The sequence below is a fragment of the Episyrphus balteatus genome, chromosome 1 (genome assembly GCF_945859705.1).
Source record: "Episyrphus balteatus chromosome 1, idEpiBalt1.1, whole genome shotgun sequence".
NCBI classification, from domain to species: domain Eukaryota; kingdom Metazoa; phylum Arthropoda; class Insecta; order Diptera; family Syrphidae; genus Episyrphus; species Episyrphus balteatus.
The window spans coordinates 98,744,619-98,888,797 of record NC_079134.1 but is presented as its reverse complement, the minus strand read 5'-3'; the positions used below and the strand labels follow the sequence as shown (position 1 = coordinate 98,888,797).

The 144,179-nt window shown below is 31.7% G+C and overlaps 2 protein-coding genes across 5 annotated transcripts; one reads left to right on the top strand and one right to left on the bottom strand.

The window, feature by feature from the left end:
- The first annotated feature begins 34,255 nt into the window (after nt 1-34,255).
- LOC129909191 (uncharacterized) lies at nt 34,256-35,056 on the top strand. The gene has a single exon (XM_055986212.1). It carries the CDS (start codon nt 34,256-34,258, stop codon nt 35,054-35,056), a length of 801 nt encoding a protein of 266 aa, XP_055842187.1.
- A 35,268-nt stretch (nt 35,057-70,324) lies between these two features.
- On the bottom strand, nt 70,325-127,984 carry LOC129906937 (inner centromere protein A-like). Of its 4 annotated transcripts, XM_055982932.1 has the most exons (12): nt 127,380-127,984; nt 102,578-102,761; nt 102,203-102,511; nt 101,806-102,144; nt 101,591-101,739; nt 101,271-101,438; nt 100,897-101,186; nt 99,634-99,891; nt 98,974-99,567; nt 90,081-91,698; nt 75,098-75,323; nt 70,668-70,780 (listed from the first exon to the last, which is right to left on the bottom strand). In XM_055982932.1, exons 2-11 carry the CDS (start codon nt 102,713-102,715, stop codon nt 75,287-75,289), a joined length of 3,900 nt encoding a protein of 1,299 aa, XP_055838907.1. In that variant the 5' UTR covers nt 102,716-102,761; nt 127,380-127,984; the 3' UTR covers nt 70,668-70,780; nt 75,098-75,286. The 4 variants fall into 4 exon arrangements, with proteins under 4 accessions (XP_055838906.1, XP_055838905.1, XP_055838908.1 ...); XM_055982931.1 differs by lacking the exon at nt 75,098-75,323 and having other exon boundaries at nt 70,325-70,777; XM_055982930.1 differs by lacking the exon at nt 75,098-75,323 and having other exon boundaries at nt 70,325-70,780; nt 127,380-127,983.
- Nucleotides 127,985-144,179: the final 16,195 nt, after the last annotated feature.

Below are 144,179 nucleotides of genomic sequence, written 5' to 3'. Positions count from 1 at the left end.
TTGGTGGTGTACAACTTTTTCGATAATTTTAGTATTGAGATTGCGCGATAGTTGTTGTTAAAGTCATTGACGTCACTATTTTTATAAATAGGAATGATTGGAGCTTCCTTCATCTTCTTTGGAACATATCCCTCTTTTAGTGATTTATTGACCAACGTTGAGATGGGGAAACAGAGTTCTTCGCAGTAATTTTTGATAAAGGTTATAAACATTCCTTGCATTTGATGATTTTAATGCTTGAATGGTTTTTGAAGTTATATTTCTTATAGACCAGTGACAATCCGGTTTTTAGAGGGCAAAAGTTGAAAAAATTATTGGCACTGGTCTATTATGGGACGGTGGGAATGAAAATTTGTTTTTTGACAAGGGATTACGACGCGATCGCCATCTCCGAGACAATTGGGCAGCAGGGCTGTGGTTTCACCTTTTGAGTTGGTAGCACTTTAGTATTTAAAAATGCAGTACGCCGCAGTACGGTGAGAAAAAACACACAACACGCGTGGCAAGTTGCATGTTTCATGTCGCAGGTTGCATGTGGCAAGTACCATGTGGTATCAATCATGGTGCAAGTGCATGTGGCATATGGCAAGTAGCACGAGGCATGTGGCATTCAGTATGCAAAATGTGACAAGTTGTATGTGGCAAGTTGCATGTGGCAAAATGCATGTGGCAAGTTGCATGTGGCAAATTGCATGTGGCAAGTTGCATGTGGCAAGTTGCACGTGGCAAGTTGCATGTGGCAAGTTGCCACAAAAAACAAAAACGTAAATACTCATAAATGAAAGGAAAAGAAAATAACATAGACCAAAACTTAACTTGTATTGATATAAAGGCCATCAATCGTAGATAAAATTAAATTTTTTTTCTCAAAAATTAAGCCCCGGAAATTGGCATGAAAATTCTTAATTTCCAATTGTAAAGATTTTTTCATGCATAACTATATTCAGGGAAGTTAGATGGTCTTGGGTTAAGGAACGGAGAAAGTATCAAAAAATTTCCTAAGAATACCACAAGCTGAGATTGTTAACAAAATACGCTGTTTGATTATTTTAATAAAAGTATATAAAACAAAAATAATAAAAATATCAAATGATATTCATATAATATACACACTCTTTTTTTAATAAATTGAGGTGTTGTCATATTTAGCACAAAGCTTTTGGAATCTCTTTTCTTAGGATATATTATGTTTTTTGTTGTCCATTAAGCTGTGGTTGTTTTTTTTTTTGTTAACATAAACAATTCATTTAAATCGCTAACTTTTTCTTTTTTATCGTTTACTGGGCAGTTTTTGAGTAATGGAATATCCATACTTTTCTTCGGATTGTGGTAAATAAGCTTATTTACATATATTCTCCTAATCCTATTATCGTTTAAGCTGTTTTCGAAAATATGTCCATAGAGTAATGGACATGTTTTCGTTTCTGTATTGTTTCGTTTCTGTATTGTTAGATTGTTACTTGATTCCTTACATATTTCTACTGACGTTAAATGTGAATATTATTGGGATCTTTGCATAATTTTTTGAACCATTTGTCTTTTTTTTTTTTCTTTGATTAAATCCAAGAGTTCCTGGTTTATCCACTCCTCATTATAATTTTTTGTACTATTTGCCTTTTATTTGTGAGATGTGCTTTAAATAATTGTTTATAGTTGGAGATCCCGCCATAGGACGACCTACCCTCATCGTTGAGAGTTATATTTTCTGAAAGGCAGTGCCTAAGGAAATAAATTGCACATGGGTTGCCAAGCCTTAAAGTTTATTTTTGCGTATTTTTGAATACGTGTCCTTGCTTATATGGCAAGCCTAAGAGTTCTAAAAATAAATTGCACGACTAGGGTCGCACGTACTTGTTCTTATCCTTAAAGTGACTATAATGTTAAAGCTTTTTATTCAAGAAATTTAAAATTTGATATTTTGAAGAAATTTCATAGCCTTAAAAAATTAAATCTGTTTTTATAATAAATTAAATTCCGTTTTAAATTATCTTAAAAAAAAAAAAACAAATATGCCATTTTATTTCTTGTATAAAAAGGTATTTTTAGAAAAAATTTTTCGAAAATTGTAGGAGCCGTTTTTTAAAAAAATAATTTTTTATATATAAAAATTTTTTAACATTTTTCAAAAATAAAAGTTGGTATGCCATTTTGAAGAAATAATTAATTTACACATAAAAACTAAATTTCAAAATTTTTCATTGATCCGTTTTCAAAAAATTGATTTTTCAAAAAAAAATTTTGAAATATTTTTGAAAAAACCAAAAATGCGTTTTTTGAAAATTTTCTAAAATTTTAATATTATCTTTACTTACACACTTTTGTATAAAAATTTTCATTTAAATCGGGTAAATGTTGTATGAGATATTCAGAAACGAAAAAAACCGTTCTATGACAGGTACCGTTAATAACGGTACAAAAAATATTTTTTTTATTTAAAAAGTTGGCTCTTATGTGTAGTACTACACACAAAAATTTTAATCAAAATCGTTAGAGCCGTTTTTGAAAAAAATCAATTTTTCTATTTCCGTTATATGGCAGGTACCGTTAGTTTTGGTCATAAAAAAAAAATTTCAATTTCCCCTCTAGGGAATTACCAAAAACTGCTAACTACCAAGTTTGAAGAAAATCACTTCACTCGTTTAGGCTGCAGCTCCAGATAGAGACAGACACACAGACAGACAGACAGACAGAATTGCCGGACCCACTTTTTTGGCATTCTCCATCATCGTAATGTCATTTAAAATTGTTATCTCGAGTTCGATTTTTTTTACGAATCCTAAACTTGCCCTATAGTACCTATATCGCAAGTAAAAAGAGTCACCCCTATTATTGAATTCGACGAATGGGAAAAAGTGACAGTTTCAATCATTTTTGAATGTTTTGCTATCAGTGAATTCGACGGTAGAAAGATGAACGAATGTCGGTAACAGACCCTGTACGACCGACATTCTGTTCAACTTATTTGCTATTACTGAATTCGCAGATCATTCGCACTCCATACAATTTATTTCACTTCACATTCGTGGCATTTTTGCTACGAATCGGCAGTTTTTTTTTGTTAATAAAAACAAAACAAAGAAAACAAAAAAAAGTGTCCATATTTATTTATATTTATTTCACTACAGTTATAAAAAAAGTAGAAAAAAATACAAAAAATAAAAAAATTATAATGGCCCCAACCATGACTTGAACTTGGTACCCTCTTGGTCGCCGAGCATTTGGATGTCAAATGTAAAATTTTAAGTACACAAGTGATTGGAATCTTTGTTCCACAATTTTTCGATGTGAGAAGCTCTCGACTATGTTACAGAACGTAGACCAAGAGTCGATTATACAGTTCATTCGTCCAATTCACTATACTCTGTCCGATAAAAATTGGCAGTACAGGCCTTATGGGAGAGCTTTTTTAAAATCAGTGGGACCTAACAGTTGCCAAACGAAAAATATGCCCCTGAAACACACAAGAAAACCACAGACACGCATGGCATTGTTGTTGTAATTTTTTTATCAAGTGACGTACATCCCCCTATGACCGATCTACCATACGATCTGTGGACTGTGGCAGAATGAAACTCAATCATCAAAGTTGTTTTTTAAAAGTATTCACAATACATAAGAGTTACCATTGGTAAACTTCCTTCATAAACTACTCCCTTTTATTTTTCTGAAAGAGCTTTCAGGATTAATGCTTTTTTCAAGCTTTTAAAACGAAAAAAAACATATGTTTTGATGGGTGTTGGGGCTGTTTTTTTTTTTATTTTGTGTATGTAGGAAAACAGTTAATGTCAATATTTTAACACGCATTTCAACATTTTAACAGGAAAAATTTGTTACTCATGCGTGGGGTTGGGCTGTGTCTTAAATGAGTGAATTTTTGTTTGTTATTGTCGTGTAAAAAGAAAAATTAATTTTTTTTTATTCGTTTTTGTTAAATTTTACCGCCAAGATGGTAACGCTGGTACCTTTTCGAAACATTTTTTCTGGATAGTACAGCATCGCTGTGTGAGCTTTTTGATGTGATAGACATATCCAGAAGGCGTGAAGCAGAGTGAGATGCAAATGTCCTATCTTCCCTGTACTGCCAATTTTTATCGGACAGAGTATAATAACAAAATATGGCAAATGCGAATCTACCGCGAATCCAGTCAACTCCCCGGGAGCGAGTTCACTAATAGGCATGAATATGTCATAGGTAATTCAATTTAAAAATTTAATTTTCAGGATTTTTCAAAATTTGAAGTTTGAGTAGGGTAAACAAAGGTAAATTTAGAAAAATTGCAAAAATCTATTTTCTAAGCAAAACATGATGAAATAAAATTGATATATAATATAATATATATGAAAGCCACACATACAAATAAAAAATGTAAAAAATACGTGCCAAGTTATTTTGTTTTTTCTTTGGCCGAAAGTAATTTGCGTCATATTTTTTTTGATGAAATTTGTCATGTAATATTCCCAGAAGTATCAGCGCAAAAAGTCAGTCCAAATTTCTTTGACAAACACCCCGGTAGACAACTTTAAATGTCGAAATTTTCGAAAAAAATCCTGTTTCTGTTTCTTGTTTAAGAAAACCAGTCATGTGAAAAATGTTGTGATGCATATCCAGAGAAAGGTCTTGATGTGTAAGAATAAATTTGTCTGGCAGCCTTTTAGTGTCACCAACATGGGTTTAATTCGACCCTAAGCGTGAAAAACAGAAAAAAATCAACTGGGTGGAATAATTTTGTAAATTTAATTCCTAACCGAAAGCAATTTGTTCAATTTATTTTTTGACGAAATTTGTTACACAATACTCCCAAAAGTATTTGCGCAAAGAGTCAGTCTAAAATTCTTTGACAAACACCCTGGTAGACAACTTTAAATGCTGAAAAATTAGAAATTTTCGAGAAAATTCTGTTTTTGTTCCCGTCGGTCAAAGTCCATGTTTGGCTAGCAGGTTAGGCCAAACTGGCATTTTTTCAAATATCTGAAGAATTTTTGTTTTTTTTTGGGATTTTCTTCAAGAATGAATTTTTATTGTCATTAATCCAGGTTTCAATCTTTTGGAGATCATTACCTATTCATTTGTTCTTCCATACTTAAATTTGATTTTGTCGAGTAGATGAGACTTATGTCGTCTACAAATAAAACAGGAAATCGGCTTAGTTTACTGTTGGTAAAAATCTTGGATGTACAGGCAAAACAACGTTGGTCCGAGAACACTCCATTGTGGCACTCTACTTGCTCTTTTTGACTTATGCAGTCACCAATTTGAATGAATTTGAATCTATCTTTTAGGTAAGACTAAAAACAAACTTCAATAAATTCGGACAGTTGGTGGTGTACAACTTTTTCGATAATTTTAGTATTGAGATTGCGCGATAGTTGTTGTTAAAGTCATTGACGTCACTATTTTTATAAATAGGAATGATTGGAGCTTCCTTCATCTTCTTTGGAACATATCCCTCTTTTAGTGATTTATTGACCAACGTTGAGATGGGGAAACAGAGTTCTTCGCAGTAATTTTTGATAAAGGTTATAAACATTCCTTGCATTTGATGATTTTAATGCTTGAATGGTTTTTGAAGTTATATTTCTTATAGACCAGTGACAATCCGGTTTTTAGAGGGCAAAAGTTGAAAAAATTATTGGCACTGGTCTATTATGGGACGGTGGGAATGAAAATTTGTTTTTTGACAAGGGATTACGACGCGATCGCCATCTCCGAGACAATTGGGCAGCAGGGCTGTGGTTTCACCTTTTGAGTTGGTAGCACTTTAGTATTTAAAAATGCAGTACGCCGCAGTACGGTGAGAAAAAACACACAACACGCGTGGCAAGTTGCATGTTTCATGTCGCAGGTTGCATGTGGCAAGTACCATGTGGTATCAATCATGGTGCAAGTGCATGTGGCATATGGCAAGTAGCACGAGGCATGTGGCATTCAGTATGCAAAATGTGACAAGTTGTATGTGGCAAGTTGCATGTGGCAAAATGCATGTGGCAAAATGCATGTGGCAAGTTGCATGTGGCAAATTGCATGTGGCAAGTTGCATGTGGCAAGTTGCACGTGGCAAGTTGCATGTGGCAAGTTGCCACAAAAAACAAAAACGTAAATACTCATAAATGAAAGGAAAAGAAAATAACATAGACCAAAACTTAACTTGTATTGATATAAAGGCCATCAATCGTAGATAAAATTAAATTTTTTTTCTCAAAAATTAAGCCCCGGAAATTGGCATGAAAATTCTTAATTTCCAATTGTAAAGATTTTTTCATGCATAACTATATTCAGGGAAGTTAGATGGTCTTGGGTTAAGGAACGGAGAAAGTATCAAAAAATTTCCTAAGAATACCACAAGCTGAGATTGTTAACAAAATACGCTGTTTGATTATTTTAATAAAAGTATATAAAACAAAAATAATAAAAATATCAAATGATATTCATATAATATACACACTCTTTTTTTAATAAATTGAGGTGTTGTCATATTTAGCACAAAGCTTTTGGAATCTCTTTTCTTAGGATATATTATGTTTTTTGTTGTCCATTAAGCTGTGGTTGTTTTTTTTTTTGTTAACATAAACAATTCATTTAAATCGCTAACTTTTTCTTTTTTATCGTTTACTGGGCAGTTTTTGAGTAATGGAATATCCATACTTTTCTTCGGATTGTGGTAAATAAGCTTATTTACATATATTCTCCTAATCCTATTATCGTTTAAGCTGTTTTCGAAAATATGTCCATAGAGTAATGGACATGTTTTCGTTTCTGTATTGTTTCGTTTCTGTATTGTTAGATTGTTACTTGATTCCTTACATATTTCTACTGACGTTAAATGTGAATATTATTGGGATCTTTGCATAATTTTTTGAACCATTTGTCTTTTTTTTTTTTCTTTGATTAAATCCAAGAGTTCCTGGTTTATCCACTCCTCATTATAATTTTTTGTACTATTTGCCTTTTATTTGTGAGATGTGCTTTAAATAATTGTTTATAGTTGGAGATCCCGCCATAGGACGACCTACCCTCATCGTTGAGAGTTATATTTTCTGAAAGGCAGTGCCTAAGGAAATAAATTGCACATGGGTTGCCAAGCCTTAAAGTTTATTTTTGCGTATTTTTGAATACGTGTCCTTGCTTATATGGCAAGCCTAAGAGTTCTAAAAATAAATTGCACGACTAGGGTCGCACGTACTTGTTCTTATCCTTAAAGTGACTATAATGTTAAAGCTTTTTATTCAAGAAATTTAAAATTTGATATTTTGAAGAAATTTCATAGCCTTAAAAAATTAAATCTGTTTTTATAATAAATTAAATTCCGTTTTAAATTATCTTAAAAAAAAAAAAACAAATATGCCATTTTATTTCTTGTATAAAAAGGTATTTTTAGAAAAAATTTTTCGAAAATTGTAGGAGCCGTTTTTTAAAAAAATAATTTTTTATATATAAAAATTTTTTAACATTTTTCAAAAATAAAAGTTGGTATGCCATTTTGAAGAAATAATTAATTTACACATAAAAACTAAATTTCAAAATTTTTCATTGATCCGTTTTCAAAAAATTGATTTTTCAAAAAAAAATTTTGAAATATTTTTGAAAAAACCAAAAATGCGTTTTTTGAAAATTTTCTAAAATTTTAATATTATCTTTACTTACACACTTTTGTATAAAAATTTTCATTTAAATCGGGTTAATGTTGTATGAGATATTCAGAAACGAAAAAAACCGTTCTATGACAGGTACCGTTAATAACGGTACAAAAAATATTTTTTTTATTTAAAAAGTTGGCTCTTATGTGTAGTACTACACACAAAAATTTTAATCAAAATCGTTAGAGCCGTTTTTGAAAAAAATCAATTTTTCTATTTCCGTTATATGGCAGGTACCGTTAGTTTTGGTCATAAAAAAAAAATTTCAATTTCCCCTCTAGGGAATTACCAAAAACTGCTAACTACCAAGTTTGAAGAAAATCACTTCACTCGTTTAGGCTGCAGCTCCAGATAGAGACAGACACACAGACAGACAGACAGACAGAATTGCCGGACCCACTTTTTTGGCATTCTCCATCATCGTAATGTCATTTAAAATTGTTATCTCGAGTTCGATTTTTTTTACGAATCCTAAACTTGCCCTATAGTACCTATATCGCAAGTAAAAAGAGTCACCCCTATTATTGAATTCGACGAATGGGAAAAAGTGACAGTTTCAATCATTTTTGAATGTTTTGCTATCAGTGAATTCGACGGTAGAAAGATGAACGAATGTCGGTAACAGACCCTGTACGACCGACATTCTGTTCAACTTATTTGCTATTACTGAATTCGCAGATCATTCGCACTCCATACAATTTATTTCACTTCACATTCGTGGCATTTTTGCTACGAATCGGCAGTTTTTTTTTGTTAATAAAAACAAAACAAAGAAAACAAAAAAAAGTGTCCATATTTATTTATATTTATTTCACTACAGTTATAAAAAAAGTAGAAAAAAATACAAAAAATAAAAAAATTATAATGGCCCCAACCATGACTTGAACTTGGTACCCTCTTGGTCGCCGAGCATTTGGATGTCAAATGTAAAATTTTAAGTACACAAGTGATTGGAATCTTTGTTCCACAATTTTTCGATGTGAGAAGCTCTCGACTATGTTACAGAACGTAGACCAAGAGTCGATTATACAGTTCATTCGTCCAATTCACTATACTCTGTCCGATAAAAATTGGCAGTACAGGCCTTATGGGAGAGCTTTTTTAAAATCAGTGGGACCTAACAGTTGCCAAACGAAAAATATGCCCCTGAAACACACAAGAAAACCACAGACACGCATGGCATTGTTGTTGTAATTTTTTTATCAAGTGACGTACATCCCCCTATGACCGATCTACCATACGATCTGTGGACTGTGGCAGAATGAAACTCAATCATCAAAGTTGTTTTTTAAAAGTATTCACAATACATAAGAGTTACCATTGGTAAACTTCCTTCATAAACTACTCCCTTTTATTTTTCTGAAAGAGCTTTCAGGATTAATGCTTTTTTCAAGCTTTTAAAACGAAAAAAAACATATGTGTTGATGGGTGTTGGGGCTGTTTTTTTTTTATTTTGTGTATGTAGGAAAACAGTTAATGTCAATATTTTAACACGCATTTCAACATTTTAACAGGAAAAATTTGTTACTCATGCGTGGGGTTGGGCTGTGTCTTAAATGAGTGAATTTTTGTTTGTTATTGTCGTGTAAAAAGAAAAATTAATTTTTTTTTATTCGTTTTTGTTAAATTTTACCGCCAAGATGGTAACGCTGGTACCTTTTCGAAACATTTTTTCTGGATAGTACAGCATCGCTGTGTGAGCTTTTTGATGTGATAGACATATCCAGAAGGCGTGAAGCAGAGTGAGATGCAAATGTCCTATCTTCCCTGTACTGCCAATTTTTATCGGACAGAGTATAATAACAAAATATGGCAAATGCGAATCTACCGCGAATCCAGTCAACTCCCCGGGAGCGAGTTCACTAATAGGCATGAATATGTCATAGGTAATTCAATTTAAAAATTTAATTTTCAGGATTTTTCAAAATTTGAAGTTTGAGTAGGGTAAACAAAGGTAAATTTAGAAAAATTGCAAAAATCTATTTTCTAAGCAAAACATGATGAAATAAAATTGATATATAATATAATATATATGAAAGCCACACATACAAATAAAAAATGTAAAAAATACGTGCCAAGTTATTTTGTTTTTTCTTTGGCCGAAAGTAATTTGCGTCATATTTTTTTTGATGAAATTTGTCATGTAATATTCCCAGAAGTATCAGCGCAAAAAGTCAGTCCAAATTTCTTTGACAAACACCCCGGTAGACAACTTTAAATGTCGAAATTTTCGAAAAAAATCCTGTTTCTGTTTCTTGTTTAAGAAAACCAGTCATGTGAAAAATGTTGTGATGCATATCCAGAGAAAGGTCTTGATGTGTAAGAATAAATTTGTCTGGCAGCCTTTTAGTGTCACCAACATGGGTTTAATTCGACCCTAAGCGTGAAAAACAGAAAAAAATCAACTGGGTGGAATAATTTTGTAAATTTAATTCCTAACCGAAAGCAATTTGTTCAATTTATTTTTTGACGAAATTTGTTACACAATACTCCCAAAAGTATTTGCGCAAAGAGTCAGTCTAAAATTCTTTGACAAACACCCTGGTAGACAACTTTAAATGCTGAAAAATTAGAAATTTTCGAGAAAATTCTGTTTTTGTTCCCGTCGGTCAAAGTCCATGTTTGGCTAGCAGGTTAGGCCAAACTGGCATTTTTTCAAATATCTGAAGAATTTTTGTTTTTTTTTGGGATTTTCTTCAAGAATGAATTTTTATTGTCATTAATCCAGGTTTCAATCTTTTGGAGATCATTACCTATTCATTTGTTCTTCCATACTTAAATTTGATTTTGTCGAGTAGATGAGACTTATGTCGTCTACAAATAAAACAGGAAATCGGCTTAGTTTACTGTTGGTAAAAATCTTGGATGTACAGGCAAAACAACGTTGGTCCGAGAACACTCCATTGTGGCACTCTACTTGCTCTTTTTGACTTATGCAGTCACCAATTTGAATGAATTTGAATCTATCTTTTAGGTAAGACTAAAAACAAACTTCAATAAATTCGGACAGTTGGTGGTGTACAACTTTTTCGATAATTTTAGTATTGAGATTGCGCGATAGTTGTTGTTAAAGTCATTGACGTCACTATTTTTATAAATAGGAATGATTGGAGCTTCCTTCATCTTCTTTGGAACATATCCCTCTTTTAGTGATTTATTGACCAACGTTGAGATGGGGAAACAGAGTTCTTCGCAGTAATTTTTGATAAAGGTTATAAACATTCCTTGCATTTGATGATTTTAATGCTTGAATGGTTTTTGAAGTTATATTTCTTATAGACCAGTGACAATCCGGTTTTTAGAGGGCAAAAGTTGAAAAAATTATTGGCACTGGTCTATTATGGGACGGTGGGAATGAAAATTTGTTTTTTGACAAGGGATTACGACGCGATCGCCATCTCCGAGACAATTGGGCAGCAGGGCTGTGGTTTCACCTTTTGAGTTGGTAGCACTTTAGTATTTAAAAATGCAGTACGCCGCAGTACGGTGAGAAAAAACACACAACACGCGTGGCAAGTTGCATGTTTCATGTCGCAGGTTGCATGTGGCAAGTACCATGTGGTATCAATCATGGTGCAAGTGCATGTGGCATATGGCAAGTAGCACGAGGCATGTGGCATTCAGTATGCAAAATGTGACAAGTTGTATGTGGCAAGTTGCATGTGGCAAAATGCATGTGGCAAGTTGCATGTGGCAAATTGCATGTGGCAAGTTGCATGTGGCAAGTTGCACGTGGCAAGTTGCATGTGGCAAGTTGCCACAAAAAACAAAAACGTAAATACTCATAAATGAAAGGAAAAGAAAATAACATAGACCAAAACTTAACTTGTATTGATATAAAGGCCATCAATCGTAGATAAAATTAAATTTTTTTTCTCAAAAATTAAGCCCCGGAAATTGGCATGAAAATTCTTAATTTCCAATTGTAAAGATTTTTTCATGCATAACTATATTCAGGGAAGTTAGATGGTCTTGGGTTAAGGAACGGAGAAAGTATCAAAAAATTTCCTAAGAATACCACAAGCTGAGATTGTTAACAAAATACGCTGTTTGATTATTTTAATAAAAGTATATAAAACAAAAATAATAAAAATATCAAATGATATTCATATAATATACACACTCTTTTTTTAATAAATTGAGGTGTTGTCATATTTAGCACAAAGCTTTTGGAATCTCTTTTCTTAGGATATATTATGTTTTTTGTTGTCCATTAAGCTGTGGTTGTTTTTTTTTTTGTTAACATAAACAATTCATTTAAATCGCTAACTTTTTCTTTTTTATCGTTTACTGGGCAGTTTTTGAGTAATGGAATATCCATACTTTTCTTCGGATTGTGGTAAATAAGCTTATTTACATATATTCTCCTAATCCTATTATCGTTTAAGCTGTTTTCGAAAATATGTCCATAGAGTAATGGACATGTTTTCGTTTCTGTATTGTTTCGTTTCTGTATTGTTAGATTGTTACTTGATTCCTTACATATTTCTACTGACGTTAAATGTGAATATTATTGGGATCTTTGCATAATTTTTTGAACCATTTGTCTTTTTTTTTTTTTCTTTGATTAAATCCAAGAGTTCCTGGTTTATCCACTCCTCATTATAATTTTTTGTACTATTTGCCTTTTATTTGTGAGATGTGCTTTAAATAATTGTTTATAGTTGGAGATCCCGCCATAGGACGACCTACCCTCATCGTTGAGAGTTATATTTTCTGAAAGGCAGTGCCTAAGGAAATAAATTGCACATGGGTTGCCAAGCCTTAAAGTTTATTTTTGCGTATTTTTGAATACGTGTCCTTGCTTATATGGCAAGCCTAAGAGTTCTAAAAATAAATTGCACGACTAGGGTCGCACGTACTTGTTCTTATCCTTAAAGTGACTATAATGTTAAAGCTTTTTATTCAAGAAATTTAAAATTTGATATTTTGAAGAAATTTCATAGCCTTAAAAAATTAAATCTGTTTTTATAATAAATTAAATTCCGTTTTAAATTATCTTAAAAAAAAAAAAACAAATATGCCATTTTATTTCTTGTATAAAAAGGTATTTTTAGAAAAAATTTTTCGAAAATTGTAGGAGCCGTTTTTTAAAAAAATAATTTTTTATATATAAAAATTTTTTAACATTTTTCAAAAATAAAAGTTGGTATGCCATTTTGAAGAAATAATTAATTTACACATAAAAACTAAATTTCAAAATTTTTCATTGATCCGTTTTCAAAAAATTGATTTTTCAAAAAAAAATTTTGAAATATTTTTGAAAAAACCAAAAATGCGTTTTTTGAAAATTTTCTAAAATTTTAATATTATCTTTACTTACACACTTTTGTATAAAAATTTTCATTTAAATCGGGTTAATGTTGTATGAGATATTCAGAAACGAAAAAAACCGTTCTATGACAGGTACCGTTAATAACGGTACAAAAAATATTTTTTTTATTTAAAAAGTTGGCTCTTATGTGTAGTACTACACACAAAAATTTTAATCAAAATCGTTAGAGCCGTTTTTGAAAAAAATCAATTTTTCTATTTCCGTTATATGGCAGGTACCGTTAGTTTTGGTCATAAAAAAAAAATTTCAATTTCCCCTCTAGGGAATTACCAAAAACTGCTAACTACCAAGTTTGAAGAAAATCACTTCACTCGTTTAGGCTGCAGCTCCAGATAGAGACAGACACACAGACAGACAGACAGACAGAATTGCCGGACCCACTTTTTTGGCATTCTCCATCATCGTAATGTCATTTAAAATTGTTATCTCGAGTTCGATTTTTTTTACGAATCCTAAACTTGCCCTATAGTACCTATATCGCAAGTAAAAAGAGTCACCCCTATTATTGAATTCGACGAATGGGAAAAAGTGACAGTTTCAATCATTTTTGAATGTTTTGCTATCAGTGAATTCGACGGTAGAAAGATGAACGAATGTCGGTAACAGACCCTGTACGACCGACATTCTGTTCAACTTATTTGCTATTACTGAATTCGCAGATCATTCGCACTCCATACAATTTATTTCACTTCACATTCGTGGCATTTTTGCTACGAATCGGCAGTTTTTTTTTGTTAATAAAAACAAAACAAAGAAAACAAAAAAAAGTGTCCATATTTATTTATATTTATTTCACTACAGTTATAAAAAAAGTAGAAAAAAATACAAAAAATAAAAAAATTATAATGGCCCCAACCATGACTTGAACTTGGTACCCTCTTGGTCGCCGAGCATTTGGATGTCAAATGTAAAATTTTAAGTACACAAGTGATTGGAATCTTTGTTCCACAATTTTTCGATGTGAGAAGCTCTCGACTATGTTACAGAACGTAGACCAAGAGTCGATTATACAGTTCATTCGTCCAATTCACTATACTCTGTCCGATAAAAATTGGCAGTACAGGCCTTATGGGAGAGCTTTTTTAAAATCAGTGGGACCTAACAGTTGCCAAACGAAAAATATGCCCCTGAAACACACAAGAAAACCACAGACACGCATGGCATTGTTGTTGTAATTTTTTTATCAAGTGACGTACATCCCCCTATGACCGATCTACCATACGATCTGTGGACTGTGGCAGAATGAAACTCAATCATCAAAGTTGTTTTTTAAAAGTATTCACAATACATAAGAGTTACCATTGGTAAACTTCCTTCATAAACTACTCCCTTTTATTTTTCTGAAAGAGCTTTCAGGATTAATGCTTTTTTCAAGCTTTTAAAACGAAAAAAAACATATGTGTTGATGGGTGTTGGGGCTGTTTTTTTTTTTATTTTGTGTATGTAGGAAAACAGTTAATGTCAATATTTTAACACGCATTTCAACATTTTAACAGGAAAAATTTGTTACTCATGCGTGGGGTTGGGCTGTGTCTTAAATGAGTGAATTTTTGTTTGTTATTGTCGTGTAAAAAGAAAAATTAATTTTTTTTTATTCGTTTTTGTTAAATTTTACCGCCAAGATGGTAACGCTGGTACCTTTTCGAAACATTTTTTCTGGATAGTACAGCATCGCTGTGTGAGCTTTTTGATGTGATAGACATATCCAGAAGGCGTGAAGCAGAGTGAGATGCAAATGTCCTATCTTCCCTGTACTGCCAATTTTTATCGGACAGAGTATAATAACAAAATATGGCAAATGCGAATCTACCGCGAATCCAGTCAACTCCCCGGGAGCGAGTTCACTAATAGGCATGAATATGTCATAGGTAATTCAATTTAAAAATTTAATTTTCAGGATTTTTCAAAATTTGAAGTTTGAGTAGGGTAAACAAAGGTAAATTTAGAAAAATTGCAAAAATCTATTTTCTAAGCAAAACATGATGAAATAAAATTGATATATAATATAATATATATGAAAGCCACACATACAAATAAAAAATGTAAAAAATACGTGCCAAGTTATTTTGTTTTTTCTTTGGCCGAAAGTAATTTGCGTCATATTTTTTTTGATGAAATTTGTCATGTAATATTCCCAGAAGTATCAGCGCAAAAAGTCAGTCCAAATTTCTTTGACAAACACCCCGGTAGACAACTTTAAATGTCGAAATTTTCGAAAAAAATCCTGTTTCTGTTTCTTGTTTAAGAAAACCAGTCATGTGAAAAATGTTGTGATGCATATCCAGAGAAAGGTCTTGATGTGTAAGAATAAATTTGTCTGGCAGCCTTTTAGTGTCACCAACATGGGTTTAATTCGACCCTAAGCGTGAAAAACAGAAAAAAATCAACTGGGTGGAATAATTTTGTAAATTTAATTCCTAACCGAAAGCAATTTGTTCAATTTATTTTTTGACGAAATTTGTTACACAATACTCCCAAAAGTATTTGCGCAAAGAGTCAGTCTAAAATTCTTTGACAAACACCCTGGTAGACAACTTTAAATGCTGAAAAATTAGAAATTTTCGAGAAAATTCTGTTTTTGTTCCCGTCGGTCAAAGTCCATGTTTGGCTAGCAGGTTAGGCCAAACTGGCATTTTTTCAAATATCTGAAGAATTTTTGTTTTTTTTTGGGATTTTCTTCAAGAATGAATTTTTATTGTCATTAATCCAGGTTTCAATCTTTTGGAGATCATTACCTATTCATTTGTTCTTCCATACTTAAATTTGATTTTGTCGAGTAGATGAGACTTATGTCGTCTACAAATAAAACAGGAAATCGGCTTAGTTTACTGTTGGTAAAAATCTTGGATGTACAGGCAAAACAACGTTGGTCCGAGAACACTCCATTGTGGCACTCTACTTGCTCTTTTTGACTTATGCAGTCACCAATTTGAATGAATTTGAATCTATCTTTTAGGTAAGACTAAAAACAAACTTCAATAAATTCGGACAGTTGGTGGTGTACAACTTTTTCGATAATTTTAGTATTGAGATTGCGCGATAGTTGTTGTTAAAGTCATTGACGTCACTATTTTTATAAATAGGAATGATTGGAGCTTCCTTCATCTTCTTTGGAACATATCCCTCTTTTAGTGATTTATTGACCAACGTTGAGATGGGGAAACAGAGTTCTTCGCAGTAATTTTTGATAAAGGTTATAAACATTCCTTGCATTTGATGATTTTAATGCTTGAATGGTTTTTGAAGTTATATTTCTTATAGACCAGTGACAATCCGGTTTTTAGAGGGCAAAAGTTGAAAAAATTATTGGCACTGGTCTATTATGGGACGGTGGGAATGAAAATTTGTTTTTTGACAAGGGATTACGACGCGATCGCCATCTCCGAGACAATTGGGCAGCAGGGCTGTGGTTTCACCTTTTGAGTTGGTAGCACTTTAGTATTTAAAAATGCAGTACGCCGCAGTACGGTGAGAAAAAACACACAACACGCGTGGCAAGTTGCATGTTTCATGTCGCAGGTTGCATGTGGCAAGTACCATGTGGTATCAATCATGGTGCAAGTGCATGTGGCATATGGCAAGTAGCACGAGGCATGTGGCATTCAGTATGCAAAATGTGACAAGTTGTATGTGGCAAGTTGCATGTGGCAAAATGCATGTGGCAAAATGCATGTGGCAAGTTGCATGTGGCAAATTGCATGTGGCAAGTTGCATGTGGCAAGTTGCACGTGGCAAGTTGCATGTGGCAAGTTGCCACAAAAAACAAAAACGTAAATACTCATAAATGAAAGGAAAAGAAAATAACATAGACCAAAACTTAACTTGTATTGATATAAAGGCCATCAATCGTAGATAAAATTAAATTTTTTTTCTCAAAAATTAAGCCCCGGAAATTGGCATGAAAATTCTTAATTTCCAATTGTAAAGATTTTTTCATGCATAACTATATTCAGGGAAGTTAGATGGTCTTGGGTTAAGGAACGGAGAAAGTATCAAAAAATTTCCTAAGAATACCACAAGCTGAGATTGTTAACAAAATACGCTGTTTGATTATTTTAATAAAAGTATATAAAACAAAAATAATAAAAATATCAAATGATATTCATATAATATACACACTCTTTTTTTAATAAATTGAGGTGTTGTCATATTTAGCACAAAGCTTTTGGAATCTCTTTTCTTAGGATATATTATGTTTTTTGTTGTCCATTAAGCTGTGGTTGTTTTTTTTTTGTTAACATAAACAATTCATTTAAATCGCTAACTTTTTCTTTTTTATCGTTTACTGGGCAGTTTTTGAGTAATGGAATATCCATACTTTTCTTCGGATTGTGGTAAATAAGCTTATTTACATATATTCTCCTAATCCTATTATCGTTTAAGCTGTTTTCGAAAATATGTCCATAGAGTAATGGACATGTTTTCGTTTCTGTATTGTTTCGTTTCTGTATTGTTAGATTGTTACTTGATTCCTTACATATTTCTACTGACGTTAAATGTGAATATTATTGGGATCTTTGCATAATTTTTTGAACCATTTGTCTTTTTTTTTTTTCTTTGATTAAATCCAAGAGTTCCTGGTTTATCCACTCCTCATTATAATTTTTTGTACTATTTGCCTTTTATTTGTGAGATGTGCTTTAAATAATTGTTTATAGTTGGAGATCCCGCCATAGGACGACCTACCCTCATCGTTGAGAGTTATATTTTCTGAAAGGCAGTGCCTAAGGAAATAAATTGCACATGGGTTGCCAAGCCTTAAAGTTTATTTTTGCGTATTTTTGAATACGTGTCCTTGCTTATATGGCAAGCCTAAGAGTTCTAAAAATAAATTGCACGACTAGGGTCGCACGTACTTGTTCTTATCCTTAAAGTGACTATAATGTTAAAGCTTTTTATTCAAGAAATTTAAAATTTGATATTTTGAAGAAATTTCATAGCCTTAAAAAATTAAATCTGTTTTTATAATAAATTAAATTCCGTTTTAAATTATCTTAAAAAAAAAAAAACAAATATGCCATTTTATTTCTTGTATAAAAAGGTATTTTTAGAAAAAATTTTTCGAAAATTGTAGGAGCCGTTTTTTAAAAAAATAATTTTTTATATATAAAAATTTTTTAACATTTTTCAAAAATAAAAGTTGGTATGCCATTTTGAAGAAATAATTAATTTACACATAAAAACTAAATTTCAAAATTTTTCATTGATCCGTTTTCAAAAAATTGATTTTTCAAAAAAAAATTTTGAAATATTTTTGAAAAAACCAAAAATGCGTTTTTTGAAAATTTTCTAAAATTTTAATATTATCTTTACTTACACACTTTTGTATAAAAATTTTCATTTAAATCGGGTTAATGTTGTATGAGATATTCAGAAACGAAAAAAACCGTTCTATGACAGGTACCGTTAATAACGGTACAAAAAATATTTTTTTTATTTAAAAAGTTGGCTCTTATGTGTAGTACTACACACAAAAATTTTAATCAAAATCGTTAGAGCCGTTTTTGAAAAAAATCAATTTTTCTATTTCCGTTATATGGCAGGTACCGTTAGTTTTGGTCATAAAAAAAAAATTTCAATTTCCCCTCTAGGGAATTACCAAAAACTGCTAACTACCAAGTTTGAAGAAAATCACTTCACTCGTTTAGGCTGCAGCTCCAGATAGAGACAGACACACAGACAGACAGACAGACAGAATTGCCGGACCCACTTTTTTGGCATTCTCCATCATCGTAATGTCATTTAAAATTGTTATCTCGAGTTCGATTTTTTTTACGAATCCTAAACTTGCCCTATAGTACCTATATCGCAAGTAAAAAGAGTCACCCCTATTATTGAATTCGACGAATGGGAAAAAGTGACAGTTTCAATCATTTTTGAATGTTTTGCTATCAGTGAATTCGACGGTAGAAAGATGAACGAATGTCGGTAACAGACCCTGTACGACCGACATTCTGTTCAACTTATTTGCTATTACTGAATTCGCAGATCATTCGCACTCCATACAATTTATTTCACTTCACATTCGTGGCATTTTTGCTACGAATCGGCAGTTTTTTTTTGTTAATAAAAACAAAACAAAGAAAACAAAAAAAAGTGTCCATATTTATTTATATTTATTTCACTACAGTTATAAAAAAAGTAGAAAAAAATACAAAAAATAAAAAAATTATAATGGCCCCAACCATGACTTGAACTTGGTACCCTCTTGGTCGCCGAGCATTTGGATGTCAAATGTAAAATTTTAAGTACACAAGTGATTGGAATCTTTGTTCCACAATTTTTCGATGTGAGAAGCTCTCGACTATGTTACAGAACGTAGACCAAGAGTCGATTATACAGTTCATTCGTCCAATTCACTATACTCTGTCCGATAAAAATTGGCAGTACAGGCCTTATGGGAGAGCTTTTTTAAAATCAGTGGGACCTAACAGTTGCCAAACGAAAAATATGCCCCTGAAACACACAAGAAAACCACAGACACGCATGGCATTGTTGTTGTAATTTTTTTATCAAGTGACGTACATCCCCCTATGACCGATCTACCATACGATCTGTGGACTGTGGCAGAATGAAACTCAATCATCAAAGTTGTTTTTTAAAAGTATTCACAATACATAAGAGTTACCATTGGTAAACTTCCTTCATAAACTACTCCCTTTTATTTTTCTGAAAGAGCTTTCAGGATTAATGCTTTTTTCAAGCTTTTAAAACGAAAAAAAACATATGTGTTGATGGGTGTTGGGGCTGTTTTTTTTTTTATTTTGTGTATGTAGGAAAACAGTTAATGTCAATATTTTAACACGCATTTCAACATTTTAACAGGAAAAATTTGTTACTCATGCGTGGGGTTGGGCTGTGTCTTAAATGAGTGAATTTTTGTTTGTTATTGTCGTGTAAAAAGAAAAATTAATTTTTTTTTATTCGTTTTTGTTAAATTTTACCGCCAAGATGGTAACGCTGGTACCTTTTCGAAACATTTTTTCTGGATAGTACAGCATCGCTGTGTGAGCTTTTTGATGTGATAGACATATCCAGAAGGCGTGAAGCAGAGTGAGATGCAAATGTCCTATCTTCCCTGTACTGCCAATTTTTATCGGACAGAGTATAATAACAAAATATGGCAAATGCGAATCTACCGCGAATCCAGTCAACTCCCCGGGAGCGAGTTCACTAATAGGCATGAATATGTCATAGGTAATTCAATTTAAAAATTTAATTTTCAGGATTTTTCAAAATTTGAAGTTTGAGTAGGGTAAACAAAGGTAAATTTAGAAAAATTGCAAAAATCTATTTTCTAAGCAAAACATGATGAAATAAAATTGATATATAATATAATATATATGAAAGCCACACATACAAATAAAAAATGTAAAAAATACGTGCCAAGTTATTTTGTTTTTTCTTTGGCCGAAAGTAATTTGCGTCATATTTTTTTTGATGAAATTTGTCATGTAATATTCCCAGAAGTATCAGCGCAAAAAGTCAGTCCAAATTTCTTTGACAAACACCCCGGTAGACAACTTTAAATGTCGAAATTTTCGAAAAAAATCCTGTTTCTGTTTCTTGTTTAAGAAAACCAGTCATGTGAAAAATGTTGTGATGCATATCCAGAGAAAGGTCTTGATGTGTAAGAATAAATTTGTCTGGCAGCCTTTTAGTGTCACCAACATGGGTTTAATTCGACCCTAAGCGTGAAAAACAGAAAAAAATCAACTGGGTGGAATAATTTTGTAAATTTAATTCCTAACCGAAAGCAATTTGTTCAATTTATTTTTTGACGAAATTTGTTACACAATACTCCCAAAAGTATTTGCGCAAAGAGTCAGTCTAAAATTCTTTGACAAACACCCTGGTAGACAACTTTAAATGCTGAAAAATTAGAAATTTTCGAGAAAATTCTGTTTTTGTTCCCGTCGGTCAAAGTCCATGTTTGGCTAGCAGGTTAGGCCAAACTGGCATTTTTTCAAATATCTGAAGAATTTTTGTTTTTTTTTTGGGATTTTCTTCAAGAATGAATTTTTATTGTCATTAATCCAGGTTTCAATCTTTTGGAGATCATTACCTATTCATTTGTTCTTCCATACTTAAATTTGATTTTGTCGAGTAGATGAGACTTATGTCGTCTACAAATAAAACAGGAAATCGGCTTAGTTTACTGTTGGTAAAAATCTTGGATGTACAGGCAAAACAACGTTGGTCCGAGAACACTCCATTGTGGCACTCTACTTGCTCTTTTTGACTTATGCAGTCACCAATTTGAATGAATTTGAATCTATCTTTTAGGTAAGACTAAAAACAAACTTCAATAAATTCGGACAGTTGGTGGTGTACAACTTTTTCGATAATTTTAGTATTGAGATTGCGCGATAGTTGTTGTTAAAGTCATTGACGTCACTATTTTTATAAATAGGAATGATTGGAGCTTCCTTCATCTTCTTTGGAACATATCCCTCTTTTGGTGATTTATTGACCAACGTTGAGATGGGGAAACAGAGTTCTTCGCAGTAATTTTTGATAAAGGTTATAAACATTCCTTGCATTTGATGATTTTAATGCTTGAATGGTTTTTGAAGTTATATTTCTTATAGACCAGTGACAATCCGGTTTTTAGAGGGCAAAAGTTGAAAAAATTATTGGCACTGGTCTATTATGGGACGGTGGGAATGAAAATTTGTTTTTTGACAAGGGATTACGACGCGATCGCCATCTCCGAGACAATTGGGCAGCAGGGCTGTGGTTTCACCTTTTGAGTTGGTAGCACTTTAGTATTTAAAAATGCAGTACGCCGCAGTACGGTGAGAAAAAACACACAACACGCGTGGCAAGTTGCATGTTTCATGTCGCAGGTTGCATGTGGCAAGTACCATGTGGTATCAATCATGGTGCAAGTGCATGTGGCATATGGCAAGTAGCACGAGGCATGTGGCATTCAGTATGCAAAATGTGACAAGTTGTATGTGGCAAGTTGCATGTGGCAAAATGCATGTGGCAAAATGCATGTGGCAAGTTGCATGTGGCAAATTGCATGTGGCAAGTTGCATGTGGCAAGTTGCACGTGGCAAGTTGCATGTGGCAAGTTGCCACAAAAAACAAAAACGTAAATACTCATAAATGAAAGGAAAAGAAAATAACATAGACCAAAACTTAACTTGTATTGATATAAAGGCCATCAATCGTAGATAAAATTAAATTTTTTTTCTCAAAAATTAAGCCCCGGAAATTGGCATGAAAATTCTTAATTTCCAATTGTAAAGATTTTTTCATGCATAACTATATTCAGGGAAGTTAGATGGTCTTGGGTTAAGGAACGGAGAAAGTATCAAAAAATTTCCTAAGAATACCACAAGCTGAGATTGTTAACAAAATACGCTGTTTGATTATTTTAATAAAAGTATATAAAACAAAAATAATAAAAATATCAAATGATATTCATATAATATACACACTCTTTTTTTAATAAATTGAGGTGTTGTCATATTTAGCACAAAGCTTTTGGAATCTCTTTTCTTAGGATATATTATGTTTTTTGTTGTCCATTAAGCTGTGGTTGTTTTTTTTTTTGTTAACATAAACAATTCATTTAAATCGCTAACTTTTTCTTTTTTATCGTTTACTGGGCAGTTTTTGAGTAATGGAATATCCATACTTTTCTTCGGATTGTGGTAAATAAGCTTATTTACATATATTCTCCTAATCCTATTATCGTTTAAGCTGTTTTCGAAAATATGTCCATAGAGTAATGGACATGTTTTCGTTTCTGTATTGTTTCGTTTCTGTATTGTTAGATTGTTACTTGATTCCTTACATATTTCTACTGACGTTAAATGTGAATATTATTGGGATCTTTGCATAATTTTTTGAACCATTTGTCTTTTTTTTTTTTCTTTGATTAAATCCAAGAGTTCCTGGTTTATCCACTCCTCATTATAATTTTTTGTACTATTTGCCTTTTATTTGTGAGATGTGCTTTAAATAATTGTTTATAGTTGGAGATCCCGCCATAGGACGACCTACCCTCATCGTTGAGAGTTATATTTTCTGAAAGGCAGTGCCTAAGGAAATAAATTGCACATGGGATGCCAAGCCTTAAAGTTTATTTTTGCGTATTTTTGAATACGTGTCCTTGCTTATATGGCAAGCCTAAGAGTTCTAAAAATAAATTGCACGACTGGGGTCGCACGTACTTGCTCTTATGCTTAAAGTGACTATAATGTTAAAGCTTTTTATTCAAGAAATTTAAAATTTGATATTTTGAAGAAATTTCATAGCATAAAAAAATTAAATCTGTTTTTATAATAAATTAAATTCCGTTTTAAATTATCTTAAAAAAAAAAAAAAACAAATATGCCATTTTATTTCTTGTATAAAAAGGTATTTTTAGAAAAAATTTTTCGAAAATTGTAGGAGCCGTTTTTTAAAAAAATAATTTTTTATATATAAAATTTTTTTAACATTTTTCAAAAAAAAAAGTTGGTATGCCATTTTGAAGAAATAATTAATTTACACATAAAAACTAAATTTCAAAATTTTTCATTGATCCGTTTTCAAAAAATTGATTTTTCAAAAAAAAATTTTGAAATATTTTTTAAAAAACCAAAAATGCGTTTTTTGAAAATTTTCTAAAATTTTAATATTATCTTTACTTACACACTTTTGTATAAAAATTTTCATTTAAATCGGGTTAATGTTGTATGAGATATTCAGAAACGAAAAAAACCGTTCTATGACAGGTACCGTTAATAACGGTACAAAAAATATTTTTTTTATTTAAAAAGTTGGCTCTTATGTGTAGTACTACACACAAAAATTTTAATCAAAATCGTTAGAGCCGTTTTTGAAAAAAATCAACTTTTCTATTTCCGTTATATGGCAGGTACCGTTAGTTTTGGTCATAAAAAAAAAATTTCAACTTCCCCTCTAGGGAATTACCAAAAACTGCTAACTACCAAGTTTGAAGAAAATCACTTCACTCGTTTAGGCTGCAGCTCCAGATAGAGACAGACACACAGACAGACAGACAGACAGACAGAATTGTCGGACCCACTTTTTTGGCATTCTCCATCATCGTAATGTCATGTAAAATTGTTATCTCGAGTTCGATTTTTTTTACGAATCCTAAACTTGCCCTATAGTACCTATATCGCAAGTAAAAAGAGTCACCCCTATTATTGAATTCGACGAATGGGAAAAAGTGACAGTTTCAATCATTTTTGAATGTTTTGCTATTAGTGAATTCGACGGTAGAAAGATGAACGAATGTCGGTAACAGACCCTGTACGACCGACATTCTGTTCAACTTATTTGCTATTACTGAATTCGCAGATCATTCGCACTCCATACAATTTATTTCACTTCACATTCGTGGCATTTTTGCTACGAATCGGCAGTTTTTTTTTTTAATAAAAACAAAACAAAGAAAACAAAAAAAAGTGTCCATATTTATTTATATTTATTTCACTACAGTTATAAAAAAAGTAGAAAAAAAATACAAAAAATAAAATATTACAATGGCCCCAACCATGACTTGAACTTGGTACCCTCTTGGTCGCCGAGCATTTGGATGTCAAATGTAAAATTTTAAGTACACAAGTGATTGGAATCTTTGTTCCACAATTTTTCGATGTGAGAAGCTCTCGACTATGTTACAGAACGTAGACCAAGAGTCGATTATACAGTTCATTCGTCCAATTCACTAATAACAAAATATGGCGAATGCGAATCTACCGCGAATCCAGTCAACTCCCCGGGAGCGAGTTCACTAATAGGCATGAATATGTCATAGGTAATTCAATTTAAAAATTTAATTTTCAGGATTTTTCAAAATTTGAAGTTCGAGTAGGGTAAACAAAGGTAAATTTAGAAAAAGGGCAAAAATCTATTTTCTAAGCAAAACATGATGAAATAAAATTGAAATTGGAATCGATAGATATAATATACATACGGTGACCATTCGTCTCGGTTTACCCGGTACTGTCCCGTATTTCTATAACTTGTCCCGGGTTTTTAATTAAGAAACCCGGGACGTATAAGTGTCCCGTATTTTGTAATTTGTCCCCTGATTGTCCCGTATTTGAACATTCTCTGATTTTTGTATTCAATATTTTAAATACTTTGTACGGAAAACAAGAAAACAGTGGTTGCTGGTTGGAAATTAAAATTTTTCTAATTTTTCGGATAAAGCTGCTGAAGCAAAATGAAAATTTTTCTAAGTCTCCAAAGTCAAAAAACTTTTGCTGCAAGAAAAATTACCTGAACAAATAAATGGGAGTGACAAGCGATTGAAAACTCTCCATATACACTAGCACAGGTAAGAATTTCGTTGCCTAAGCTGCGTATTGTGCAACGAAAAGCAAAATTTTCGTTTACGATTTCGTTGTGCTGGTTTTGTATGAGAATTTTCGTTTCTCCTCTAGACTAGGCTTTAGTTTTTCTTTAAATGTTCGTCAATTATTTAGTTCCAGCTTCTGTTTGTCAGGGTACTACACCAGGAAAAATTAAAGAACACCATATGAAAGAGTAAAGAACCCAGATAAGTTTCAAAACTTGTAAAGACATATTAAAAGTTGTGTGTCATACAATTTCAAAATCATTTAAAATAAAATTAAAATGTTAAAAAACAGCTCTACCAATTTTGATCAAAAAAGACATTATTATAAAACCATTTTCTTGATTTCTGATTTCGTAAACGACTTAAATGATTTAAATAAAAACGCTACCATAAAATCGTTTAGGAAATCTTAATATCAAAATAGGGAAAAATTACGAATTAATATTAAATTTTTTTTTTTGAAAAATCAATATTTTCAAAACGATCCAACGAATTTCTTATCTGTCCCGGGTTTCGCTTCCAAAAATATGCTCACCGTAAATATATATGAAAGCCACACACACAAATAAGAAATGTAAAAAATACGTGCCAAGTTATTTTGTTTTTTCTCTCTAATAACATAAACATTATTTCAAATACCTTTCGTGCTGATTTTTGGTGAATTATTTCTCAAACATCGAATTTCACGGTTTTGACTTGTAAACGTCCATATCTTGAGTAGCAGATTTTTTACGTTTTTGGTTTGTATGTGTGACTTATATATATATAATTTAACAATATCTATCGATTCCAGTATCAATCTTTTTTCTACCACTTTTTGTTAAGGAAATAGCTTTTTGACCTTTTTCTAAATTTACCTCCGTTTCCCCTTCTAAAATGTAAAATTTCTAAAAATCCTGAATAATCAAATTTTTAAATTTAATTTTCTCTGACATTATTTTTTTTTTACACCTCTAACACTTGCCAGGATGTCGCCAGGCAACCCATGTGCGAACTGTTTCTTTAGACACTACCCTTAGGAAAATATAGCTTTCAACTGGTATAACGACGTGGATAGGTCGTCCTTTACAGGATTTTTTTCCTTTAATATTAATATATCGAAATACGAAAATAAGTACTTTTTCAAAAAATCCCTCCGAGAAAACGGAAAGTTAAATTAAAAATTTGACAGATACGTGTCAAGTTATAATATTTTTTCTAACTCATCAAATAAAAATTATTTAAAAAATCTTTCATTCTGATTTTTGGTGAATTATTTCTCAAATATCGAATTTGACTCTCATGACTTTAAAAAGACAATATCTCAAGTTGTAGATTATTTACCTACATTTTGTATTTGTATGTGTGGCTTTCATATATTTACTATGTATATCTATCGATTCCAATTTCAATTTTATTTCTATCACGTTTTGCTTAGAAAATAGATTTTTGCCCTTTTTCTAAAATAACTTGTACTAAATAAAAAAAAAAAAACATAAGCAGATTTAAATATCCCAAAGCAAAATCATCTTCAATCAATACATTGATGTTAAAATCGCCTATAACCATAGCGTTTCGTTGGGATAATTCTTTGCCGTTGGGTACAAGGGAGTTAAGTCACAAAATTGCACGTTTCGGGTTTTGATGAAATAAGCTCCATTTGATCTTTTATTTGGTATCAAAAATATAAATTTAGGGCAACTCTTTCAACTTTCATATAAAAATAAGAGGATTAATGCTCAAAAATTCATCGATTATTATAGTTTGCCAGAAAATGCGATTGAAGTTGAGCTAATGTATGAAATTAGCTCAACTTTAATCGCATTTTCTGGCAAACTATCATTTATGACTTAACCCCTTTGTACTCGGCGGCAAAGAATTTATCCATCGGAGGAAATAATCTCTAGATAATCACCAATTACCATTCTGCTATTCATGGGGGGAATTCATAGTCAGGTCGGTACTATCGGTAATGTTGTTCGGTATTCCAAAATTCACGTGAGTGAACTTGCTCCATACATTTGCAATCCGTATAAAAAATGTTGCGGATGTGTCACTTTTGTTTGTAAAAATTAAACAAAATGACACTCATCATACAGTTTTAAGTATTTCTTAATATGTAATCGGTTGTTTTTATTTTTTCTATGCAAAGAAACACAAAAAAAATTTGTTCTTATTTCAATTCACTTCGTCGCTTTTTTTTTTGTTGAAGTTCACGTAGATGACAAACGGAAATATAATAATGCAGTTCACTCGATGGATAGCAGAATGGCAAGGAAGAGTTATGGATAGCAGAATGGCAAGGAAGAGTTAAAGTGAATCGAATGTGTGAATCGGATCTGAGATTCACGTGAATAGCAGAATAGGGCTGTTACAGATGCTATTTTCCCAGAAAGTTAAAAATTTTTCTTTTTTCTCAGCTAGGCTGCCTATAAACACAAAGAACATCAAGAGACAAATTTTGTGTTCTAATATTTATAGCACATAGACACTGGGTAATGAAAGATTGTTGAAAAAAAAATAATAAAGTTTGTAATAAGTTACACATTATATTTTGTAATTTTATGTTTACAAAGAATGGAATTTTGTGCGGTATTCATCGAAGTATTTTGGATGAAGCTTGGAGAATAAAACATCGAAGACTTTTTTCTGATTTGTTGACAGTGTATTTGATGATGTCGAAACGGAGCACTTCATTGGGACTTCATTCCGTTTGAATTTCTGTTTCAGTGTTTGTTTCGAATCCAAAAGGGAATTTACAACAAATGTTCTAAATTCTTGTTGCAGTGTTTCCTTCCCATTTTTTTTGCAAATGCAATCTATTTTCCATACTTTTAGCAACGCTGCATCCAGTGCACTTGATAAAATTGACCAGTTACACTCTTTTACTCGAATTCAAATCCTATAGTTGCTTGTAGCATTATCAAATAAAAAAGTTTAATGTAGTTCTGAAAGGTATTTCAAGCGATTTTTTGCCATGTGAGATTCAAAGCGAACTCTTGACTCTGGATCCGTCGTTGAAGCTGGAGGTTAAACGTTTCGAGACCAGTTGGTCTAAAGCGAACGGCATTCCAAATGACTTGTTCCTTTGTGTCCTGGGGGACAGGGAGAGTCTAATAAAAATTAAGCACTTTAAGTGGCTGCTTAGGCACCGAATTAAATGGGAGAGTGTAAAAAGCTCAGGCGAAAAGCAAAAGATGAATCCTCATGTCAGAAAAGCTCTTAATAACAGCAAGGCTGCAGCGGCCAAGCTAAAACTTCTCATGAATTCAAATAGCGTAAATAAAAACACCAAATTGCTTATGCACAAAACTCTAATCCGCTCCTTGATTTCTTATGGTTTCCTAATATGGTGTGTTCAATTCTCTTTTCAAAATGGTATAACATTGTTGAGAATATTCCATAAATAACCGAGATAAAAAGAAATCTGACTTTTTTATTAGGTAATTTTTCCATATTATTTAAGTTTTTGTGTTCTGAAAGGTTCTGAAAGGGTACAAAACTTAAATAATATGGGAAAACTACCTAATAAAAAAGTTGGATTTCTTAAGAAAAAAAATTTTATCTGGGTTATTTATGAAATATTCTCTCAACAATGTTATACCATTTTGAAATGTTATACCATTTTGATTTTGAACCGACCCTCCCTCTTGCATTGGATGATTTGATAGACATCAGTCTTTCCAACTTTGACTACATTATAATTGGTGGAGATTTTAACTCTCACAATCCGCTATGGGGTGATTCCACAACAAATTTTAATGGGTTTCATTTAGCCCAATGGTATCAGATGAACCAATTTCTGGATTTTGACATTGTGGCAGCCGTTGGCCCCACCCGTACAAGGTCAGGCTCTCATATCGACTTTTTTTATAATTTCATCAAACCTCCGTTCAGACAACAATATTGTCTGCCTGACCTTAGACGCGATCTCAGATCACATCTCTGTCTTTATGACCCTAAAATTGCAAAATAATTCGACCTTACCTGACTTTCCCCATACATTCACCAGTTATAAGAACACTAATTGGATTAATTTCAATCGCTCGCTTAACTCTTTGCTTACTAATATGGCTCTTCCAACTGATAGAAATCTTTCCAATCTGGAAATAGACAATTTCATCAACACTTTCACTAATAGTCTAGTCCAATGCATGGATAAGCATATTAAAAAGATAAACCTTCATCCCAACTGGGTAAAATTTACAGATGATACTCTTAGTTTATTCAAAACTAGAAAAATCTGGAAGCAAAGACTAAAAAGAATTTATCATCATTTTGGTGATCGCACCAGTCCCGACTATTGGGAGTTATCAGCACGCATAAGTTGTCTTACGGTTCGCGTACACTAAAACCGAATTATCGGCCGACATCGGGTCGGAATTACTCGGACGACTTTCTCGGACTATCGTCTGCATACACTGCTTCCGATCTAGGACGTCGCTGCCGGTCTGTAGTCTGACTTTGTGAAACTTAAAGTGCATATAATAATTGTTTTCAATGGAATATTTTGAAGAAATGTATATTTTTGAAAGTTCCTACCGTCAATTTTTGCAAAGAAAAGGCTTTTAGCAATATCTATGTATAAATCAACCCGACAACGGACGAAAAATCCAAACAAGTTCGGATTATGCCGGTTGATCGGTTATTATCGGGCGTCAACGTACGTCAACGGACGATGTCACTTTCAGTGGTGTACGCACTCTCTTTTCTTTCCATGTGCTTGGTTCTATTGGCCGAGTTCGGCCGACAACGCCCGAGCATAATTCGGCCGATGACGGATTTGGTGTACGCGAGCCGTTAGTAAAATTATCAAAGACAAGGTACGAATTGAACTGAATGAGCAGTTCACCCGCAAGTTAAGTAGCCTACGGCCTTCAGCAAATGTCTTTAAATTTATCGATCAAATTACTGGGCGAAAAAGCAAAGTTGATAGTTGCTTCCAGGATATAGTCCTCGGGAACAGAGTCTTTGTATCTCCTACTGAAAAAGTAGAGGCATTTGCGTCTTATTTCTCTGAACTATACTCACTGAAAACTCCTTCAGATGATCTCGAAAACTTGCTGGAGGTGACTACCTCTAATGCTGTTTTTTGCGTCTGGAATAATAACTTGTCTTTAACTGAATTTACTCCTCATAACAAATCTGACTCTACTAACGGTGTTATCTTTGCTTCCACTGATCTCGTCGAATCCATCATCTTCTCGCTCAATAACAAAAAATCTGCTGGACATGACAATATCCCCAATTTTATATTGCGAAAATCTAACTCAACAATAGCCAAATTTTTACCCCATTAGTTAACAATTGTTTGAATAATTGCTATTTTCCGAATCTTTGGAAAAAAGCCAAATTGATCCCTCTTCAAAAAGTTTGGAAAATTTTCGCCCCATCTCGCTTCTATCCAACCTAGGTAAAATCATAGAAAAAACCATATTGATAAAAATTCAACACCTTTTTTGACCAAAAGAGTAGGTAATTACCTACAAACTTTTGTTGACATTCCCTTCTTTCTTAAAATTGTCGTTTGCCACATCAAAAATTAGGGAAAGTACTTTGCAACCTACGCAAATGCTATGATAGAGTTAAAATACTGGAGCAAAATGTGTGATATTTTATGTTTTTTTTTGGTCTTTAACGCTATCAAATACCATACATTTTTGTTGAAAAATAAATTTTCGGTATTTCTAACCATTTGCGTAGGGTTGTCAAGTACATGCCCGTATTTTTGATGTGGCAACCGAGAATTTTAAGAAAGAAGGTAATGTCAACTAAAGTTTGTAGGTAATTACCTACTCTTTTGGTCAAAAAAGAATTTTTGACGTGTTTTTTTTTGTTTTTAATTTAAATAGGGTTGCCAATTTGTAGCCCTACATTCCGAATATTATTTTATTAATTTTTCACTATTTAGGCTTTTGTATGACATTTCAAAAATTTTCTCATTTGATCATACTACAAAGATATGTTATATGTCATCTTTTCTTTTAAAATAGGGTTGCCACCTAGAAGTTCCAATTTTAAAAGCGGTAACCCTACTTTTTCATTTTCTCTATCAACTTATCTTTCTTTTGACACCAGTTTGAACCCCTAACCTCGTGAGCTTAGTAACTCTACAGCCGTTTCTCCGAATATTGCCTATTCTTATCCTACTCTACATTTATGTCTATATCTTTTTTCACACAGCGAATTGAAGTTTGTTGCCATACAAACAATTGAATCGTTTATTTTCAAAACAGGATAAGTCCACTATTTTTCAAAATTCGTTTTTTTTAACTGAATATGTTCTTGGGGGATAACCACACCTGCCTTCAAAATATGAAGCATCTACTCAGTCTATATTCGATTATACAGCTAAGCGAACAAAATTTTTATTGTCAAAACATCATAAAAGTCCCGGACTTATCATCTTTTGAAAATAAACAGCAACTTTTTTATGAGTAATTGACTACACATAGAAAAGCTGACTACTGACTCAAAATCTTAAGTTGAAAGCGTCTTTCAAGTAAAATAACTACTCGAAACATTATATTCTATTCCCAAATGCAATTGTTTGATAGACTGAGGCTTTACAAAAATTGTATATTCATTTTAAAACTAATTTCACATTCGTTTATTTTCAAAGTATGATAAGTCCAAAATCGTTTTTATTTTTTATCTTTTAAACAATCGGTCCAAAAAGTAAATACCAAACGATATTCTGTAGCTAGGTAAAAATTCTACAAAATATATTTTTTATACATTTTACTACACTTAACAAAAGAAAATAGAACGTTTTTTTCTCCTCCTGAAAAATTTGAAATCATGGACTTATACATGTTTTGAAAATAAATGATTCAATTGATGTACGCAAAAATACCTTTTCAATGATATATGTTTCATCGTTATTGGTCTCAGCTCCCATACATAAATTATCATTGTCCTTTCCCTCCGAGTTTCACCAAAATCATTAAAAGTTTTCTTTCTAATCGTAGTTTGTCCGTTTATTTCGAAAATGAGAATTCCTCATCCATCCCTATCTTTACGGGTGTTCCCCAAGGATCTATCCTCAGCCCTTTCCTTTTCAACCTTTATCTTTATGATTTTCCAATCCAACACAACAACTCTGATGACATCCTTTATGCGGATGACACAATACTATATAGTAGGGTGGACCAAAAAAATCATTTTTGCATTATTTTGATTTGCTCTACCGATAACTTGTTTTCTCGACACAAAATAATGCTTCCCTAATTTTTTCAGAATTTTTCGATAGTGTTTAGGGGTTGCGCGCACCCCTTTATTAAAAAATTAAGCTCTTTTAGTTTTTAATTTTTTTAAAGCTTAAATAATTTTTTTATCGAAAAGCTGTTTGAGTAAAAAGTATTAAGTATCAATAGATCTACTTACCTCAATTTTTCTTTTTTAAAAAAAAAATATTTTTGACTGATTCCCAGGCGTTAGAAGTCAAAATTACTGATAAATGCTGGGAAAAAAGCCTTTAAACTATGTTTTACTGCTTTTTATAACGGTTAAAATTTTCTATCGTATTCCTCATCAAATTTACTATAAAAACCGTGCTTTTATATTACTCAATTCTTCTTAGATTGATAAAAGAAAAATAATTTTTAAAAAAGATCGTACCAAAACAAGTGAAGGAAAAATGGGGGAGGGTACTATATCCTGGGCGCCGAGATTTGATAACAGAATTTTTTAGAGGAGTTAAATACGATCATTTTTCATTATGGGAGGGTTGGTCTATCTGGCTCCGTTTAGGCGGGAATGGCAATTTTCTAAAAAATAACTTTAAATAATAAAAAAAAAATATTAAAATACAATGGCAACACTTACAGTTATAAATGATACCTTTTTCAAAAGCTAGAACTGTACACTTTATTCTAATTTTGAAGGAAAGTTATTACAATCAATTGTTTTTGAAATAATCGATAAAAAAAGTAAAAAATTGGGAAAAAAGTTTAAAAAACCACATTAAATAATGTTTTTGTCCAGATTGTGGATTACAATACAAAAAATGGCTGATAAAATAAAGTGCCACAATTGATTCCTTATCAAATACTGAAGTCCATATGTTTTAATGCTTTCTAGTTTTTAAGAAAATTGAAAAATATCAGATTATCAGATTATAATTTTTATGGCTGTTTTTGATATTTTTGCCACCATCAAAAAAAATATATCTGATATTCAATATTATAAGGCGCTGCAGCAACAACAACATCATTAAAAAATATGGATAGTTATCAAAATAAAATTTCGTGAAACCAGAAGGACGATCTCGAGTAGGTCTGATAAAAAAGAATTTTTTTTTGTTTTTCAATTTTCTCAAATTCTGTTATCAAATCTCGGCGCCCAAGTTATAGTACCCTCCCCCATTTTTCCTTCACTTGTTTTGGTACGATCTTTTTTAAAAATTATTTTTCTTTTATAAATCTAAGAAGAATTGAGTAATATAAAAGCACGGTTTTTATAGTAAATTTGACGAGGAATACGATAAAAATAATTTTAACCGTTATAAAAAACAGTAAAACATAGTTTTAAGGCTTTTTTCCCAGCATTTATCAGTAATTTCGACTTCTAACGCCTGGGAATCAGTCAAAAATATTTTTTTTTTGAAAAAAAAAATTGAGGTAAGTAGATCTATTGATACTTAATACTTTTTACTCAAAGAGCTTTTCGATAAAAAAATTATTTAAGCTTTAAAAAAATAAAAAACTAAAAGAGTTTATTTTTATTAATAAAGGGGTGCGCGCAACCCCTAAACATCATTGAAAAATTCTGAAAAAATTAGGGTAGCATTATTTTGTGTCGAGAAAACAAGTTATCGGTAGAGCAAATCAAAATAATGAAAAATAATTTTTTTGGTCCACCCTACTATATAGTAATCGCGAGAGACCGCACGAGGCCCCTCATAATGTCGAAGCCACCTTACCGAAGCCATTGTGTTTTACAAAAAATGGGGAATTGATCTTAACATGAATAAAATGAATTGCATTATCTGTAAAGAAATTATTGGCGATGGAGAAAGAATGTGTTTGTGTTGGTTATGTGATGGATTAGCCCATATGAAATGTGCTGGTCTTAATGTCAAAATAATTGAAGGTCTTCTTAAAATTGGTAATGGTTTACGCTGGTTCTGTAAGAACTGCAACTGCAAAAAAACCACTGATTTGTTTCAAGTCCTTAAAAAATCTAAAAAAACATTTAATGACATTACAAATGATTTGAAAAAAATACAAAAAAAGTTGTCTGATTATGAATTGCTCTTCAACGACATGAATTTCGAAGACAAGGACTTATCGCCAAAACGTAAGAAGACAGAAAATAACGTTATCTGCGTTCCAACAGGGTCGAGACTATCTCTCGTAGCTCCTTTGCAGATAACTTACTCAACACCAATAATTGAAGAAATCCCTAATTCTCCTACCGTGTCGCAAAAAAGATCTTCTTTGGGTGATAAAACTGCTAGCTCGCAAACCGTCGGCCCAATAGCTTCCGAAATGGATGAGGGTGTTTCGGACGGGTTAGTTGTTGTACCACCTGAGAAGTTTATCTTTATATCACGTCTTCACCCAAATACTACTTGTGAAATGGTTGTTAACTATGTAAAAAAGAAACTTTCTGTGCCTGATTTGTCTTTGAAGTGTTACAAAATGCAGTTTTCGTATGAACGTCGTATTTCATCGTTTAAATTATTTGCTCCTGATCCTACTATTAACCTTATGTTGTCTCCTGATTTCTGGCCAAAATTTACAATTGCTCATGAATTCAAGAACAACCCTTGAAAAGAAAACGTTGGTAGATTCCCAGTTTTTGATAATAACCCATCCATGGTTCAGTCAAAAAACTAAATATTTACTATCAGAACGCTGGAGGAATGAAATCAAAGCTAAAAAACTTTTATTTAAATTGTATTAATGGAACTTATGACATTATCATTATAACTGAGACCTGGCTTAATTCATCTGTACATGATGCTGAGATATGTCCACCTGATTATAACTTATATCGTTTAGACAGAAATCCTTCTAATAGCGTTTTCAAAAATGGAGGTGGCGTTTTAATTGCTGTTAAATGTTGTCTTAAATCTGAGCTGTTGTTTTCAAACAAGTATACAAATTTGGAACTCGTCACAATAAAGATAAATTACTGTCATTCTTCGTTTGTCATCTGTGGTATTTATGTCCCGTCTGGATCATCGCCTTCTGTTTATGAACTGTATTCATCTGCTATATCGGATATTGTTGAAAATTCAGTTATAAGTAACATATTTATCTTTGGGGACTTCAATTTAACAAATCTTGAATGGAAAAGGGATGATGATTTGAAATATACTTATAATGTGCTAGAGCATGGTCCAATATTTCAAAGAAATTTTGTTGACACAGTACACTTATGTGGTCTAACTCAAATTAATGGATTAACAAACGAATTTCGTCGATTTCTTGATCTCGTGTTTACTGATTTACCTGTTTCCTGTGATACTGTTTGTGTAAATGACTGGCTTTTGCCAAAAGTACCTCACCACAACGTACTTAATTGCAATATACAAATCGATCATCAAATTTCTTCAAATATTATTGCTGAACCTAACTTAGACCATGACTTTAATTTTAGTAAAATCGATTTAGTGAAGTTAGAACAATTTTTTATCGATTTTGACTGGACAAGTGTCTTAAGTATAAGTGATGTCAATGCATGTGTTGAAAACTTTTATGCTGTTTTAAGTAATTGTATTCATTTTTGTGTTCCTGTTATAAGAAAAAAAGCAAATCCTCCATCAGTGAATTGGTTAAATAAGGATCTAAGACGCTTACGAAACTTTAAAAACGCATGTCACAAAAAATGGAAAAGAACGAGTTGCATCCAGTTTTATAACCGTTACTTATACTATCGCAAGCTATTTAACACAAGTTTAAAAACATCTTACAAAGCCTATATTTATAAAATTAAGTGCAATATATCAGGTAATCCGAAATCATTCTGGAAATATGTTAACTCCAAACGAAAAAGTTCAACATATCCGTCAACCGTGCAATATAAAGATAAAATTTCTAGCTGTGATAAAGAAATTAGTAACATATTTGCAGATTTCTTCCAACAGACATATACCTCGAGCAATCCTAATTACTGTGATAATATAGATTTAAGTTTTCCAACCTGTGATATACCTTTTATAAGATTGACTGAAGCGGAAGTAGTGCAATATATTGACGAATTAAAAAGTAACTGTTTGTCCGGTCCCGATAAAATTCCGTCCATATTTGTCAAAGCAAGCAAGTCCTATATATGTTCTGTAATTACGTATATTTATAATTGTTCACTGTCAACTGGTGTTTTCCCTGAACTGTGGAAATCTTCATTTATTGTGGAAATAAGAATAACGTTGAAAACTATCGAGGAATTGCGAAACTCTCATGCTTACCAAAATTATTTGAGAAAATAGTCTGCAAACATATTCAATTTTACTGCCAAGGATTAATTTCCCCTGAGCAGCATGGGTTCTGCTTGCAGAAGTCAACTTCAACAAACCTATTGGAGTTTGCTAACAATGTTAACATCAATCTGCAAAATGGCCTCCAAACTGATGTTTTCTACGCTGATCTTAGCAAAGCTTTTGATAGAGTATGCCACTCCATACTGGATAAAATCTTATTTAAAAGCACGAACACAGTTTGTCATCTTTAAGAAAAGTATATCTAAGCAAATTGATGTCTTATCCGGAGTTCCACAGGGCAGCCACATTGGACCACTTTTATTTATCCTATTTCTCAATGATATTTCTAAGGATATTTCGTATTGTAAAATTCTCAAATTTGCTGACGACTTCAAACTTTTTTACGGTTATTCGAACCCAAATGGCTATTTATTTCTACAACACGACATTGACAGAATATGTGAATGGTGCAAAACAAATGGAATGGAACTTAACAAAAAAAAGTGCAAAGTAATGTCCTATTCCAGGAGCAGGAACCCCTATTTATCTTACTACTTTGTTGATGAATACATGATCGAAAGAGTTGAACATTTCAATGACTTAGGAGTCTTATTTGATACAAAGCTGTCGTTCAACCCTCATATTGACATCATCACAAGCAAGGTTTTATAATGAGGTTCTTAAAAGAATTCAATGATCCTCATATTCTAAAGGTTTTGTATTGTGCTCTCGTCCGTCCCATCGTTGAATATTGTAGCTGTATATGGTGTCCTAGCTACGACGTAGCCATAAATAAAATTGAAAGTGTTCAAAAACGCTTTTTACTATTTGCTCTTCGACATCTCCCTTGGGACCCGAATCTAAATCTTCCGGCTTATGAAAATCGCTTAAAGCTTCTTGGACTGTCGACACTTAAGAAACGGAGAGAAGTCACCAATGTTCTTTTTATCTACCAGCTTATATCCGGATCAATCAATTCACCTTCTATCCTCAGCATGCTGAACATCAACACTCGCCCAAGACTTACTCGTAACCCTTCATTTTTTTATACGGCTTCATCCAGAGTTAACTATGGAATTAATGAGCCTGTTAATATTATGTGCATGGACTTTAATAAATATTATCAAAACATAGATTTTAATTTATCAAAAAATATTTTAAAGACGAAACTATTTAGGTAATTGTTAATTTTATGATTTCTTAAACTTTCTAAAATAACTATTGTTACTATTTTTTAACAACTTAGACACGTAGTCTGTAGTTGAATAAATAAATAAATAAATAAATAAATAAGTGCGAACTGATTTGTTTCAGAAATGCCTCTGGCAGGGGACATCATCATGCTGTCCGCGAAAGTAAGCATATTAGAATGCGTATTAATGGGAGTCTAATCCCCTTGAAAAATTCGCTTAAGTATTTGGGTGTCCATCTACACCAAAGACTCAAGATGAATCCTCATGCCAGAAAAGCTCTTAATAACAGCAAAGCTGCAGCGGCCAAGCTAAAACTTCTCATGAATTCAAATAGCGTAAATAAAAACACCAAATTGCTTATGCACAAAACTCTAATCCGCCCCTTGATTTCTTATGGTTTCCTAATATGGTTCAACATAACACCTAGCGTTGTTTTTGAACTGCAAAGATTCGAAAGAAAAATCATTAGAAACTGCATTTCAAAAAGACGAAGGCCTAATGGGAAATGGTTTTGTAATAAAATTCTATATCAAGATTCTGGAATCGTCCCTCTTCTTGACTATCTTACATCATTATCCAAAAAAAGACTATCAGCTCTTTCGCATCATGACAACCCTATCCTCCGGAATATCTTCACTGAAAATATTGGCTACTCTATCAACGACCGCTATTATATGTCTCCTATCAGCATCCTCAACGAGGATTCAGTAATTTTTCCAAATCCAGGATGATGACAACCTGTTTACTTCCTCTTTCTATAAGAAATACTTTCCAAATACCCATAGAGGCTGAGTAGCTCAACGTCTCAAACTATTATGAAAATACTAATAAACACCTGCCTTGTAAAATACTTTTGTACCTAACTAGAATTAAGTAATTTCATTAAGGAAAAACAAAAAAAAAAACCTGCCTTAAGACTGTAACTATACTAAAGTAACCTGATATGTGATATTAATTCATTAAATTAGCCATACCAACTACTGTGAAACTAATAAACATAAGGTAAGCTATCACCTAATTGGACTTTCAAAATGTAAATAAAAAAAAAAATGCGTATTAATGGGAGTCTAATCCCCTTGAAAAATTCGCTTAAGTATTTGGGTGTCCATCTACACCAAAGACTCAAGATGAATCCTCATGCCAGAAAAGCTCTTAATAACAGCAAAGCTGCAGCGGCCAAGCTAAAACTTCTCATGAATTCAAATAGCGTAAATAAAAACACCAAATTGCTTATGCACAAAACTCTAATCCGCCCCTTGATTTCTTATGGTTTCCTAATATGGTTCAACATAACACCTAGCGTTGTTTTTGAACTGCAAAGATTCGAAAGAAAAATCATTAGAAACTGCATTTCAAAAAGCCGAAGGCCTAATGGGAAATGGTTTTGTAATAAAATTCTATATCAAGATTCTGGAATCGTCCCTCTTCTTGACTATCTTACATCATTATCCAAAAAAAGACTATCAGCTCTTTCGCATCATGACAACCCTATCCTCCGGAATATCTTCACTGAAAATATTGGCTACTCTATCAACAACCGCTATTATATGTCTCCTATCAGCATCCTCAACGAGGATTCAGTCATTTTTCCAAATCCAGGATGATGACAACCTGTTTACTTCCTCTTTCTATAAGAAATACTTTCCAAATACCCATAGGGGCTGAGTAGCTCAACGTCTCAAACTATTATGAAAATACTAATAAACACCTGCCTTGTAAAATACTTTTGTACCTAACTAGAATTAAGTAATTTCATTAAGGAAAAACAAAAAAAAAAACCTGCCTTAAGACTGTAACTATACTAAAGTAACCTGATATGTGATATTAATTCATTAAATTAGCCATACCAACTACTGTGAAACTAATAAACATAAGTTAAGCTATCACCTAAATGGACTTTCAAAATGTAAATAAAAAAAAAAAGAAAAAATAAGACAAAATAATAAAAAGATACAAAAAAAAAAAAAAGAGTACAAATAAAATGTAAAAATTCAAAAACTTCGTATACATAGATGTAATAAATAACTCGATTGTTGAGAAAATGAAACAAATAGATTTAAGCAGCATCAAAAATTAAAACAGGGCCAGCTGCCCTCTTCACTTGCACACATATAGTGTTCACATAGAGACGACTTGTCGTATCCAGAGATACCCAAAGGAGATGGGAAACTTTCGTACGTTTTACCCCCCAAAACCCATTTGTTTATTTCGTGTTGTTGTAATCTCTTTTGTATTCGTCAATAAATGTGAAAAACACACATAGTGTAGCCACGGTGTTTTTACGCACACCTAAGCAAAAATGTACGATTTTTCACGCATACTTAGCCAAAAATGTATATTTTTTCACGCATACTTATGTCGTTTTCTATTGACTTTTGAGATTTTTGTGTAAAATTCTCAGATTTTCCACTGCAAATAGAATATGAAATCTAGTTTTGTAATTGTGTGCGAAATCTGTGCGTGTAAAAAAAATAAAAGACAAATGTCAAACAGAGGGGTGTGTGTGAAAGTGCGTGTGTTTGTATGCGTGAATCTTGATAAAAATCCAGAATCAGATTCTTGAATCTCAGATTCATTTTTTTGTCATTTTTTTGAATCTCAGGACGCAAATAGATCATGAAATCTGAGATTTGTCCACTATTTCCTATCTTCACCCCCCCTTTCAGCTGTCAAATTCACAAATCTCATTCTGAGATTCGTCAATAGAAAACTACATTATCCAAAAATGTCTAAAGCAGCTTGTAGGCAAACCCGTATGACGTCACAAGTTTCTCATCTCTTTTGGGTATCTCTGGTCGTATCTATCTATGTTTGCATTTCATTCTTGTTATTTTCTCTGTTCGCAAATCGCAATCCTCCTTTTTATTTTAGGTTAAGTTTTCTTTTTGTAAAGATGGTGTCTTGTTGAGTGCACACAATTCTTAAAGTAAAAAAAAGTAGTGTTGATTTCTTTCTATTTAATTGATGTGTCAAAATTTAGACCACAAGCAAACCATTATGTGTAGCCAGACCAATTCTAAGTCGGCAATTTCATTATCTTAAGTTGATATATAATAACGTATTAATCCATCCATAACTAAAAAGTGTATAAAGAAAAATCTCAATAAAGTTACTATACTATACTAGGTGTGTTTTTTATTACCACCGGTCTTCACTGGACAAAAACAACGCAGTCTGGGCTAAGCAATTTACATGTTAAATACAACAACACCTTAGCCCCTTGGGCTTAGTTGTTTAGCCCGGAGATTTCTCTGGGCTTAACTTTTTGAACAGTTTTAAATCTGTGCTACCAAACTAATTTTTTCATAAATTGTTTAGAATTTGTTTAAAAACGTGAAAACTGACGTTTGGAAGGACAATATGTATTAAAATAGTTTTGCTAGCATACATTTTTGTATATCTTTGTAAAACATACATGAAAAATACAAGAAAATGACGAAAGCGAAAAATATGACAACTCTAAATTTTTGTTGTATCTGCTGTTTTCGGAACATTCAATATGCAGTGCTGCCAAGATTTCAGGTTAAGCCCCGAGGCGTTTTTTTTGTCCAGTTAAGACCGGTGGTAATAAAAAACACACCTACTATCTACTAGGTCCGTTCCACACTCAGTTTGCAACTGCCGAATTTAGTAATATTTGGTTATTTTTGGTCAGAGTCTGTTCCCAACTTCAAAAATTGTGTAGAAGAGAGCGCTCACGAGAGAGTAAAAAATTTCCCCACCCTGACAAATTTAGCCCAAAGAATTTCTTCCGGCAGAAATATGAGTTCTGTCAAATGAAAAGTTGACGTATGTCAAACAAATAAATAAAGAAAAAAACAAATCAAATTGTAGTGATTTTTAAATTGAATCGCGTTTACGTGTTTTTTGCATTAAAAAAGTGTTAATGTTTATCGAATTAAGCATAAAATATGAAATTGTGTTGTATAATGGTGTTCAACTTGTTCCAAACTTTTTGGCAGTCTTTCGTAGTTTTATTTCCCAACTCTCATTAATTTGACAGACTGCCTAATTTAGTGCACAAAAAGCTTAGAGGATATAATATATGGAGTGCTTGTTCCTGTACCTAATACATTGTAACGCCATATACATGGATAGGGGCCGCTGCCTTCGTTTTTCATTGCGACTCCGGTTCCGCAGCTGTAAATAAACACGCTTGTTGATGACAGCCATCTAATGAAAATAAAATGGAGACATGCACTCATCGAAAAACTTAAAGAAACTAGAGCCCTCTATACAAGCTTCACGGAACTAACAGCACAAGCACTCCATATATTATATCCTCTAAGTGCCTGGCTACACAGTGATTTTTCAATCGCCTATCCAGTCAGGTTGTAGGCAAGAGGGGTGAGGATTTTCCTCTTTTTGACATTTGTTCCTACAAAATGTGAATTGGAACGTGATTGGGCACAACACTGTGTGGCCAGGCACTAAGACAAAAAGTCTGGAACAGACCTACTATATGTTCAATTGGGCTTTTAATCCAAACGTCAGTGTCGAAGAAAAAAAAACTGAAAAAAAAAACTTGAAAGTTCAATTCTGAGGAAAAGAGTGGCATATGTTTTCCTCAGAAAGCTTATTTTTTGCTTTAATACACTTGGAGCAAAAAAATGGAATCAAACTTTGAGTTCTGTAAAAACGAAAATTCGTGAGGATTCAATTGACACACATGAATTTTAATTGCACCATTTAAAAGCTTAAAACAAAAGCTTTAAATCAATGGTAGACACTTAAAAACCCGTTCACTTTATAAAGATCCAATCAACATAAATGAAGTATGTAAGGAAAAAAAACTGAAATTGAAACATGGAGAATATCTGAAAAATTTACCATTTTAAAAAAATGAAGTGCAATTTATTGACAGACAACGTCAATAGTAACGTATTTAGCTCGCGCTAAATTTTAGCTGAGATAAAATTCTCATACAAGTTATCGATAACTTGTATGGGATCCATTTTATCTCGGCTAAAAATTTTCGATAATTTGTATGGGAGCTAAAATTTAGCTCGAGCAGCGTACCAGGCTTAAGTGTATATTGTAGTTAAGCCTTAAGGCTTTAAAAGTATAACTACAACGGCAACTTTTTGCAAAAAGTAAAAAAGTTATAGATTTTAAACTCATTTTATGACAGTTTTTACGACGACAAAATAAAAAATAATGATGCAAAAAGCTTATTTTTTGGTTAAGCCTGGTACGCTGCTCGCGCTAAATTTTAGCTCCCATACAAATTATCGAAAAATTTTAGCCGAGCTAAAATGAGTCCCATACAAATTATCGATAACTTGTATGGGAATTTTATCTTGGCTAAAATTTAGCGCGAGCAGCGTACCAGGCTTTACAAAAGAAATTTTTGTTTTTTGCTAGAAAGAAATTTTTAAAAAATTTAATTTTGTAAATTTCCCACGTTTTCACTTTTTAGGTCACTTTAAGGTATGTATAACTACAAAAAGTGAAAATTTTCAAACTCATTTTGTGACAGTTTCTCCGACCACAAAATTAAAAATAATTATGAAGAAAGCCTATTTTTTGGTTTCAAAAACCATTTTTGTAGTTTTTTCCAAAATTTTTTACAAAAACAAATAGCGCTAGAAAGAAATAAAAAAAATTTAATTTTGTAAATTTCCCACTTTTTCACTTTTTAGGTCATTGTAGTTATGGCTTTAACATAAAAAAAAACGTTATTTTGCGACGCAGTTGGTGTGGTAAAGCATTAAGAATTGATTTGTTAGATTAAAAAATGTCGATTCTCACTTTCAAAGGGATGTTTTGCTTAAAATTTCACTGCCACACAGTACCATGGTACCGTGCACGGATTACCTTTTTACTACTGTATACTGTGAAGATCAACACCTGAACGCACCAAATGTGAACCTATCTTTAAAGGCTTGGCCACACCGGAGGATATGCGGTATAGCGGAAACGATATTTGTACTAAAAAAATTCTACACCTGAACGTTGATGTGTCAGTTTGGAATTTTTTTTCATACAAGTAGCCTCACCGCTACCCGTACCGCTACCGCATACCGTCCAGTGTGGCCAAGCCACACCGGAGAGTATGCGGTATAGCCACACCGGAGAGTATGCGGTATAGCGGTAACGATATTTGTAATTAAAAAAATTCCACACCTGAACGTTGATGTGTCAGTTTGGAATTTTTTTCATACAAGTACCCTCACCGCTACCCGTACCGCTACCGCATACCCTCCAGTGTGGCCAAGCCTTTAATCTCTTATTAATATCTGAACGCATTCATTAAAATTTTCCCAGAAAACTGAATAACACAAATATCATTCCAACTTTAAGTGAGATAAATAACGTCCTCTAACTTCCGGAAATTTAAACTTCTACAAGCCAAGACGAGAACCTACAAGGACATACAATGGTGTGAATGACAAATTTGAGTGAAGTACCAACCATTGTATATATATTCCTATAGTACTCTCATGAAGCAGAATTTTCCGTTTTGCGTCGCCACCGCTGGGATCGCTAGTTTATTTTATACTTGAACCTTATGCAGAAAATTGAACTGCAGATCTACCAAAAGATGTCGCTAAAGTATTTTCTTCGATTGATAGTACTATAGAAATATATATACAATGTACCAACGTTGGTGGAGGTTGAATGATCGAATGATGGAATTTGAACGAATGGAACATGAAACAGGTTGAATTGAATCGCAAAATGCAAGGTGCAAACACAATGCATTAAGGCGATTACACTTTGCATTTTCTTTTTCGATACTATTTTTACGTAGTTGAGCGCAGTTAAAACGTAGTTCAACAATATCTAAATCAGGTTTAAAATATATCAAAGAGTAGGTATATTATATATATCTGTGTAGTTTGTCCTCGAAAAGTGTAGTTAATCGCAAGAAAACAACAACAAATACTATAAAAAATAAAGAAACTATTTTGGTATAAGTGTGTTCAAAATTGTTGCAAATAAAAAAAAATAAAGAAATCGGCACTCGAATTTCGAGGGCGGGGTCGGCTAGATTTAATAACAACAATTTTCAATTGAAGACAAAACTACGAAAAGATACAAAACAAAAAGTACAAATAAGTTTCGTATATAATACATAGATGTAGGTAATAAATAACTCGATTGTTGAGAAAATGAAACAAATAGATTTAAGCAGGGGCCCTATTTCGTATTACGAAACGAAAGGCAAAACAACGATATCCAGGACAACGATAGTCACGACATAGAGCGATTTAGTACAACGATAATGCATGGTTGAAAATATTTCCAGATAAAAATGAAAAAACAATTTTTTTTCAAGCGTACCAACTTCACGCCAATGAAAAGCTGTCAAAAAATAAGTAGATAAACAAAATTTTCAGTGGGAAAACAATTTTCTTTTACTTTTCTTGCGCTATTTAATAATATTTCCTATTCAAAAACATATTAAAATTGAAGTTATGAACATAATTTGTGATTTCGATTATTTATTTTATGAGTTTAAAGAAGAAAATCATCTTTCCGAGAACTTTATCTCTGCCATTGCCAATTGGCCATGAAGATTGAGATCAATTGTTTGTTTTATTCTTTTGTTGTGATGTGGTGCTTTAATAATAACAAAAAATTTGCTTGTTCGTGTTAATATTTGAGTATGTTTATAATATTTTTGTATTTTTATTGTAATTCGTTGGAATAAAAATTGGCTTCGAAGTTTGGCAAATTTTTTTTCTAAGCAAGCCAAACGAGAACGAAAGTCAAACGATAGGCAAATGACAGTCGTAAGCATTAACGAGTATCGTTGAAATCAAACGATTATCGTAGTACCTAATCGCATTTTAACAAGAACGAAGTAGTTCAACGATAATCGTTTTACAAAATAGGGCCCTGTTGTGCCCTCTTCCATACCTACCAGAGGAAATCGTCGTGCGTTGAACTCAGCACACTTCAATTGTAATGTTCACTTTGATTGTCCATTCGGATATTGTTTTGGGTCAATCAATGTGCAATAAGACAATAATTGAATTGTGCTGACTCTTTAAACGTGCCGACGATTATCCACTGAGGAAGTTGGGCTCGCGACTATCGGAATGACAAGACAAGTTGAGTCTCATTCAATACGTAAACCAGTAGAGTTGTTTAAATATTAATCCCTGCGAATTCCCATAAAATAACATCTTTCGATTGTTATAACATTGGCGCAGCCGGTCCGCGAACCTTTAAATCGCAATAAAAAAAAAAATCAATAAATAAATAAATAAAATAATAAAAACAAAATAATAATCAATAACTTTGTGTTGTGTCGACTTTTGGAAATTTTAAGTGATCACAGTGAATCATAGTTTTTTGCTTTTTCGAAAGAAAATAATTAATTAAATTCAAAGTGCAACATCAATTGGAATGCGAAACCACAGTTGACAACGACTATACTATATTTATGTATGTACGTATGTCAATAAGCAGGTAAGTATATTTCGTTTTTATTTTTGTTTTGAATCGTTTTCGTTTTTTTCACTTTTTGAAAAACGATCTACTTATTCATTTAATTTTTTTTTTTTGCTTGAATTGTTTTATTACTACGGCCAGTATACGTTAATTTTAGTTATGTCGTTTTCGATTGGTTTCACTCAAGGATTCACTCATTCTGAAAACAAATAAAACAGTTTAAATCGCTTCCACTCAATTCATTTTTTTTGTTTGTGTTTGTGTGTTTTTCTTTGAAATTTCAAATGTCAAATATTCATATTAATTTATTTTTCTTTCAAATAAAATCTTTAAAATTGTTCAAAAATGTTAATGTTCAAGAAATTAATGGTGAAGTTGGCTTCCAAAATATTTTAAGTAAATTTGAAAATTAATTAAAAAATTTATTTCGGAAAACAATAATTTATTTCAAAAAATAAAAAAAAACATTGATTGAGTGATTAATTTGACTTTCAAATATTCATGTGTTAGTGCTTTTTGAGTGAATTCCGATTTTAAATCGAGAAGAGAATTTCTCTTCTGAGAAGCGTTTTGGCTGTCATATTCGTGTCAATAAAACACTTTCAGAAGGCTTCTGAATGATTCCGGACGCTTCCGGAGAGCCAATCGAAAACGACATTAATGTAGGTCAGTTTAAAATTTCAAGTTCGGGATAAGCAAATTAAATAAATACCTACGTTATATTGTTTGACTCCAAGTGACTAGTTTTTTTTTTATTATAATTAACATAATAATGTGTCACACAAAAAGTGAAAAGGTTACTACGCCTGTAACCAAAGATTGGCAGAAATTTTTTCCTCGAAAGGAAATAAAGGTAAAAAATACCTCAGAGAAAGTGGTTTGTAGATTCTGTAAGAAAACAAACCACAAAAGTGCTTATTGCAGGTTTAAGAGAAATACTTCTTTCCACAATACCTGTAAGGCACATGGACAACCTCAAAGAACACTTTCGATACCCAAAAGTCAATTAGAAGCGGAAAACCCGCAAAAGACTAGGATACGATGCGATTGGTGTTCTAGGGTTGGCCACTCTGAGAATGAGTGTAGATGTAAAAGACGATATTTTGTCAAATATGATTGGGTCAAAAGCCCAACTTTACCAAAAAACAAACAAATTGTCCCTTACACATCCACTCAAATTACTAAATCTGCCAAAACGTCAATCCCCGTTGTTAAAACAAACAAAATTTATGATTTTCAAATACCTTCAGTTTTTAACTATATTTTTTTCATTTCACAATTGTTAGTATTCACTAAATGTTTCGATATGATTTATGAATTTTATTCAAAAATTCATAAAATCATCATCGAAGTGAAAAGTAAATTTAACAATAAAGAATCCAAGAGAAAAATGTATAAAAAACTGCCATTTCCAAATGCTAAGAGAGGTAAAATTTTTGTTTTAATAGACGAAAATGAAAAAGTAAGCTTTTTAGTAAATAGTGCATTAAAAAATAATGTACAAATACGAACTAAAGAAAAATGTAAAATAAAATTAGCTTCTGAAGGGATTGGCGAAATTTTAGGTTCAATTCGGTCGAGTTTGAAGGGAAAAATAAAATTAAATTGGAATATAATAGATGGCCTAAATAACATACCCACCGATGGTATAATAGGCAGGGATATTCTTGGGAACCATGCTATAATTGACTCTGTTACCAACACATTCAAATTTTTGGATAACAACAGAAAGCAGGTATCACAATTTCCCCTTATATATCCGTTTACTTCAAATAGAAAAAGTACCGAATTTCCAAGAACCTCTTCACGACAATTAAAAAACAGGAGTCACAAATTAAGTGAAACGAGGGTTTCTTCCCCTAAAAAAATGTTTTCAGTGGATAATATCCTAAACTTAATCTCTAACATATTTTCTAAAAAATATAAACGAGAAAAAGACAACTCTTTTGATCGAAGTCACATCCTCTTAGTGAAAAATATAAGAAGTTCTGTGAACAACGACAATCAAAAAATTGAGATCAGTCAATCAATCAAGAGGCTTATGTCCGTGGGTACGCAAAGCATAACCACTTAAACTAAATCCTGTAAATCCTGTCTTGAGTTTTAAACTAGATAGTACTACAAACTTATTTTATTCAAACTTTCAGTAATTTATTATTTATCTTTGTTTTTGAGCATTTAATCCAATTTTTTTTATATTTTCAGATAACATTAAGATGTCAAAAACTCTTTAACCAAAATCTTTTCATATATTTTCCTTTCTTTAATACCTTAATTCATTATATTCCACTTTCTTCTCAATCCATTATTCCAATTCTTTTCTTTGTTTAAAGCCTAAAATATTTAAAGTCGCACTAATTAAATAAAAAATATATACATGCTAAGAAAACTACATAAATAAATAACTGATTGACAACTACGAAAGTATAAAAACTAATTGAAGATCAATAAATTATTTAAACCATTGCTTTAAAAATTAATTATTAAAAAAAAAAAAATGTTTCTTATAAAAACTACAAAAATACATAAATACCTTGTATATTAAAAAAAAATATATATATATGAAATAAAACAAATATAATTGATTAATTGATAACTTAAATAAATCAATTAACTTAACTTTAAGTTAAATAAAAGTACAAAAAAAAAAAAAAAATCAAATTCAAATATTAAATTTTTATGAAACTAAAACGTAATAAGTACTTGAAAATTATTTGAACAATAAGAAAAAATATTATGATATGTAAAAATAGTCTAAATATGAAAAAAAAAATCATTAAAATTAAGTATTAAACTTTATTAAAAAAAAACAAAATACAAAGACATTAATTAAAAACTATTACGTAAAGGAGCTCTAAATTAAAATTAAAATTGTTATATAAATATTACTTTAAAACTTTAAAATAAATGGTCACGAATTTATGTTTGGGAAAGATGCTGTGAACTGTCTTTCTATCTATCTTTATCTCTGTATTAAACACACACTATTGCTCACATAAAAACTACCACATTTAAGGGCCCAACCCATAGAATCCGTTGCGTCCGTTCCGTCGAAGTTTTCAACTGACAGCTCGATAAAATACACACGTTCTTATGTGCCTGGCTACACAGTGATTTTTCAATCGATTGAAAAATCACATGCGGTGGCTACACACTGTTGTGCCCAATCACGTTCCACTTTTACATTTTCTAGGAACAAACGTCAAAAAGAGGAAAAATTTAGAAATGGAACTGTACTACCCTCAGAAAATTCAGTTCGCTTCGTGAGCATCTTCCCCCTTCACTCCTCATCCCTCTCGCCTACAAACTCACTGCTTAGGCGATTGAAAAATCACCGTGTAGCCAGGCACTATGGGAAACGACCCATAAGCGACGGATCGGACTGAAGGGCCCAACCCATAGAATCCGTTGCGTCCGTTCCGTCGAAGTTTTCAACTGACAGCTCGATAAAATACACACGTTCTTATGGGAAGCGACCCATAAGCGACGGATCGGACGGAGACGGACGGATTCGACGGAAGAAGTTGCCCAACTTTCTACTTTTTCATCCGTTGTATGCTTTGACATTGGTTGTCAACAATAGATCTGTTCAATTTTCTGTTTTAGAGTGCACACCGGGGAATTTCAGAACTAAGAACTATGTTCTTTTCTTCTCCGATTTTATGAATTGTGAACTTTAATTGTTTATTTGTGAAGAAAATGTAATAAAAGTAACATTTAATGATATATATAATAAATTATATCAATTAAATACTAAAATTCTGTTGTAGAGTTCAATTTTATTATGCCAAAGTCATATCTACAAATGATAATCTGTTATTAAAAATTGTTTTTAACTGAAGAGCAAGTACCTACATGAAATCTAGTCACGCATTTTATTTCATTAAAAAAAAGAAGAACAATAATAGTTAAAAATTTCTTGCATCAGAACTGCAGTTAGTGCACATTCAGCGATAAAATATCGAACACACCTCGGAATTTGAAGTGAGCTGTCAAAAAGCAATCCGTCGTACGACGTATTCTATGGGTCACCCCTTTCTGTCCCAAACTTCAACTTCAACGGAGGGATTGACGGAACGGACGCAACGGATTCTATGGGTTGGGGCCTGGAGACGGACGGATTCGACGGAAGAAGTTGCCCAACTTTCTACTTTTTCATCCGTCGTATGCTTTGACATTGGTTGTCAACAATAGATCTGTTCAATTTTCTGTTTTAGAGTGCACACCGGGGAATTTCAGAACTAAGAACTGTGTTCTTTTCTTCTCCGATTTTATGAATTGTGAACTTTAATTGTTTATTTGTGAAGAAAATGTAATAAAAGTAACATTTAATGATATACATATCCAATAAATGATATCAATTAAATACTAAAATTCTGTTGTAGAGTTCAATTTTACTATGCCAGAGTCATATCTACAAATGATAATCTGTTATTAAAAATTGTTTTTAACTGAAGAGCAAGTACCTACATGAAATCTAGTCACGCATTTTATTTCATTAAAAAAAAGAACAACATTAATAGTTAAAAATTTCTTGCATCAGAACTTCCTTAGTGCACATTCAGCGATAAAATATCGAACACACCTCGGAATTTGAAGTAAGCTGTCAAAAAGCAATCCGTCGTACGACGTATTCTATGGGTCACCCCTTTCTGTCCCAAACTTCAACTTCAACGGATGGATTGACGGAACGGACGCAACGGATTCTATGGGTTGGGGCCTTTAACCACAAAGATGTTTCACCAATGCCAGAAAGCTGTATGATCTAAGGGATATTTTACTCGAATTGAAGTAGTTACAAGCATCAACATACTAGATGTCAAACTCATAAGTAAAAGTTGATATGTAGTGTAACTCAAAGCTGAGATTACATGTCGTAGGGTAAGGCGAGGAGGTCTCGACATGTAGGAGGTTTCATCAAACTCAAATTTCTCCCTTCCTTTACATTTGATTGAAACGATTACTACCTATATTTAACGCTTCGAAGTATACCATTTTATTTTCCTTTATTCTGTTCAATAACTGTAATTGCGGAACAAATTATTTCGTATTTTGTTTTTTGTGAAGTGCAGATGTAATTTTTCTTGGTGAGTTCTTAAGCGATACTTTTTTTTGTTTTAAGTTTTTGAATGCGATTTGTTGATAAATAAATTAGGTAAATAATAGTGTTCTAATAATTGTAATCATTTATTATTTTATTATTTATTTAATATGTTAAATGCTAACATTAGAAATAATCTTAAATACGTAATAACAATGGAATCATTAAACTTAAACTCAATATATGAGTAATAATTGTCAATTAATCACAATAAAATATACATATATTAACATTGAAACTAAATGTACTAATATAAATAACAACAGAAAAAACAACATTCTGGTAAATTAATTAAATTGATTAAAGAAGCTATTTTTGAATTTATGGGATTTAACATTATCATTAATAGAATCGATTATATGAAAGTTTTTGTTAAAAATATTAATTAGTTGATTCATAGAGCTATTGACGCCATAGTTAGATCTACTAAAAACTACACAAATTGGTAACCTATTTCTTAAACCAGCACGCCCAACATTAAAATTCAGTCGATCCAACACTGAAGAAGATATTGAGCCTCTTATTATCCCAATTAAAAAACATAATTGCAAATACTCTCTGTGAACTGAAAGTGATGGTAAATTAATAAGTTTAAGTCTATCCGAGTATGGAGGTAGGACAAGTCTATCGGACCATGAAAGAAAACGTAACGAAAATCTCATGAACCTTCTCTGAACACTTTCAATTCTGTTTATATGAATCATATAGTAAGGTGCCCACACTATACATCCGTATTCAAGAATTGGCCTTACAAATGAAATATATAGAACCTTCAAAACATATGGATCCTCGAACTCCCGCGCAAATCTTTTGATGAAGCCAAGTGTTACATTGGCTCTTTTAATAATGTGGTTATAATGATCAGTAAAAGTTAGTTTCGGATCTAAATTGATTCCTAGGTCAGAAAAATTTGATAATTTACATAATTGCGACGAATCTATCTCATAGTTGTAAGCAATTAAATTTTGTTTTCGTGTAAAGCTCATTGATTTACACTTGTCAATATTTAATATAAGGCGATTTGTGCAACACCATTCCCAAAATCTTTTTAAGTCTTCTTGCAACAGCTTACAATCGGATAGGGAATTTATTGTTCGAAATATTTTCACGTCGTCAGCATAAAATAAAGTTTTTGAGTTTTGGAAAACAGAAGGAAGGTCATTTATAAATAACACAAAGAGCAATGGGCCTAGGTGACTTCCTTGAGGTACACCAGAATTTACTCTAAAGTTCTCAGAACAGTCATTTTTAAACATTACGCAGTAATACCTGTCTACAAGGTATGAAGATATCCATGAAAGAAAGTTCTCATTTAGTCCAATTCTTGTTAGCTTTTTCAAAAGTACTTCATGGCTTAGTTTGTCGAATGCCTTACTGAAATCAGTAAATATGCAATCAACTTGTTGCTTTTTCTCAAAAGCATCAACGCAAAATGTCGTAAACTCTAGTAAGTTTGTTATCGTCGATTTTTTCTTCACAAATCCATGTTGATTTTCACATAAAACAGAGGAACAATTAAAGGAAAGAGTGTCACATACTTAGGACTCAAAAAGTTTTGGAATAACGGACAGTTTGGCTATGGGACGATAATTAGTGACCAAATTCTTAGGGCCCTTTTTATGAACCGGTCTGAGGTACGCATATTTCCATAGAGTAGGAAATTTTGAACACTTTAAGGATTCATTGAACAAGAGATATGATTGAGTCTTCAGAGATTGAAAAATTAATTTACGCCAGATGAGAATACTCTTCCGTTGAAGAATAATTATCTGTTGCATCAGACGACAAAGTATCGGCGAAGGCACTTTTAAAATAGTTGGCAAACATTTTAGATATAACTTCTGGAATATGACTGTTTGCATTTTCATAGCTCATATTTAATGGATAACCGTCGAATTTTCTTTTAGTATCAACATATTTCCAGAAATTTCTTGGACTTGATTTAAGTTCACTTTGAGTTTTTGCAATAAATTCTGAATAGATAAAATTAGTGTAGTTTTCAAATTCATTTTTATGCTCCATATATACATTGTAATCTTCATCAGTCCTAGACTTACTAAACTTTACCCAGGCTTTGTTTCTTTTGTTTTTTAAAGTTTTTACATGCATATCGAACCATGGCGGATTAGTTTGTTTTTCTCTTATTTTACGTAAAGGAATAGCTTCCATAAAACAATTAAATAAAACATTATAAAATTTTATAGTCATGTCGTCTAAGTTTGAGTTTAAAAATATGGTATTCCAATTTATACTATCAAGTAAGTTAAAGAGTTGATTGAAATTACATTCTTTAAAGTTAAATTCTAATTTATCATTACAATTACTAGGTAGATTATAAACACTCAAGCTCAGGGAAATTGATAATGCGGGGTGGTGTCGGTCCTCTTCAATAAGTTTTGAGTCACAAAGTTCAACATAGCTGTCCGATGTTAAACATCCAGAAAAGTAAACAAGGTCCAGAATTTTATCAAATTGATTGCTGACTCCATTCAATTGTTTTAAGCCTAATGATGCCATATTATCCATTATGCTGAATTCGTTTGCAGTCGAAGCATTGACAGGAAGTAGCTCTTGGAATTCATCTATCCAAGACCAATGTAAACTTCCTAAGTTAAAGTCTCCAATTACTATAATTTCATCATTTGATTCAGTTTTCTCTGAAATGCTATCCAAGCAATTGCATAGTCCTTCGTATATCTCGGATTTGGAATTAGGTGGTACATAGATAGCCACTACATATAAGTAACCAGATGACATCTTTAATTTAATGCACAGAATTTCAATTGTAGACTCTAGGAAATCATCGACAAGAGTGCTAACGAGAGAGTTTTTGACAGCTATCAGCAATCCTCCACCAACTTTAGCAGATTCATTAAGAGAATGACGATCACGACGATAAATTTGAAAACTTGTGTCCAATAGCTCGGTATCAGCGATAGATGAGTTTAACCAGGTTTCAGTTAAGACAATAACTTCGTGCGAAATGTTATTTGCATTTTTGTAGACCTTATTGGTCTTTGTCCGTAATCCATTCACATTTTGATAGTATATTAGTACTTGTTGAAGTTGCTGCAGTTGGATGTTTGCATTGTCAGGTGTTTGTGAAAATGGTTTGGCTGCTTTTTCAATGTTCTATTTACAAACTCGTGCATAACAATTCCAGAACGCCAAAAAGATTCATTATTTAAAAGATAAAAAACTGAATCTGAGCACCTTATTTTGAAAGATGAGTACTTAGAATAATTCCGTTGAAGCATTTTTTCTACAATAATGCTTTGTAGCGTACCAATCTTGTTTTTTATGAAATTTTTTATGTCTAAGGCATTAGTGGATGGGTCAAGCTTAGAAATGAAAAGAATTTTTTGTCCTTCAACAATTTTTAAACGTGATTCAAAAGGCATTTTTGAGTTGTTCTGCTCTTGAACATGACAAGCTTGAAGTGGAAAGTTACTTGTATCAATATTATTTACGCCCATTGAGTGAAAGTTTGGTAACGTCGCAACTGATAAAATTATTGGTAGAGGACATTTGGCATTCATCAGTTCCGGTTATTAGTGTTGGAGTTGTTTGTCTTATTGTTGTTGTTGGTTCAGTAACTTTGGGTGAGGTGTGAGCAGATGTAAGTGATTTTTCAGTTGGAGTTTTAAGCAATGGTATAGATGACGACGGAAGAAGGGTCGGGGGGTTTGGTGCATCATAATTGAAGTTGAAGTTTTGTAGTGGACGAGAAGGCGTAACACAATCAAATATTGATGTTGCTGTTTTTTTAACTAATGGATTTTGAAGAGAGTTTTCTGCGTCAAGTTCATTGCTTTTGCGTTTAGATGAGCTTTTAGGTCTAGAGATAATATTTTTAACTTTTGTCTTACTTCTCGTTTGACGTTTGTCGGTATTGGGTGCAGTATCACATGATGAAGGATTATTTTTATTTGAGATATGCGAGCGGCTAGAAGCGATATTATTTGTAACTTGCTTGTTAAGTTGGAGCAATTGGTTATGTAGATTTTCGATATGCAGCTTATTTTGTAATACATCACGAACAATATTGTTGTACGCAAATGGATCGCAATCGTCACAAAAGAAATAAAAAGATTTCCTTTCTTTAAAAAGTTTGATGCTGCTGAACGGAGCATTAATACATCTAATATGTAATAATTTACGATAGTTACCATGACAAATAATTGCGTCAATAAGGTAATCCGCAATATTATCACATACAGCAAACGCAGACATATTTTTGATTTTGGTTTAGTTTTTAAATTTTGGATTTATGAAAAAATCAATATTTTTAAATTTTACTTGCCAAAAAAAAAATTTTAATACACCCTGTACTTAGTTCATGCACGAACCATGAATTTGAGGTTGAAATGTTGGTTATGGTATGAGATGATAGGTGGCAGTTGAAACAGATGGTAGACTTTGTATATCAATTCCATAGTACTATTACCACCATTGTATATATATTTCCAATGATATACAATGATTACCACTCAAGATTTTGTGTTTTCTGTCCAAACCACCGGATCGCTGCAGTCGCGATGTATTCTTGCAGTTTTTGGTCAAATGGTGTGTGGAGAATAAGAGAGGAGCAAAAAAACAAAAAGTCTTTATTTTATTCTATTTTGTTTTATGTTACCATTCTTTTTTAAAAGGGGTATTTTCTTTCATACATTTTCTTGCTTCTTGGGAATGAGGAAACTGTTAAAATATTGAATAGAGAGCAAAAAATGTATTCATGTGTTTTCTTTTCGTTTTTATTTGTATGTATTGTATATGAATTCATACACAATGATCTTGATGCAGGTTGTTTTGATTTTTCTGTTTTGAATTTTTTTTTGATCTTCTTAAATTTTTAAAGAAGTAAAGGATTGCAATATTTCATATCAATTTCGGAATTGATATACAATAATTGCATTTTTTGTTCATATTTGGCATTATTGTATTCAAATTTCATTTTTTTAATTATTTTTAATTTTTTTGGTTAGGTATTTTGATTTTTGCGTTTTGAAACTTTTTTAGCTTTTCTTAAATTGTTAAGGAAGTAAAGGATTAAGGTGATTTGGGTTTAGCCGAGGATAAATTTTAAACTGAGGTTCGGTGGTTGGGCGTTGGAAAACTATCTCCACAGGTAGGTATTTTGTGGACATTTTGCACTTTTTAAATTTAAGATTGTGAAGCTTGTGGTGCATGTACCGTTATGTGTGATATATCAAATGAAAGGTTATATTATCTATATGCAAAATAAAGTTAAATCAATTTTTAAATGCTCTGGTAAAAAGATATTTTTGACTAAGTAAATAACATTGTATTTGAATTTTCATAATTGATATACCTACCTAGGTAGGGCAGAAGGGGAGGATTTGCCAGGATTTAGGAAAATTGACTTAAGTTTTTACGTTTGTTTTAATTTTTTTTATAGGTATCTGATATATTATTGACTTTATTATCTTCACTTATATGTATATCTATCCTATAAATTTCGTTTATATTTAAAGAAGATTGAAAAAGGTAAGGAATTGAGGGCGAACAAGTTAGTTTTTCTAGTTAGGTATTCGGTGAAAAATCATTTTAAAAATTCATTGTTTTGCACATGTAGGTACGTAAATCAATCTCACAAAAAAGTCCTGTAATTTTGAAATTATTTTTGCAATTTTTCAACAAGTCCTAAAAAAAAATATCTCCAAAAAAAGGTGATTTCCAAAATTTATATTTCGAAAAAAGAACCTTAGAAAAATATCCCTATTAGACGGCTTATTTGGTTGTCCCTTTGGTTGAATTTCATTTTTCTTGAAGAAAAAGTAGGTACAAATTAGTAGAAAAACTTTACATTATTTACATTTCCAAGTTTGAAACCCAAATTTGAATTGAATTATTTACAAATCACGTTAACATTGTGGTTTATCTTGGTAAGTTTTAAAGCTGATTTTTTGTAATAAACTATTAAGAACATTTAGTTGAAAGGCGAAAAAATAAATTGCCCACAAACAAATTAGGGGAAAGGGGGTGGGTGGGCGAAAAAGTGGGTTGGGTGTCAAAAATCGTGGTTTTTTACGATTTCTGTCAAAAGTAGACCTATCGAAAAAAAGTTAAAATCAAAAGTTGTAGATCGTAAAAATGTCTACAACTTTTACTCAAACCATTTTTTTATATAACCTCAAAATATTGAAAAAATGCAAAAATACGATTTTTTAATTTTTTATTTTTATCTTTTACAAAAATAGCTGAATTTTAACAAAACTTGGTTAAACATTACTTTGTTATATTTTCTATGTATTTAAAATTAAAAACGTGATGTGATAGAATTTTTTTGACTTCGGATTCGAGCTCAGCGCACAAAAAACCATTAGAAAAACATATTTTGATTTCTTTAAAAAAAAACTTTTTGGCTAGTGAAATTGCGCAAGGCATTCGATTTTTTCTGCCCTGTTCGATTTCACTAGTCAAAAAGTTTTTTTTTTATAGAAATCAGAATATATTTTTCTAATCAAAATTCAAATTTCAAAAAATCTCAAACTTATAGAACATTTAGTCTATGACCGTGCGCATGTCAAAGACCAGCCACCAGTATTCTCAGTAATGAAATGTAGACATGGTTGGCTTTAAAAAAATTCTAAGATAAAAAACATTGATATTTTTGATTTTTTTGATGAAAACTGATTGGGTTCAAAAAATTCTAGCTCTTTTTGTAGACGTCGCACAGACATAAGCGATATAAATATTTTGAGCTGAAATAATAAGCTTTCAGATAGTATACAATTTATTATATGCTGTTAAATAAAAAAAATGGATTTTCTGGTGATGGAAGTGATTTTTTCACTTTTTGCATGAGAAATGATTGTTTCTAATAAAATTATTTTAATACTTATTGCGCATTGTAAAAATTTAAAAATGGTTTTATTCTTTGGAAGAAATATTTGACTTTTTAATGGTATAACTTTTTGTGTAAGCTTTTCAAATAAAAAAATTAATATAATGGGAAAAGAAAAAAAGGTAATTTTTTTTAACTTTTTCTTGTAAATTATGATTGTTTGAAATACATAAATAAAAGCTTCAATTGACTCATTTTAAACAAAAGCACACAGCCTGTTTTCTTACGACGTTATCACGTAAAATCATCGTTCGTAAACCGGCTTTACAGGCATCCACTTTTTTTTATTTTATGCTTAAGTTTAAGCCTGTTTTTTTTCCTGGGTTTTCCTAAGTATCATAAAATCTATGAGTTTTCTGGCAAACTTGAAAATGAAGAAAATATGCCTCATTGTCAAAAATTACACTAGTTGACAAAAAAATAAAAATTTTTTATTGCCGATCAGTATTTTCGACTTTTTCTGTTACTTTTTGAGTTTTTGTCTATAACTTGAAAAGCAAGCCGAGTTTGAAAATTTATATTAAGTAATTTTTTGTAGATAATTGAATTTCCTATCGATGTGTATGCTTAAAAAAAAATTAAAATTGAAATATTGTAAAAAAACTAAAGAAAAACTATTCATAAAAGAGAAAAAAACGAAATTTTTGATATTTTTACTAAATGGTCTATTTTTATCATTTGAGCATTTATAGATATTGAACATGTAAAGGAGAAAAGAAGATACTTTATCTTTCAACATAATGGTCACAAAAATTGTATACGGCTAAAATTGGATAAAATATGAACTTTCAAAATCTACTGAAGTTTGAAGATTTTTGCCTACAGATGGAAAACGGTCTGTCTAACCGAAAAACCGGTAGTGTAAAAAATGAAGGTAATAAATAGATTTACTATTTTAACTTCGAACAAATTGTCAAAAAAAGCTCAAATAAAAGAGATAACATTGTATATGAATGTTCATAACTAATATACAATGGATTTATGACTAAAATAAAAATCACCCTTTGACGTGTTTAAAAAAAAACACCCTAACTCTTAAACCAAAGAAATAATCAAAAAAAGTTATTTAACTAGGTATATTGTAGCAAATTAAATTATCTTCAAGTTTGGCGAACATTTTGTTTCTGTAGATTCAAAAACACACGAGTTATGAGAAAAAGTAAAATTTTTATAGGTAGACACTTTTTCGAGTCCTGAAGTCAAAATGCATTTACTAATTTTTCCCAGACCCCATTTAATAAAATCTATGTAACTTTCCAGTACTTTAGGGCCATTACTCTACACCCTTTTTGCTTAGCATACCTACCTATAAAAAGAAACAAAATCATCAACAAATTAAAGCTTACGATCAGAATTTAAATCAAATACCAAATCCTGAAAATCAAAACAAAAAAATCCTACATACCTACACAAGCAAGCAACAAGGTCACAAATGAAAATACACACAACACACCCAAAATCTCTTGAACATGAAAATTCATATACAAAGACCACACGACAAAAAAATATTCATAAACACACATTACCTGCTAGCAAGAGACAGTATTTTCTCTTTATCTTCTTCCTTCTACTTCTTATAAAAAAAAACCTTAGCAGCAACTACCTAGTAAGAAACAGTTTACTATCTTTATTTTCTTCCACCTACTACTATTGTCATTTTATTATTCTGTATTTTCTTATTCTTTATTTTCTCTTTCTTTGTCGATTCCTTCTCCTTCCCCGTTTTTGCTTCTCGTTCCAACTTGGCTTCTTCTTTCTATGCAGATTTCAACAAAACTGCTAGAAAAATGATTCGTTTCCAGACATTGGGATGGCGCTAGTAAATGTTGGGTTCGTGAGAGTACTATGAAAATTTATATACAATGTGGTAGATATTATGAGTGATGACTGATGACTGATGACAGATAACAGCTGATGAGTAGAGGATATTGTTAAATTGTTATTGTTGCTGATGAGTTGAACGATGAAAACAATTAATTGCAGCAGGCAGGCTGGTATGCAAAATGCGATGCAGGATGGAGCCAGCAGCAGGTTATGTTCAAAGCTCAGTTGGTAGCAATCAGCAACATGAAAATGTAGGCAAGAAGTTCGGATACAATGTAGTCTCAATAATGCTTCAATAGGCAGAACATATGCTAAAAATTTCACTCACCGGGAGAAAGAAACAAAAAATCATCAACGGGAGCAAAAAATGTTGAGAGCGGCAAAGTATATTCTCTTTTCACACAAGAAAATAAATGAAATCAGTTATATGTACAGATTTAACTATGGGTCAATTTTAGCATGAATTTGCTGTTTAATTTTGATAAAATTTTGGTATTTAACACTATTAACAAAAATGAATTGCCAGGTTATAGTGAAAAAAATTTACAAAATTGAATGGCAAACCAAAGACCACAACTTGAATTAAGAGTCGTGAATATCAATGTGTAAATTTTCTAAATAAATTTATTAATTGTCTTGTGTTGAAGGAGGTTTCGGCATGTTTTGCGTAGGAGGTTTAGTCAAAATGTAGGAACATCCTTATTTTATTCTTATAGTACGTTTTAGCTTTTTTTCATATTAAAACCTGTATAACCTTTCAGTGAAAATAACACAAAAATAAAAAAGTAGGTATCCTTATCCTGAGAAGACATTTGATAAGTTAGCCATGCTAGAAGCAGAGGCTACGTTTAGCTGCTGAGGTCCCGGAGCAAAACTAAATTTGGGCCCCTTTGCTCTTTATTTTTCTTTGTAAGAAAATGTAAGTTTCCTTTTATTTTTGTTTACCTTAGGTATTCAACATTTTGTACCTTGTTTCGGCCAGTTTCTATTTCAATTTAAAGTTTAATAAGTGCACTTCTGGTTCGATTTACCAATGAAGAAAGATTTAAAACTGACTTTGTGGAGCGTTTTTTCACCGGAGCCCCTTTTTTTACTTGAATATTTTAAAAAACGTTCAAATGACAAAGCAAATTAGAAAAAGATATTTTTTTTTAATTTCTCAATAGGCTTAAGCAAACTTAAAGAGCACTTTTTTAATTTAAAATTGGAACAAAAATTTACTCGTAGGAGTAAAAAATTAATTTTTGCACAGCAAATGAGCATAACTAGCTAAAGTTCTTGAGATTGAATTTTTCAGACTCCTCATTCATTTTTTTTAAAACCCAATAAAGGTTACGAGTTCCCACCTATTGTATTCGTCGATAAGTAATTTTTCGAACTGACGGAACCTCCTATGGCATGATGAAACCTCCTACTTAAAAGTCGGAACCTCCTACAAGGTAGGATGTTTCGTCACTTTTTCTTTATTTACTAATTTACAATAAACTTTGATATGGGTAGTAATTTACTTACTAAAATTTGTTTTTGAATGAGCTTAAACCTTAATAAAAAGCATTTTATGTAAAAAGATGGCTATTTATAAAAGGAAGTTCTTAATTTTAAACAATATCCGTTAACGTGTCAAAACCTCCTCGCCCTACCCTACTGCACAACAGTCACCTAATTGGTAACAGTGCTGATGTCGGCGATCCCGTTCTTGCTTAAATATACGTGCTGGAAACATTCATTTCGAAAAATAATTCAATACCCTTCGAAGACGGGTATACTACAGCATCATATCATACCCAGTATAAGTAAAAATGTGTTAGAAAATTAAGCAATCGCATCTTGTGCAAGATGAGATATTGAAATGGCAATTGGGTCTCCCGAATTGAAGCAGACTGAAGTCAAGGCAAATAATTAAAGATTAACTTGACGCCCCAATACATGGAAACGACAATCATTGCTTCCGCAGCAAGCCGTCAAACAACACCAAACTCAAACTAACATAGGTCTGTTTGGGTTCTTTTTGCACAAAAATATGAAACCTGTCAAATTTTAAAGAGTGGGGATGAAATTCTCTCAGAGAAAGAAAAATTGTGTAAAAGTACCCAAACGCTTTTGGCACAAAATTGTCTGCTACTTCTACAACAACAAAAATGTAAACAACAACACCAATTGAAAAAAAAAAAATAAAGAAAGGAAAAATATCAAAACATTTTGTTTTGTTTTACAAACACTTTTTTTATTCATTTTTTCATAAATCATTTATAAAATAAAGCACTTCTTAACCATTAAAACACAAAAAATAAAAATAAAAACACAAAACATAGCCACATCGCCATGTTTGTACTTTGTTTTGTTCATTAAAATATGTAAACACAAATTAAAAAAAAAAAGAAATGAATAATATTAAAAACACTTTGTTTTATTTTTGAAACACTTTTTTTATTATTTTGTTCATAAAATATTAATTTGTTTTGAGCATTACATCACTAAAACGAAATAAATAAAAAAAAAAAACAAGAAAAAAATCCAAGCCACCATGTTTGTAGTTTGTTTTCTTTATGTTGTGCGACAAGAACAAATAAAGAAAAACAGAGAAGCACTACCTATTGACAGATTTCAGATTTTTGTTCGATGAAATTTTTTGGGCAGAAATTCGCAAGAAGGGGAAATTTTTTTCTCTCTCGCGGCCATCTTTTTTGAGAAAAAATGTACAATTTCAGAGTACCCAAACAGGAATTGGGTTAAAAAAGTTGAAAAAAGTTGAAATATTTCTGTTTTAGGCAGTACCCAAACAGACCTCATACTGACCGAGAATTATAATATTTTATTATTCTCCTAAACGTTGAAACTGTCATTTAAAAAAAAAAAAAATACAAGATTCATGTGCAAAACATTCAAAATAATAAGAAAAACGTATTAAATGTATTTTATCCAAATATGTAACTAATTAATAACATTAAAAAAAAAGACTATACAAAAGAAATAAGAAAATGTTTGTTGCATTCAAAATAATAAAATAGATTGAAATTAAAATATTTAATAAAACATAATATTATATAATGCATTGAAAATTAAACATTATATTTAAACATAATGATTACTTTAAATTTGTAAGTTCCATAACATAATTTGATAAAAATGGTTTCAAGATATTTAAAATTATTAATGTATTCAAAATTCATAATTAACTACAAAGAAATTAAATTAAAAAATAAATATACATATGTCAAAAAGATAATTTATAGAAAATAAGAAATCAGTTGTTATATTGTTATAAGAAAATGCTAAATAAATATGTGTTATTTAATCTTGTCGATCGTCATCCGGTTGATCGTGAGTTCTTCCTCCGGGTGGGGAGGGATGTTGTGCCCTCTTCCATACCTACCAGAGGAAATCGTCGTGCGTTGAACTCAGCACACTTCAATTGTAATGTTCACTTTGATTGTCCATTCGGATATTGTTTTGGGTCAATCAATGTGCAATAAGACAATAATTGAATTGTGCTGACTCTTTAAACGTGCCGACGATTATCCACTGAGGAAGTTGGGCTCGCGACTATCGGAATGACAAGAGAAGTTGAGTCTCATTCAATACGTAAACCAGTAGAGTTGTTTAAATATTAATCCCTGCGAATTCATAACAGCTTCCCCCCAGCATCAAAAAATTAAAACCGGGCCATCTGTGTTCTTCACTTGCACACATATAGTGTTCAGATAGAGACTACTCGTCGTATCTATCTATATTTGCATTTCATTCTTGTTATCTCCTCTTTTCGCTATCCTCCTTTTTATTTTAGGTAAAGTTTTTTGTAAAGATGGCGTCTTGTTGAGTGGACACAATTCTAAAAGTAAAAAAAAAGTAGTGTTAATTTCTATCTATTTAATGTCGTTTTCTATTGACTTCTGAGATTTTTGTGTAAAATTCTGAGATTTTCCACTGCAAATAGAATATGAAATCTAGTTTTGTAATTGTGTGCGAAATCTGTGCGTATAAAAAAAATAAAACAACAACAAATGTTCAGACAAATGTCAAACAGAGGAGTGTGTGTGAAAGTGCGTGTGTTTGTATGCGTGAATCTTGATAAAAATCCAGAATCAGATTCTTGAATCTCATGTCGTTTTCTATTGACGAATCTCAGAATGAGATTTGTGAATTTGACAGCTGAAAGGGGGGGTGAAGAGGGGAAATAGTGGACAAATCTCAGGTTTCAAGATCTATTTGCGTCCTGAGATTCAAAAAAATGACAAAAAAATGAATCTGAGATTCAAGAATCTGATTCTGGATTTTTATCAAGATTCACGCATTCAAACACACGCACTTTCACACACACACTCCTCTGTTTGACATTTGTCTGAACATTTGTTGTTGTTTTGTTTTTTTTATACGCACAGATTTCGCACACAATTACAAAACTAGATTTCATATTCTATTTGCAGTGGAAAACCTGAGAATTTTACACAAAAATCTCAAAAGTCAATAGAAAACGACATCAGATTCATTTTTTTGTCATTTTTTTGAATCTCAGGACGCAAATAGATCATGAAATCTGAGATTTGTCTACTATTTCCCCTCTTCACCCCCCTTTCAGCTGTCAAATTCACAAATCTCATTCTGAGATTCGTCAATAGAAAACGACATAATTAATTTGTCATAATTGAATCATTTATTTGCAAAACATGATAAGTCCACTTTTTTTCAAAATTCGTTTTTTTGACTAAATTTGTACTCCAGGGATAACCACGTCTGTCTTTAAAATATGAAGTATCTACTCCATCTATATCCGATTTTACAGCTACGCGAAATATTTTTTTATTATCAAAAACAGAATAAGTCCTGGACTTATCATCTTTTGAAAATAAACTACAGCTTCTTTTTGTGTAAATGGTATATTAGATTAATGGCTGAAAATCTTAAGTTTAAAGCTACTTTAAAGTTAAATAAGCAGTCCGGACATTGTATTTTATTCTCAAATACAATTGTTTGATAGATTGGAGCTAAAAGTAAAATTGCATATCCATTTAAAAACTAATTTCACATCCGTTTATTTTCAAAGTATGATAAGTCCAAAAGCGTTTTTATTTTTTATCTTTTGAGCTATCGATCCAAAAATTAAAAACGAAACGGTATTTTGTAGCTAGGCAAGAGTTCTACAGAATATATTTTTTATAAATTTTTCTACGCATATTAAAAGAAAATAGAACGTTTTTTTCTTCTCCTGAAAATTTTAAAATCATGGACTTATCATGTTTTGCAAATAAATGATTCAATTTAGACAACAAGGAAACCATTGTGTGTAGCCAGACCAATTCTAAGTCGGCAATTTCATTATCTTAAGTTGATATAATAATGTATTAATCCATCCATAACTAAAAAGTGTATAAAGGAAAATCTCAATAAAGTTACTATACTACTACTATGGTTGAACAAAATCGAAGGCAAAGCGTGATTGTGTTTCTGCTTTAAATGTATAGAACGACCTTGATTTACCAATACTATTTTCACGAGCTGTGAATTTAAATAGAAAAACAGTGGTTTTTCGCCATGCATTGAGGATAAATCAAATTAACTTTTAGAAAGACGTTTGTGATACTTAAAAAAAATGCTCGTTTGTTACCTGGTGCTGACTTGCTATATCGATTTTTGAAAGCAAACAATTCAGAGAACTTTTTACTAGGTACTTGCACTACCATAAGCAATGAATGCACTAGCCACTTTTGTTTTTTTTTTTTGAAAACATCAAACATACTGTCGCAAGAGTTCCAGCCAAACCGTTATTTCCTGCAGGAAATGTAATATCCCGATTTATATCCAAATTCCTTCGATGAATACCACACAAAAAACCATTCTTAGTAAGGATAAAATATCAAAATATAATGTATAACTTATTACAAATGTGTTATTCATTCCCCGGTGTATCTTTATTTTGTTAATTTCTTCATAAAAAATACGCAAATAAAATTGATTCATACTCCATGCAAAAAAAATTTTGTATGCGCCATTCACCGGCTCCACCCAACCTCTTTCTTGTCGCAACTTCTTTGCATCCGTATCCGCATAAAACGTCACATTGATTTATTGCGGAAGCGGATGTCCTAATTTATGCGGAACCCCCGCATTTGCGGATGCAGATGCGAATATTTGCAACATAATCATATTCATCATAATCAGCCCTATCGGCAATCTCACGTGAGAAATTTCCCCGGGAGTAGGTTTTCTCTCCCGGGAATTTTTCTCCTTATGGGCAATCTCCATCGGAATTTCGTTTTCGGGAAAGAAGTACAGCCAACTAAACAAAACAAAAAAACCTTCGAACACATGTCTTCGAAAATTTTGACAACTCTAATTTGATTGTATTTAGTGCACAAAAACAATTAAAATGTTTAATAGTCAATATTAATATAATTTTTTTTTTGGTGTTGATTTGTGGATTTTTATTCAATAATTTTTTTTATTTTTTGCCCAACTTATTACTTTGTTTGTTTCTTCAGATGGACATGTAATTAGTTTTGTGTTTGTAATTTTAATTAAAGAATCAATCAATAAAGTTTCTTAAGCTTTGTTTTTTTTTTGACATGATAAACAATAACTGAAATAAATTGAGGCATTCCACATAATTTGATCATTTCTTCGACCAAAGCAGCAAACTAATGGTCTCGGAATGGTCTCCTTTAGTTCCATGCTTTTTTTAAAGTTTTCTTATATTTTATTTTTGTCTACTTTTTTGCGTTATCCAGTTGCAATATCATTTGCTTTTTGTTGGATTAAGGAAGTAAATAATTTAATATTTTTAACAGAATATTTTGAAAGAAAAACACGTACGTTTGGCTTCAAAAAATCTTTTCCCCATAAAAAATATGATAGAAATACTTAGGGGGAGAAACTTCATTCCCGATAGGTATTTTTGTGTGGGAATTTTTTGCTAGGAAATTTTTCCATTCAAAAGTATTGCCGATACCGATTTTTCGGAATAGAGAAATTTTTCCAGGGAAATTGTATTGCCGATAGGGCTGTATATACCGCCCTTCCTCTACTTACTTTTTCATTTTACTTTTAAAAAGTAGGTAACATTCATAAAAAACAACGCATTATAAAATTTATGAAATATTTTGGTAATTTATTGTTATTACTATTAATGTGTATTTTACAAAGGGACTGATTATTAAATTTCTTTATTAAAATACATATAGGTAATTTCAGAAAAAATCAAATTTTTGAATCGATTTATATTTTATTTTTATAATTACACTCACATGATTTTTTGTTTTTCTTTTTAAGACTTAAATTTAAGAGCAAAGTTAAATAAATTATCCTAAATAAAATTGAATATTGGAAATATGGTTTTGGGCAAATAAAATAAAAGATATAAGTATATAGTATGTGTAATAAAACAATATTTTTAAATGACTTACTTACATAGTTAACATTTTAGTCATCAAATTATATACGAATTAACCTTTTCCTTTAACATAAAGAGGTTATTTCCCTATATATCCATTCCTTACATATAAACAGTTGAAATATGTGAGTTATGTATTTTGTCTTTAAAATTAATAAATAAATATCTTATTTAATAGATTCCTAAATTTAAACATTATTTTTACTTTTTGTTTTCTTAATAAATTCAAAATAATTTAATTGTCAGTTAGTGTATTCACTTTAATAACCTGTCAGTTTATTTTTTTCGCAATGAAAAAGCATATTTTGGTTGTACTTATAAAACATTTTTTAGACACATAATACTTTAAAATAATAATTATTTCATCACATAAGTAAAAGATCATGTTATTTTCGTATTGTTAAGTGAGGAACAAGTTTTAATTTGTCACTTTAACATAAATTAGAATATGTATTGAAATATTTTATTACTCCTCTCGTAAAACAGGTAGTATTTAACGGTTTTGTTTTCTTAAATGTGAAAATGAAATACTTTGACAAGTATTTAGCAAACGGTAACGTTGGTTTTATTTTGTATGGACAATACGGTTAGTCAAGTATAAAAATACTTTTGAACAGCCTCAAACAAACAAAAAAGGTACAAACCGTAATTATTTTTATACAGGGTGTCCCACAGTCACCGCCCAAAACGAAAACCATGGATTCCTGAGGTCATTTTAAGTCTAAAAACATAAGAGGTAATTTTCTAGTTTTCGTCCCGTTTTCGAGTTATGACGGTTTTAATAATTTTTGCTCTCCTTTCCCTTAACTGGCTTTATCTTTGCCAAAATACGTCTGATTTGAAAGATTTTTTTTTAAACCAATCAAGAATTTTTTACAGTTTAAGTTTGTTTCAAACCTTTTTTTTTCTGCGTACAACCGTTTCTCCGCAATTTTGCATCAAACCCAATTTTCTTCGTTTTTTAAGTTGTTTTTTTTTTCACTTTCATATAATTTTATTCAAAAAAATACGTAAATGAGTATAATTTTGTTCACTGATTATTAAAGCCCAGTTTATTTTCTCAAAAAAAAATAACTTTTTTTCATAAAAATGACTACTGAAAGTAAATAAATAAAATAAACAAACTGAGTGAATTCAGAAAAAAAATAATTTTTAAATACAAAATTAACTTAAATAAATTAAAACTTTTTCTGAGCTCTGTCTATTTGGTTCTTTTCTTAACCATAATAGCTAAGTTAATTTTGAAAATCATTTAAGTTAATTTTGTATTTAAAAATTATTTTTTTTTCTAAATTCACTCAGTTTGTTTGTTTTATTTATTTACTTTCAGTAGTCATTTTTATGAAAAAAAAGTAATTTTTTTTGAGAAAATAAACTGGGCTTTAATAATCAGTGAACAAAATAAATACTTATTTACGTGTTTTTTTGAATAAAATTATATGAAAGTGAAAAAAACAACTTAAAAAACGAAGAAAATTGGTTTTGATGCAAAATTGCGGAGAAACGGTTGTACGCAGAAAAAAAGGTTTGAAACAAACTTAAACTGTAACAAATTCTTGATTGGTTTAAAAAAAATCTTTCAAATCAGACGTATTTTGGCAAAGATAAAGCCAGTTAAGGGAAAGGAGAGCAAAAATTATTAAAACCGTCATAACTCGAAAACGGGACGAAAACTAGAAAATTACCTCTTATGTTTTTCGACTTAAAATGACCTCAGGAATCCATGGTTTTCATTTGGGGCGGTGACTGTGGGACACCCTGTATATTGTTGTTAGTAATATGTGAGATAAACGGTATTTTCTCATTTAGTTTATAAAATTGTATGCAACAAATGTGTTAAAAAAATGTCGTTTTCGACTTTTATATTAGATTTTTTTATAATTAAGGCCGTGTGTGAATTGGGTTAAATAGTTAACCCCTGTTAAATTTTTGACGCTATTGAAGTGAATAAAAAAATTTCAGCTGTTAAAAATTTAATGGGCTCTGCGACCTGGTTAAATTAGGTTAAATTTTTTTTTTTCATGGCAGAAAAGAGGCAGAGAAAAATATTAAACAATATGAAATGTTTTTATTCACCTCAATAGCTTCAAAAATTTTACACGGGGTTAACTATTTAACGCAATTCACACGCGGCCTAAATGTATCTTTCGAAAATGTTCAATTGTGAATGAAAACTCTGTGGGAACTGATTTTTTTTTTTTTGAGAAGTGCTTGTATTTTATGATGGGAAGAAAAAATGGAACGGGATCCAAGGAATTCATCGTTCGGGAGCCCTTCTCCCAAAAATATTTCTCGTGAGTTTTCATTTAGAATTCAGCATTTTAGAAGCATCTTTAAATATTTTTCAAAAAAAAAAGGTAGACAAAATTTTTACAATTAATTAATATTTATTTTCTTTCTACTTAGGATACACTACACAGTTTAACGTAAGTTCAGATAAGTAAAAAGAAAATAAACACATATCGATTTGTATGCTCAAAAACTTTGCTAAATTGTAAATAACCTATAAAATAATAAAAACAAAAATTAAAATATATATATTATAGAATTATACGTATACACCTATTGAACCTGTTGTTGCTTGAAGTTGTTCAATTTTAATTTTATAAAATTTACAACCAACTACAAAGGATTATTGCTATACATATTATTATCAAGAATATTGTTCTGGAAATTGTTTATTGAATAATTGTCAACAATTCGTGATGGTATATTAAAATTGTCATTAGGGATGGGATCAGATTTTTTTTCCAAAACTGGAGATAAATGTATGTTTTCGAGATTGGAACTATTGTGTTGTAAAGTATTTTGACTCAAATCTACTGGCATAACAGTTTGTTGTGATTTGTTATCGCTGTCGTTACATTTGATATCGGTCGCATTTGAAGAACAAATTGTAAGCTCTTTAATTGACGGTGATAACACTTTTTGGTATGATGACGTTTTTTTTTGTTGAACAGACGTTACAATAGGAGATGGAATCTTTTCAATTATTTTGGGAGCCGTTGTTGTTGTCCTTAAATTTTTTTGTTCACCTGCTTCCTTTGATACTTTTGGTATACGAAATAATCTTAAAATACTCGTTCTCGATAGTTCTTTTGCTCCAGATTTGTTCACATTGTTCAAGCAATTTTGAGTGACCTCAGAGGATTTTATATTCAAGCTTTCGACATTGGTTCTATTGTTTGATCCATAAGATTTTAAAAAATCTGTGAATTTACTGACAAATTTTAAGTGTAGTTCTTGATGTTTAGAGCTAATGTTTGGCAGCGGTGGATGGTTTGCGTTTCTTGGGCCTTCTTTTATAAAGAGAAAAGAAATAGAGAAGAAAATAATTAAGTTAAAACGTAGGTTAGGTTAGGTTGTAAATACGTTCTAAAAGTTTTTTTTATTGTAATTTATATGTTATGTAATTTATATGTATATAACAAATATTTTTTGGCAGTATACATCACAATCTTAACTTATACTTAAATCTTTAAGGAGAAAATAGTACTGCAGGTAATAACCCGTAAGTGTGTAAATATTAAATCTTGATTTCCTTCGGCCTCTTCCGTTTTGCTTCAAAATTATTATTACTACTCCTGGGACGTATTTAGTTTTTAGAGGCATTATGGGAAAATTTAAAAATATATTTATTAGGGTTCTCTTTTTGATTTTATACTCCGATTGCTAGACATCTCTAGAATGTACTTATCAAATATGAGCTCTTTGTATTCGCAATGTTCAATTTTTACTTTATATCAATCTTCTACAAAAAAATCATTTTTTTATAAATCGAATTTTTAGAAAATGTCTTTACATATTCTTGTAAGAAATTGAACGCTCCACAAAAAAGGCCTTATACACTTTTTTCATTTATCTAATCGTTTAAAAGATATTTGAGGTCCAAAAATTGAGAAAATCTTTTAAAATTCGTTTTTGTTCTTAATTTAGTAACAAATTGAAAAACAATTAGTAACAAACGGAAAAGACATACATGCCTATTACAGAAGACGCAGTGACTCAGTCCCCGGGAATCTACTCGATCCGCAACCGAATCAAATTTCAATCTGTGAACTCCCCGGGATGAACTGTATTATCGATCCACGAAAACACACTAAACTGCTTACCGACATATGTCATTGTTGACGTTTACATAGCCCAATGTCATTCTATCACTTCCGCATCGGCGGCTACGAAATCTTGTGAAAGTGAATCTCACTCCCGCCGCAGTGCGGGAGGCCAAAGTTAAAAAAAATAAGAAAAACATTTTTTTACTTTTCAAAATTTTCTAATTCACTGAAAAGTCATTATTATCAAACAAGCAAGATGTATTCTTGTAGGGGCTTAAACGTTCCACAAAAAAGTCATTGGCATCAAATTAATTGCTTTAACCTTTTTGAACATATTCGTATCCAAACTCCTATGTCCACTGATTTCAGTAGTTTTCTTATGACCAGTATTAATGAAAAAAATTTATGGGACCTTTTTTGTGGATCAATCTGTTTCCTACAAGAAAATGTGTTGTTCGTTTGATTACACTGGTCGACAACGAAAATAGAACTTAAACGAAAACCTACTTTTCTAAACGATTTTTGTGTGCTGAGTCCGAAGTCAAAATTTCACTGTCACGTCACGTTTTTGCAAAACTTGAGTATAAACAGGTCAAAAACGCGTTTTTTAGTACATTTGACGTCGAATTACATCACCGTTAAATTCTTTTTGCAAATCAACTTATGCAATCTGAAAAGGCCTAAAGGTATTTACTTTTTTCAAAATTATTTTTTTCTCAAATATATTTAAAAAAGAAATTTGTGATACATATCTCAAAATCTTGATTGTTTTTTAAAGTAATAAATGGTTTTTTGAACCAAATTTAAGTTTAAGTCTTCTTATTTGGACTTAAAAAAGCAACATATTACGGAAAAATGTATATTTTTGACTAAACATCAAAAAGAACTAAATTGAAAATTAGTTTTTGAGACTTTATAGCGAAAATTGTGATGAATATAGCTAAAAAACTAGACGTGATAGAATAAATCTTTAAACAGTTGTTAAGGTCACCTAACAAAGTTTTTGCTCCCGACTTTTTTTTTTGTTTTTTGCTGACCAGTGTTATTATAATTGTTCAATTTGTTACATAGTTAAGAACAAAAAACGAAATTTGATTTATAAGAAATTGATTTTTTTAAATAAAAGATTGATGTAAAAAATTGCGAAGCGGAGGACCTTCTCATTAATATAAAGAGCTCATATTTAGTGAGTATATTCTAGAGGTGTCTAGCAGTCGGTTTTTCGGAATATAAAATAAAAAGAAAAGAATTCCGTTTTTTTGACCCACCCTAATATTTATAATTGGTAACTTCTTCATAATTAACCTAGAATAATAATTCGTAGTTTCCTTTGAATTGATGAATTAAAGAAAATATGGAAATAACTCTACTACTAAAAAAATGTGCTTTTAAGTTTGCCTTTTCAGTATATTTGTTTGATAAACTGAATTCAAATAACAAACTTTGTAAAAACTTCAAGTGCGAAATTGTATTAACACAAAATGCTTTATCAACATTCTATTTGCAAACATGAATTTATGAAGGTTTTAGAATACGCATTAGGGTGAGTCAAAAAATGGAAATTCGTTTTTTTGATTTGGTACTTCGAAAACTCGATTGCTAGACACCTCTAGAATATACTCACCAAATATGAGCTCTTTATATTAATGGGAAGCTCCTCCGCTTTTCAATTATCCATTTTTACATCAAGCTTCTACCAAAAAAAAAAAAATAATTTTTTTATTAATTGACTTTTTAGCCAATTTTTTACATATTCTTGTAGAAAATTGAACGCTCTACAAAAAAGGTTGAATACACTTTTTTGAATTATCTAACAGTTTAGTAAATATTTGAGGTCCAAAAATCGAGAAAATCTTTAAAAATTCGTTTTTTGTTCTTAATTTTGTAACAAATTGAACAATTATAATAATCAAACGCGCATGACATATTCTTGTAGGAAACAGATTGCTCCACAAAAAAGGTCCTTATAACTTTTTTTTATTAATCTAATCATTTGAAAGATATTCGAGGTCAAAGTTAAACAAAAATATAAAAACTTTTTTTACTTTTCAAAATTTTCTAATTCACTGAAAAGTCATTATTATTAAATTACTAAGATGGATTATTGTAGGGGCTTAAATGTTCTACAAAAAAGTGCTTGGCCTCAAATTGGTTGCTTTAACCGTTTAGAAGATATTCGCATCCAAGTCGCAATGCATAGGGATCATAAGAAAACTATTGAAATCAGTGGGCATTGGTTTGGATGCGAATATCTTCTAAACGGTTAAAGCAACCGATTTGATGCTAAGGACTTTTTTGTAGAACATTTAAGCCCTTACAATCCAAGTCGCAATGCATAGGGATCATAAGAAAACTATTGAAATCAGTGGGCATTGGTTTGGATGCGAATATCTACTAAACGGTTAAAGCAACCGATTTGATGCTAAGGACTTTTTTGTAGAACATTTAAGCCCTTACAATAATCCATCTCACTAATTTAATAATAATGACTTTTCAGTGAAGTAGAAAATTTTGAAAAGTAAAAAAAGTTTTTATATTTTTGTTTAACTTTGACCTCGATTATCTTTCAAATGGTTAGATTAATAAAAAAAGTTAAAAGAGATCTTTTTTGTGGAGCAATCTGTTTCCTACAAGAATATGTCATGCGCGTTTGATTATTATAATTTTTTAATTTGGTACAAAATTAAGAACAAAAAACGAATTTTTAAAGATTTTCTCGATTTTTGGACCTCAAATATCTACTAAACTGTTAGATAATTCAAAAAAGTGTATTTAATCTTTTTTGTAGAGCGTTCAATTTTCTACAAGAATATGTAAAAAAAAATTGGCTAAAAATTGAATAAATAAAAAAATATAAGTGTGGTGCTTATTTTTGACATGCAGTTGTATAGCCGCCATCCGGTTGGAAATACTGAGCAAAATGTTCTCTATTTTTTTCAGATTTTTATTTGAATCCCTTCCTCTCCCGGATTCAACGAACATTTTCATGTCAAACATATCCTTTGATTATAGGTCATTTTATTTGGGGGCTTTCTATTAGACTTCCGGATTGTACCGGGAGACTTAGAAGTTGAAATAAAAATTCGCAAAAATTAGAGATTTTTTAAGAAAAAACACGAATATTGTTGAAGAAGACTTGTATAAGTTGACTACACTTTTTAGAACACTCTTTAGCCATTAACAGAATGCAACTGTACAATTTTGTGTTGATTAAGAGAGGGAAAATCTTTGATTCTTGTTTAAACTTCAAAAGTATTTATTCCTAATTTAATAGCCTAAGATAATATAAAAATAATTATAATAAGATCAAATACTAAAACTATAAATTAAAAATAACTTTTTTATAAATTTTATAAATCACAAAAATTTTGCACTTTGATTTTTGGATAGTTAATTATCTTTATTAAGGTAGTTATTTTGTGTGAGAGTTGTATATAAGATTAAATAATATATTATATAAACAGTTATAATGCATATATAATTATAATGGTTTAAAAAAAAAAAACCGGACATGCAAAAAAATGTGATTGCTGTTAATGAGAGAAATTAAAATTCACATACCTCAGGTTTTTTTAGTTAAACATAATATGTACTAAAAATATCTGTTATAGAAATTCATTGTGATCTTTTTTTTATTTGGTTTGGACATTGGTGAATTTATTTTTTAGTAGATATTTGAAAAAAATGTGTTTTGTTTCATTTTTTAGTACATGCTATAATTCCAATCATGTTTTCTTACGCATTTGAATCTCAGAGTGCTAACAACACCGCTTCTGTTATATCGTAGCTGGAATTGTATGTTTTTTTTTTTTTATATAAAAATTAAATAAATATAAAATAAGAAAAAAAAATAAATAAATCGCAAAATTTTACGCAAAGTTTACCAATTTTACACGATTTAGCTTTACGTGTACATCAAAAACAAATCTACAATTTGAGCAAATAAAAATTAAAAAAATAAACAAGTTTAGTTAATGATGATATATATAACAAAATAAAACAACGAAACCATTTTCGATAAGAAATAGAAGTTAAATACATATGTAGTAAGCTATTACGAGTATACATATTTATCAAAATTATTCAAAACCTTTTAAAATTGCAATTCGAGTAAAAAATAATTTTTCTTTCGCAGCAAAGATAAGGTTAAGTAAAAATTCCGTTTAAGCACATACTGAAGTATGTATGAAGAATTGTAAAAAAAAACTTTTTTAAATAACCATGTATTACATATTTGAAATTAAGGCCAACATCACCGTTCACAATAGTCGAAATGGCACGTTGTTGTGGCGATTGAGATATAATTTTCATTAATTTTAATATAATTTAAATGTATTTAATTGCGAATAGTTGTAAAGTTTTTGAAAAAAATATTTCGTCAATGTGGGATGTATGAATTACTTACAAATCTATATATAACTATGTGAGAGTACCTCCCAAGTCAAATATAGGACATTCAATGGCATAATTGTGTAACGTAAAAATACTTGTGCCAATTACGTAGGGAAGGTTGGGACACTTTTGACGGTGGGGAACATTTACTTTAACAATTGTAGACAGACAGTTGATTTTTAAATCAAATTTTTAATGGCGTTGTTGATCAAATTGTTTGCTCCTACCATATACGAATTAATATAGTTCTCTTTCAACAACTGTGGTGCCTAGAGCATTTTTTTTATATTTATGTGATTTTGTGTAATTTTGCTCGAGGTAAGCGATATTTAATTTTGTGATAAAATAATTTAATGTGTGTTCAATTCAAGTTGTAGTGTATTATAATTATAAGTTACAATTATAGTTTTAAAATAGATATAATTTTTTTTATAAAAAAAACAAGTGTGGGGCACTTCCGACGATAGGACGTGGGGCACTTACGAAAACATGAACTTTTATACCGTGCAATGAATTCCTTTTTACCGTTATCGATAAGTTATTGATACTTTGTGATCTAATTTGATATATACCCTGCTCGTATGTATATTAGAGTGACCACAACTCCCATAGAAAACAATTTTTGTCGAATTTTTTTTGGGCGAACCCCATAAAATGTTCCGTTTTTGCAGATTTTTAGATAGCCAAAATTTCAGCTCGATTGGATAAGTCTAAATGGTGCCGACACTCGCTTAAAGTATCAAAAAATTTCTGTTTTTCCACTGTTTTTCGAAGAAAATTATATTATATATAATAATTTTATCAACAATAGTAGCACAGAGTAAAATTGACTGAAAAACAAACAAAAAGGGCACCCATTGGGGGTTGAACCTGCTTTGTTTTTTTTATAGAAAAAAAAAAAATAAAATGCAGTTGTAAAATACATAATTGTTGATTTTTTTATGAAGTTTAGCTTCACGAGTCGTTTCGTTGGTAGTTCAATAATTTTATTAAAATAAACTCGCGCTTTTTTGCTAATTTTACTTTGTATATAAAATAAATTAACTTAAAATAAAATGTGAGTATTAATTCTGTTGCGTTTTTGTTTTAATATTAAAAGAAGTTTTAAGAATTTTATGTGTTTTCCACATATATTTTGTGTTCGTTGATATGGCATTTTCAGCAAACACCCGAGAAAAAATTTTTCTTGTAGGCTATCCGTCTCATCAAATAACACTATTTTTTAATTTGCGAATTGTAAAATTAAATTTAAAGGATGCAAAATATTGTGAACAAGGAAACATTGAACTTTTTCAGCCGATTGAAAATAGACACAAGTTTTCTCAAAGCACCTCCAAATCTTTTGCCCGGAAACCCGCATTTTAAAGAAGGCTTTAAAAAAGTGCAATCACATATAGTCGTAAATGACATGGCAGAAAGAGGAGTCAAATTAATAACCGATTTTAATAATCGTTTAACTAAAGATGAGGAACAAAAACAATATGTACTTCAAGTAGTCAGTGAGTGCCGAAAATTGTATCCTGATGCTTCCAAAACTACTTTAAGTAAATCTCTTGATACATTTTTTTTTAGTATTTACTTCATTAATTATGTATAAGAAATGTAATGCGGACTTTTCACGAATCGATTTTTGGCGTGCGGCGAGGCTTTTCGACTCGTGTGAACGTAATTCGCAGGCGACTAAAGTGACAATCCCTATAGAAAAATCCTAGTCGAACGACATATCGTGCGGCTAAAATCGACTCGTGAAAAGTGGGCATAACACGATATTAAGTTTTTTTTTTTTTTTAGAAATCTGTTAAAGGTTTCGTTTTTTTGTTAAAACAGTTAAAAAAAAAAGTTTCATTTTAAATCGAGTTTGCACTTCAGCTCTTTTTGAGGTAAGTACTGAAAATTTAAATTGATGACAATATTTTTTTTTTTAGTAAAACTAAACAAATTAAGCATCTGAGTTATGTGTAACAACACTACCTTTAATTGTATACATAAAAAGTGAAAATAACCCCATCTGTTTGGGAGCTAGAGCTAATTTTCTTCGAAAAATAGTGAAAAAACAGAAAGTTTTGATACTTTGAGCGAGTGTCGGCACCATTTAGACTTATCCAATAGAGCTGAAATTTTGGCTATCTAAAAATCTGCAAAGGCGGAACATTTTATGGGGTTCCATCGACCAAATTTCGAAAATCGATTTCTTGCGGTCACTCTAATGTATACTAAGGTGGTTCTTATAGTATTGTTGTTTTTTTTAACGAAATTCCGCGTTGGATGGCTATCAATTAATTGTAAATAGCGAAAAAAAAATCTCTCCCGGTACAATGAGCGAGTCTAATGGAATACCCCATATAAAACTACCTATACAAATTTATAAGTTTTACATGTAAATTTTACGTTAAATCCGAGAGAGGAAGGCAAAAAAATCTAAATAAAAAATAGTGAAATTGTTTCTCAACATTTCCAACCGTTCATGTTCCCAATAAGGACCACCCTAATGAATACGTATATATATTCGTATAAAAACTTTTTCAAATTTTAATTTAAACATAAATTTCTGAAGTAGCTCAATTAATTTTTTAGAAGAGGTTCGTGCATTTTCATACTTGCAGGGCAGCTGCTTGTGTAATCAATTTATATTGAAAGTTTTGAATGAACAACAACAACTTGTGAGTGTTACCACCAAGTTCATAGGCTGGAGTTATAGCTATTTCACGGGGACCAACCCGATCATCAGACTCCTTTCAGTGGTGCTAAGTCGCTTCCTTCCAACCAAATTTTTTTAATATTTGATTTGATTTTTGATCCTTGGTTCTTACCCAAAAGCAAACATTTTGCCAAGTTTCATGAGAGCAACAATTTTTTCTTTTATTTGTTGATTTTGTGTACTATTTTGCTTGTAAAATAATATAATAAAAAAAATATGTTTTTTGTTTTACTTTTTGTGTCGTCGAGTATGCCCCACGAGTACGGCGAAAGGGTCCCACGAGTCAAGTTTTGTGAATTCCTTTAGTTAAATTATGAAAGCTTTGCATAAAACAAAAATCTCGTTATGCGTTTTTATACGCAAATCAACAGAAAATCTGTCGTATCTACCCCACATAAAAATAAAAAAAAAATGGAGGTTGTTTTTTTTTTAATTTCTCATGCTTGAGTTAAGTTAATGTTATGTATTTTTGTGTTTTACATACGTTAATTAAAATAATTTGCAAAACAACTTAAAAAAAACATGCATAGAATGAACTTTTTAAGTAATAAAATGATAAATCAGTACATAAAAAATCCATTACACTTAATTTTTTTTCTCTAATTACACTAGTTTACAAAAAAATAAAAATTTTTTGGGCACCAAGTGACGTTATACTTTTCGTATAGATTTGAGCCCAGAAAACTCGAAAATCTCACCTAAAAAAATATTTATATATAGGTTTTCGTTTTTTGTCGTAGTGTGTTTCCAGCCTACTTAGTATTCGGGCTATATCTTGAGTAATAAATGACTAATCTGAACAGAAAAGCCGGCCCCTGAAGGATAAGTAAATAAGCAACAAACACTAAAACAACTTTTCTGTGTCACTCCAGATGTTTAAGTGCAATCTATTAAAACATTTTAAAAAAATCGATTTTTTTAAGGATATTTTTGCAAAAAAAAAATTTATTACTGAAATAAAAAATCAAAATCTTTTGAATCCTCATAGTTTCAATTTTTGTATATATAGTACAATTTCTGGCAAAGATAAAAAGATAATTTTCTTCAAAATCTATGGATAAATTATAAAGATACCTATGACCATTTTTGTAACGATCAATATTTTAGACTTTTTCTGTTACTTTTTGAGTTTCTATCTATAACTTGGAAAGCAAGCCGAATTTGAAAATTTATAGTAACTATAAAATCTTCCGAACATTTAAATGCGATTTTCCAAAAAAGTTAAAATGGCGAATACGGCACTTCAACACTAGGGCAACGTTATATGTACAGTACAAGGTTTCAGTTCGATACGATAGTTGGAAGTAGGTTAAAATTGAGTTGCGGTGTTGACCCCCAATGCCCATCCCCGGACAGCCAAAATATTGTGTTGTCATCCGAACTACATATCCTCGCCCTAGTATTGAAGTGCCATATACGCCATTTTTACATTTTTGGGAAATCGATTTTTTAGTATGATTTATAGCTAAAATTTATCTTTTATATACGTTATTGGACATCTCAAATTCGTTTAGTTTTCAAAATATTTAAATTTTTGTCCAAAATGAGTTTGCAGTATATGCCATGTAAATAAGAAGTTTCTTTCAATCATACACGTACGTAAAAAAAAACATAACCACATTAAGACGTACGTCAAAACAATTCTCAAAATGTTCGTAGATTGCATTAAAAATTTGACGTTATTGCCAAAATTTGGTGTTTACGTCAAAAAAATACGTGAAGATATCAGCAACGAAAAAAGATAAAAAAAAAACGGATAACAGATTTGAAAAGAGCTACCTCGAAGACATAAGACTGCATATACGATGCACGGCATTCCAATACTAGTGTGACGATATGTGCACAAAGTTTCAGTTCGATACGATAATTGGAAGTGGGTCAAAATTTAGTTCCAAGATTTTATTACATTATTGTTACATAGTTAGTTAGTTTTTTTCAAGTGAAGCTAATAAAAGCGTATTAAAAATATATTTCATCCAACTTAATATTTTTGTTTTGCAATGAAAGGGAAATAGTAATGAATACAGAACAAAAATTAGCATTAACTTTATATCATCAGAACTCAGTTGTTTTTTATTTACATTCAAAATTAAAAAAAAAAAGTTGGCTAGTAGTATACGACAATTTTCTTCGATTTGGGAAGCCAATCGTTTTGTAAATTGAAACAGTTTTCCATTTAAATTTTTTGAATAGTAATTCTAGTTAGTTAGGTATTTATACCAGAAGCATTGAAACCGTTTTTAGTCAACCGGGCAAGATGACATAACGTTCGACCATTCAAGTTGTAGTAAAAGTAAAACAGCTAACATTTCTCTCTTACTGCCAAGACACGTTGATGTTAACGATAACAACGCAAGTGACAGGATTTAATTCGAAAAAAGTGGCACTTTTCTGTCACCTATAATCTTATAAGTTCCTGTGTCATTAAAATTTAACATTCCGAGCATGTCTTTGTTGCAGTTGCTGTAAAAAACGCATTGGTTCAGAAACTGTTACAAAGATAGAGTTAATCTCTATCTCTGTACAGCGGTATTTATCTTCAATGGTAGTATGTCATCTTACTCGGATGTCATCTTCAATTGGACTTGCTTTAAATTAAATATTTAAAATATTCTGTTTGAATTTATTTCTTATAAACCTTTATAACAAATAAAAAAACAAACGATTGAAATTATTTTCAGATTTAAAGAATAAGTATGTATGTCATCTTGAGGAGAACTCTCCTTCCGTCTTATTTAGCTCTTCAACCCTAGTATACAAATCCGATCATTTTTTCAGAATATACGCCATCTTAAGTTAAGTATAGACAGTTAAAATATTGTTTAATAATATCCATAAATGTTTTCGTCTGACAATATTTAAGCTTAGTACATACAAATATAAGTATTTTAAACGGAAAGATCAGATACTGACATTGATCTATACTTAGATAAAGAACCCATTTAAAATATGTATTTTCGGAAAAAAAAACTTCGAGGTGATATTGGATAATTTAAATTGAAAATAATAATAACAATACAAAAACAACTAAATCCCTGTGAATAAAACAAAACTTTTGACTGCACAACTTTCAAGTAGGAAGTAAAATCAATTTTCTTCTATTTTAAAATTTAATATACAGTTTTGCGCTACACATTCTAATGTTTAATTATTTACGCCCTTTGAGTTTAAACAAAAAGAAATCGTGCACTCATTATAGGTGAGAACTTTAAATCATATGATAATTTCTTCGATTTTCTGAGAAATAGCAAAGGAGTTTTTCTTTTTTAGATCCGAGCTGAGCTGTCAAAAAAATTGAATTTTTTTTTTTTATCTCAGACATATCTGAGTGCTCAACTTTTGTTTCTTTTTTTCGATCCTTGGTCAGAGCTCGATCTACGACCTCAGGAAAAAAGACGTAGCAGATAGAGTTAAATGCTGAGCGCGGCCAACTTGATTTATTTTTTTCATGTCATGAGTGAGATGATACGTGAAAAAAAATAAAAGCAGTAGAAATGGTGGAAAAAGCTAGTTGTTCTCCGACTAAAAGTAAAACATTTATTATTTTATTAAACTATTTCATTAAATTTGAGCCTGAGCTCGATGAGCTCAGGCTCTGGTCGGTGCTCTACTCAGAACTAAAAAAAAAACGCCTAAGGTGTTTTTTATCCCTTTTTTTTAAGTGAATAAATATCTATTATAAATTCCCGGTGCTTTTCTAAATAAAAAAAAAAACTGATTTAGTGCAATTGTCAACTCAATACGTAATCTTAAGAGGGGGTGTACCGTCACATAAGCCGCTCAACGTTTATAAATTGGTTGATAACTTTATTTTGTGTTTGTTTCTTACTCAGACTAAAAATTAAATTTTCAATTCTCTGGATCGTGATTGAATCAAACTAAGGATTAAAGCTATTTTGAAAAACTAAAACATTGTTTTTTAGAAAGAAAAATAGCATAAGTTACGATTAATTTTTTTCTATAAAAAAAAAAAAACAAAGTTTCAGTTTTTCAAAATATCTTTACTCCTTATTTTGATCCAATCTCAATCCAAAATAGAATTAAAAAAAATAAAATTTTTAGTCCGAGTAAGAAACAAACACAAAATAAATAGGTCGTACCAAAACAACGACCAAAATTAGCGCTCTTTATGGTCTCTAAATTACAATCGCTCAAATTAAGAAATTATAAGGAATATTTTAAGCCTTGTTTATTAACTAAATAACAAAATTTATTTTATTCGATTATCTTTACAAATGTGAAAGTTATCCACCAATTTATAAATGTTGAGCAGTTTATGTGACGGTACACTTCCTTAAGATTTTAGATGATATTAGCTGTGTTTTTTTGGCATTGCTATACGTATCCGCAGTTGGCGTTTATATGCATTACAAAAACAACACGCAGCTGCCGATAGGAATAGAAGCTAAACAAAGCTGCGGATAGAAATTTGATGAAGTGTATAAATATATGTTTTCCTTTCTCTTGGTGCGTGCATATGAATTTTTGGTCAATGTTGATATTTGAGAAAGTCGACTCAAAGCCAATACAGCGAGTATGCATTTTTGGAAATTTTCACTTTAATGCGTCATTTAACTTGTTATCGATCCCTCATTCGCTGCATCGATGCTAATGCTCCATCTGTTGCCTCGCAGCCTAAACTACGAATTTCTGATGCACGAGTTACATGTTACAAAAACTTGAAGCCAAGATATATGATTTCGAAAAAATAAACAAAAGATCCGGAACAGTTAAAGTGTAATTTACGTACATGCATACAATTGGGTTTTGATTTGGTCAATATCTTATAACTTTAAACGAGCTAAAATTGTTTATATATATACAGCCTAATTTATAAACGTAGTATAGATAGTGCATAACACTATACACTCTTTATAATGTTTTTAAACAGAAAATTGCTATTTATAAAATTTATGCAACGTTGCATAGAAGTTGTATAAGCTAAAGGCGTTTTAAGGTTGTTTAGAGCCTAAATAAGAATATTTTTTACTCAAATGTCATTTGAAAATCACATCAAAAAAAGAAAAAAAAAAACAGCAATCATTTGTATATTTTTCTTTTAATTGAAGAACTCATTTTTGGCATTTGATTTGATTAATTTGAAATGAATAAAAACAAAAAATAAGAAGTTGTGTTTTTTTTGAAATTTTAACCTAATTAACTTTTTCATTTTGCGTGTTGTTTTTTTTACATAGAAATTGATTCATGTTCGATGTACCTATGTATATCTTTTTTATTGGTGTACTTTTTTTGGATTTCAAATATTTGCATGTGAAAAATTTGTTATCTAGTGAAACAAATGAGGAAATGTGTTGTTTTTTTTTTGAGATTTTCTTCCTCATAGGTATGACATCGAGAACTTTCACTCACGTTTTTCTTTTTTTTTTGTTTTGTTTTAATTTTTTGTTTATTTTCGGAGCAGATGGAGTTATTTCATCGACAGATGGAGTTGTTTGTCGTGATTAAAAATACTAATTTTCCAGTTTTAGTACTTATTTGGACACAAACCTAGCATGACTATAATGGATAGGAAAATGTTTTATAAATGAAAATTTATGTAACGTTGCATAAAGGCTACATAAAACCTTATGCATTGTATAACTATGAAGCTGTTTAGAGCTATTTAGTGAAATCTAATAAATGAGACTGATAGTATATATAAATATATATAAAATTGGGATCTCAGAAACGGCTCTAACGATTTCGATTAAATTTTCAGGGTTTGTTCATCTAAGCGAGTAAAAAGTTTTGGAAGTATTTTTGGAAAAATCCGCCCACTGCCACGCCCACTTTTTTAACATATAAGTTTTTTCGGGAACGGCTCTAACGATTTCGATGAAATTTTCAGGGTTTGTTTATATAAGCGAGTAAAAAGTTTTGGAAGTTTTTTTTTTGAAAAATCCGCCCACTGCCACGCCCACTTTTTTAACATATAAGTTTTTTCGGAAACGGCTCTAATGATTTCGATGAAATTTTCAGGGTTTGTTCATCCAAGAAAGTAAAAAGTTTTGGAAGTTTTTTTTTTGGAAAAATCTGCCCACTGCCAAGCCTACTTTTTTAACATTTAAGTTTTTTTTCGGAAACGTCTCTAACGATTTCGATGACATTTTAAGGGTTTGTTTATCTAAGGGAGTTAAAAGTTTTGTAAGTATTTTTGGAAAAATCCGCCCACTGCCATGCCCACTTTTTTACCATAGAATTTTTTTTAAACTTTAAAGATTTCGATGAAATTTTGAGGTCCTCTAGACATTTTGGAAGTATTTTCTCTTATATTAGTTTTGTTTTCGCAGAGAGAGATTCAACGACTTCAATAAAATTTTGAGGGATGGTTCCATGTTTTACGCATTGTTCTTTTTTTTTTTGTTACAATAACTAAACAAAATTTTTTAGATCATGACTTTTTTGATCATGTATTGATCATTTATTCAGTTGGTTGTTTTTTGTTCTGAAAAACTCTGTTTTGTTGAATTCAAATTGTAATATTTTGTGATCTAACTGCAACTTAGGAAACTTTTATACTTTTTTGAAAACTACATTAACAGGGCAACTTTTTAAAATAATAAACCATTTTCACAGCGTAAAATTTTGTTTGCGGTGTTGGTCGCAAATAAAAGTTAGAAATAGATTTTTTATAAAACTTGAAACTTAGTTAATTTGCAGCGAAATATGGCGTATGGAATAAAAAATATTTTGATTAATTAATTGTTCCTAATTATTGGCAATGTTTTCGTAAAAGAATTAAAAAGAAAAAACAAATATCAATAATGGGCGCAGGAAGGAAAATACTGTTGTCAAGTAGGGATTTTTCGAAATTTTACAAGAATTGCATTAAATTGAAACCCGTAAGGATTTGGGAGGAACAAGGTTCCAAATTCTGAGAGCCCTTAAGTTCCCCAATCAGCATATTTCGTTTGATCCATTACTTTTGGGACACCCTATATAAGTAAAAAAAAGAAAGGAGTAAAGCATCCACTGATACTAGTTCATACTAGCTAGTTCACCCAAAAACATACTAAGTTTTCTAAACTCAGGATTTCTACGTGAACTCTAAAAAGAGGACATCACAATAGGCCCATCAGAGGCCGCAGTGATAAGGCGAATTATTCCCACCTCTCACCCTAATCTTAATCTTAATCCACTGATACAGAATAGAACAGAGGGTAAAAACAGTATTTCTTCATACTAAGCTTTGCCGACAAGGCTATACAAAAAAAAAAGATTAACTTTATATTCACCATCCAAAACTTTCTGACCCTTAAATTAAAATTTGAACAAAAAGGGATCTCATTGCTGTAAGCATTTTCGATAATGCAGATTCCTGTAGTCCTTCTATTCATTGCTGATCGTATATTCAAACTTAAATAAACTGGATTATAAAGTGGGAACTTTATAAACTTACAAAAATAAACCGCAAATAAATATTTGCAATCAAAAATGTTGAAAATATGGCAAAATATTTCTGGTGCAAACGTGATGCTTTGGTAAAGTAGTGTTTTCTTTTCATACAAAAAGTTGTGATGCAAAAGCAGTGATGCGTTTGTGAATTCAGCGTATACAAATTAAATGAGAAGCAAAATAATAAAATATACATAGTAACTTCTTATCTAAAATTATCACTAAAAATCTAAAACTACCAATAAAATCGAACTATAAATTATTTATGTTACTATAAAAAATAATTAAATTCAATACACCTACATAATATACAAATGTGTATATAATTTAAAAAAATATTCACTGGATTTGAATACATATACAATTATCTGAAACAGGACAAGTTCATATAGATCTTTTTTTTTCAATTATACATTATACTATAAGTTATTGAGCAGATTCAGAAACTTTAGGGACTAAATACTTAGGCAAATTTTGCGCCTCTGTGTGGTTAGCTGTCAAAAAACATCCTTCCAATTCAGGCAATTTTATTGGAAACTTTACTGGAACTGGAAAGTTAGGCAAGAAAAATCTGCCTTACTCGATTTACTCGTCTACCTAACATTCCGTTCAGGATATGAGGTTGACTAAATATTTAGTCCCTAACGTTTCCTGAACGTGCCCATTGTTTTTTGTTATTTGAAAATTAAAAAAAAAATATCTTTGTCATTTGTTGACTTTTCCTGGAATATTCGAAATATGTAAGTTAGAAATCAAAAGTGTTTGAAAATTAACAGACTTTTATGTTTTTGTACTAAGATCTAAAAAGGTAGGGCCGATTTTCTTGCACCTGCGGTCGCACTTTGAACCCTTCCTAGTGACGATTTACTTATTTACTTTCAAGTTATAGTTTAATAAAAATATATTTATATTTGTTTGTAAATTAACTTCGAACGAGTATAAATGTTGCATCCGCGATAATGGAATTGCCCTTAATTTATGCTTAGTTACAATTGCTTCCATACAATTTGTTTGTTTAAGTACGAACTTTATAGAAACGTGTTAGAAAAATAATATTAAAATTTAGAGAGGATTAAGGAGGAGAAACCAATGAACATTGTTTTTGAATGCATTTTGATTATAATGGGTTGGAAATATCGAGTTTGGTAAAGTATTCCACATACGTGTTGTCCGGCTAATGAAAGGTCATAAGTTGTCGTTGAAGTTCCACATCGGAGGAATTAAGGGATGAATTTGACAAAAGGTATTAGAAACTTAAGAGTGCTGTCATCAGCAAAACAATGAAGCGGATTAGAAGTTATTCCTGAAAGGTCGTTAATGAAAATAAGGAAAAGGGTAGGTGATAGGACGGAGCCTTGAGGAACACCAGCATTTATTTCCTGGATATCTGATTTGAACCCATCTAATACAACTTGTATTGAGCGGCGAAAGAAAGTTTCTAATCCATTTGATCAGAAACCATAAGCAAACATTTTTGATAAGATAGCTTGATGCCAAACTGTAACGAATACCATAGAAATATCTAACGCAACAATTTTACTTTCACCGAAACGGTGTAAAGATTGATTCCACTTTTCGGACAGATAAGCCATCAAATCCCCAGTAGGCCTCCTCCTACGAAACCGTACTGACGACCGTTTAACATGTTTTGTTCCTCAAGATATTTCATAATCTGACCATGAAGAGTAATGTCGTTTTCAATTGGTTTCACTCAAGAATTCACTCATTCAATTCTGTTTTTTTATTTTGTGTTTGTGAAATTTCAAATGTCAAATATTGATAATTTTTTTTTTTCAAACGAAAAAATTATAAACCTGTAGACGACGGAAGAAGAAAATGTAAAAAAAAAATCATTCCACTGCATTAAGGTACCCATTTTAATCTTTTTATTAATTTTAATTTAATTTAAATTTTTGAATGACAACAAAAAAAGAATTGAAGACCTCCTCTTTAAAGGAGATATTAAATCTGGACGGATTTATTTATGTCAAGATCTTTTAGTACTTTTTCGACTCAGCGAGTACGAAAGGAAATTTTTGTTCTCTCACTGCTAGACAAACTCTCAAGAACAGGAGGAGCCATTTTACTGTCAGGCAGCGTGGAGTTAGAATTCGAATGTTATATTCACAATTATTCATAAGAATTATATTCTCACTGTTTTAAAGACTGTTTGGCTCACACTTTTTTGAAAGATGGTTAATTTTAAAATTTTTGTCTGCCAAATAAATTCGACAGAGGGTTAATATGTTTTATTTGCTGAATGCATTTTGAATTAACATAAATTATGCATGTGCATATGGGTAATTCCATGAAAAAGTGGACACGAATTTTGAACAAATTATGCCGTTTTTTTTACTTTTTGTAATAGCAAATTATTATTTACAAACGGTAACACTTAATGCAAGTTGCAAGAAAAGATTCTTTGTTGTGTTCCCTTATGGATAGAAATTAAATTCAGGGAGTATAAATAATCTTAAAGCATTTTTAAAGCATAAGCTGTCAACTACAGAAGAATTTCACATGAAAATGACGGAAAAACAAGCCCACAGAAAACTAGATGAATCTAATAGTGACGATGACAATATCCCCTCGTGATTGCTAAAATAAATTAACATTTAAGCAAGCTTCGTTACACAATATTCGATTTAAAAAAAAACTTGAGTGAAAATGCATCTTTTCTTTACTTTTGGAACCACAAATCGCAGGTAACATGAGTTACCAAAATAATGTAGCGTGAGTTACCTAAATATTTTAAAATTTTTCCTCGAAATATTGAACAAATGTTTGGTTTTGTCACTAATATTAAAAGCTTGTAATTTTGTATGTATGGAATCTTCATTAAAAACGAATAAAGGTTCTTAATTTCGCAGAAAAACTTCATACTGTCGGACTCTTAAAACTCTTGTCCGATTTTTGTAACGTGAGTTACCATTATACTTTATTTTTATGCTAAAAATAAAGAACATTTTTTTTGTTAATTATGAAAGTAATAGTTATGCTCCATTCATGGATAGTAATTTCGTATCATTAAAAATTAAATTATTAAAATTAACAAAAAAAAAATAATTATTTATGAGTAGGAAATTTTTGTGAATGTAACGTGAGTTACCATGGAATTGCCCATATATCAAATAAAACTTAGAAACAAAAAAAAGACCTCAACCGATCGGCGGTCGAAGATCACTTCTTTATTCAAGTAACTTGAAGCAAATCATTCGCACACGAGAAAACATTTGTTCGCTTTTGCGTTTCAGAATGTCAACCCTGTTATCTTAAATAACGGGAGGTCCAATCGACTCTCTTTGTGTCTGTTGGGGGAAGGTTTTTGTTAAAAAAAATGGCATTCTCTGTCTTCCTAATGTCATTTCTGATTGCTATCTCGAGTTCGATTTTGTTAACGAATCCTAAACTTACCCTGTAGTACCTACTATGTATGTATGTACATTACAAAACCTATTCGTTTTGAAACTTTTGTTGGCTCTGTCCAAGGGTGCCCCTGACCTAAAAGGCCCCACTGTCCTTAATATTATTTCGAGATTATCTATTATAAAAATAAACCTAACATTATTGGATAAAAATGCAAACTAAGGTGTAATAAATTTTTTTTTTCCCGTCGCTCAAATAAGATTTTGAAACGAAAATAGACTTTCCGCATACTATCAAGTAAAAAGAATAATGGAAACATTTGCAACATACTTTAGATTAGTTTATTTAGGACTATAATTCTTGTTTTTAAGATGGACTTTTCATTCTTATGAAGTATCACAGATATGTGTACACATAATGTTTAAAAATAATGTATTCAGTATGCAAGTATTGATTATTTGCAGATACATAATTTTTGTCTTGCTAATTTTTCGCGATTATTTGTCGAATGTTAATAAAAGCATAACAAATTATATTTAAATCCAGTGAAAACTAATAGTAAATAAAAAAAAATATATATAAGAAAAAATCTAAAAAATAATTTAACTCAAATTTTTAACATAATTTTACTACTTTTAAAGAAAACTTACAAATTCTACAATGCACAGTGTAACTCAAATAGATTCTGTTTACCTAATTTCTTTGGTTTCCAATAAAGATGAGTTATTCACTTCACTAACAGCATTTATCATTGAGCTTGGTGAAAATGGCAAATGATACATTCCAGATGTATCCATGAACTGATCGCTCTTGATAAGCAATTCATTTTTAATGTCCATAAATTGAGAATGGTCTGTATTGTTGTTGCTAATGTTGTTGTTATTACTTTGACTCGATGAAGTGAAAGTGTAATTAGCTCCTGTTGCAGAGGTAAATGGACATAGTTCGATTTCATTTGCATTTAATAATTTTGGCTGGTAAGCATGCAATCCGTCAGGTGTAATTATCTGATAACTTTGAACAGTTCCAATAACATGATTTTCGTTTGAAGATGGCAGATAAGATACGTTCTCGAGTTTTGTCAAGGAAGTCATATCCATTTGATGTTGTTGATGGTGTTGCTGATTACTATGTTGTTGCTGATGGTGACTAGAATTAGATGTTGAGGACGATGATAGCGTGGTAGTGGATGTGGTGCTCAAAGGAACCGTTTGCAATTCATTTTTTATTTGAATATGCTGCTGCTGAGATGATTGCTGGTGATGAAATATACTGCCGTCATGAGTTTGGATTGTTTGAACTGGAAGGAGAGAACCATTTGATGTTCCTATTGGACCTTGGATAATGATATTATTAGCATGTAGTTGATTTTGCAGCAGCGCGTTATTTAAATCAATTTGATTATAGAGAATGGTTGTGTTTTGTAACTGTTGCTGCTGCTGTTGTTGTTGTTGTTGCTGGTGATGTTGTAGAAGTTCGGCCGTACTTATTTGAAGTTGACTAGGTAAAATCATGCTACTCAAATCAATTGTTTGCATCTGATGAGATGTACAATTACTTAAGCTCTGGTTGCTGTTATTATTGCTTTCAGATTTTGTTTCAATTATTGTTGTTATTGTGGACCTATCATTCAACATCTGTTGCTGTTGTTGTTGCTGCTGCTCTTCTTCTTCTTCATCCTGTTGCTGTTGTAGTTGTTGCTGCTGTTGAAGTAATTTTTGAGCTTTAGTAACTCTTTTTCGTCGAGCAGGTGCTTTAACGATTACAGGTGCTTTCTCCTCTTCTGCAGCTGCCTTAATTTGCTCTTCCATGTCAACAACTTCACTATGTTTGTCTTTTTTATGCATTTTCATTTTATCCGGACGCGAAAACTCTTTGCTGCAAACAGGACAGGCAAATATTTTTCGATTATCGCCTTCATGAAAAAGGTAAGCATGCCTTTGAAAACTGTATTTGTTTTTAAATGTTTTAAAAATCTCTTTTTTGGCACACACTGCACAATATGCAATTCCATCAACAATATGCTCATACTTTTGAATATCCAATCCGCGGACAGACATTTTCTCTAAGTACTCCGATTGTTCATCGGGTTCATTGCGCAATTTTCGCTTTCGTTTCTGTTTCAGGTTGTAAATCATTTTTGTTGTATAATTAGTTTGCGAACTATTCACTGAAGGTGAATTGTTCTCAACGATTACATCATCAGCAGATTCATTTTCCGTTTTCAATATTGGCATTGTTGTGATTTGTTGTGGTGGATGTTGATTAATGATGTAGGTTGTATTATTATCAGTGGTGACCATGTAAACATCTTTTTTTTTGGGGTTTCAATTAAAAAAGATAATATACACATTCATTGAAGTTAGGAATTAGAATTTAATAAAAAAAAAAATAAATTAAAATCTACTTTCGAATATATTTTCTTTCAGTCAATAAACAATATCAATTATATAAAAAAAATTTGCAAATTAAAAAAAGAGTTCCAAATAAAAATAAAATTGAATTGCTTTTCAAATAATTGTATAGATATAAAAGTAAAAAAAATACAAAAAATATAACATACAAAAAGGAAGAAGCTTGAAGTTTATACTCGAGTTTTTTTTATTTGCAAAAATATTTATTTCTATTTAGTATCGACGCACTCTATAATTAATTAGAGGAGAATATTGATTGTTGTTGTGGTATCGTAATTTAAGTTCATTATATACTGAATTTGAGTTTGAATTGTATCTCGGATCATATGTATTGTATCTTGGATATTTAGGATTATATCTTGAATAATTATTTGTATTGCATTTGCAACTTTGGAATGCATTGCCTCGGGAACTATTGGCATTATAGCTATTGTAGAAGAAATTTCTTTGATGCGTTCGGTGTACTACGAAGATAATAACAATTATTTAATAGATGTAAAGTTAAGGTAATTTTAATCAAATACAAAAATAATACATATATATACTATAAAATTTATGGTTCGCAAGTTAAATTTAAACACCGTTGGAGAAACAAGAGCCACACAAAAAAATATTGAAACATACGAGTACATAAGTAAAAAGTTTTTTGTTATTTAGACACTAAACTTGAGAGCGATAATAAATAACCAAGGAATTAAATGAAATATAGGATGTTAATGTAAGAAGATTCTTTAACTTGAAGCATTGTTTAAAGAATAATGTCCGTTTTACGGATTTGGATATTTACGGATAAAATGGTGGTACAACGTGCAGTGTGAGTGTCGTACCTTTGCTGAGTACTCATTCCGTAATTTTCAAATTGTCACCGAAACGATAATCGATGATGATATTGTCATTAATTTCTTATCCGTTACTCTATTACTATAGTTTCGCTGTCGACGTGAAATTGCATACTTTGAGGTGAATAATGATGTACTAATTGGGTTTATGAAGAGAAAAATAAGATGGTGCCCAAAATAATAAAAAAAAATTGAATATTTTTTTTGCAACTGTTCTTTAAACAATTTTATTTATTTATGTACATAAACAGTTTCTATAAAATTGTTAAAATTTACAAAAAGGGTTCATTTTGTTTGCAAATTTACTCAGAGCGATACCGTTTTAGCTATCGTCCAAACAATCGTTTTCATTATGATAATCGAGTTACTGAAAGCAAAAAGAACGATAGCATTTGCGACACGATAGTGACTATTGAAATTAACAGTATGGTCAAACGATATAGTTTGGCTATAATCGAGTTATGGAATTATCGTTTTCGATTATTTGGGCTGCTTACTTTAAATGATATAAGGAATTTGATCATTTTTTTGCATTTCGGATTGCTGCTCAATCACAACGTGCTTTAATGCATAATTGTATGAAAATGTTCTCAATTTATGTTTATATTTGTTTGTGTTTCTACGTGAAATGTCTATGCATTTGACAAGTGAATTTACAATGCCACCACCAAGAGAAAATCCGAAATAAATTTAAGTGCAAGTGCAAACATACACCTAGACCCTTATGATTTGCATATCGTTACGCAAATTTGATAAGTCAAATTACCTGGTCATCGAGTTTTCTGTTATAGAAACCAAATTACACTTTACTTAATTTCTTTTCCGAAGGGGCTGTTTTCGCGGCTATAATTCAACCTGATGCCACTTGATAAAAAAAAAAAAATTGGTCGAGATAAAAGCTATTGGCTGTCGGTCAGGTACCTAGTTGATTTTTGGTTTTGGGTTTTCATTGCTTTGGTGGCTAACACGAACCGAAGTTGTTCAACAAAATTACTCACGTCAACCATAAGAAATTACAAAAAAACTTAAGAAAAAGGCGTTTCTTTCTTGTTATTTGAAAAGTGATGTTTTTTTACATGACTTATGGCATCATACCAACTTTAGCACTTTCACCGAATTTCACGGGATTTTATTCACGAAGTGTTTCGGTACTGGTTGCAAATCTTCCCATTTCTTATTACCATTATTTTTAATAGTTTTTCGCTTATATTTTACCTGTACTGAAAAAATTCACCTTTCAATAAAAAGAGTTTTGCATTTTTTAAGGATGTTCGTATCGGAATATTTTTTCTATTTCTTTCTATACGATTCAGTATTCAAAAATACCTTCAAATAATATATCATTATGGAGAGATTGCATCAAAATAAATTTTCCTGATTTATCAACCATCAACTCCTTTCCTTTTCTAGCTTTTAAACCTGCTATAGAAGGTGAAATTCTGCGTCGATACCAATCATAATTTTAAGAATTATATTTTCTGATCCTAGTTCTTGTCTTTCCTGGAAACTTATCTTTTGTCAAGCGCTGAAAAGAACCACATACTAAATTAACAATTCTTCTTTATGATAAAATAAACCAAATACACAAACTTCAACGGATAAGAGATGAAATATCGGAAAGTTTTAAACAGGTTTTGAATAAAGAAAATAAGTTTTTTTAGAAACCGATACAAAAGGTGTTGGAACAAATTACCTTACTTAATAAATAAAATCGAAAACAATCAAAGAACGGAATTTCTAATTATATCTCAAAACGTGACGTCATTGAATCTTGTAATTCTATTCTACAATAAAAGTGTTCGAATTTTCAAAATCCAATCTTTTTAATCTTATAAAAAATAAAAATTGATCAGGTTTAGTCATGTATAAGGTTTTATACAGGAGATTTAAAATTATTTTCTATATATTAGATATTTGTGGTGTTTGGTATAAACATAATAACTAATAACTTTAATTACTTAGTACTCTAGTCAAAGCGTCAGAAAAAAGGGTTTAACCTTGCGCACAGAGACACTGTAAATTTTTATTTCATGGATCGATAAGGGTATATTTAAAAGTCTTAAACCCAATTTCGCACCACCTGATCATTCTTTATAGCGGAGTTATTCACAAAAATGCATTTTTTGGGATATTTTGCTTCCAAGTGAATATCTTAGCTTGAATCATAACATTTTTTACAAGGGTAGGTCATTAAGCCGGAGTTATTCAAACAAAAAGTGTCAATTATTAATACAGTTTTAAACTGCTATAACGTAGTTTCCGTATTGTTCACGTTTAAATGAGTGTAAATAAATTACAAAATAAATTACACTTGACTTTTAAGTGTTAATGAAAGAAACTGAAAATAAAGAATTGTTAAATTGGCAAGGTCCATACTTTTCTTAAATGAACTGTTCGGAATAGAAAAATTTTAGTTTTGATGTTTAATAAGGAAATTCTTGTTCATAAAAGCTTAACCCCTTGTAACCCAACATCGCAAATTTTAAAATTAATAATGTCAATCGACTTGCCTTTAGCTATAATAAAACACGTATTTTTTTAAAATTCAATATCTTCATTATTTACTTAGTTATTTTGAAATTTAAGGAGTAAAAAAATAAGTTTAAATAATTTATTTTTGTAGATAAATGCAAAAATTGAACAAAAAACCGTCTAATATTTATTTTTAGGCGCATTCCTAAAATCCAAAAATAAAACCCCGTTAGTTTATGCAGGCAGATTTGACATTGAAGGATTTTGCTATGGGTTCTAACTATGTATTTCAATTTAATTTAGTTCGATGGAATAGATTTAATTAGACAATTTAACTTAACAAAGGCGTTTTCCTTTTGTTGTATTCATTTTCAAAACCGAAATACAAAATTATCTATAGATTAATATGCATATAGAAAATAGAAAAATGCCGTGCAAAAACAAAAATAAAATTACACCAAACTAAATGAAAACTGTAAATGGACCAACGCTTAAGTCTGAGAAGAATTGCATACAAAAATTAAAAAAATATTACACACCCAAGTACACTATTCCCCGATGTAAGATTATATAATTTTTCCAAGACATGGATTTTCAGCATCATAACAATAAGTAAAAAGTTATTAAAAATTACAAAAAAAATTCAAAAATTGTAACATTAATTTGCAATGATAATAAATGAAGACTCATGTGAATAGATAACTTTAGATGTGTTTAATTACCTGGTACAAAAGTATTCCTTTTTTTTGGTCGTAATTTTGTTTGCTTAACTTATTCATAGTTCAACAACAAACGATTACACTGGTTTACAAGGGGTTTGTTGCCGAGGCAAAAAATTACTTTTCTGAAGGTTTTTGGTGTGCTGAACTCGAACCCGAAGTCAGAAAAAACTAACCAGCTCCCGTTTTTGAAATATTACCGTTAAATGCAAAAAACGTTTTTTTTTAGTACTTCGGACCATGTTTTTTTATATAAGGAAAATTGTTTTAGCTTATTTAGTAACGGTTTATAAAACCTGTTTAGATCTTTTCAATATCTTTTTTATTGTCCGAGATATCTAAAAATGAAGTAATTAGGTTTGGCTTCATATATAATAAAGGAGAAAACGGCGTTATAAAATTTCTATGGTAGATATAAAATGCCAAACAACTGACGATATCTCGGGCAGTAAAAAAGATATGGGAAAGATTTAAACAGGTCTTGAAAGGTCTTATAGAAACCGTTCCTTAATATGCTCAAGCAATTTTCTTTATATAAAAAAATAAGGTCTGACTTCTGATTCGAGTTCAGCACACCGAAAACCTTCATAAAAGTATATTTTTGTTTCGGCAACAAAAAAAAGTTTATTTTTGTTAATAAGGGTTATATGTAATAAATAAATCTTCTGTTGGTGTTTAAAGCATAAAATATTTATTAACCTCCGTACACAGTTACCAATACAACTCGGCTTTTATTTCGACTTGCAACAGTTTTTTTTTGAAAAAAAAAAATTAAATGAAACAAAAGAATAAACTAAAATTTTAAGTACACAAAGTTATGTTACTCTTCAAAAATATTGTTTTGCCAATTATGTTCAAATGATAACAGTTCAGAAGCATCTAAAAAAAGTTGTGACGTCAGCTAAGTTTGGATGCGGCATTGAAGAGGGTTGAGTTTTGAGTATGAATCTCAATTTGCGTATTAATTGGTCTTGTTGGCGTCCACCATTTTGAAAAACAAGAAAATTTGCAACACCCTTTCCGATTGAAAGTATAATAACACTGTGTTACAATCAAAATATAAGCGGGCGGAGACCTATCACGTTTTGTAAAGTTGGTTGATAACGGTTTTTTGTAGAGGAGTTCAATACAATAATTTTTTACTATGGGTGTCTATCTCTCCCCTTTTAAGCGGGAGTGGCAATTTTCTAAAAAAATAATTTAAAATAAAAAAATTATTTACAATAAAAACAAAAAATTAATAAACAACGGCAACACTTACAGTTATAAGTGATACCATTTCCGAACAGAACTGATTAAAAAAACGCCGCTGCTAATTTTCACAAAAATCCTTGTCATTTTGTATAAATTAATTAATACAGTCATTTAAGGTAAAAATTCTTCGAGGTTTACCTCGGAATGAATGCTAATAGAATTTTTTTTTGCTCAATACCTTCGTTTTGGCATTCTATCACAAACCTCAAGTCTAGAAAAACTCATGTCCGCAAGTCGCGATTTCAAGGTCAAAGCGCGAAGTGGAGATTTTCAAAATTAGCAAAAATAGACAATGGTATTACTATGTACACATATTATACATGATTTTGAGGTATTTTTTAATGCTGATTAAAAAAAAAATCTAAAATCAAGGCAATCTCATTTCTCTACAAAAAATTATACCTGTTTTTCATCTGTCAACCCGTTTATTAAATTTGGAGATGAAACTATTGAGTTGGAACTAAGATGGAATTCAAATCTTTTTTTGAATAATTCGGTTGAACTTGCTAATCTAACATCTGTAAAACTGAAAGAAAACCTTATAGATTTAGCTTCAGGTGCCATGTTAAGAATAGATAGTATTCTGAGCTGGCAAACGAAGCTTTGCTGCTGTTAGTGCCCTTTCATTACTGTGTATATACATATGTGAAGTCAAATTCGCTTCAATGTTGGACATCAAAACTATGAAGAGAAACGGACTAAACTTGGAAAACGATTTAATTGTTAAAGTATCAAAAATCAATCCAAGATTTCAATTTTTATTAAAAAACATACAAACACATTTGTCGCCCTGAGAAATTTTGTTTGTCTTTTGTTTTTTTCAATATTTAACTCGCGGCCGCGACCTCCTTAAGAAGTCTTCGCGACCCCTCAGAGAGTCGCGACCCACACTTTGAAAAACACTAAGCTAGAATAAGCGCATTATTTGTATCTTTTTCGTTATTATATAAATAAAATTGAGTTAAAATAATATAATAGTTTTTATTTTTAGTTTTGTCTTTTAATAACGTGCAAAACGGCACTTTTTTATAGGGTCAGAGAAAAAAAAAAACAATGTCGCAAATAGTTCACCGTTTTTCAAAATACGCAAACCGAGATTTATACTCAGATTAAACCCCTATTACGTTAAACAAATAATAGACTGGTTATTTCGTTTAAAGTAATTTTCTATTGAAAAGCAACGGTAATCGAAAATTATTATTTGTTATTAATACGTATGTAGGAATATAAACCGAATAAGTAAACGATAATATATACATATTCAGCCCTATTCTGAATAAAAACCCTCGGGGAAAAATGGACAAGGGTTCCTAATCAAAAACTGCTGGCATTTATGTTACCTTTTTGCTTTTTATTAACTACATATTAACAAACAAAAAAACGAAATTTAAGAGAAAGACTAAAAGTAATCTGAGAATTTTTAGTTTGGGAGCCTTTCTACCGAAAATATTTCACCCGTAGTTTTTATTTATAGCAGGGAGTACGGCGTAGTATAGTATTGAGATCTCGGTCCGTTATCCAATCAAACTTTATTAGTAAACACACAACAAGCTATTTTTTCTTCTCACCACCTTAATTAATTATTCCGTTGGTTCTTATTATTTTTAAAATCTGTATTATTATCTTTATTTTTTTTTGTCAGGTTAAAAAAAAGTAGTTTTACGTCAATGCAAACAAATTGTGCAAAATTTTTGCGACAATGGTATTTTTTAAAGCAATAAGAAAATTAATAAAACACAAATATAATAATTAAATCAAATTGTTTAAAGAGCTCTTCAATACATCAAGATAAAAAATAACAATAAATAATAAAAATATAAACAATACAAAATAAACAAATTAAAACAAAACGAAATAAAATTATAACAGGATTCATTTTGCTGCTTACCTGATGACGCTCCTTTACCACCACTTTGACTAGAATTTATTATTTCTGATTCTGCGTCCACACTACCTTCGCTATCAATGACTTCGTTTTTGATACACAGAGCTGTACCATCCGTAGTTGTTATTATATTATTCGAAGAAGTAGTTTTCATGGTTACGGGGATTGGTGATAATGTTGTTGTTCCACCTCCGATGGCTTTGTACACAATGGTTGTGTTCAAGGTATTGAGCTGACTAGAGTTATTCGTATAAGCAGCTGCTGACGCTGCAGCAGATGCTGAGGTCCTTACTGAGTTTGGAGGAGATGTTTTATTTAAATTCACACAAACCGTAGATGTAGGCGATGACATTGCCGAAAAAGGTTCTACTTTTAATTGTTGCTGAATTAAACAATCGTTTGACTGATCAAGATTTTCGGATGATGGGGTTTTCTTTACTATTGGGATTTTTCCCTCAAATTTAATGGGATGATTTGTGAATTGAAATGTAGGACTAAGATTTTTCATCAAATGTTCGTTTAATTTGCGTAGAACCTCAGTATCGGCTGGTTTAGGGGTAGTTGCTGGAGATGATGGTACGGAGCTAGATGAAGAATCTAGAGAAGGAGATACTGATAGAATGATTGTTCTTGCAGAAGTTGCTGTTAGCATACTTCACGTACCATTGTTCTCCTTCTTTTTTCTAGTGGGCGTCTTTCGAGGTGTTTTTTGTTTAGGAGGTTTTTCTATTTTCTCTGTAGAAGGACGTTCTTTTTTAATTTTTACTGTACTTTCAGCTGGATATTCTTTGCCTTTTGGACTTCGTCCCTTACCGCGAGAATTTGAACGGCGTTTACTTTCATACCAATCGTCGTCGTATTCAGCGTCTGACTTTCTTTTTTGTTTACGTTTTCTAAATGCATCCTCGTCGTCGTCAAACTCTAAAACGAAATGATAAAAAATAGGACAATTAACAAAAATAAAAATATTTATGTTAACAAAGACAATCGTTAAAAATAATTTTAGGGTTCACATTTTTATAAAGATTTTTGATGTATTTACGAAATATGTATTAGAGATAGTCATCAATAAACGGGATTTAATTACTATTTTTTTTTTTTACGAAATGAGCCTTTAACAAACAAAAAATGACACCATAACCTTAAAATCAAGCGAGCACAGTGTTAGTAACAAGAAAACCAAACAAAAACAATAACTGAAATATTTCTGAAAAAAACTATTTAATTAAATCTTTTTTTCTTTCTATTCTTACATTAAAACAAGCGATTCAAATTAAAATAAAACTCATTATGTGTTTCTCTCTGGAAAATCTTAATTAGTATAACAATTGACATTTTCTATCCTTGCCTTTTCTGGAATATTTTATACTTTTTCATTGACGGATTTTAATATTGATAGTTTATGTCTTAAACGGACCCCTATCGTTTTTTAGATACATTATTATAATTTTTGTTTGCCTACAAACACAAGTGAAGAGTGAAGTCTATCCAAAATGGGGTCGCTAAAACACTGCAATTATGACGCATGCTAATCTTTTTTTCTTCTTTCGAAAGAAAACACTTGCAGCACGACATCATCATTTTTTTTTCTTTTTAGCCAAAGTTTACCAAGATCCCACGTCGTAATGCAATATTTGTATCAAATAAAATAAATTTATTATAAAATAGAAAGTAAGTAGTAAATTACAATTTTCTATTACCACTTGACAATATCAAAAATAAAATTAAAATAAATTTCCTGTTACAAGCTTATACAATATACGAATTTATGTCGTAAATAGTAATAAAACAGAAATTATACATTTTTTGCCTCATGGGTTAGTTGAACTACTAAGACCGTAAGTAATGTAAAGCCAGAGGATACCCAATTAAATTTATAATGAATTTTATGTAAGATGCGTTTTAATAGAACATAATCTGTCTTACCAGATCCATCGTCAATATAATCTAGTAATTCCTTTTTAGTTTTCAATATAGCTGGACTTTGACTACTTATACTCGCTGGCTCTAATATTGCAGGTACTTCCTCGTCCTCGTCCATGTCCAATGTTAAAACGCTTTCCTTTAAAACAGCCTTAACATCATCTGGTATGTTTGGATTTGATTGAATTTCATCGAGATCAAGATCAGGATTTCGTTCCTTAAATGATTTTTTTTTTGTTGGATTGCAATGTTTCTTCATTCTTTGGAATAATTGTACAGGAACATCCCCATTTCTATGGGGTTTATCGTATGTGTGATAAATAAGAAAAGAAAATTTGTAGCTAAGAATCAAGAGAATTTGTTTTGTCATGACTTACTTCTTATTGCATAGAACATCTAATTGCGTTGGAGGTGGTGCTACAGTTAATGCATTTGGTGGATCTTCAGGATGCTGACCAACATCTGTACCTTCAAGCCATGCTTGATAGCGATCGGGTTGAAAGCGCTTTACAAATGTATCCATTGATATTTTAACCATATCATTGCTAGGCAAGATAAAAATATAGTTTTTTAACTGACTTGTTGTGGAACGTGAATACAACAATATTTATATTTTTGATTTTAGTTTCTTTTGGTCTATTCATTATGAACTCGAAATAAAAAATATTTTTTTCTTTTTTATTTCTCTTATATTTACCTGCAGGTACACTGAACAGCACGTTTTCCATATTCAATCCAACGTTCCATTGCGAAATTAGTAGATTCTGCACAATTGAACCCATGATTGAAACCAGCATGATAGCCAAATGGGAAAGTAATCATTATTTCACCGGCTTCTTGTGTTATCTGCAAGAAATATTCATATTCAACACTTAATGTCGTTTCAATGTAAATAACAGCAGACTCCCGTACCTTACTAACTGGAACTTCATGCTGCTTGAGGATCTGCGGACTTATTAAAGTCATTTTATGTCGCAAGTACGCATTACAGTTTTGATAACTTGCGGGAAAATAACTATTGGCGACTTTTTCTAGTTTTCGTCCATACTCAGGCGGCACAACGTACCATGTTTTCGGCGCACCAAAATGTAAATAGTTAATAGAATATAAGTCCATATCTTCAGTGTGCCATGCAAACGTTGTTTTCCACATTCCAAAATACAGGTATGCCGTATTCACACCATCGATTTGTATGCCATAGTCTTCGTTCACAAAATCTAAGATTGTGCCCAAACGATTAATATTCCAGCTCTAGTGTTTAAAAGATATTATAAATAGCGTGAACATTAATTTATTTTTTTACTCTTACATTCATTTCTGGGTCCGTAATGCTACCGCTAACATCTGCACCGTAAATTGGGGCCACATACGTTATATTTTTCCAATATTTTCTTTCAAGATCTTCAAAATCGAAATGTTTCGGTGGTTGATAACGTTCAGTGTTGGCCAATTCGGCAAACTGTTTAACAGTGAGTGGTTTTTTTTGAATATTTATTTGTTGATAGAGTCCCTGTTTGCCAGTTACAACTTGACATATGGGCGCAGGTATGGTTATGTTGAGGGCATCCAAATCTTCATAGCCACTTTTTCTTGGTACCCACTCAGGAGGGGGTACAACCTAAAAAATAAATTAATACTCTGTACAATCTTGGATCCCCATTTTATTTTGTTTGAAATAAAATACTTTGGCAAGCCCAGCTTTGTGTGCACCCTGAGATTCCATGTAAGCTATATACTTGGGAAAATCTTTAAACTCCTCCCAGGTTGGTCTAAAGACCATAATGCGTGCTATTTTTGAATCTGATCCTCCAGTTAAAGCCATTTTATTTGTTATTGTTATTTTTTTTTTATCCAGTTAATATACAATTCTATAAACAGAAAGAAGAGAGAAAAAAATGTGTTAAGAGAATAATATCGTGAATTCTATTCACTTTTTGCCAAAAAGACTGTAAATTTTATACGATATACAATTTGGTGATTTATTTTAATATATTTGGGTTGTTAAAGTCTTACTTACGGTCTTAAAAATTGTTTCAAAATTTTATAAAATTGAAAATATACGAAACAAAAATCGAAAAAAATTGATTTTAAAATATGCATAAATGTATTGTATATTCAGACAAAAAATATTTTCAAATAACATTGTTTATAAACCTTTATTTAAAAATAAATAGGGAAAGGGGGGACAAGACCGCCTATAGGGGCAAGACCGTTTTTGTACTATGTTGTATGAAAAATAGTAAAATGATCGTTCGAGTCCATAAGTTTGAGAAAGTTCTGTTTAGACGTCGAAAAGTTACGGTTAATTTTGTGATTTTTCATCAAATTGTTTTGCTTCATGCGTAAAGTCAGTTGTATTTTTAACACTAAAAAAAAATTTTTTTTACTTTTCTCTTTTTACAATAGAAAGTGAATATTCAAGGAAAATGAATATAGAAGGAGTCGTAAAAATAAAATTTAAAAAATATTCCGGAACATCAGATATGATATGACTGGGGCAAGACCACCCATGGGCGTAATTGGAAGCTCTGGTAGCCAAGTTACCAAAAAGCTAAGCGACATGCACCAAATAATACCGTAAGTGATGATTCTGAGGAAGCGGACCTTGCAGACTGTATTTGTATCTTCTGCCTGCAACTTATTTCTAGATTCAATCCAAAGATTGTTTGATTAAGTGCAAAATGTGTACAAATACCAAATGGTACCACAGAGCTTGTGCTAAAGTGAGAACTAATGAAAATACAGCATATACGTGTTTATTATTGCAAAAAGATTGCATTTAAATCAAAAGAAACAGCCTCTCTAATTGATAGGGCGGTCTTACCCCCATGTGGGGGCAAGACCGTTTTTTGTTAGTATTTTTTATTTTTTTTTAGACAATGAGAGTTCCTACAAAAAACAACAAACTTAATGAATAAAAACTTTTTTTTAATGAAAAGATGTTTTTTATTGGTTTTTAAGACAGTAAAACACTAAATGGGCGCCCTTTCCCCCACTTCCCCTACATATTTATAGTGGAATAAGCAGTGTTCGAATTATTTGGCCATAGCTGTGTGCGATTTTAAGGTATGAATCAGATAAAATTTTTATATTTAAAAATAAAACAACCACCATAAATCGACCATCCCTATAAAGAGTTCAATGATAAAATCCCATCTGGGCAATTCCATGGTAACACACGTTATATTAAGAAAAGTTCCCAATAAATCAAACTTTTTTTGTCAAATTTTAATATAAATTGATACGAAAAATATTTTCTATGAATGTAACTTTCATTATTAAGTAAAAAGCGTAACATTTTGAGTCCGATTTTAAGAGTGCGATAATGCGATAGTGCGATGCCTCTTATGCCCCATAGGGGGCATTTCCAAATGCTCCATACGGAAATTCCCCGCGTGGTTCAGTTGAAATGTGACCCGCAGTATAAAATATAGACTGTTAAGGATGGTGGGGCTAGTATTCTTATTTGGGGATGTTTTTCTTGGCATGGTGTGGGGCCATTTCATCGGATAGAGGGTATTATGGACCACCTTAACTACAAGGAAATCCTAAGGGACACTATTCTACCTTTTACTGAGAAGGAAATGCCTACTATGGTAAAATAAATAACGCACCATGAAGCAGAGGGCAGCTCTGAGTTTGAATCTTCAAAAGCTTCTTTAAAGAAGCTTGCAAACATATTTGAGATTACTTGGGTTCATGAGATGACGATGAATTTTTCATAGAGTTTGGGTAGCCGCTAGTTTTTTAATCTTACAATTAACAAATTTCCAAAAATTATCAGGATTTGATTTAAGATCACGTTCAATTTTAGAGATGTAATTTTCGTATAAAGAATTTGAGTGCTCTGCAAATATGTAGTTGTTTAATAATTAAGAATGTTTCAAGATCTTCATCGGTTCTTGTACTATTAATTTTACCAAGGCTTTGTTTCTTTTATTTTTTAAGTTTTTAAGATGTAAATCAAGCCATGGTGGAACATTAGATTTGCCTCGTCCTCTTTTAAGTGGAATTGTCTTACAAAAACAATCAAAAAGTGTATTATAAAAAAGGTTACACGTATCATTAATATTGCAATTCGAAAATAACTGATTCCAGTCAATGGTACATAACAAATTAAAAAGTTATATATAATTACATTTACTAAAATTAAATTCAAGTTTGTTTATAGAGTTTTGGTGCGGAGAAGATAAGTTTAGATTAAGCGCAATATGTAACGCGAGATGATGTCGATCTTCGTCAATTAGCTTAACAGTCGAGGCAATGACTGCAGTTTCGGCGCTAACGGTATCACAGAAAAATATTAAGTCTAGTGTAATAAACTATTAGTCACTGCGTTAAACTGGCTTAGTCCACATGACGACATAGCATCAATTAATGAAATTTCAGTTGAGCTCGAAGCATTTACCGGAACGTAGAAGTTATCGTCATCAATTTTGACCCAGTCAAGGTTTGGTAGGTTAAAGTCACCTACAATCAAAATTTCATCTTCAGGTTCCAAAAGCACATAGATACTTTAGATAATTCAGCCAAGTTTCAGTCAGTATAGTGAAGTCATGAGGAAGATTGTTTACATTTTTGTAGATCTTGTTGGTCTTTGTCCGAATTCCATTTACATTTTGATAGTATATTAATATCTTTTTGTAGTGGTATTTTTTCGGATTTGTTAAGCATATCAACTCCCTGATTTTTTGTTTACCATTTTCGAAAACGTTTGGCAGGGGGAATGCACTGTGACCCATTTTTTTGAAATCAAGGTATCACCCTCTATAGCCTTATTTGATTTAAAGTATTTATATACTCGACACAGAAATCAGAAAAAATGCATTTTTCAACCCCCCAGAGACCATATAATGTCGTGAAATAAACCTGCCAGACTTTTAAATTCTTTACCAGGACGCTAATACCAACACATACATATAACCCATTTTTGGCCTTATCCAAAAATCAGCTGTGGCCTCTTATACTATGAGAAAAATTTAGACTCTAAAAGTTTCAAGGCCGGCATTATATCCATTTATATCCAAAATTGAAGTAATTTGCTCAAAAAAATCTCGAGTCAATTATTCTGATAAATACTGAGATTCTAACCCTACAATAGTGCTTAAATATTTGAAACTTGAGGTTATTGATTTTTTATTTAATGTTAACATACAATTTCAAAAATAAATTTTTTCTTTCAGTGTCACACCGGTTACAAAGATATATCACACCCGTTACATTTTTGAATTGTTATAAAATCACATTAGGCGTGTTTTTTTGGCAAAGCTATCCGCAGTAGGATTTCCCAAATATCAACACTGAACAAAAATGTATACGCACGAACCAAGAGAAAGGAAAACGTAAACTTATACACATCGTCAAATTCTATGCCAAGCTTGGTTTAGCTTCTATTCCTATCGGCAGCTGCGTGTTGTTTTTGTTATGCTTGTAAACGCCAACTGCAGATACGGATAGCAATGCCAAAAAAACACAGCTATTGTTTTTATTACCTAATTCTCTTGAAATATATGCTTAATGGCAACTTACTTAAATCTTCTTTCATATTGAATACGATATCCACGACTTTTCATTAAAAATCTACAATATGGCTTTTAAGAGTCACCGAAGTAGACTGAATCGATTTCCTAACGTCACACCCGTTACCTCTTATCTTAAGAGTTTGAGACTTTGAAAGACAGGTTTATAAAATGTTATTTTAAATATATACTAACAACTTAATATATAAGGTATTTAAGCTATTAAATACTTTATTTAGTGCAGAGTACACTAGCCAGGAAAAAAAATGACGTAACTGTGTCACACCCGTTACAATAGAATTACCCATTTATAAAGAGATAATACGAAGAATTCAAGAGAGATATGCTCCTATAATTTGCGGGATCTGCTGCACTACCTTTTTTGTGTATAGAAAATATAAAGTTGAGGAATATATACATCTTCCATTACCTTATTGAAGATTGAGAAAAGATTACTTTTAAGTTCCTGAATTCCGTATTTGTAACAGGTATTCCATCCGATGCTGCTTCTTTATCTTTTAAACTTCTCAGAGCCTCATTGATCTCTTAATAAGTGAAACTTACATCAAGGACTTCAATATGAATGTTTGGTGCAGCATATCAAATCGTATTAATATCCTCAGGAGCTCTTAATTTTGTCTCTAATTCTTGGTTGAAAACATAAAACTTGCTAGTTAATTACCTCACTATATTCCAAAAATCTGCTCCATATCTGTAATTTCCCAAACGTTTGGCCTCTGATTTATAATGTTTCTTCTTTTTTTAACTGCATTACAACTTGCATTTCGTGTTCGATTCAAGATACTGGTTTTTATACGTAATTTCATTTGTTTCAGGGTATGCTTTTAGACATAAAAAAGATATTTTCCTAGCCATTTCACATTCCATATCAAATAATTGCATTTTGCCCATTTTTTTGTTTCCGCACTTTCCACTGGGGTACGAACTCTTTATTTTATCTTTAATTCCTGTTAGAACAGATACTCGCTGTTCCGATAGTCCTAAATCCAATTGCCTTCGATACTTACCTGCATTCGAGTCTCTCCATTTCAGCTTTTGCAGCCATTCTGAATACTATGTTCCAGTTGTACCGTTGTGATGATAGGAAGATGGTCAGAATATGGTACAGTCAACTTTGAACTCCTTGACGTGCCGATTCGATTCATCGCCAGCTAGAACGTGTATTCACCAGCTCTATAAGAAGCAGTAGCGCCATTGAGGACTCCCAGGAAAAATATGTTAAACAAATCTAGTAACTTCGCTTCTCTAACATTACTTACACCGTCCTTAGATTGGCTTAAATTTCTTTCAGCTGTATTTACGGATCCAAATTTTGTTACCATTCTGGCATTTAAGGTTAGGCGCACACATGCGATTTTGATCGCGCGATAATTCAGTCGCAAATTAGATGACAAGAATTTCAATGACTGTAGACACAATTTTAAAATTTTTAATCGCGGGAAGCATGTGTATTCACAGTCATTAAACACCTTGTGATCCATTTTTGCGACTGAAAAATCGCGCGACTAAAATCGCATGTGTGCGCCTAGCCTAAATCTTCTATCAAAAGAACTTTGTTATTGTCGTGAATCAGCATAAAGTCCATCAACAATGATTGCAATTGAGGTATGATAGTAAAATCGAATATCGTTTGCCGTCGCATTTTAAGGTTTTTTGATTTAGTAATTAATGTAAATTAACAATAGAAATTAACTTTTTACAGTCACTCACAAAACAAATGAAGGAGGATACGTTTGTGTATAAATTGTGTTGAAAATGCATAGATATTTGTGAATACGTCAATTATAAAATCAATCAATATAATGAAAATTTGTTTATATAATATTTTTAAATAGCGAACCGAAAGTCCCTGCATTTTGAAATAAACTCGTTTATATGTTTTTTAAATTTTCATTTTTGAGGAAATAATATGTAATTCAGTTTATTATTATTTTAAAAATTACAATTACAAAGTAATTTGTTTTTAAGGGATACATTTATTTTGGTAGAATGTTTTTTTTTTTTTTTAATTCAATAAGTGGAGATAGTTCAATAAGTCTTAATAATAGCATGCTCAATTTGAGTTAACAAGCCAGAATTTTGGGTGTAAAATAAATAAAATATATTTAGCACACACAAATCTTCATCTAATAATGCACAGGGGCATGCCCTAAATAAGGTTTGTTGTGATGTTGGAAATGAGAAGTTATGTCAAATTATAACTTATTTTGATCGTTTGCAATTCTTAAGAACAAAGAGCCTGAAATGAATGGAAGCCAATTGAGATCTAATATTGATTAAGTTTCTTAATTTAAAAACATTCGTATCGTGAAAAAATGCACACAAAATCATAGTATTTCCGAATCTGTTTTTGGAATTTTCTTCTTCTGATAGAATAGTTTTGAAAAGATGCAAGGAAAGTTTTTAATAAGGAATGTTCATACTGACTAACCATACTGTAAATATTTCTATTGTTTGTACAACCAAAACTAATGTGAAAGCTTTACATACCCCGATTCTGGTTTCTCTGGTTACATATTAAAAATCCAACAAAACTCCTTTTACATCCATTGTTTTGTCTAGCTTAACTTTTAAGTGCAGTTGGATAATGCATATTACTTATCATTAACACAAGTTTGCCTTTTATGATCAAATATATTTTAGAATTTTATGTTTCAACACAACGAGGAACTTATATATTTTTTTTTTAATTTTCCAAAAATTAATCGGGATTGTTAATTTCATTTAGGAATGAAAGAATAATTATATCTTTTATTTTTCTACCGAACATTTTTCTTTTTCATTCAATTTCAAATTTGACTAAGATATTGCACAATAGAGAACACTGAAGAGCATCACAGTTAAAAATCACATTTGGTTTTCACGGCCATTTTATCATTATTTTATAGTAAACAGTCTTCGAAGTAAAAACTGTAACGAGAATGAAAATAATATGCAACGAAAGCGAATAAAACAAAAACAATATTTAAGTATTCTCCGGCGTGTGCATTCTTTGATTAAATTACTCAGAATAAACACAGCCAAAACTGGAAGTCTGAAAGGAACCAACATTTCATCCCTTACGACAGATTCAAATATAAAAAAAAAATAGAACTTTACTGGTTATTCTAAACAAATCGAAATCGCAAACTTATGTACAAGAAAAAGGGAAATAATGTATCACATGTGGAAGTCTGAATGAAAGGTGGTTTTACGGTGTAGTTCCCCTATTATTGCTTTATGGTTGCCGACCCGCTTGGTAAGCGTGTTATCCTGCATTGGAAGACAAACAATTTTTTTTCTTCATGAGTAAAATATTTTTTTTTTTTTTTTGAGAATATGAAACATGTGCATGTGAATGAAGTTTGTGCATCGACTTACTTCCGTAGAATTTAGTCAGCTATTCGACCCTCCTGAATCCTGTTTTCGATTTAGTCATGAACGAAATTCGTCGACCTTATATCGGTATTGCTTTGTTTAAAGGGGCTACGCACGAACCATTGCAGCGTTTTTTTCCTTTGGTACTCATTTCTCCAGGTACCAAAAAGAGAGGGACAAGGATAAATAAAAAGGACCCTTTTCTATTTAGTGTCTAGTAAAGACGAGTTGTTATCCCTACTTTCGTGAACAATGCACTATGAACATTACAGTATATATCGGTAAGTTTTTCTGTGATCACATAGGCATGTCCTAAACGATCGCAGATGGCCGATTCTGGTATTGAAAGACTCACTTCTTTTTTTTTTCATACGGTTCAGAGGTAAATAAAATTATCAGCAATATACCTGAATGGTATAGATATGTGGAGAATATTTTAGTCATTGGTGTTAAACATGTCTGAGTTGTCTGGCTTGGGACAGTGACCTTTTCAAATTTGTTGTATGTATTGGAATTGGAAGACAAACCAACCATATTCTCACCAAACACCTGGAAGACGAAAATTGTGTAAAATTTTTGTTTTCTGAATTAATAACCGAAGGTTGTTTTTAAAAACATGTATTTTTTTCTTTTAACATTCAGTATCGGACGAAACATTTGCAACTAAAAGTGATATTAAATTTTTAGGTTTTATTTGGGCTTTAATGATCTTTATTTTTGGATGCAATTAATGAAACACTAATTCATCTTTTTGCTACCCTACGTTTCGCCGGTTTCTTTCCAGCTTCCTCAGGGGATTTTATTTTAGTGGTGAAAATTAAATTTTAGTATATTTTTATTATTGTTGTTTGAATTTAAAATTTTAAATAAAGAATTTAAGAAATTAACATGAAAAATTAAACAAAACACTACAACAAAAACTTAGAGCTATTATCACAATTTCTTATCACAGACTTTAATTTATGGCAACACTTAACAACTTTTAACAAATTTTTGTAACGGTGATTTTAAGAACAGATATTCTTCTTTCAAAAACTGTTAAATTTTCTCGATATCTCTTTTATTGCTGGAGATATCTTAAGTTTCATTTAATAAGCCAAAGAGAAACTAAAATTGATCTAAAGTTGAAGTCACTGGCCACAGAATTTTTGCAACAAAAACTAAAATATACTTTTCTAACGTTTTTGGGTTGCTGAACTCGAATCTGCAATCAGAAAAATTCTATTAGCCTCCTTTATATTATGCAATATATTGAATATTATGCATAACATTCAACACAATTGCAACTTTTATTTCAACTACAAATAAATTAAAAAATAATTTAAAATTAGTGACAAAAGGTTTGTTTTCTGTTATATTGTCATCATCAGGGTAAGGATTTTTATGCACTTAAAAACACAAAATATGTGCATAAAATATGCACCTTAAATCTGAAAATATGCGCTTAAAACAATGAAAATATGCATTAAAAACCAAAATAACAAAATAACAATATAAATAGAAAATATAAAATCTTCTAGAATAAAACACACAAAACATTAAATTTAAATTACATTAGTACATGTTAACAAATCATTAGAATAAATTTCGTTGTTATACACCCTAAAATATTTCGTAAAATTTTAAATGTTAAAATTCTGCCTATTTGACCTGACATAACTTTTGAACATGGAAAAGGACTGTTCAAATTCAGTCGGTGTCGTTGGAGTATTTTTGAACGCAGGTATCTCTTTGCTCGAAAATTTTACGAAAACCACTTCATCGTCAGGTTTTGACAAAACGATTTTTCAGCTTTGTTTAACATTTTGTTTTTATTTTATATATATTTTTTTTTATAGAAACTCCATCAGAGTCATACAATTAATTGAAAACTTCTTCAAAATATGCACTAAAAACCGAAATATGCGTTTATATGCATTTAAAGCAAAATATGCAAAAATATGCACTAACAAATAAATGCCATTTTAAAGGAAATTACTTGATTCGAATGCTTCCGTTAATGCGGAAAAAAATATGTATTCACATAAGAATCCTTGCCCTGGTCATCATTAACCGTGTTTTTGATATAACTACTTGTTCTGTTTTGTTTTGTTAAAAACTCATTTGTTTTTGTTTGAAACTAATCCGTAGTAACGATTTCAATAATAGTTAGTTCTAAATATTTTTCATGTTTGAATAAACACTTTTTTCCTTATAAGTCTCGAATATTTATTTCGGAAGAATTACTTTCAGGTCGTTTAAGAATAGACGAAGAATTTCAACAAATTGTTTAGTCTTATGGTGATTTGAGGTTACTCGATACAGTGCAGCGTAGTTTATTTTATATTATTTACTAACTTATTTACTTAAGATAACGAGCAGGGCCCGGATTTTTATGCAAATGCATATATTTTTGGACGGCCTTAGAAACAAATGAATCAGATAGTTTTTCGAATCAAGAGATTTGCTTTAAAGTGGCATTCAATCGTGTTGGCGCATATTTTTGCATATTTTGGTATAAATGCATATTCTGGCTAATGAGCATATTTCTATGGAGTTTGGTATTGACAACATAAATCCAAAATCGTCGTTTTGAGATAAATGCATTTTAAAGTTTGAAAAATTCCCCCAAATCCAGTCTTATTTAATACAAATATATGGGGATGCAATTATTTTTAAAATTATAATATTTACACAAATAAAGTAAAAAAAAAAATAGTTTTGAAGCGTATTTATATGTTTTTTAGTGAGATATGTTGTTTTGACCAAACTATTTTTCGTTCAAGAATGACATTATTTCGAGTTGTGTCCTTAGTGCCAATATTTTTTTTTAAGAATTTCAATTTTTCGAACGAAGTTGTGCCGTTTTGACCAAACACTTATTTAAAAGTATAAACATTTTTGATTGGTCAAAACAGCACAAGTTGGAGTTATGCCATTATGATCAAACATAATTTTAGAAAAAGGAATTAAGTGTGGTTAGGGCCATTGAATATCTTTGGAACTAGTTTACTTAGAGTTATGCAGTTAAGTACAAACGAAAATAGATATTTTTAATACACTCCTGCTCAAAATTAACGCACACTTTTTTTTTCTTTAGTTATACCCCTGCATCTTGTTTGAAATGGCTTTAAAATTATTTGTTGTATTTTTTTGTGTTTGCTTATTGTTTAGCAAGTCAGAAAAATGCTAAATTGCAACAGTATTATTAACCAAAAAAAAGATAAACCAAATTTAGCAATTCAAGGTCTGAAAACTGATATTAAAATAATTTTTGTTTTTTAAGAAAAAAAATTTAAATAAATGGAAACGCGTGACAGTTCTTTCCAATAATTTTTTTCAATACTTGGCATTGTCTCCTCTAGCGCATATGGTAATTTGGAGTCGTCTATTCATTCCACGAATTAAGTTTTGAAGGTTTTGTTGTAACTTTTCTTTCACTGCAGTTTTCTGTTAATCAAGAATGCTTGGAGGTGGATTTCGGCCGCAAATGCATTTTTTTCAACATTTCCTAGACATGTTCTATTGAATTTACATCCGGATATCTGTGTGGTCAATTCAAAGGTGGCACATTTTAATCATGAAGATATTCTCAAACCACTGTAGCATGCATTACCTTGCATCAGACTGATTTGTGGACCAAATCTAGGGGTGATTGGAACCGCATGCTGTTCGAGAATATCAGCCAAGTATCTTTGGGTACTTAAATTAGGTCTAGGAGATCTCAATAACTCCGTAGGTGTTGTGAGGCAGAGTTTACTCAATGAAAATTTATGACTCATCTCTAAAAGGTTCGCGGGTTGACAGATAGACTTCAGCATACCTCTCCAAATCTTCCCCACAAACATTTTATTCCATACCTTCAATTTAAGCTCACTCCTGTCTTATTTGAGAAAATAACCACGATACTGTGAGATAAAGTAATTGTAGGACTTTTTTGTAAAATAAATATGATGTGCGTTAAATTTGAGCAGGAGTGTAGTTCTGCATACTCAACTCATTTTCGAAAAAAATGGACTTATGCTGTTAATACCAAACTCCATAGATTTTCACAATAAATGCATATTTTTCGAGCATATTTTAAGAAAAATCAACTTTAAAGACCTAAAACTAATTTCTCCGACAACACATTTATTTCTAAACAAGTAACTTTGATGGAGGAAGCAATTTCGAAAATAAATGCAGTAGAGTTTTCAATTGGTCAGTCTATTTGTAAAAAAATAGAAAACGTTCTTAAAAAATAACGAAGGATACATAAAAATGAAGAATTTCTCCGCCATGTTTTCCCTAAATGAAAATAAAGAGTGCTTGGATAGTCAATATTCTATAGATTAGATTAGCTCTTCTCCACTAACGTCTGTGGACGTGGAGAGGTCATTTTCCATGTATAAAAGTTTTTTTAGAACAAATCCCAACGGTTTAGTTTTGAAAACTTCAGGAAACATTTCATGATTCATGCCAACAAAACTTATTTACGAAACTAATGTATTTACATATTATATAAATGATATTTTTTATTAAACCTACCTGAATTTTATGTTAATTTTATAAACTGTTTGCTGTGAAAACTGTATATGTGTAGGTGGTTAATGGCAATGGTGGCAAAAAAAAATGGTATATAAAGATTTATAAAACAAATTGACCTATTGGTATCTATGTATTTTGAACCTTTTCACGAGCTATGCTGTTTTTTTTTGTTTTGGCATTGATATCCGTATCCGCAGTTGGAGTTTATACATGCATTACAAAAACAACAGGCAGATGCCGATAGGAATAGAAGCTAAACCAAGCTGCGGATAGAATTTTGACGAAGTGTATAAGTTAAAAAAAAAATTATAAGTTTATGTTTCCCCTTTCTCTTGGTACGTACATAAAAATGTTTGTCCATTGTTGAGCAAGTTGTAACAGTAAGTATTACGGCAACAACAATCCCTTCATGACTATAGTTTAGTCTGTTTTAAGCAAATTCCCAGTTTCAAACGGTTTGCTGAAGTTGGTTTTAAGTGTTGTTTTTTTTTTCGATGACGTCGCACAGTGCGGTCTAAAACCTGGCCAAAAATATTTGGGAAAACACTTTTTTGTTTTTTTTATTTGCGTTTAATTTTTGTATTTGGATTTTTGTTAAAATTTTGAGTCGATTGAAAATAAACGAAGTTATGAGTATTTTAAAACTTCGCTTATGAACGTATTATTCCAGTGTTCAAAACATTAATTAGTTCAAACAACTAACTTTTTCAAAGCTGGAGCCCCTTATAACTTCAAAACTACTGCACCGATTCTTTTGAAATTCGGAACACTATTTCTGTACATATTTGCATTCGTTCCACCACACCATACTCAACACTTCTTTAGTTTTTATGCATCCGTAGCACCTCAACTGTACAACACTTTACCTCTTGATATTCGTTGCATTCGCTCAAGATACTCCTTTTGCAGGAATTTTAAGATTTGCCTATTCAACTTTGATTTTGATGAAATTAATGGCATTTGGAGAGCTTTAATTTGAAAGTTTGTTGTAATGAATTATTTTGAATTTTGTTGTTATTCTTTTGTTTTTTTTTTTTTTCTAATTAATTTTTTGATACTTTTTTCTTTTGAAAATTTGTAATTTGACACTTAGACCCCATAATAAACGTTGAATTTAATTGTAATTTAAAAAGTAAAAAATTGTTAATGTTTTCTGGCAAGATACTTTCGCCACTTGTTCGTAAACAACACATTGTATCATTAACTATTTCTTTTTTATAAAAAATAATTAATATCGTCGGCACAACGCGAATCTGCATTTTTGCACATTTTCACTTTAAAGCGTCATTTTGTTTGTTATCGGTCCCTCCGTTCACTGCATTGATCCCAATCCTCCATCTGTTGCCTAGAAGTCTAAATGATCAATTTTTGTTGCACGAGTATCCATAAGAATGCATGAGTTTCCAAAACTTTGAAGCCGTTTTTCTCAAAACTACAAATTTGCACATTCGTGGTTTTGGCTTTGTGCCCACGATATATTATAAATAATTATTTTAATTTTATTATTAAAAGAGTTTGTAAAAGCATAGCTTGTAAGGAAATAAAGAAAATCTTATCTAAAAATCAATTTTAAAAGGTATCCCTGGAGAAAATTTCCCAATAATATAATGCATTCAATGGAATAATATAAAAATCTATTAGTAAGAGTCGTTTTTGTAGAGTTTTTTTTCAAAGGCTCTTTTTTCGGGGGGCAAACTCAAATGCAAGATTGATCCAAATATCTAGCGTTAAACTATGTTGCGGCGTGTAGCGCATATGTAAAAACAATTTTTTTTTACCAAAATCTCTCTTAAGTTAAAAAAAAAACACTAAGTAAATTCACATTTTATTTTATATTCCGTATTCTCATTAACTTAAATGTAATAATTATTGTAACATTAACTTTAATTGAATTGTTTGAATTTTTGTTTACATACACCCACATACCCAATATTTGGGTTATTTTGTTTTTTTCTTGTTGTTTTGTTTTAGTGTAAATCGAAGTTTCGCTGATGATGAGCTGCATGTCAGTTCGAAATGCATTCGGTGTTTTAAATTTTGCAAATAAAAAAATACGTTACTTGTTAAACATTTAAATTTCGTGTTTTTATTGTAAAATTTTTGCTTTTTGTAGTCAATAAAGGAAGTTGCCTTTGCTAAATATAATTTTTATAAATTAATAAGACCAAAAAAATGTAAGCTAATTCGATAAAAACCTCAAAAATTGAGAAAAATAAACCAAAAATATGTATTTTTTCGTATGTGAGTGCAATCTAGTCACCTTCTCTGCTGTTGTTGTAGATTATTTAACGGCAAACAATTTTCATATGACCTTTGATGACCTCCAATCAATGGGTCGCGAGATATTTGCGAAAAACTTTTCGTGACCTTTTGACCCTTATAACTTTTTAAGCCGGCACAATATCAATTTCAATTTTTCACATCTTCATAACAACGCCGTAATAAAGGTGTATACCAAAATTCAGGCCACTAGGAATTTTTCAGCAGAGAAAACCTTAAATACTGGACTATTAAGTAAGAACTCTTTTGATATTATGTAAGTATTTTGTGATGTAAATTTATAACCAATTTAATATATTTTAATATACAGGGTGTTTCAAAAGTAATGGATCAAACGAAATATGCTGATAGGCCAACTTAAGGGCTCTCAGAATTTGGTAACTAGTTCATCCCAAATCCCTACGGTTTTCGATTTATTGCAGTTTTTGTGAAATTTCGAAAAATCCCGACTTTGCAACAGTATTTTGCTTCCTTCGCTCATAATTGATTTTTGTTTTTTACAATTCTTTCACTAAAACATTGCCTAATAATAAGAAATAATTAATAAATCAAAATATTTTTTATTTCATATGCCATTTTGCTGCAAATTAATTCCATGTTTTATAAAAACTCAATTTCTTACTTTTGTTTCAAAGCAAGAACCTTAAAAAAAGTTGTATGGTGTGAAAGTGGTTTATTATTTCGAAAACTTGCCGTGTTATTGCAGTTTTCAAAAATGTATAAACGTTTCCAAAGTTGAAATTAGAACGAGAGATATTACAATTTGAATGCAAAAAAACAGTGGTTTTCAGAGCAAAATAACGAACAAATTCGAGGCTTTTATTCAAAAAGAAATAAACAAACAACAGTCGAGAAAATGTGTTTATTTTTCTTTGTTATTTTTCTCTAAAAAGCCCCAACATCTTTAGTTCTAACTTCAACTTTGGAAACTTTTATACATTTTTGAAAACTGGAATAACACGGCAAGTTTTCGAAATAATAAACCACTTTCACACCATACAAATTTTTTTAAGGTTCTTGCTTTGAAACAAAAGTAAGAAATTGAGTTTTTATAAAACATGGAACTGTTAATTAATTTGCAGCAAAATACTGTTGCAAAGTCGGGATTTTTCGAAATTTCACAAAAACTGCAATAAATCGAAAAACGTAGGGATTTGGGATGAACTAGTTACCAAATTCTGAGAGCCCTTAAGTTGGCCTATCAGCATATTTCGTTTGATCCATTACTTTTGGGACACCCTGTATATAATTTTAATATACATTTTAAAAAAACTAGAAGCTTAGTCATATTTGTAAAATTAAAATTAAGTTAATTGAATTAAGGGATTTTGAAAGAATGGTAACTGAACTCAGATTAAAAAAAAAAATTATTGAAAAAATTTTAACATGTCGTTTTGAAAACTTTTTCGCAATATAAAATGCATTTATTTTTTTGGCCACATTTATTATGAATTGAAATTATAAAAGGAAATGTCAATATGCATTACGGCTTATGAAAAAAATTGAAAAGTATTTATTCCACTGTAGTTAGGCTGTTTTGGTCTATATAAAGCAAATGCGAATAAAAACAAGTTCTATCCCATTATTTTCCCAACGTTTCGTAAATATTTCTAACTTCATCAGGGGTAATTTATTCAATCTATTAATATAATGTTGATTTAGTTACATTTAATACAATCAATTATTTTTTTCCATTCTTACTTAATAATTCAAAACATAATACATAATTTGCTTCCCTTCCGCTCCTATTGCATATGTCCCGGAGACGGCACTGACACAAAATTGAACATAAAAAAAACAAATGTAAATATAAATGCAAGAACAATTAAGCAAAAATAAATAAATTAAAACTAACAAACTCAAATATGACAATTAACACTTATATCACAGCTGGCTATCAGGTACTTTAATTAAATTGCTACAGCATAGCTTTGTTTAATGCTATCGGTGTCTTCTTTTGTGTTCATCGTTCTCTTTATTTGTTGTTGGATTCTAAGACTCTCCAGAGTTAATCTTGTGTTAAGTTTGCTCTCTTTATCTAGTATTTTTACATTTTTGAAGTCCACCGTGTGTCCGCTTGTTGTAATGTGCTGTGAAAGCCCTGTTGTCTCTTTATGTTTTCTTATATCAGCTTCGTGTTCCGCTAATCTCGTTGCTAAATTTCTCTTAGTTTGACCTATGTATACTAGATCACAGTTTTCATTATTTTTTCCATTGCATTTAATTTCGTAGACTACATTATGTTGTTGTTGTTTTTGTATTTTTGATTTTGTGTTTGTAAATATTGGTTTAAGTGTGAGATTTGATTTATATGCAAATGATATATTTTCTTTTTGTATAATTCGATGTAAGCTTCTGTTGTCAGTGAGCTTGGGCACATATGGTACCGAGAAAAACTTTTTTGTATTGTTGTTGGTTATTGTTATTGTATTATTTTGTTTTTGGATTATTTCTTAGCTTAATAGAAATAAATTTAATTCCATTTTTACTAAAATTTAAATTTTAATGAAACTTAAGGAGTTTTACTCAAAAAAATTTCCAAAATCAAAGCTCTTTTAATGTTTAATGCTTTATTTCAAATATTTTTCAAATCGCTGCTATTTTTTTGCTCGCCACTGTATGTATATTACCTATTCTGCTTCGGAATTCAACTGTTAATATTTATGGCCAAAATTTTTTTTAAAATAAATTCATATTTTATTACAAAAATTTTGGAAAAAAATCATTTTAAATTTTTTTAATAACATATTTTTTTTTAAATTCTGAGTTTGAGGACCATTTTTTCAAAAACTCTTAATTAAATTTAGTGGTTTTAAATTTAAGAGATAAGAATGAGCTTCTGGCTTTTTAAAAATGTATTTTAAAATATTGTAGGTGTTGTCGTTGTTTTCAAAATATTTTTTTTGTGATTGAAGTCAGATTGTGAGAAAATTGCATTTATCTCTTAAACGATGGAAGATTGTCCTCACTCCCTTATATTTTTTTTCCTTAAATTACCAAGAGAATCTTTTGCCATCATTTGTTTTATGAAATTTAAGCAAAAAAATGGTTTTGTTAAAAAAAAATTTAATTTTAATATTAAAAAACAATACGGCAATTTTTAATCTATAGACTTTAAAGTATTTTTAATTACCTACGTTTGAAAAAAAAATCGTCAAAATAAGAGCTGTTCGGCCGGGTTCCCTTATAATTTGCTTTAGTTACTCTACTATGTTTCACACTTTATTTTAATTTTTAAATCAAGTTATTTCAATCAATAGTTTTTGAAATAATCGATTTCAAAATTTGGGAAAGAAATTTGATACAGGACTGTGGATTTCAATACAAAATTATCTCATAAAATAAACTTTCTATATTGATTTCTAATCAAACAATGAAAACCATATAATCCAGTCAAATAAAGGTTTAACCTCGGAATGAATGTTAGTAGAAATTTTTTTTGCTCAATATCTTCCTTTTGCCATTCTATAACATATCTCAAAAGTCTAGAAAAATCTCATGTCCGCTTGTCGCGATTTCAAGGTCAAATCGCGAAATGGAGATTTTCAGAATTAGCAAAAATAGGCTATGGTATTATATACACATATGATACATGATTTCAAGGTACTTTTTAATGCTGATTCCATAAAATCTAAAATCAAGACAATCTGACGTCTCTGGAAAAAGTTATACCTGTTTTTCACCTGTCAACTCATATTATTATAACAGTTGCAAACTTACTGCCGAAAAACCCTTAAAAGTTATGGTAGATGAACCAAATTTTGCATGAAGATTTAAGAATCCATCATTATTAAAAATCAAAACAATCCATTACAAAAAATATATATACCTACGAAATAATGGTATTTTTTTATGGAGGGGTAAATTTTAGGATATGCACTAAAGAAGATTCTTGTTCATCTTAGGAATAAGTGCTAATAGGCTAATTTTTTCATTTTAATCTTTGGATATTCTTTAACTACCCTCAGAAATCTAAAAAAATCTCATGTCCGCAAGTCCTAATTTTCTTGGTTTGAAAATAAGGTGCAGATTTTAAAAAATTGAAAAACTACACTTCAGATATTTATGTCAGATCAACATGAATAAGGTGCATTACTTTTCAGGGATGGTCAGGTTGACTTGTTTGTGAGTTTTGTTGGAATAAGTGTTAAGAAATACCTTTAAATCATGTCGCTTATGTTGGTATACATATAAAAATTTAAACTTTTCTTATTAATTTTTTAAAATCTGCACCTTATTTTCAAACCAAGAAAATTAGGACTTGCGGATATGAGATTTTTTTAGATTTTTGAGGGTAGTTAAAGAATATCCAAACAAAGATTAAAATGAAAAAATTAGCCTATTAGCACTTATTCCTAAGATGAACAAGAATCTTCTTTAGTCCATATCCTTAAATTTGCCCCTCCATCAAAAAATACCATTATTTCGTAGGTATATATATTTTTTGTAATGGATTGTTTTGATTTTTAATAATGATGGATTCTAAAATCTACATGCAAAATTTGGTTAATCTACCATAACTTTTAAGGGTTTTTCGGCAGTAAGTTTGCAACTGTTATAATAATATGAGTTGACAGATGAAAAACAGGTATAACTTTTTCCAGAGACGTCAGATTGTCTTGATTTTAGATTTTTTGGAATCAGCATTAAAAAATACCTTGAAATCATGTATCATATGTGTATATAATACCATAGCCTATTTTTGCTAATTTTGAAAATCTCCATTTCGCGATTTGACCTTGAAATCGCGACAAGCGGACATGAGATTTTTCTAGACTTTTGAGATATGTTATAGAATGGCAAAAGGAAGATATTGAGCAAAAAAAAATTTCTACTAACATTCATTCCGAGATCTACCCCTTTTTTCTCCTTATTTTACTGTATTAATATGTTTAGTTTTTTAGTCTAGTTTTTGAGAAAATTAAAAAATAGGAAAACTACTTTTTTTAAAAAGAAATTTTATTACACGTGTTTTAATGATGTTATTGTCAATTGGGGTTTAGTTCCTTTTCTTGCAAAGGGGACTTTAATTAAAACGCTTTTGACATTAACACCTGCCTACCGACTTTAAATACCCTTAGCGGAGCAACGAAGTTGCGTGAGCGGGACAGAGGACCCAATTTAAGTTTAAATCCTGAGAACCCGCGAGAGAGCCAGGTAAAGTACTTTTAAGATAATAAAAGCTATTGACATTGGCGCCTGCCTGGCGAGGTATCTAGTGGAGGTACATGTATAAAATATCAAAGACCTTTCTAATGGTGGCAATATAATGCCAAATTTATCAAAAACAGTTGAAAAATTAAAAATCTGATAAAAAGGTAGTTTTCGTGTTTTTCAATTTTCTTAAAAATTATAAGGCATAGAAACATATGGCTTTCAGCTTATGATCAGGAATCAATTAAGACAGATTACTTTATCAATCAATTAATTCTTAAGAAAAATAATATTCAGTGCGTTTTTTAAATCTTTTTTTTCACAATTTTTGAAATTGAATTCGATTATTTCAAAAACTATTGATTGAAATAACTTGATTTGAAAAAGATATCTTTTATAGTTGAGTGTTACCATTATTAAATGTAAGAAGAGAATTTCACGTTAGTTTTCATATTTGTAATTATTAAATGCATATTTGTGTTACATTTGAAAGAATCATTTCGATATAAACCAATTCTTTCTTATTTTTTTAATCTTTAAATTTATCTCAAATAAATTTATTTTTGACAGACAAACGAAATCTAACACTTGCCTTCATGAAAATTAACATTTTGTAAAAAAACCTAACAAAAACAATAAGGTTTTTTTGACAAAACAACCACAGTTAACTTTATTTCATAAACGAAAGTTAAATAACTGTGACTTTTCTACCCGTGATTGTCTTCCGGTAAATTTTTCTCCATAAAACCACAGCATACCGCCAAAATAATTTACCTTCTACTTCATCTTCACTCAGTTCTTAATAATATCCTCAATATCCTATTGTTTTGATTAAATTTAATTTATATTACCTACTGAAGAACACAAACAAAATTATTGATCAAACGAATCTCTGGTTTTATTTTGCAGAAATTGTTTTGATTTCAGCTTGACGTTTGTGTAAAATTGTTGAAAAGCGGCACACACACAATCGGAACAAGAATTCGGTCTGTTTTCAAATTCTTTTTTAACACCAAAAATTCGTTTTTTTTCCTAAAAATGGAAAGGAATTTGACATAAATAATTTGTAAACAAAAACGTAAAAATCGTTTTCTATTTGCTTTTAGAATTTTTGTGTAAAAATCTCAGATTTTTCCTCGCAAATAGAATATGAAATCTAGTTTTGTAATTGTGTACGAAATCTGTTCATATAAAAAACCTTTTTAAAATAAAACAACAACAAATGTTCAGACAAATGTCATACAGAGGAGTGTGTGTGAAAGTGCGTGTGCTTGTATGTGTGAATCTTGATAAAAAACTAGATTCAGATTTTTAAATCTCGAATCCATTTTTTGAATCTCAAGTCGCAAAAAGATCATGAAATCCATTTTTTGAATCTCAAGTCGCAAAAAGATCATGAAATCTGAAATTTTTCCATTTTTTCCCCTCTTCACCCCCTCTTTTAGCTGTCAGATTCACAAATCTGATTCTGAATCTTGATGAAATAGAAAACGAAAAAAGATTCAAAAAATGGATAAGAGATTCAAATATCTGAATCTCGATTTTTATCAACATTCACACATACAAGCACACGCACTTTCACACACTCCTCTGTATGACATTTTCAAACACACTCCTCTGTTTGACATTTGTCTGAACATTTGTTTTTGTTTTATTTAAAAAGGTTTTTTTATATGAACAGATTTCGTAAGCAATTACAAAACTAGATTTCATCTTCTATTTTACACAAAAATCTCAAAAGCAAATAGAAAACGACATAAGGTTAGAGCAATTTCGTGAGAACTGTCAAATGTGTTTGTTGTTGTTTTCTGTGCTGACGTTTTTGACTAAACTGTTCTGTCCAGTGCCCCTGTTCTAATTCAGCTTCCTCGTTGAACAGAACTACATCAACTCTTAAGGACTTTGCACATGAGCTACGAACTACGAACTGCGAACTGTGGATGGTCGCATATTTTGACATATCGCTCACATGAGTTAAATATTTCAATTCGCTGACAGCGACGAATTGTCAATTGGGTTCAGGGATGTGTACTCAAAAAAAAAAGTGAAGTAGAATCTTAAAAATGTGAGGCTTTTTATTTTGCTATGGGATTTGACATATGAAGTTTTCGATGCCTCAGTTTTCTTTCTATACTTCAAACTGAATGTATTTTCAATACATCCCTGTGTTTCTTATTCAAAAGATTTTTATCGTGATGAGATACTTTGGAAAAAAGTGGCTTTTTTTAAGTTTTTTTTTTTATAAATATCTAAAAAAAAGACAATATTTACATGTGCATCCACTTAATATGGATCGTCGCAAAAAAGGAGAATTTTTTTTACTAATTAACGAGCTTGAAAAATATCCTGGACGGTTCCACCAATATTTTCGGATGTCCAGGGAAAAATTTAAAGCACTATTCACATGAGCACGACCAACGACCAACGAATGAACGAAAATTCGTTGATTTTGACATTTCTTTCACATGAGAGTTTTTAATTCGTCGCGAATGAAGTTTGAATTCGATACCGTTCACCACCAAACCCAAAACAAGAATGATTTTAAGGTTAAGTCGCGCGCGAACAATTTATTCGTTGTAGTGTGGATGGTATGTGGAACGCGAATAGAGTTTGACAATTCGTAGCAACCAAACTGCAATTCGTAACTACCAAATTGTTTTTACAAATTTTTCTTATTTTAGCAAACAAAATGCAAATTTTAGTGTTCTAACATTAGTATCAATTGGTTTCTTATAATTTGAATCATTTTTTGTTTGAAATTGAGTCGTAGAAATGTGCTAAATCTCGTTTGTTCGTCCATTCGTTCATTCGTTGGTCGCTCTCATGTGCAAAGTCCTTAATACCATTCTTCATTTGATTGAAAAGGATCTAAAGCCAAAGCCGTTGGCCTTTAGGAAAGATTTTATATTTGTGTTTTTATTTAATTTGTAATTACCCTTTTCTCCATGTTCTCCGCAGCCATGACCAGAATAGAAAACAAAAACAAGAGTAATTTTGAGGTTAAGTCGCGCGCGAAAAATTTGTTCGTTGTAGTGTGGATGGTATGTGGAACGCGATTTGAGTTTGACAATTCGTAGCAACCAAACTGCAATTCGTAACTACCAAATTGTTTTTACAAATTTTTCTTATTTTAGCAAACAAAATGCAAATTTTAGTATTCTAACATTAGTATCAATTGGTTTCTTATAATTTGAATCATTTTTTGTTTGAAATTGAGTCGTAGAAATGTGTTAAGGACTTTGCACATGAGCTACGAACTACGAACTGTGGATGGTCGCATATTTTGACATATCTTTCACATGACAATTCGCAGACAGCGACGAATTGTCAATTGGGTTTAGAATAGAAAACAAAAACAAGAGTAATTTTGAGGTTAAGTCGCGCGCGAACAATTTATTCGTTGTAGTGTGGATGGTATGTGGAACGCGAATAGAGTTTGACAATTCGTAGCAACCAAACTGCAATTCGTAACTACCAAATTGTTTTTACAAATTTTTCTTATTTTAGCAAACAAAATGCAAATTTTAGTATTCTAACATTAGTATCAATTGGTTTCTTATAATTTGAATCATTTTTTGTTTGAAATTGAGTCGTAGAAATGTGTTAAATCTCGTTTGTTCGTCCATTCGTTCATTCGTTGGTCGCTCTCATGTGCAAAGTCCTTTAAATCTCGTTTGTTCGTCCATTCGTTGGTCGCGCTCATGGGCAAAGTCCTTTAAGGACTCAATTTCAAACAAAAAATGATTCAAATTATAAGAAACCAATTGATACTAATGTTAGAATACTAAAATTTGCATTTTGTTTGCTAAAATAAGAAAAATTTGTAAAAACAATTTGGTAGTTACGAATTGCAGTTTGGTTGCTACGAATTGTCAAACTCAAATCGCGTTCCACATACCATCCACACTACAACGAACAAATTTTTCGCGCGCGACTTAACCTCAAAATTACTCTTGTTTTTGTTTTCTATTCTGGGCCCCTGTTCTGTAACTTTATCACTGGCGATAAACGTTTTTCAATGTCTCTAAAATCCATTTTCTTCCATAAATAAAGCAAAATTTCTTTCAAATTCAGAATGTATGAATTAAGAAATTAAGATCTGGAACAAAATTTCTTTTATTTTGATGAGATTAAATGGATTTTAAAGCCATTCAAATATTTTATCGCCAGTGATAAAAGTTACAGAACATGGGCACTGGTCATGGCTGCGGAGAACATGGAGAAAAAGGTAATTACAAATTAAATAAAAACACAAATATAAAATCTTTCCTAAAGGCCAACGGCTTTGGCTTTAGATCCTTTTCAATCAAATGAAGAATGGTATTAAATTTTTCCCTGGACATCCGAAAATATTGGTGGAACCGTCCAGGATATTTTTCAAGCTCGTTAATTAGTAAAAAAAAATTCTCCTTTTTTGCGACGATCCATATTAAGTGGATGCACATGTAAATATTGTCTTATTTTTAGATATTTATAAAAAAAAAAACTTAAAAAAAGCCACTTTTTTCAAAAGTATCTCATCACGATAAAAATCTTTTGAATAAGAAACACAGGGATGTATTGAAAATACATTCAGTTTGAAGTATAGAAAGAAAACTGAGGCATCGAAAACTTCATATGTCAAATCCCATAGCAAAATAAAAAGCCTCACATTTTTAAGATTCTACTTCACTTTTTTTTTTGAGTACACATCCCTGAACCCAATTGACAATTCGTCGCTGTCAGCGAATTGAAATATTTAACTCATGTGAACGATGTCAAAATATGCGACCATCCACAGTTCGCAGTTCGTAGTTCGTAGCTCATGTGCAAAGTCCTTTATCTAGAATGCTTGTCCACAGTAGTTTATTTTACTGACAGACAGGGCTTTCCAATGATAGCTATAACTCACAGTACACAGTACTGTGGCTATAACTGGCCCCTAAATTTGTGTACTCTTTGGTTTAAAAGAACACTATTTGTTAGTTTTATTTAGGTATTGAATAGGTATTTCATTTTGTATTCTCTTGTACGTTATAGGAACACCAAATAAGATATTTAAAAAGAGAAAAGATATCGGATTGGCAAAGTAAATATTCATTCTTTTCCCCAATTAGTTCATATTTTTCAGAGATTTGCAGTCTTATACAAAAAAAAAAAACACGTAAAGAAAAAAAAAAAAAAACAATGCAATCACACTATTTTTCCAAAACACATTTTCTTGCAAAATTAATTATCTTCTTGATTTACCTATATTGCTTTACTTTTTGTTTAGTTTGAATCGTCGCGCAATTCGGTTTACTGTGAACTAAACCTTAATGCAATCTACATTCTACAAACGAATTCATATAGCTATACATACAGAACTTTATGAGCATAATTTGTATCTCACCAGGAAAAAATAACCGCAACTGGATGGCAAAAAAAAAAAAATTAGAAATTTCAAGTGCTAAAGTACCAAAAACAGGAGCAGATGTCCATACAATACGACCAGGGGAAAGATGAAAACTGGTTTATTGTTTGCTATCGCTTCTCTCTTTGTAAACTTGCATTTTTTTTTTGATAAACTACACTTCAACTTCATGCTTATGGCATCCAATGAAAATGATAGGTTTTTTCTTCATGTATTTATTAAATAGAATACAAGACTTGAGTTATCAATAAACTTACCACTAATTTTACAATATTCCTTTTTTTTTTGGGTAAAAAGGTGTACGTGACAAACGGCGACAGCAAACACTAATATGGTTAACTCACAATAGATACATTATACCTTTGATTAACAATACGAGGTACACAATTACTGCACAGAAAATTATATTAAATTAACACTACTTGTTCCCGAACTCAATCGTACAGGTTTTAATATTTTCACAAACAAAAGTTGTTTAAGTTTCATTTTTTCCATAAAAAAAGATGTTAAGTCCTTCAATTAATATGTTTTTTTTCTTTTACGGTTTAAATTAGATGGGAACGAATACAAAGAGTCCAAATACAGTCTACAGCTACATATAAAATAATAATTTGGTTTTGGGGTGAGGAATTGAAAACAAAATGGTGGTATAGTTGTATAAACCTTCACTAGTCACTACACTATTAAACCAAGTTCATTTGGCTGAAAATCAATAAGCAAATCACTTATTTTCTTGTAGTTTAATTGTTTGTATTATTATTTAATGTTTTCAATCCAAATGTAGTAAGTTTTGAATTTACTAGAGAGAAAAAAAAAACTATTAACACAAGCGAGGATTTGACCGCACACCACTTTTCAATCAATTTTCTCTAGTACTCAGATTCGGGAAGTTTGTAGTAAATAGGGGTGAAATGAAATACAGATAGTCTGCTTCTACACGAAGACGTAGACGCACATAAGAGCAAAGGAGAAATCGATCTTTCTCTCTCCATCTTGTGCGTCTAGTCATCGTGTAGAAGTCGTCAAATGATGGTGAATTTAGAACATTGTTAAGCGACATCTATATATGAGATTTTAAATTGAGCTGGCACCCTTCAAGCAAGAAAACGGAGTCCAGAAAAGACAGTCCGACCTCCGACCGAGAAAAGCGGGGTTGCACTAACACACTTGCAACTTTTTGTGTATGAACACAAAGTTTAAGAGAATCGTGGTGAAAACTGAGAAAAGGAAAAAAAAGTAGACAGACATAGCCAACAAGAGCAAAAGCGTCATTTTGTTATTTTTTTGTTGAAGTGTTTAGTCGTGTCGTGTCTCGTGTCGTTGTTAATAAAATATAAGTATAATTATAAACAATTATATCAAACTATTAACAATATGGAAACAAAAAAAGGTATGTTGTATAAATATCGCTCAAAGTGTTTGGATTAAAGTAATGTGTTTCTGTTTGTGTTGTAGATGTAATCTCTAATGATGAAGAAAAAGGCAGAAGGTGAAACATGCGATTGGGCATCTAAAGAAACACCAACAACAGCAGCAACAACAAATAAAATAAAATGAAAAAAATGTATTGTATTTTATATTGTATATATTGTGAAAATTTCGTTTGCCAAAATTAAATAAAAAATAAAACAGTTTCAGTGAAAAAAAAAAATAAATCTTGTTCTTTTTTTGGTCGCAAATGCGAAATGTCATCCTTTTTTTATCCCTCTTTCTGGTAGGTTTTCGCTGCTCCGACTCAGGTCCGCCTTCGGCTCCGTTTTCTCGGAATGGAGATTTTCACCACACCAATACATATGCAATCGACTTCGCGGTGATTATAATTTCCATACTAATTTGAGCCGCCTTCGCACCAGTTTCTGATCCGAAGTCGGACTCAGCTCCGCCTCAGGCGGAGCGGATTCGAACCGAGGTCGGACCTGTTTGCTTGAAGGGCAGTTGGGCAGTACCCTTCAAGCAAACAAGTACGACCTAGGTCCGAATCCGATCCGCCTCAGGCGGAGCTGAGTCCGTCTTCGGCTCAGAAACGGGTCCGAAGGCGGCTCAAATTAGTATGGAAATTATAATCACCGCGGAGCCGATTTTATATGTATTGGTTTTTTTCACCACGATTTCTCCTTCGACTTTGTGTTCATACACAAAAAGTTGCAAGTGTGTGAGTGCAACCCCGTTTTTCTCGGTCGGAGGGCGGAGTGCCTTTTCTGAACTCCGTTTTCTTCCTTGAAGGGTAAAGCCTGGTACGCTGCTCGCGCTAAATTTTAGCTCCCATACAAATTATCGAAAATTTTTAGCCGAGATAAAATGGATCCCATACAAGTTATCGATAACTTGTATGGGAATTTTATCTTGGCTAAAAGTTAGCGCGAGCAGCGTACCAGGCTTAAAGAAGAAAACGGAGCTCAAATTTGACACTCCAACATCAAAATGCGAAATACGAAGTTTGACGAGGTTGCACTCAGAGAGAATCGTGGTGAAAAAGTATGAAAAGGAAAAAAAAATGAAGGAAAGACAAATAGCTTCATTTTGTTTTGGATATTTTTTGCAAGTGTCTCGTCTCGTGTGGTCGTCTTGTATTTTTAATTAAGGGTATTCACGTAACGAGATAATTTTCTACTTTGCAGAAAAAAAGAACATTCCGCAAAAGGTTTAAATGAACACCCCAGCAGAAAATAGGTGTGTTTTTTATTACCACCGGTCCTAACTGGACAAAAAAAAACCTGAAATCTTGGCAGCACTGTATATTGAATATTCTGTTATACTTAAGCCTAGGTTACATGAAGTGCAATATTCGTAGTATATCTTACAAAATATATAACATCTTCCCACTTTTATTTGATGTTAAGATATAAAGTTCCTATTTTGTAAAACAAGTCTAATTATGATAATTCATGAAATTCATTTTTAATTATTTTTTGTTTGTTTTTTCTTAAATTAAATATAAAAAAAATATGTACTATTAGGAATTCATTTTATAAACAATTATTTAATTTATAAATCTTAAATTAAATATAATAACAATTAGGTACTATTAGTAATTCATTTTTAAATAATTATTTCATTTATAAATCAATCTTGTGGGTGGTCGTCTTATTCTAGTTGTTCTTCTTATATCTAAGATTATCTTATTTGCATGCAAGGTACTTGTTTGTTTAAGTGTATTGTTAACAATTTCATTAGTTAATTTTTCAGGTTGTGAAGTTTTAACATTAACAAATTCATCAGATTTACATACTGGATGAAACTTGTCATCAAGTTTTGAAAATGTTATTTGATTATGATTTACAAATTTAATGCTGTTATTAACATTTATTAAATAGGTAAATGGACTTATTATTTTATAAACCATATAGGGTACAGTTGCTAGTAGCCGGCCCCTTAAGGATTTTGTCTCAAAAAATAAAGCACAGAAACGTCAAATATCAACATTTTCGAATAATTCTTGAAATAAAATGTACTTTAATTATTAATTTTTCGGTATGGTTAAAATCTAGTGTCCTATTTCCGGCCACTGACTTTATTAGGTCAAGCTTAAATAAATTGAATGTTTTTTATTTAAATCTTTTTGTTTTAAGAATTTAGAAACAATTTTGATTGTTAATAAGTTATAACATTAAATGATTAAAAAATATATCTATTTTTCCCCATTTTTAAACTTTTACCAATAAAAGGGGGCCGAATACAGGAAACTCTTGAATTTCAAAGCTTTTTTTTGTGTTCTATCTCTAAGGAGGACCCTTAAAATAACAAAAATTCGCATCTTTTTCCTGCTTAAAACCTATTTTATTTGAAGAATAATATATATTTAATAAGAAAAACAACATTTCAAAGCAATAGCTTGAAAATTGTTTCCACAAAACACTAATTACGATAGTGGATTTCGGCAGTAAAATTACAAAAAAACCATATCCGATTGGATCACTTCACAAAAAGTTATTTTTTCTAAGATAACTGGATAACAAGAATAATAAGAATATTGTTATTTTAGGAGGGACATTTAAAAGAACAGCATAAGAGCAAAAATTTGGAATAAATCCTACAAAATCACTAGTTATAACGATTTTTCTGAAAGGTGGCCGGCTACTGGAGACGGCCGGAATTAGGCAACTCTACCCTAGCTGGAATCCATTTAACAATAGGTGTGTTTTTTTACTACCACCGGTCTTAACTGGATAAAAAAAACGCCTCGGGGCTTACCGAGAAAAATTGGCAGCACTGTATATTAAATGTTCCGAAATCAGCTGACACAAAAAAATATAGAGTTGTCATATTTCTCGCTTTTAGGTTTTCTTGTGTGTTTTTGAAAAAAAAAGTTTAACTAACTATTAAATAAATATTTAAAATAATAATTTTCATTCCAAACATCAGTTTTGATGTTTTTAAACAAATTCTAAACAATTTACGAACAAGTTAATTTGGTAGTACAGATTTAAATCTGTTGAAAAAGTTAAGCCCAGAGAATTCTGCGGGCTAAACAACTAAGCCCAAGGGGCTAAAGTGTTGTTGCATTTAACATGTAAATTGCTTAGCCCCGACTGCGTTTTTTTTGTCCAGTTAAGACCGGTGGCAATAAAAAACACACCTAATATCTTTAAAATGATTTCTATAAAGTATTTTATCACCTTCTTTATATTTACTAAACTTCATCAGGCTTACATTTTCATTTCCTACATTTTTCCCCAGAAATTTGTTTTTCATTTTTATCAATATAAAAAGATACTTTTTTCTTTAATGAATGAAGTTTTGTTTGGGGACTATAAGAAAAAATTAAAGATGCAGGTGTTCTGTTCTATTAGTTGTTGTAGAAGAAGTATTATTGTATGCCATTAAGATTGCATCGAGCTTAGCTTGAATATCCAATTGTTTTAATTTAAAATCGCAATTATATTTTTTTCAAACTACATTTTATTGTTTGAACCCCTCTCTCCGCGAGACCATTACTTTGTGGGTGATAGACTGGTGCTTTAGTTAACTTTATTCCATTTTTTGTACAAAAATCATTTAATATTTTGGAATTGAACGGGGGACTATTATCGCTTACAATTTTACTTGGAAACCCAAACGTTTTAAAAAATAATCTTAAACCTTTGCATAACTGAATTGCGTCGGTTTTTAAGTAGATCTGAACATCTATATATTTGCTGTAAGAATCTACTATAACTAAAAAAGTTTTTCCTTCAAAATGAAAAAAATCCAAATTAATTCTTTGGAAATGGAATAGGCTTGGAGGCCATTTTGTTGTAACTATTTCTTTTGAAAAATGTTGAGTCATTTGACAACTTGGACACCCTTGTATATACTCTTCTATACTTTTGTCAAAGTTTGGCCACCACACCAAACTTCGAGCTATCATTTTCATCCAATTAAATCCAAGAGCGTCTGACACATATTGTGCGGCACACTGGTCAGCGTTTGTACCCTGTGGGGCGGCTGAATATAAACTATGGATAGAAGTAACTGACCTATTTATGGTACGAAAACAAAGTTAAAAAAAAAAAACTATGGCAATGAACAAAACGAATAGATTAAATACCCCAGGTGGCAATCCAGTTAAACTGGTAAATCCACTCTCTTTAGAGGTCGGTCCTATGGATTCTGGGGAGGACCAATTATTGCTTATAAATATTGAGAGACGGAGTTCAAAGATGCAAAGAACTCCCCCAAACAAATTTACTTCAGGGGTTACATCACCGACAACTCCAAACAATACTATCGATGTTAAACACATCAGAGAAAAAGGGACCAAGAAAAATGAAGAGATCGACATTACAGATCAACAGAGTTCCATCGAAGACAAAGAGATAGACCAATCAAAATCAAAGAACTACTTTGAAGAATGGCAAATTGAAATAGCAGCAAGAAAACAACTTGAAGTTCTAGTTCAAAGTCTTCAGCTGCAAGTGAAAAAACTCGAAGAGAAAGTTTCCTTACTTGACAAGAAAGATTCAGAGTCCACGCTTCAGTTAAGTCCAAAATATATTGAGCGTGAATATCAAACTGATGAAGAAGAGCTCTTGTTTGAAACTGAGAAAAAGAAACATAAGCGTATCACAAAGAAACGTAAACCAAACGGGAGTCCTGAGATTTGTTTAAGAAATCAGAAAAGCTCTAAAACAGAAAATAATAAAGAATTGTTTACAGAAACTAATGAAACGAATAATGTGGAAGCTGTTGTTAAATCAAATTCTCACGCTAAAGGCAGCAAAAAAAATTACACCACCACCAATTATGATCTCAGGATTTCCAATTTTTGGAGATCTTAAGAAAATAATAGAAAATTGTACTAAAAAAGCTTGCAAATTCACATCGTACAACAAAGACAACTGGAAAGTCATAGTCGAAGAAGCCGACGAGTATAGATCTGTCACTGAAGAACTGAGCAAACACCAAATTCAATGGCACTCTATGAGAACAAAGCTACAAGGCCAATAAAAGTAGTAGCCAGAGGTCTTCATTCCTCGTGCTCTCCTGAGGAAGTAGTGGAAGATCTTGTACAAAAAGGCTACCAAGCCCTTGATGCAGTCAATCTATTTAAGAATGAGACAATTAAAAACTCCTCTGGAGAATCGACGACAAGTAAGAGGTTACTACCTTTATTCATGCTAACTTTTGACAGTAAACAAAGTGTCGAAGACATTTATAAAGTAAGATCAATCTTGGGCATAGCTGTTAAAATTGAACCACTCCGAAAATCTAAAGTTGTTCCGCAGTGCAAACGTTGCCAAGCTTTTGGTCATACCCAAAAATACTGCAACCGCGAGTTTGCTTCTGTAAAGTGCGAAGGAAAACATGCAACTAAAAATTGTCCGATGAGCAAAGATCAGAAAGCAAAATGTGTGAACTGCCAGGGTAATCACCCGGCAAGCTATAGAGGCTGCCCAGTTGCCAAAAAATTCCAAGAGTTCAAAAGCAAAAATACATCTGCTAGAGACAAACCCAGAAACACAGTAAATACCGATTTAACTGCTGAAAACAATACTAAGAATGAACCGCCTAAAAAAGCTGTTCAAAGTAAAAGCGATGAAAATAAAGCCTATTCTCAGATTCTAAAAAATGTGCGGAAGAATGAAGAGACTTCCATAAAAGAAATGCTACACCTCATTCTTCAAAGAATTGATAAACAGGATTTGAATATCAAACAGTTAAGCGAAAAAGTCGCTCTTAAAAAACAATGATGGACAGAACACTTAAAATCGCTACATGGAATGCAAACGGTCTTTTACAACACTTATCCGAATTAAAAATCTTTTTAGATCTGGAACATATAGATATTTGCCTGGTGTCCGAAACTCACTTCTCCAATGGGCAAAGTCTAGATAATGTAATAGAAAACTATTCATGTTACCACGCTCCACATCCAGCTGACAAGGCAAAAGGTGGATCGGCGATTCTTATAAAAGCAAGTTTAAAACATTATGAAGAAACCAAGCTTACTAATGAAAATATGCAAGTAACAACTATTAGTATTGGTATGAAAAAGAAAGAGTTTAAGATAGCAGCTATATACTGCCCACCAAGGCGCTCCCCGACAGAAGATGACTATACAGATCTATTAAATCTTCTTGGGCATAACTTTCTTGTTGGTGGAGACTTCAATGCGAAACACACTCATTGGGGTTCAAGACTTATATCAACAAAAGGCAAAAGACTTTTCCAAGCAGGCCGTAAATACAATTGCGAATTCTATTCCTCCAGGTCGCCTACTTACTGGCCTTCCGATACTAACAAAATACCAGACCTTATTGACTTTTTCGTAGCTAAAGGAATCAAACGAAATCACATTAGTGTCGAAGGTAATTATGACTTGTCATCAGATCATACTCCAGTGATTCTAACACTAAGTGAATCGGAAGTAATAGAAAAAAGTAATCCAAAGCTTGTAAATAAGAAAACAAACTGGAGTGATTTTAGAGAAAGGCTTTTAAGTTTTATAAATTTAAGATCTCCCATGGATACAATCGAGCAAATTGACCATGAAGTGGAACAATTTATTGCTGATGTGCAACAGGCCGCTGAAGAAAGTACTCCAACATTTTCTAATAGAAGACAAAATGAAATAAAATATCCTTTAGAGATAAGAGAGTTGATAATAGAGAAAAGAAGAGCTCGAAGAAAATGGCAAAATACTAGATTTCCAGATGATAAAACAACGTTTAACCGTATAAGCAACAATCTTAAAAAACAAATTTATAAATTCAAAAATGATTCACTCAGTACATTCCTAAAGAATTTAACGACTGATGCTTCAACCGATTTTTCGCTATGGAAAGCAGCCAAGCGCCTGAAAAGACCGCAGTTACTAAACTCTCCCTTGAAATCTCAAGATGGGAAATGAATCGGTAACCCAAAAGAAAAAGCTAACCTTTTCGCGGAGCATCTTGCGAATGTTTTTAAGCCATACCCAACAAACGCGGCTGAAAATAGCTTACAGCTTGTTGATAAGATAGATGAAAGTGAAATACCAATTGTAAGATTAAAAGAAATAAAAAGTATGTGTTTACATCAACTATCAAATAAAAAATCACCAGGTTACGATCTTATTACTGCTCAGGTTATGAAAGAAATGCCTTTGAAAGCCTTCATAAAACTCCAATATATAATAAATGCATGCCTTAAGCAACGGTATGTCCCACACCATTGGAAAATTGCTGAAGTTATTGTCATACCCAAGCAAGGTAAGCCACCTACAGAAGTGACGTCTTACAGACCAATATCGCTTATACCAACTATGGCAAAAGTTTTTGAAAAACTGCTTCTGAAGAGACTTAGCAAAATTATAGAAGAAAGAAGGTTAATCCCAAATCATCAGTTTGGCTTTAGAAGTAAACACTCCACGATAGACCAAGTTCATAGAATAACGGATGTAATAGAAAAAGCATTAGAAGAAAAACAAGTCTGTTCAGCTATTTTCTTAGATGTTGCTCAAGCCTTTGACAAGGTTTGGCATGAGGGACTTGAGTACAAACTGCAAAGGGATCTTCCCAGACAGTACTATGAAATATTAAAATCGTACATCTCAGACCGATTGTTTAGAGTAAGGTACGATCAAGAATATTCGGAATTGAAGAAAATAGAAGCCGGTGTACCACAAGGAAGTGTCCTAGGTCCTACCCTGTATTTACTATACACAAGGGATATCCCAGTTGGAAATCACACCATAATGGCTACTTTTGCAGATGATACCGCAATTTTGGTACCCGACAAATGTGTCTCTAGGGGAGCAGTAAAGCTGCAATATGCCGTCGACACAGTCAGAGATTGGACCGAAAAATGGCGTATCAAACTCAATGAAACAAAATCTTCACATATAAACTTTACAAATAAAAAGATAAACAATATTCCAATATTCATTAATAATCAAGCTGTACCTTACGCCAATACGGCCAAATACCTTGGAATGACTTTGGATGCAAAGCTAAAGTGGAAAGAGCACATCAAAAAGAAAAGAAAAGAACTAAACTTGAAATATAGAAAAATGTACTGGTTACTTGGAAAAAACTCTGATTTATCAACCCAAAACAAAATAATGCTGTATAATCAAGTACTAAAGCCTGTTTGGACCTGTGGTATCCAATTATGGGGCTGTACAAAGAAAACAAATACTGAAATCATCCAAAAATTCCAAAACAAAGTCCTTCGTGGAATAGTTAATGCACCTTGGTACATAAGAAATAGCGATCTACATCGTGACTTACAAATAGAAACGGTTACAGAAGTTGTTAAAAAATACGCTGTATCCCATAATCAGAGACTGCAATGTCATACCAATTCTGAAATGGTGTCCGTCTTGAATACTAGAAACCATGTTCGGAGATTAAGAAGAACCAAGCCTCATGAGCTTATGGTCTAAAAAAACATGGGAAAGTATTAAAAGTTTAAACTTCTCCCAAAGTGATTTTACAAAGTTAAGAAAGAAGAATCTGATGTCGATCTCTCAAGATTGGTCCTGATAAAGAGGTGGTTTTAGTGGTTAAGAGTCCCACACTACTTGGTGTCGAATACTGCCAAGTGTCTTTTGAAGATTTCCTCCCGTCAAAAAAAAAAAAAAAAAAAATTTCATCCTGACAATACCATCATGGTTAGAGTGAAGCATTCCTAAAATTTCGTTTTGCAATGACACAGGAATAATTATTCTGTCTCGATAGTAAAGACATCCTTCATCTATAGAAAGATCGCCTCTAATTCTATGAAATGGTTTGACCCCTGCTGTAATAACCTTTGGCCAAGCGTTATCACTTATATAATCTAAAACATTTTGTATAGTTTCATCATTTTTACTATATAAATTTACTTTTTTTGTGTCGACATGACTATCTACCTCTGTGCACAACATACCTATATACTCAATGTCTGTGTTATATGGCAATGGTAAACGCGACATTGCATCAGCAGGGTAATTTTCTTTAGCTGGACGATATTGAAGATCATACTCATATATTGATAACTCTACAGCCCATCGCTGCAACCTGGACAACGAAATCTTTGACGTTTTCCTACAACTTTTATGATCTTTACCCAGTGGCGTACGTTGAGTCGCCGTGGCCCCGGGGCAATACTACATTTTGGGGCCCCTTTGATATTCGGGTGCCCCTAAGATCCAAAAAAAGTACGTATTCACCATAAATTTTTTTTGTATGGATTATTTATTTTAAGGTTTATTTTATTGTTTTAATATGCACTTTGCTATACTTACTTAAAATTAATTTTGGGACCCCCAAAAATTAAATATTTAGAGGTCCCTAAAATAAATTTTTTTTAGCTTAAAATTGATAGTTCTTGGGGCCTCTGTTCTGAAATAAAATGTACTCCTTTGATTTTCCATCATCGAACATAGTTTATTTCTTTTGGGGCCCCTGAAAAATTATTTTTTGGGCCTCAAAATTAAGTAATATAATTTTTTTGGAGGCAAGAATTAATAGGTGGGGCCTCTATTCTGAAGTAATATTCGGAATGCCACCAATAACGTAATGTTTTGTTTTGGGCCCTGATTGTTTTGAACCACTGAAGTAATAGCTTTTGAGGATCCTCAAATAATATTTGTCATGCCATCAGAAATTTTAATGAATATTTTTGGGCTCCTTAGTAATAGATTTTGGGGCCCCCAAATTAATATATTGTAATGTTTTATTTCGGGTTCACAATAAAACTTATTTAATTTCAACTTATATTTCCGTTCAAATAAGAACACACTTTATTTCAACTCAATTTACTTTTATTATTCGCTCAAACAAACACACTTTTAAATCACTTTATTTACTACTAACAATTCGCAACACTTTATTTCACTTTGTACTGTACTCTTTCACTTTCAAGATTAAAACTGTCCCCGGTCGGTGTCTACGTTGCCCTTTTATACCGGAATCTCGAGACTCGAGAACGTCCTCGAAGGCTCTCGCCCCTGCCTCTCGAAACTTCCTTTCCAGGAAGGGGCACTTCATACTTCCAGTCTAGTGGGATATTTTTAGATGTGTTCAGTGAGATATTTTTAGATGTGTTCAGTGGGATATTTTTAGATGTGTTCAGTGAGATATTTTTCTTAATTACTAAAGGTCCGTTCACATTTCTACCTTTGCAGTAGTAGGTAGTGTGTTCAGACTTTTATCTTAAAAGTAGTTCAGTAATTCATCGTTACATTGCCCCCCTCTTAGGATTGTTCGTCCCGAACAACTCCATTGCTTCTATCACCATTATAACGATGTAAACGGTCACAATGAACTACCTTTAGTTTGACTCTTACCCTTCTTTGTATACGGTAAACCACGTCGTTAATTCTGGTTATTACTGTGTAAGGGCCTTCCCAGTTTTGTTGTAGCTTCGGTGATAGTCCCTTTTGTCGGTGGGGATTGTAAAACCACACAAGTTCTCCTTCTTGAAACCCTGTTGCTGTCGCTCGTGCGTCATATCTTGTTTTCATCCTGTCACTAGACGCTTTTATATATGTCCTTGTCCGTTGGTGAATGTCAGCCAGTGTTCCTTTCAGGTTATCTACGTACTCATCCATTTCATGTGGCTCGTTTGGAACACTTCCAAATTTTATTTCACTTGGCAGGCGTATTGTTGAGCCAAATAGGACTTCCGATGGTGTATGTCCAGTAGAACTATGTGTTGCACTTCTATAGGCCATCAAGAATAATGGAATATGTCGGTCCCAGTCTCGTTGATTATCATTGACTACTTTTGACAGGTGTTCCTTAAGTGTCCTGTTAAATCGCTCAACCATCCCATCAGATTGTGGATGAAGCGGTGTTGTTCGCGTCTTCTTGATGCCAAGGAGTGAGCAAACCTCTTGAAAGATCTTAGATTCGAAGTTCCTTCCTTGGTCGGAATGAAGTTCCATGGGTACTCCGAACCTGCTCACCCAATGAAAGACAATCTTATCCACAACTGTTTTGGTTTCCTGGTTTGGAATGGCAAATGCCTCAGGCCATTTGCTGAAGTAGTCCATCACTACAAGGATGTATCGATTTCCTTTGTTGGTTTCGGGAAAAGGACCTGCTACGTCTATTGCAATTCTCTCAAAAGGTGCACCCACATTGTACTGCTGCATCTTGCTTTGTATTTTTCTAGCTGGTCCTTTGCTAGCGGCACAAGTATCACATTTCCGGCACCACTTTTCAACGTCTTCTCTCATACGTAACCAGTAGAATTGCTGTCGTAGCTTTTCCAGCGTCTTGTTGATGCCTAAATGGCCTCCAGAAATTCCACCGTGCATCTCTCGGAGAACATCATTTACCTTTGACTGAGGTACGACTAGCTGCATTACATAGGATTTACCATCTGCGGATTCCCACTTACGCCTGAGTAGCCCTTCTTGCACATGAAGTGAGTCCCATTGTGCCCAATATGCTTTTAGAGTGGGGCTTCGGTCGGAGATGTCGGCCCATTCTGGTTTCTCTTGATGTTCCTTCCATGCAAGGATGGGTTCGATGTCCGAATCTTCTTGTTGGGCCATTCTGAGTTCTTCATTACTCCAGCCGCAAATGGGATCAGCTCTCGTTCTTCTAACAGCGACAACTTCCTTTTCTTCTAGTCGTGTGCAATGCTTGCAGTCTTGCTTGCACGGGCGCCAAGATAATGCGTCTGCATTTGAATGCAGCTTTCCTCTTCGATGTTGAATCTGACATTGATACGTCTGAAGTATCTCGATCCATCTTGCTACTTGACCCTCTGGATTTTTGAAGTTCAAAAGCCAATTTAGCGCACCATGATCTGTGCGAAGAAGGAACTTCTGTCCATAGATGTACTTATGGAAGTGCTTTGTTGCCAATACTAGAGCTAGAAGTTCCCTTCTGGTCACGCAATAATTTCTTTCTTGTTTCGAGAGTACCTTGCTGAAATAGGCAACGACCTTTTCTTCTCCGTCATGAACTTGCGATAAAACAGCACGAACTCCAACATTACTTGCATCTGCGTCAATGATGAATTGTTTGCCTGGAGTCGGATAGGCCAGCACAGGAGCTTCACATAACCGCAGCTTTAGTTCCTGAAAGCTTTTCTCACACTCACCTGACCATTTAAAGGGTTTACCCTTCTCCGTAAGTTGGTGCAAGCTTTTGGCGAATCTCGCAAAATCCTTCACAAATCGTCGATAGTACGTTGCCAGACCCAGGAAACTCCGAAGTTGATGCTTGTCCTGAGGGGTTGGCCAGTTCTTCACAGTGTCAACTTTTTCAGGATCAGTCTTCACTCCTTGGGATGAGATGATATGCCCCAAATATTTAACCTCGGTCTTGAAAAGTGCACATTTCTTTGGATTCAACTTAAGATGTGCTTCTCGTAGCCTCTGGAATACAGCCTTTAGGTTTTCACAATGGTCATCAAATGTTTTTCCGTAAACGATGACATCATCCAAATAGACTAGGCAAGATTTCCAGGTTAATCCATTCAAAACGCACTCCATCAAACGCTCAAAAGTAGCTGGGGCATTACATAGCCCAAACGGCATGACATTAAACTGCCACAGACCATTTCCTGTGGAGAAAGCCGTCTTTTCCCGATCTTCTGGATGGATTTCCACCTGCCAGTAGCCACTCTTCAAATCCAAAGTCGAAAACCATTGTGCTCCTTCCATTGCATCTAGAGTATCACTGATTCTTGGCAGTGGGTAGCTGTCTTTCTTCGTCACATCATTCAGCCTGCGATAGTCGACACAAAATCGAGTGCTTCCATCCTTCTTTTTGACGAGAACTACCGGTGATGCCCAAGGGCTTTTGGAATTTTCGATTAGCCCGTCTTTCTTCATTGTTGTTATCATTTCTTCAACTTCACCTTGTTTGGCCAAGGGGAGACGTCTTGCTGGTTGACGAATCGGCCTAGCATCTCCTGTATCGATTCGATGCTGCACCAGTTGTGTTCGGCCGTATTGCCCGCTGGGTGAAGAGAAGATATCAGCATATTCATGAAGAAGCCTTCCCGCAACATTAAGCTGATGTTGACTCAGGTTGTCTGAATTGAGAATTTGTTTCTTTAGTTTCTCCGAGTTCATAGTCATCTGTGTATCCACCTCGTTGATCTTAGTTATTGCAGCCACAGATTCACATTGCCCAACAACTTCTCCTTTCTTAAGCTTGATTGGGTACGGTTTGATGTTAAGTATCCGTACAGGTACCATGTTGTTCTTTGGTGCCACAAGAGTCTTCCCGATGATGATGTTTTCGGAACTTTGCTCAACTTCTGGTTCAACCATGAGGTATCGATGGCTTCCAAAGTTCCCCTTTAACTTGGTCCACACAAAAACTTCTGAAGAAGGAGGCAGGCACATGTCTTCTTTGATGACAGTTCTAATTGTTGTCGAGTTTTCGTTGCCATAGACCATTGGAATCTCTACATTTCTGTATTTCAGGACTTGATTACCTATATCCAAAATGATTCCATGCTCCTTCATGAAGTCGATTCCAATGATGCACTCGTCACATATATCTGCCATCAAAAACACATGTGAAAACTCAAGTTCAGCTACACGGATCGTAAGACGAACTTCTCCGTACACTCTTGCTGCTTCTCCTGTGGCGGTCTTCAGACGGTAGCTGTTGGTGTTATGTAGCCATGTCATCTTCACCAAGTCTCTTCGTACAATGGAGGCGGTGGCACCGGTGTCAATTGTAGCCACGTGTTGTTTGTTGTTTATGGTTGCCTCCACTGTCAGACTTTTGTTGTCTCGTTTAGTCTGTGAGACTTGAATTGTGGTTCTGGGGCCATCGATACCAGAAACCAGCTTCTGCCCCTCGAAGTTGGTTCTTACTCGTTTCCCGAATGGGAATCAAGTTGAGGATGAGCGTTGGTTGTATCGCTTACCTGTTGTTGCGCAATATTCCTGTTTCCACAGTGTTGGCAAGCAGTTCTTCTTGGTGGCAATCTGCACTGCCGCTGGAGATGTCCGGTCTTGTTACAGTTCCAGCATCGAGCAGCTCCGTCTCGCTGGTTTCTTTGGAATGCGAGTTTTTGACAAGAGCATTCCTCCACTGAAACTTCTCTTACCCGATGAACGCCTTGAGAAGCCTGTTCTGCTGCTTCCATAGTTAGTGCAAATGCTAATGCTTCAGGAAGGGAACGTTTTCCAGCTGTTCGTATCGCTCGCTGAAGATTTATGTCAGATACAGCACGAACAAAGGCTTCTGTCGCAAACTGATTGATAATGTCGTCTCCTGCTGTCGGATATGCCAGATGAGCTAACCTTTCAATATCAGCTTGGAGTTGTTGCAGAGTTTCTCCTCTTTTTTGGACTCTTGTATTGAGTTGGACGCGGAAGACCTCCTGCATATGCCCATCTCCAAAACGTTTTTCAATGACCTGGACAAGAGCTTTAAAGTTACCATTCTTTTCTGGTGGTAAAGTTTGCAACAACTCAGCAGCAGGACCTCTAAGAGCAAGAGTCAGCGCTATACATTTGTCTTCTTCATCCCAGCCATTAGTTGTGGCAGCTGCTTCAAACTGTTTCTTGTAGATTGACCAAGAACTTTGTCCATCAAAGGTTGGTGGATGCATTTCCTTTATCTTTGGATACTCACCAGAACTTTCTCGGATCTTAATTTTCCGAACCTTGTCAAGTTCTTCAGTAATACTTTGCATTTTAACTTCCATTTTTTCAAATTTGTCATCCACTTTCTCGAACTTTCCTTCTACTTTTTCGAGTTTTTCTTCAACTTTCTCGAACTTTTCTTGAGATTGCTTTTCAACGCATTTGATGGAAGCATCAAGAGCAACGAACTTGTTCTCAATCGCGTCAAGCTTACCTTGGATGATGTTTTTCTGTTCATCTAATTTTTCGAGAAGATTTTTCTGTTCATCCTTCTGTTCATTACGTTGTTCTTCCAATTTGGCAAGGAGAACAGCCATCATGGACGACATATCGGAAGTATTACTTACTTGTTCTTCTGTCATTTCAATTTCGAATTGAAATGTATCCAAATTTTCGTTCTTCTGGGTTAAATAATCCTGCAGGCGAATAATGAGGTCATTTTTCGATCCAGCAGTAGGAAGACCTCGCTTAGTTAATTCCGCCTTCAACTCAGTCAAACTTAACTGATTTAGTGTTTTACCCATTTTAACTTTTTAAAACGCGAGCACTTTTACTTATTTCAAAATGTTTTACACTTTGTTTATTGTTAAAACACACGCGCACTTTTTATTTTATTCGCGAAATTATCTGATTCGCACAAATAAATAAGTTTTATTCCACTTTTCTGACACCAATGTAATGTTTTATTTCGGGTTCACAATAAAACTTATTTAATTTCAACTTATATTTCCGTTCAAATAAGAACACACTTTATTTCAACTCAATTTACTTTTATTATTCGCTCAAACAAACACACTTTTAAATCACTTTATTTACTACTAACAATTCGCAACACTTTATTTCACTTTGTACTGTACTCTTTCACTTTCAAGATTAAAACTGTCCCCGGTCGGTGTCTACGTTGCCCTTTTATACCGGAATCTCGAGACTCGAGAACGTCCTCGAAGGCTCTCGTCCCTGCCTCTCGAAACTTCCTTTCCAGGAAGGGGCACTTCATACTTCCAGTCTAGTGGGATATTTTTAGATGTGTTCAGTGAGATATTTT

Bases quoted from the DNA above. Each gene is read 5' to 3' on its own strand.
- LOC129909191 (XM_055986212.1), top strand. From the start codon at position 34,256: ATGAATTGCATTATCTGTAAAGAAATTATTGGCGATGGAGAAAGAATG.
- LOC129906937 (XM_055982930.1), bottom strand. From the start codon at position 102,715: ATGGCTTTAACTGGAGGATCAGATTCAAAAATAGCACGCATTATGGTC. The intron at 101,740-101,805 runs GTACGGGAGTCT...TATTTCTTGCAG, and splicing joins ATGAAGTTCCAGTTAGTAAG to ATAACACAAGAAGCCGGTGA. The intron at 99,568-99,633 runs GTACGTGAAGTA...CTCCTTCTCTAG, and splicing joins AAAAAAGAAGGAGAACAATG to ATTCTTCATCTAGCTCCGTA.